Here is a 144,179-nt window from a genome sequence, read left to right as displayed (position 1 = left end):
GTCACTATTTCTCTGCGGTGGATGGTACCAGATATATGAGTGCCAGCCCTTAATTAATCCAGCACCTTCCAAAACTAAGAGTCTTTTATTATCCAGCAAAAGCCATTCTCTAGCCCAGGCTAGACACGCTGCCTTATAATATAATGTCCAATCCGGTAAGGCCATTCCTCCTCTTGATTTAGCTTCCTGCAGGACTTTTAGCTTAATCCTTGGCCTTTTACTTTGCCAAATGAAGGCCAGAACTTTTCTGTTAAGTTTTTGTAAAAACGACTTAGGTAGTTCGATTGGGATCATTTGGAATAAAAATAAAATTCTAGGGAGAATGTTCATCTTAACCGTTGCTATCCTTCCTAAAAGAGAGATTTGCAAATCTTTCCATTTTTCCAAGTCTAAATCAATTTCGTTCAGGATCTTCTCATAATTGTCTCTATAAAGGGATTTCACATCATTTGTTAAAAATATACCCAAGTATTTAATTCTCTTTTCATGTTTAAATCCTGTTTTGGTCTCTAGTTGCATTATCTGTTCTATACTCATATTTTTTGTTAAAAATTTTGTTTTTTCTCTATTAACTTTGAATCCCGAGACCTCTCCGAACTGTTGTAGCCTTATTAACAATTTATCAATAGCAAGAATGGGGTCCTCTAGAATAAACAGTAAATCGTCCGCAAAAGCCTGGATTTTAAATTCTTGTTCTTTTATTTTCAGGCCCCTAATTTCTTCATCCTCTCTTATCTTTTTAATTAAAAGCTCTATTGTCATTACAAAGAGAAGGGGCGACAAAGGACAACCCTGCCTCGTCCCCTGTTCTATCTCAACCGCTTCTGATATATTCCCATTTATATTTATTTTCGCTGTTTGTTTAGAATATATCGCTTCTATACATCTTTTAAAATTCTTGTTACAGCCTATCGCTTCCAGTACTTTACCCAGGAAATTCCAATTAACGTTATCGAACGCTTTTTCTGCGTCGAGGGAAATACCTGCAAATTGCTTTCCTGGGTGTTCTTTATAGTATTCTATAATATTTAAAAAGTATCTTAAATTCCGCTGCATCCTTCTCCCAGGAATAAATCCAGTTTGGTCCTCGTGCACAATACTTGTAACAATTTTCTTAAATCTCTCTGTCAGTATCGTCGCAAAGATTTTGTAATCTGCGTTCAGGAGGGAGATAGGTCTATAATTTTTTATATCTGTTGGGTCCGTCCCTTGTTTATAGATTAAAGAGATTAGTGCTTCCCTCCAAGACACTGGGATTATGGCCGATTGTTGTATTGCCTCTACGACTCTCTTGTATGGAATTAAAAGCAGATCTTCAAAAGTTCTATACACTTCAACCGGTAGGCCATCCAGCCCCGGTGTCTTATTGGATTTCTGTTTTTTAATTGCCTCGATTACTTCATGAATCGAGATAGGGCTCTCCAAAGTTTCTTGTTGTTCTTTAGATAATTGCTTGATATTGGCGCTTTTAATATATTCCTCTTGTTGCTGTTCAGAGATTTCTTGCTTTCTATAAAGATTTCGATAAAAACTTTGAACAATTTGCCTCATTTGATTTTCCTGTGTAACTTCTAAACCTGCTTTATTTTTTAACGAGCTTATAATTCTTTTGTCTCTCTCTTTCTTAAGCTTGTACGCTAACCATCTACTTGTTTTGTTGGCATTTTCGAAGTAATTTTGCTTGGCCCATTTGAGTTTCTTTTCTAATTCTTCTGTCAACCATAAATTAATTTGATGTTGCGTTGCTTATATTTTAGCTTTTATCTCTTTAGTGTTTCTAGTCTTTTGTTGTTTTTCATGTCCCTTCATCTCGTCTACCAAATCATTATATAATTTCATTCGCTCTCTATTTCTTTTAGCTGTGTAGCTAATGGCTAACCCTCTAAAAAAAGCTTTAAAGGTATCCCAAATATTTTGTATACTTGTATCCTTCTCTAAATTGCATTGAAAAAATTCCTTTATTTCTTTTTTCGTTCGTTCCAAGAACTTAGTTTCTTTTAATATCTGGAGATTTAGGGTCCATCGGCTATTTCTTGAAGGGTGTTGCAAAATATTATTCTGTATGTGACTTTTGTCGACCTTACCAAAGCTTTCGATACCGTTAGCAGGAAAGGCCTGTGGCAAATCTTGGAACGTTTAGGATGTCCCCCAAGGTTCCTCAGCATGATCATCCAGCTACATGAAGACCAGCGAGGCCAAGTCAGACACTGCAACGACCTCTCGGAGACCTTCCCAATAGGCACAGGTGTAAAGCAAGGCTGCGTTCTCGCGCCAACTCTCTTTACGATCTTCTTTAGCATGATGCTTCAAAGAGCCGCAGTAGATCTAGATGATGACGATGGTGTCTACATCCGCTATCGCACCGATGGCAGCCTGTTCAACCTGAGGCGACTAAAGGCCCACTCCAAGACAATGGAAAAACTCATCCGAGAGCTACTGTTTGCTGATGATGCTGCACTCGTCTCCCACTCGGTATCAGCTCTGCAGCATATGACGTCCTGCTTTGCAGAGGCTGCCAAGCTATTCGGCCTACAAGTTAGTCTGAAGAAGACAGAAGTTCTCCACCAGCCTGCACCCCAGGAAGATTATCACCCTCCCTGCATCACTGTGGGTGAATCAATTCTGAAGACAGTCCAGCAGTTCAGCTACCTGGGGTGCATCATCTCCTCAGATGCTAAGATCGACAAGGAGATTGACAACAGGCTGGCAAAGGCAAACCGTGCCTTTGGCCGACCGCACAAAAGAGTGTGGAGCAACAAGCATCTGAAAAAAGGCACAAAGATCAATGTTTACAAAGCGGTTGTGATGACAACCCTCATCTACGGCTCCGAATCATGAGTTTTATACCGTCATCACCTGAGACTCCTCGAGCGCTTTCATCAGCGCTGCCTTCACACCATCCTCAACATCCACTGGAGTGACTTTGTGACCAACACTGAAGTTCTTTGTGACCACTGAAGTTCTCAAGCGGGCGGAGGTTACCAGCATCGAGGCACTGCTGTTGAAGACGCAGCTGCGCTGGGCAGGGCATATTTCTAGGATGGAAAACCACCGCCTTCCCAAGATTGCCCTGTATGGCGAACTCTCCACCGGCCATCGAAATAGAGGGGCACCAAAGAAGAGGTACAAAGACTCCTTGAAGAAATCCCTTGGCACCTGTCGCATCAACCATCACCAGTGGTCTGACCCAGCCTCAGATCGCAAAGCATGGAGGCACACCATCCACAAGGCTGTCTCTTCCTTTGAGAACGCACGCATAGCTGGTCTTGAGGACAAAAGGAGATTGAGGAAGAATCGCACTGCTACAGCACCAACCCTAAATCAGACTTTTCCCTGCAGCCACTGTGGCCGGACCTGCCTGTCCCGCATTGGTCTTGTCAGCCACCAGCGAGCCTGCAGCAGACGTGGACTATTGCACCCTTCTTAAATCTTCGTTCGCGAAGCCAAGCCGAGATTACCTAGCAGTGGGGAGTAAGGAACCCCATTGTGAGTGGTTATGCATTACAGGACCATACCTGCATTGTGACTATTTCCCCTCTCCCAGCATTAGGACTAATAGAGGCTTTGACACTTTACATCTCAAATACATGGGCTGTAGCCCTGATCTAGATTGCAGCCCACAGCCACTTTTTAACATAAGAGTATTTGTGACCTTCTTAATATTCAATGTGCTCAGTACAAGATCACAGTGCAAAGCTGGAGTTGACAACCCTAGGCCCCCCCTGCAGCCCCCTTCCCCCATTTCCATTTCACAGATGAGTTGCCTCAATAGTGGGACTGAGGGAAAAAAGACTTAGTGCTGGAAGGAGACAGAGAATAATGGAGCTCTGCAGGGCTTTTTTTGTAGAAAAGGCCCAGCAGGAATTCAATTGCATATTAGGCCACACCTTCTGATGTCACCATCGCTTCACACAGAGCTTTTTTGTAGAAATAGCCCAACAGGAACTCATTTGCATATGAAGATGAAGATATTGGATTTCTATCCCGCCCTCCACTCCGAAGAGTCTCAGAGCGGCTCACAATCTCCTTTACCTTCCTCCCCCACAACAGACACCCTGTGAGGTGGGTGGGGCTGGAGAGGGCTCTCACAGCGGCTGCCCTTTCAAGGACAACCCTTGCCAGAGCTATGACTGACCCAAGGCCATGCCAGCAGGTGCAAGTGGAGGAGTGGGGAATCAAACCCGGTTCTCCCAGATAAGAGTCCGCACACTTAACCACTACACCAAACTGGCTCTCCATGGCATCAGGCCACACCCCCTGATGCCAAGCCAGCTGGAACTGCGCTCCTTGCGTTCCTGCTCAAAAGAACCCTGGAGCTCTGACAGCGACACCTGCCTCCCATTCCCCAGTTGTTGGCACCCTGTTCTAACCTGCCTTCAAATCAGAATTCTTAGGCACTGGGGAAAGTCCAGTCTTTATGGATGTCAGCTCTTTCAGCCTGCATTTCTGGATGTCTGAACTCCTCTGTTGTGAATTCAAGCCAGATGGGAAGTGTGAACCATCCTGTCCATTTCCGCCCTCTCCCTAGTGACAATTCCTCCCCAATGCCCTCTTGTTTCTTGGGGTTGGAAAACTATGGAAATAGTTCCTTGTTAGGTTCCCATATCAGTAGGGAGCCTGGGGGGCTGGCAACCCTGCTCCCCATTCCTCTTTCCCCCATGCAAACTGTGTTAGCAGAAAAATAGTTGCTGTTGGAGAACATCCCATGACTGACAGAACAATAAATGTACTGAAGTCAATGAGGCTGCATGATGCTTACATTCCTCCCCATCATGTATTCCAAGGAAAACAGGCAATGTGAGGGAGGCTAAGGGGGGGCTCAGTACTTGGTGGAGGGATTGTGGAGCTGTCAAAGAGAAGATAAGATGATATTGTATTTATATCCCACCCTCCACTCTGAATCTCAGGGTCTCAGAGTGGCTCACAATCTCTTTTATCTTCCTTTCCCACAACAAACACCCTGTGAGGTAGGTGGGACTGAGAGAGCTCTCCCAGAAGCTGCCCTTTCAAGGAAAAGCTCTTTGAGAGCTATGGCTGACCCAAGGCCATTCCAGCAGCTGCAAGTGGAGGAGTGGGGAATCAAACCCAGTTCTCCCAGATAAGAGTCCACACACTTAACCACTACACCAAACTGGCTCTCAAAAGGAACCAGAGCTTCAGATACACACATGAGCATGCATGAAAGAAAAAAAAGATGACCCTGGACTTCCCACTCCATGGTGACCACACAGCAACAATCTGAACGGTCAACCACAGAGTGGGCATGTGATGAGGTGGGTTAAGAGTGGCATGTTTGGACAAACCTCTCCAGAACAACTAACACTGGATTAATTAGAGGTGTGGCCAGATTGCACCAAACCTGTTTTATGGCTTCAGCCATAGTTAGGACCTCACTATAACTGACCAGATTCCCCCTGTAAAGCCCTATTTCTTTTTAAGGGAAGACAAAAGGGGTGGGGAGCCCTGCATGATCTTATGGGAAGAGACCACTACAATTGGAGTGCACAGACCCAATGAAATTATAGTTGCAATCTTAGAACCTTCGTTAAAACCTTTGGGATGACTTTTCTCATACTAAAACCAAGACACATCTCATTCTGTTTTCATTGTATTGTTCTAGTCTTTCCCCATCATTTTCAACATGTCACAAATGTTGACACATTCTGATGGATTGCTTTGGTGGCTTCAAGGTGGTCTCCCACCAAGAAAGGTGCTCTTAGAGGCTACAGGTAGTTATAATGAAAAGATCATCCCATCAAACTGCTAAGTGAAAGAGGCTAGGGTGTTACATTACATGTTCGAAAGAGGAGCAATGGAATTCAAAGCTACTTCATTTATTTTAAAGAATGGAGGGTTAATATTCTGTTTATACAATGACCCTGGATGGTTTTATTGCATTCTGGGATCACTGCATTTTTCAAAAGCAAGGAAGGACACTTCATCGTAAAAGAATGCTAAGCGGAGCTCCTAAATTCCCTGCTCCTGTATTTAATGGCTTGGCCCACACAAGTTTACTTGTCAAGAGAAATCTAGGAGAACAGCCAGCCGCTCCACTGGAGAAACACTCCGTTCCCACAAAGCCTTTCAGTGTTTTGTTTCCCCAGGCTGTCAGAATCCAAAGCAATTAAATTCCCTAGCAGCTAGCATACAAATGAGAGCAAAGTGCTTTCCTCCTTTCAAGAGCAAGGTCTGATTTGGGTTAGCTTTGTGGCACATGCAGACCCTCCCACTTGAGAAAATGTTGTACAAGGGCATCATTAGAATTGGCAGCATCAAATAAATAAAATTGGGGGGACCCTCTCCTAAGCAATTTGCCCATTTCCTCTGTACCAATTTACCCATTTTCTCTATACCAACTGCAGAGTCCACTTTTCAACCACAGGCTCTAATTACACATTACAGTTCCCCCTAGTTCTGCATGACTGAACATGTCTTGCAAGTCTTTGCTGGGAACTTAATCCCAGGTATGTGCAGATGCAATTGAAATTGGGACCATGGTGTGTAGAGAGAAGGCGCTTCAACCTTCCCCTCTCCACACCATTTTCTTCACCTGAAACAAACCAGAGGGTGGGGTGCTGTTTGACCCACTGGAGACTCTATATGCAAGACTCTATATGCAGCAATATACTCAAGATTTCCCCATAGGGCAAAGAGCGTCTCCCAGACCTCTTTGAATCAGAAAAAGGGTGTGGGGGAAGCCTTAAACTCCCTTTGTATGCATGTCATGATTCTGATCCAAATCAGATTTGTGTGTGCCTGGGATTAAGTTCCCAGAAAAAGGGTGTGGGGGAAGCCTAAAACTCCCTCTCTTTGTCATAATTCTGATCCAAATCAGGTGCTTGGGATTAAGTTCCCAGCACAGCACCTGCAATAGAGCTTTGATTGCATGGACCTGGGAGGACTCAGTAAAGTCAGGCCCTGAGTTGTTGCAGATGCCCAAACATTTCTGCTTACTCTCAGGATGTGCCTCTTTTTATAAGATGGTTTTTAAGAGGAACCAGATGTGCCCATTCATTACAAATTGATGCTCAGTTTATGCTGACCCTCAACCCATCTGCATGATGAAGAGAACTGAAAGTGGGGTTCATGTGACCCAACATGTTGCTACCAGGTTCTACATCATGTTTTGTTTTGAGGGGACTTTATATATCTTTCTAGTTTAGCAGTGGAGCATCAGCCCAAGAACAAGAGAAGCAGTTGTGCACAGTGCCAGATTTTGGACTGGAGAGACCCAGACTCAAATCTCATTCAGCCTGTAAAGCTTGTGAAGTGATCTTGGGGCCAGTCACTCTCTCTCAGGCCCATAGCTACGAGGGGGGCTGTGGGGGCACAGCCCCCCCCCGACTTCTGGGTGAGGCCCTTTGACTTGGGGCCCCCAAACAGCCCCCAGGGCCTCTGCTGCATCCTGGGGCATAGGGCAGGGGGCAGAAGCAGTCCCCAGCCTCCCCCTCCAGTTAAAAGAGCTGTGGACAATCAGCTGATCAGCGGGCCCTTTAACCAGCAGGGGATTCTACTGCTCCATAGCTATTGGTGCTCCTGACTTGGCTGGTGACAAGGAGTGAGGGTGCACTAGGACCTTGTGGAGCAGACCCTGCTGGGTGCCTGTTGTCAGCCGGCTGTGACTCTCTCAAGGCGGCCGGGAGCCTCTATAAATTTTAGCAGCCTTTCAACATCTAAAAGCTTCTCCGCCATGCGCACACACACATCCTGGTAAGTAAATGTTCCCATCTGACACCAAAACTTTCCCTTTCTGCTGCATATCTGAAACTTTTCATGTTCTTTGTAATTCACAAGGTAAAACTCGCTCCCTCCCCCCCACACACAGGGAAAGAGCATCTCCTCTTTTAAGCCCTCCCCCCTTCCTTCCTCAGTCTCTCTAGCAAGCCAGCTCCACAAGGCTGGTTCTTACCAAAAGAATGACTCAATGTATATTTAAATAACAAGACACCCTGTATGTGTGTTCACTGTAACTTGTGAACAGGACTTGTGTGTGCAGATGTGTGTTGGGGAGGGGGGAAGGCTGGCAATATGCTTTCAATACAGTTATCCTGTATTTGAGTAGCAGAACTGTGATATATGGGCTTTAATTCATAGAGTTAACAACTCTGGCTGGTAAATTCCTGGATATTTTTGGTGGCTCCGGAGGAGGGCAGGGAGCTCAGTGGCATGTAAAGTCCACATCCCCCCTCCCCGCCAAAAGTCATTCTGTACAGAGGAAATTATCTCTGTAGTCCAGAGAACAGTTGTAATTCTGGGTGATCTCCAAGAGGTTGGTAGCCCAATATCTTGGGAGTAAACCCACTGAATAAGAGGACTAAAGGTAGTTCTGCTTTCCATTGCTTCAGGTGACCATCCTGTAGTTTGCTTTAATTTTCATGCACACACACTTGTCCTCCCAACTTTGTAATTCCAAGGAGGTCTCCCATCCAAATACTTGCCAGAGCAATTTCAAGTTTTTGAAAATTGGTTATCAGTGGTGGGGGGGGCAGTAGGGAGCTTGAGTGTTCTGGGAACAGAAACAGATTTGGGTGGGTAGCAGTGTTGGTCTGAAGTAATAGAACAAAATTTGAGTTCAGTGGCTTCTTTAAGGCCAACAAAGTTTAATCCTGCCTGTGTGGGGCACCAGCCAGTGTGATGATAGGTCAGGTGGCCATGAAAGCGGCTACGGGTTGGGGCCGTTGAGTGCCCCCCAAAAAAATCAAAGGCCCCTTGACCTTCGAAATCCTGGCTACGGGGCTGCTGTATCTCACTTAAACTACCACACTGCATTGCTGTAAGGATAAAGTGAAAGAGAAGAGAGCTTTCATGAGCTCCTTGGAAGATGAATAAGATTAAAATGTAGTAATAGGCCCTGTAAGGCTGCTCCACTTCCACAGCTGCACGGGAGGGATTGCATGACAAAAGAACAAGAAGCTATCTGCTGTAAAGCTGCACAACCCTTTCTCAAACATCTAAGGGTCAAACTAGACATGATGAAAATCAAGGATCTTCCAGTATCATTTCATTCATAAATACAGCCACATGGGGGCGTAATTACAGACAGGGCGATATGCTTGGTTAAAAGAAATTCCACTCTTTCACACAGAGAGATACGCACACTGCTATTGCCAGCCCTTTGAAGGAAAACAAGATTGGCATCCAACTATTTTCTTTAGAGGGCTAGAACCCAAATGAGACCACAGTGATGGGTGTTCTGGTGTCTTGTTTTGAGCTTATTTTTATGTGAAAGGATTTTTTATATGGGAGGGCATAATTCAGTCCACACTTAAGAGTCCAAAGTCTTCTTGGGATTGTTTTACCTTCTGACCGACTCTTTGTCTAGAGAGTGTCCTTAGTGACAGTTCTGTACATGTGCACTTATCCTGATGAAAGTTCTATTGCAGGGAGAACGTTCAGTCCTTAATAAATTGTTATGGGGGATCCAACCCTACAACCCTAAGTGGAGTTACACCCTACTAAGTCCATTGAAGTCAGTGGGTTTAGAAAGGTGTAACTCTGCTTAGGATTGTACTGCAAATCTCTTGCTTCAAGCCATTGCATCTGGTATCCAAAAAAACCTGGTGAAGGCAAGAACTGATAGTGCTAAAGACACAGGATTCAACAATACAGTTATTAATTTTAAGGAGGCATAGACAATGCCAACACTGATCATTAACCTCTGTGTCTCTGTAATATACCTGCAAATCTCTCCACAGTTCAGATGTTTTTGAGCAGAATTACATGCCACAGCCTTGTATAAGCATTCTCACCCTCTCCCTAACATCTTGTACAGTTTACCCCACAAGACCTAACTCCACTGTAGGATGTTTCCCAGACCACATCATTAGCTGGCACTGGCAAGGCAGAGGAATGTATCATTATGATGTGGAGTAAGTGTCAAGCGCCAATATTTCTCAATAAGCAGTCTTTTGTTTTAAATCAAAGCTGTTTTATTGTTAGAAACTCAGGAGCTATACCAAGGACACAAGCCTTGGGAGTAATACACAGTTACACAGTTGCTATACAGGATATCTTCAAAGGTCACCATACAGATGCATAATTGAGTCACGGGTTCAAAGGCTGCTAAACAGCTATCTATTTTATTGCTAAGGAATTTAGGCTATTAGAAACATCTCCCATTCTCACACTATTCTGGAAGCAGATAAGAGTAGTCTGTGTGAACCTGTGTGGGAGAGGTGACTTGAAAGTACTACCAGCCAGGCTGTAGCATAAACATCCTTGAGCCAGATGGGTTTATTACTTGCCCAATGGTTCTAAATAAGGGGGGAGCAGAAGAGAGCTGGTGACCTGCTCTTTGTCTGAAAGAAAATCAAGTTACAGAAATGAGCGCACTTGACAGTAAGCTGACCAAGAACTCCTGTGGAACAGGAAAGCAAAATTCACTGGTGAGACTACCATTTTTCCACATTTGTTGTCATGCATAATTCCACCCCATGGAGAGAAAATGGGGAGGGGGAGTAAATCAAGACTGCCAATATGGTGGAGGAAGACAAAATTCTGAGGGTAAGTCATATGAATTGTTTTCTTAGGAGATTTGGATTGGGTCTGATATGAAGGGAAGGATAGAGAACCACTTTGGACTGGGGAGCTGTGGTCTCAGAAGCCTTGCAATAGGGTAATGCCTTATATCTGGCCAAATTATAGCATTACTAAGCAGTGAAAGGGCCTTAAAGGACAGCAGTAGGAGATAGGCTTGTCAGCCTCTAGAGTTGCCTGAAGAGCTCCCAGAAGTACAACTGCTTTCCAGACTAGGAAATCAGTTCCACTGTAGAAAATGGCAAGGGGGGGTTCAGACTCTATGGCATCACATAATTGCTGAATTCCCTCCCCTCTCTAAATTCCAATCTCAGGCCCTGACCCCAAGTCTTCAGGAATTTCCCAACCCAGAGTTGACAACCCTCAGGAGAGGAGGAGGGCACTGTGGAAGCAAAATGCAACAACAAGATGTAAAGACACAAAACTTTAGTACGTGACTCCTGTCCAGCTGCAAAACTTGATGCCTGGGTCACATGGCAAACAGTGAGGGCAAGACAAATCAAACTAAAGCTTGACTCACAAGTAGGTTGCAGTGGGTGTACAAGGTATATTTGCCTGCTCTGAGAACGTTTGCTGTGAAGTTCTCAGCATGTCCAGTTCTCTTTCATGAAACCAAAAGCACATTTATGACATGAGTGGTACTGAGAACAGCATTTTTAAAAGTAATGTTTTGCTTCCTTAATGTCAAAGGTTTTTTTTGAAAAGCAAAGATTCTTTATAGGCAGCTTTGCCATTAAAAATAGAGGTTCATAAGTAAGGCATGGCAATGCACCCAGCATTACAATAACAAAGCAATGGCAGAGATTAATAAAAGCATTTGGAAGGAAGAATTTTCAACAACCAAAGAGCAGTGAAAAAAAGAGCTCTGAAGGCACAGGACCTTCTGAACAAATACAGGAAAACTAAAGACTGGCCTTTTTTCTAGGACTCTGTGGAAACAAGAGGTTTGCTGAATCCCACCCCTAACTCAAATGATAAGGGGGAAAGACCCTTCTGTCAAGTGTACAGTCAGCTCTGCCAACCTCCCTTCCTGCTTCTGATCACAGGGAATGTGATATTTAGCTAGTAGGATAATGGATGCAACGCCAGCCTTGTCTTTTCAAAAGATGAGCAAACAAATGCCTGACTTTTATTTTTGTTATCAGACATTCATGCAGACAGAAGTTGGGACTTGCTAAATACTGGGTTCGATGCATAGACGTTTAAACAGAAACATGCTTTATTGATAACTCTGAAATAAGACAAAATGGTGGGGCCATGATCCCACTTACGGTATATTCATGCACAAGAATCACCCCCCAGATCACCATACCAAATCACAACAGTTAAGCTTCACAGCAAACCCGCTCATTGATCCCGTTTAGAGTCCAGGTCTCTAATGTAGTAAACAGTCTCTAGCACCCCACTTCTGCCAGACATGTGAAAGCTTCTCGCCAAACATCGAACTCGATACATAACAGGACTTGATGACTGTAGTCTTAGGATCAAACCAGATGTGGAGCTGGCAGATCTGTGGACATTTCTCTAGCATGATCAAGAGCTGCAGCGGGAAGTCCCCCAGTATGGGTCAAGGCCATGGCTTGTAGGGAACAGGATTTGCTTCTCCAGCATCACCTTCCTTTATAGATGTGAGTTGTCTTCCTGGAGAAAATGAAAAGATAGTCTATATGTTTTCCCATCAAAATGAGCAGCTACTCTAGATGGAACGGTTGCAGCTGAAGAAATGGCACTGATGCTCCCTTGGTTTGCAGAGACTGACCTATGGAGGGAAGGAAAAGAGGTAGGCTGGAATCTCCATGGATTTTCCAGGATAGGTTTGTGATGCACAAGGAATCTGTGGAGATTTCTTGCAAAGGCTATGTGGAATTTTTGTGCTGGAACTGATTCTCAGTGGGCATTTCTCCCTTGCAGCTAAAACCAGCTAGAAGGCCTTGCTCAGACTCAGCCACTGTTTCTGGAACTTCTCGCTATGCATTGCCACTTTCTTTCTTTGAAAGAAGGGACAGCATCAACCCCTTTTAGAAGACAGGCCCTTATTCATCTTTCCCTGCAATTTGGACAAAGCTATAGGCAGACTATGTCATAGGTGCCAGGAAGAGAAGCCTATTTTGGCTAATGCTAGAACTGAACAAATTGGCAAAGGATATTTGTAACCCCAGATTCTAAAAATGGCATTTTGCATAGCCACCATAAATGGAACAGAAGAGTTCCATTGATGATTACATATATTTGGAAGCAACTGTGCAGTGTCATGGTTTCTAAGTTTAAAGGAAAATGAGATTTGTCTGTCTAGTAGTTGAAATAATCTTAACCAGTGAGGTGGATGAGAAAGGATTAGAATAGACAGGATTGTGCTAGGCCTTCTGTCTAGTGTAGTTCCTGTCCTGGAGGTCAAAACTATCATGCCATCAGTCTTGCTTTGGAAAAGTGTTACTTTATAACTGGATTAGTAGGGAAAATAGTGAATGATGTTACATGATATGATCAGAATAATTGCAGCAATTTCAGGTATTGCTCCATACTCAAAAATGTACCTGGATCTGATTAATAAAATAGGCAACAATGTTCAGTGGCAGGGGCTGCAGTTGAACAATATGGTACATGTTCCTGCTATACAATATGATCATAACTGCTATAAGCGTGATAAAGGCTCAGTTTTATAATGTTGGCCTCTATTTGGAAATATACATGTGTTTGATTAATATTTATTTATTTAGATATTTATACTCTGATTTTCTCCCCAGTGGAGACCCAAAGTAGTCTACACTGTTCTCCTCTCCTCTATTTTATCCTTACAACCACCCTGTGAGGTAGGTTAAGCTACAAAAGAATGACTGGCCCAAGGTCACTCCACAAGATTCTGCAGTAGAGCAGGGTTCAGACTTGGGTCTCTCAGATCAACTTCAACTTCTGCTTGGCATCAGGGATCTTCAAATCTAAGCATCCCTAATAAATAAGCATTACCCCTAAATTATATTATGTTATAAGCAATGAATGGGGAAATTGGAAGAGGTACCTTATCGACAATTTTTAAATGGTTAAATTTTTAAAAACTGTTGCCCCAAATGAACCAAACCAACAAGCATATATATGGGTGAGTCAATGCTAGGTACATCAAACAAATAAGTTGCATTCTTCGTTTTCAAAATGCTGTCATATTTCAGTCTGACCTGGTTTAAAAAAATTTCTTGACACTAGAACAAAGTTAGAGCCCAGTGGCACCTGTAAGGCCAATATTTTATTCAGGGTGTGAGCTTTCATGTGCACACACACTTCCTCAGACAGAATGGAAATCATCAAAGGCTCCTAAGTAAGCTCAAGAGTCATGGGATAACAGGACAAGTCCAGAGTATAAATGGGCAATTTTTGCAGTGGAGGGTGGTAAGCAGTGGGGTACTCCAGGGCTCAGTACTGGGTCCAATGCTTTTTAACTTCATTAATGATTTGGAGTTGGGAGTAAGCAGTGTAGTGGCTAAGTTTGCGGATGACACTAAGTTGTTCAGCGTGGTGAGGTCAGGACCAGAGAGGATTGTGAGGCACTCCAAAGGGATCAAATGGCACCTGGTTTTTCTCGGGGTGGGGAGGGGTTGGCCACTGTGTGACACAGAGTGTTGGACTTGATGGGCCATTGGCCTGATCCAGCATGGCTTCTCTTATGTTCTTATCTGTCGAGGCTGGGTGAGTGGGCGTCAACATGGCAAATGAGGTTCAATGTGGCCAAGTGCAAAGCAATGCACATTGGGGCCAAAAATCCTAACTATAAATACAAGTTGATGGGGTGTGAACTGGCAGAGATTGACCAAGAGAGAGATCTTGGGGTCATGGTAAATAACTCACTGAAAATATCAAGACAGTGTGCAACAGCAATTTAGCATTTAAAACAATTTTATTTAGTAACATATGGTAACAATATCTATTTCTTGCATCATTAATAACTTCTTATAATCTATCCCATATATTACTTTCTAACCACCCCTCCCCCCGTTACTTGACCCTGCAGAATCTTGTGGAGTGACCTTGGGCCAGTCATTCTTTTGTAGCTTAACCTACCTCACAGGGTGGTTGTAAGGATAAATATTTAATATTTAAAGGCACCCTTAACTAATAAAAACTAAAATTAATATTCTTCCTTCTAAGACTTAATCATTATCAAAAAATTGTCCAATGTCCTTTTATTTTCCACTCTTTTTCTACATATCTTCTAAACTTTTTCCACTCCATCTTAAAAACTAAGTCATAGTCTCTTAAAATTCTTGTTAATTTGTCCATTTCACTCCATGTCATAACTTTTACAATCCAATCCCATTTCTCTGGTATTTTTTCTTGCTTCCATAACTGCGCATACAATGTCCTAGCAGCTGAAAGCAAGTACCAAATTATAGTTCTATCTTCTTTTGGAAATTTTTCCATTTGTAATCGCAACAGAAAAGTCTCTGCAACTTTCTTAAATTCATATCCCAAGATCCTAGAAATTTCTTGTTGAATCATCTGCCAATACATTTTTGCTCTTTCACAAGTCCACCACATATGGTAGAAAGAACCTTTATGTTTTTTACATTTCCAACATCTGTTTAGCATCTTATTGTTCATCTTTGCCAACTTTTTAGGAGTCATATACCATCTATACATCATTTTAAAACAGTTCGCTTTAATACTATGACACGTCGAAAGCTTCATAGAATTCTTCCACAAATATTCCCAAGTTTCCATCTGTATTTCTTTATTAACATTAATTGCCCACTTAATCATTTGAGATTTCACTACTTCATCTTTCATAGACCATTTTAAAAGTAATTTATATAGTTTTGAAATTAATTTTTCATTGACTCCAAGCAGAACTTTTTCCATTTCTGTTTGCTCTTTTCTTATTCCTTCAGTTTTAATATCATTTTCCACCAAACCCTTTAAATGTTGCATTTGGAACCAATCATATTTATTATTCAGCTCTTCAGCAGTTTTCAATTCTATTTTGCCACTTTGTATTTTTAATAATTGATTGTATGACAACTACTTTTCTTCACCTGTCTCAGCTGTTATTTTTATTACTTCTGCTGGCACTATCCATAACGGCTTTCTCTCATCCCCATATTTTTATATTTCATCTACGTATTTAACAAATCGTTTCTTATATAATGGTGAGAAAAAAAACTATCCATCTTTCTTTTTCCATAAGCATGCCAGCCAAATATTTCCGTGACTTTCCAATGCTAAGAGTTTTTTGTTTAACAGCATCACCCATTCTTTTATCCACACTAAACAAACTGCTTCATGATAAAGTTTTAAATCTGGTAATCGGAATCCTCCTCTCTCTTTTGCATCTGTTAAAATTTTCATTTTAATTCTTGGTTTCTTCCCAGCCCACACAAGCTCTAAGATTTCTCTTTGCCATATATTAAATTGTTTACTATCTTTCACAATCGAATAGTTTGAAACAAATACATTATTCTTGGCAGAATATTCATTTTAATTGCAGCTATTCTGCCCAACAATGACAAATTAAATTTATTCCATTTTATCATATCTTCATCCATTTTACGCCATAGCTTCTCATAATTATTTTTAAACAAATCAATATTCTTCATTGTTATCTCCACACCCAGATATTTTACCTTAGAGGTAACTTCACATCCCGTTAGCTTCTGCAATTCCTTTTGTTTATTTACTTGCACATTTTTACATAAAAGTTTTGATTTTTCTTTATTAATATAAAGTCCTGCCAATTCTCCATATTCTTATATTTTGGCTAACAACAAAGATGTTACTTGTATAGGATTTTCATTTATAAACATTATATCATCTGCAAATGCTCTATATTTATAAATAAATCTTTTTACTTTTAATCCTTCTATTTCTTTGTCATCTTGTATTTGCATCAGTAAGATTCCAAGAGTCATTATAAACAACAATGGGGAAAGTGGACAGCCTTGTCTTGTACCTTTGCTGATTATCATATCTTCTGTAAGATCTGCATTTATACACAGCCTTGCATGTTGTTCAGTATATATTGCTTTTATCATCCTTATAAAGTTTTCCCCTAACTCCATTTTCTCCATTACTGCAAACATAAAGTCCCAGTTTAAATTATCAAATGCTTTCTCAGCATCCGCAAAGAATAATGCAACTTCCTTTTCTGGATGTCTTTCATAATATTCTATGATATTTACAACAGTTCTAATATTGTCTCTTATTTGCCTTTTGGGGAGAAACTCTGCTTGATCCTCCTTTATAAAATTTATCAAATATTGTTTAAGCCGTTCTGCCAATTTTCTTGTATATATTTTATAATCATTATTTAATAGTGAATTGGTCTATAATTTTTTACATTCGTGACGTCTCTATCTTCTTTTGGAATCAACGAAATTACAGTTTCCTTCCATGTATTTGGTATATTCCCTTTTATTCTTATCCTATTCATCAATTTCTGAAGTTTTGGTATTAATTCCTCTTTAAAGTTTTAAAAAATTTAGCTGTCTATCCATCTGGCCCAGGTGCCTTTCTAATTTTCATTGCATTAATCACTGCTTCCATTTCTATTTTTTCAATTGGATCATTCAAAACTTTTTTCATATTTTCCATTAATGGTGCTATTTTAATATTTTGTAACTACACTTCCATCTTTTCTTTCTTTATTTTAACAACCTTAAATAATTTAGCATAGTACTTAAAAATTCTCTTTTTATTCCTTCTTGATCTACCATCTCGCTTCCATCAGCCACAATTTTATTAATAATTTTGCTTTCTCTCTTTTTTTAATTGCCAGGCCAAATATTTTCCAGGTTTATTTGCTCCCTCGAAAGATTTCTGCTGTAATCTTTTCAAATTCCATTCCAGTTCCTTATTTAACAAGTGTCTCATTTGTGTTTGTAATATTGTGATCTCCCTCAAAATTTTCTTTTTCCCTGGCCTTTTTCTCAGTTCCCCTTCTTTTTTCCATATTTCATTTTGAATGTCCAGCATCTGTTTTTCTTTTGCCCTCTTATCTTTATTATTCAATGTATTCCTTTCATTACCGTTTTATAAGCATCCCACACCGTCTGAAATTCTATATCTTCTTTATCATTTATTTGGAAGAAAACTTTAGTTTCATTTTCTAGAGACGTCACTATTTCTTTATTCTGTAGTAAATCTTCATTTAGTCTCCATCTTCTCGACTTTTTAGACAATTTTGTAATCCACATTATTGGGTTATGATCAGCTCCTATTTTAGGTAAAATCTCTATTTTCTTTGTTATGAGGTCTAAATCCTTAGTACCCCACAACATGTCAATTCTAGAAAAAGTATTATGTCTTGCTGAAAAAAAGGTATAGTCCCGTACTCCAGATTACATTTTCTCCATATATCTTCCAGGTTTTCTTGTTTAACCAATTAAAAAAAGGACTTTGGCAATTTTCCTTCTTTATTATTTTTTTCCCCAGACCTATCCAGTGTATTCTGAATTGTTCCATTAAAGTCCCCCATTATCAAAACGATCATATGTCACTTCATCAAATCATTGTATAATGTCTTTAAAAAAACATCCTTTGCTCCATTTGGTGCATACAGTCCCAATAACAACTTTTTTTGTGTGTTTAATATTATTTCTACTGCTACAAATCTTCCATTTTTGTCTTTAAACACTAATTTCAGATCAAATTCTTCTTTAATATAAAAAATCACTTCCCTTTTCTTCTGTTCAGCCAATGAATGAAATACTAGTCCCAATTGCTTATTCCATAAAAATTTATAATCCTTTTGTTTGGTATGTACTACTTGTAAAAAAACTATATTACAATTTTGCTTTTTTGTTCCAATGAAACGTTGCCTTTCTTTTTTGTGCTGAATTTAGTCCACTTACATTCCAAGATAATAATTTGTAATCCATCATGGTGCAAATTCTTTATGTTCTTCATAAAATCTATGCATTTCCTGTGTGTTTGTAATTGTAATCCTTTTTCCTTGAAGTTCAAAGCTCAAACCTTCAGGTATTATCCATCTATACCTCATTTCATTGTCCCGTAATTTTTCTGTCAATTTCTTATATGCTCTTCTGTCATTTATCACTTGTCTTGGCAACTCCTTCATAATTCTTACTCTGCTGCCTCCCACTATCAATGTCTTTTCAAAGTTTTTATTCATTTATTTATTTATTTTATTTATTACTTTATATTTATATCCCGCCCTCTCCGCAAGCGGACTCAGGGCGGCTTACAATATCATAAAAACAATCAATTCCATAAAAACATATAAAACCATAATACATTTATAGGTTAAAAACTATTACGCTATCTCAGTCTAGTCTGGCGGTATTAGGTTCTGACTATGACCACCAGCTTCTGTAGGATGTCCGGTGGCAGCCCATTTTCAGTCAACCAGAAAAGCCTGCCTAAACAGTTCGGTCTTACAGGCCCTGCGGAACGCCGACAAATCCCGCAGGGCCCTTATAGCTTCTGGGAGGGTGTTCCAGAGTTCTGGTGCTGCCACCGAGAAGGCCCTAGATCTTGTTGCGGATAGCCTGGCTTCTTTTGGGCCAGGGGCGGACAGCAGATTTTTTGTCCCTGATCGCAGTGCTCTCTGGGGGATATATGGGGAAAGGCGGTCCCGTAGATAGGCAGGTCCCTGACCATAAAGGGCTTTAAAGGTTAATACCAACACCTTGAAGCGAACTCGGAACACAACAGGCAACCAGTGCAGCTCTCTCAGCACTGGCCGAATGTGCTTTCCCACCATTTCTTTTGTCATATATCTTATAACAACATCTCTTGGTAGATTTTTTTTTGCATAAAGTGAGTTCACTCTATACATATAGTCATACATATTTCTAGTCCCTTCAGGATCTTCCTCCAGGAATTCTGCAATTATTTTTATTATATATTCTTTCAAGTCAGTTTCTTCATCCTCAGGTACTCCTCTCAGACGTATCTGGGTCTCCATCAATTTGCAGTCATGAATTGCCACTTTTTCTTGTATTTTTAGCAAGGTGGAATCATGTACTTTCACTCTCCCTTCCACCTCTTGCACTTTCTTTGATGTTACCACAGTCTCATTCCTGAGATCCTCTATATCCATGCAAACAGGCAGGGAGAAAGCACGCCGCCCCCTCCACAGCCGGCGCTCGCGAAGCGCTGGGTTTGCAGAGGGGGCGGGTGCTTCCTCTGTGCCTGTCTGCCTGGCTTCAGCTGCTGCTTATAGCAAGCGCCGGGATCGGAGGGCACAGGGAGCGATCCTGGCGCTTGCTGTAAGCAGCAGCTGAAGCCAGGCAGACAGGCACGGGGAAAGCACCCACCCCCTCCGCAAACCCAGCGCTTCGCGAGCGCCGGCTGTGGAGGGGGCGGCGTGCTTTCTCCGTGCCTGCATGCCTGGTTGGGAGACAAGCGGCGAGATCGCTCTCTCCGCCCCCATCGCAAACCCAGCACTTCGCAGGTAGCAATCTCGCTGCTTGTCTCCCAGCCAGGCACACAGGCACGGGGGAAGCACGCCGTGCTTGCGTGCCTGGCTGGGAGACAAGCAGCGAGATTGCTCCCTGCGAAGTGCTGGGTTTGCGATGGGGGCGGAGGGAGCGATCTCGCCGCTTGTCTCCCAGCCAGGCACGCAGGCGTGAGGGAAGCACGCCACGCTTGCGTGCCTGGCTGGGAGACAAGCGGCGAGATCACTCCCTCCGCCCCCATCGCAACCCAGCACTTTGCAGGGAGCGATCTCGCCACTTGTCTCCCAGCCAGGCACGCAGGCGCGGGGGAAGCATGCCTCTAATGGTCCGGAGTGTCCAATGGACCGAAAAATTCGGTAACCGTCACCTCTGTCGGCTCCACCAATTTTTAATGTCCCGAACACTTTAAAAGTTTTATTTAAACTTTAGCCTCCTTGCAATGGCCACCGATGTTTTTCTATGATATTATAGTCCTAGATTAGGCTGGCTGCTTCGATGATTTCCCTCTTCCATCCAATATTTCCTGCTTTTCTTGCCACCAAATCCCGTTTTCGCTGGTAGAGAGATCTCATGATACTTGACATATTTCCTGTGTTGACTGTGGAAGCTGCAATTCTGTGACAATGGGGCTTTTTCTCAAAACCACAAGTAGACCAAACAATAAATTCCTTTCCACTTTTTAGCACTGTCCTTTAAATTTACAAAGTCCAAATTTTGCCCCTTCTCCCCTTCTTCTTCCAAGCTTTCTAGATTTCAATTTCCCACCTTCTGATTTTATTTTGTTTAACTTTAATTAGTCCCGGAATGAAAGATAGCGATCTGTACCTCTTCTGTAGTTATCCAGATCAACACCGGTCTTGTGTAGCTTTAGATGTTTAGTAGTATCAAAGAAGATTAGGATCCTGTCGAGCTTATGTCAAATAAATGACTCTGGAAACTTCTGCAGATGATGAAAATGCAACTCTTCTCTGGAGACCCCTCAAAGGATCCCCCCCCCCGGGACTCCCTTTTAACCAAGGTAAATCTCCTCAAAGTTTCCTGTGCATATCTTGGACTGATATCTGTCTGAGAAAAGTAGGCAGTAGGCATTAGATTGCCTTCCACTACCCTGAACAGAAGTTCCAGCCTGCTCCCCTTCTGAGAAGCAGTTCAGCTCAGCATTTTCCAACCCTGGAAGTCCAGTGTGCAACAGCAATTTAAAAAGGCCAACACTATGCTGAGAATTATTAGGAAGGGAATTGAAAACAAATCAGTCAGTATAAATCGACTGTGCGGCCTCATTTGGAGTACTGTGTACAATTCTGTCCCCCCCACCTCAAAAAAGACATTATAGCACTGGAAAAAGTGCAGAAAAGGGTAACTAGAATGATTCAAGGGTTGGAACACTTTCCCTATGAGGAAAGGTAAAAACGCTTGGGGCTCTTTAGCTTGGAGAAACATTGGCTGAGGGGTGACATGATAGAGGTTTACAAGATTATGCATAGGATAGAGAAGGCAGAGAACAAAGTACTTTTCTCCCTTTCTCACAATACAAGAACTCATGGACTCAATGAAATTGCTGAGCAAATAAAAGGAAGTACTTCTTCATCCAAAGGGTGATTAACACATGGAATCCACTGCCACAGGAGGTGGCAGTGGCTACAAGCATAGACAGCTTCAAGAGGGGATTGGATAAACATATGGAACAGAGGTCCATCAGTGGCTATTAGCCACAGCATATTGTTGGAACTCTCTGGGGCAAGTGATGCTCTGCATTCTTGGTGCTTGGGGGGGGGGCACACAGTGGACGGGCCTCTAGTGTCCTGGCCCCACCGATAGAGCTCCTGATGGCACCTGGGTTGTTGTTGTTTTTGTTTTTTGCCACAGTGCGACACAGAGTGTTGGACTGGATGGGCCATTGGCCTGATCCAACATGGCTTCTCTTATGTTCTTAAGTAACAATCTTACATATAGAAGCTAGGCAGTGAATTGGCATACAGAATAAGGAGAAATTAGCATATAGAATAATGAAGACTCTTTGTGCTCTGCATTTGGGTTTTCTAGAGACACTTGGCTCATTGCTGTTGAAAACAGGATGCTGGACCATATGGAGTTTGATGCAAATTTTTTTGGGGGGGACCAGTTTTACAACAGAAAGCATCCTGATGTTACTTTGGTAACATCAGAGCAGGTCAGCAGTCTATAATTTTTTTGTGCTTTTAACTCATATTTCCCATCTTCCCATTACCTATAGTTTTGTGACTTTCATTGTATCTTTCAATTCTAATGTAATATTGACCATGTGCTGGAGTAAAACATTTGAGGAAAGTATTTAGAGTAGTCATTTCAGAGGATTTTTTTTTAATCTGTCCAACTCATTGTTTATGCAAAGGGAGGGAAATGATGATGCAGTGAACTCTTCCCAAAATGTTGACATCTTTTCTAGCTCTATCTCAAGGGCAGGGGGCACTGTTCATAGAAATGCATAAATTACTATTAACAGTCTTGTGGAGTCAGTTAAACCTGATACAGCAAGGCTAAATTTAGAGCATTTGAAAATATAACCCAGAACAACAGGCAAGAGGAGGGAGTCCCCTTTTCCCCAAGTACTGAGAAGGCAATTGGCATGTTGTATTGGTGGAACAGCTGCTGCTAGTTGCCATATATAAAATTACATAGGAATATCTAGTGAACAGGTGACTGAAAGCAAGATGAATTTCACTGACAACGTATTAAATCATTATATCTCACTCCCAGTGTGTTGGGGAAGGTGAACTGCTCTAAGATGAAATCATAATATTCTAAAATGGCTGAAAAACTTTCCAAAAGAATATGGGGAACAATTATTAATTCTGTCCTTAGAGAATAGGATCAAAAACTATGGATTACTATAGGAAGGTAGTTCTAAGTCAAATGTTGGGGACATTCAAAATGTTGAAGCAATGCAAGAATTCTATTGAGTAACAGATGTCCATTATGCTTGCACATCTTACTGAAGATTTATCAGTTCATAGAAAACATGTTATCCCATCAGTAAAAATGATGCAATATGAGCAGTCTATATCATTTTTAACTAAAATATTTCTAACTCTCATGCCTAAAAACAAAATGCTTAAAATGTGCCTTGAGAGGCTCTCATAAAAAATAAAATAAAATAAACCTAATGATTATTTACTCCCATGATTGTTGACTCCTGGGGGTGTGTGCAATGATCCCAGTTCAAAAGAAGGCTTTCATGAGCACAGCTGTTGCACATGGATGAACAACTGGATGTTTAACTGTCTTTAATGAACCAATCATATATGGCTTTAGATCCAAATAGAGCTGTATACCATTTACCATCCTGAGCAAAATTATATCCTTCTAACTCCATTGCAGAAAATTCTGCTCAGGTGTGGACTATAAATAATTGTATTCAGCTGGTTGTGCATTGATTTTTCTGCTTGACATTTATGGTTTTCATTGCTGTAATGCATTGCATTTTATATGGTTATTTTATATTTGTTTAATTTATTATGAATGTGCATGTAAACCTGAACTGTATCATCTACAGAATAAAATATAAATTGGATTACAATCCTTGGAGGTAAAGAAAAGGAATGTCTTGCACGGGAAACTTTCCCTTGCTTCACTTCAAAGTCATGGAGAGCAAATTACATGCAAACATGTTCAGCATTACACAGTGTGGGACATTTGCCCAACAACCAGCTTTCCTAATAAGACAGATCTGCATTCCATTCCCTATAATGGAATCCTCAAGCAAGCCCTATCCAAAGAGCATGGGAGAGCAGCTTATTTTCCTAAATGCCTAAATTACTATTTTATGATGTCAGCCAAACTTTTCAAATAAATTTCCCAGCTGTATTTGGCAGCTTAGGAAAAGGAATGCTTGAAGGCTGTGGCCTCGGGGGAATATATAGTTGAAAAAGCATGATCCACCTCCAAAGGAGTAAAGGCTGCTTTGATCTGTTCCTAGGAATTATAGTACAACTGCCGGCGCATGTAGATCCTGGGACTTGGCTATAGTCTATTGGTATATTTGTCCCTCTTCAGGATCACCAGATACATGCACTTTCCATGACTCTGTGCACCAGCGCACAGTCAATTGTTCAACTCCAGCAAAACCTGTGAGCATAGAGAAAGTGTATGATATGCCAAGACTGGTCTATGACTCTGCAATCTTTTCTTAATAATAGCACATCAGCTTTGTTTTGTTTGACATTATGCTTTGTGTCTCCCTGACACATCATTGGCTGGTGGGGACAGATGATGGGGAAATGTATGAGCTGATATCATGCCCTGCATTGTGTTAGACGTTATAAGAAGGAAAAGAGATATCTCTTGTGGCCCTTGAGAAATTAAGACTTTCCCTCAACAAAACTTCAAAAGTTATGAAGTCTATGTGCAAAAATATAACTGTGACCTTGGGATTTTCTTTGTTGTGATATACAAACAAAATCAGCTGCCTAGTTTGTGTTAGGGTTGCCAAGTCCAATCCCAGAAATATCTGGGGACTTTGGGGGTGGAGCCAGGAGACACTGGGGTGAAGCTAGGGGGGAGGGGGGAAACGGCACGGGGGAGAGTGGCGAGCCGCCCCATCTCAGAGCGGGCGACGCCACTGCGCAGCTGCCGCCTCTTCTCCGCTCGCCGTGGCTGCTCCTCCAAGATGGGCTCAGGCTGAGCCCATCTCGGGGGAGCAGCTGCGGTGGGGTGGGGGGGGGCAGCAGCGGTGCAGCAGCCTCGCTTGCTCCGCCTCTGGGGTGGAATCGGAGGGGGGGGTGGAGGCGCGCCGGGGGCATGGCGAGCCACGAGTCCGGGTCCTAGAAGGGCCCAGATTTGCAGCTCGCCATGCTCCTGGCCTGCCTCCGCCCTTCCCTTCTCTGTTTTGCCTGTGCTGCTGCCGCCTCTTGGCTGCTCCTCCGAGATGGGCTCAGCCTGGGCCCATCTCGGAGGAGCAGCTGCAGTGGGCGGGGCGGCAGCAGCGCAGTGGCCTCATCCGCTCTGGGATGGGGCGGCTCGCCATGCTCCCCGGCGCCATTTCCCCCTCCCCCCACTTCCGTTTTTTTGGGGAGCGGGGGAAGAAGGTGGAAATCCTGGGGTCCCCCGCCAGGGCGGAAGGGTTGGGAAGCCTAGTTCATGTATAACTGAACAATTTGCTCTGTTTGCAAAGAATGTTTTGTGATACTTTCTTTCCTTTAGAAACAAAATGTAAGAAAGATGAAAATTAACACATTGGAGAAGAGATTTTATTTTCTGCCCACCAAAGATCCATGCATCTTTAAGCCACATGGTATGGTAAACCATCTCAAGTGAGTCATGCATTTGTGGCTCAACTTGCCTGAAATCCAGGCATATAGCATAAGAACTGAGCATGAATTAGGAAGTTTTTTTTATTCAAAGTGCACTTCATCCTCAAACTTCCTAGGTCTGTCAAGCTGCTCTTCAGCTCTACCCACATCTGTATATGAGGAAATAATACCTTCAAGGGTTGTTGTAGGAATCTGTTAGAGAATGCATATGAATGTGTTTCAAAAGTTTGATATAAATGGGTTGATGATGATGATGATGATGTTGAAGTAACTGGTTTTAGGACCTTAAAGAAGTGATCCATATAGAGCTTGTGGCTTTTCTTGATGCAGGTGGCATATAATGAGTATAACTGGGAGAATCTCAGCAGCTACATCAACAGTTTGCTCAACCATGACAGCAACTTGTTTTTCATCAGTCTTCATCCAATGGGAACCTTGCAATATTTATTGCTATGGATGACTTCAGTGGCTGGTTTTAACGTTTGTCCATGCTTCCCACACAGCTCTAGGTTATTTTAAAAGTTGCTATGAAGGTTAAAGGAAACAGGAGATGAGGTGTCTGACAAAGAGATGAGTGGATATCAGTATAGTGACGGCTTAGTATATCTTGCCCCAATCCCCCTTTTCATTGGATAAGCTTGACTGGCCAATGAAAATAGGCATTGAGCAGTTAGCAGCCCTGACACCATGTGGCTCATAAACAACATTCCATCTTTAGAGAGGAAAAATACTTCTGCCCAGTCAGTGTGGTCTCTGTACACATGCAGTGGAGTCTCATTCTCTGGTGCAAGAAAAGTGAGAGCATGTTGAAGCTGCTGATGAATGGATCTTGCATTTGAGGATATAAATTCTATAGTGGGCTAATGGAATCCACAATATGTCAGTCTATTCTGATAAGTAATCTCGCTGTTACAAGTGGACGACCAAATTTGCCAGCTGATGGGAATTCTCATGGTTTTGGGTGTTTCTTACAGTCTGGAATCATAAATCTATGCTAGAATTTCACCTTGCCTTTTAACTGGAGCCATCGGTGCTTGTGGTTTTACACACCCAATTTCAAAGGATCTCTCTCTCTCAGTCTCTCTCAATCTCTCAACTATCATATGTGTTCCTAATATGTCAGACTGAGCTAAGCTGCTGCTGGACGGAGAAATGTACTTATGACCAAGGACCTCTGCAGAAGTAATTGGGGGACAGCATAGTCAATCAGAGATCTCTCCAGAACTCTTGCAATCTAGCTGGAAATATGTATGTCAAGGTACATTAAAATCAGTAAATTTGAGGCTGCAGGAGCAAGCACCTGTCTCCCTGCAGACACTCATGTTTATGACAATCAGTCAGTGACAGGTCAGTAATTTTTGTATAATATAAATCATCTTTCCCAGGACTGGCCCTGCCACTAAGCAAACTAGGAAACTGCCTAGGGTGCCAACCTTCTGGGGCACCAAATTGGGCACCTCCTCATGTGACTCGGTGACATTATCAGTGCAGGAGAAGCACCAGAAATTAGCCTGGCCTTGGGTGCCAGACAGTCTAGGGTCGGCCCTGATCCTTCCTTAAAAGATCTAAGTAGTATCCATAAGGGCTATTCCATTTTGTTCTTACATCTCTGTGTGATGTTAGACAAACGAATTACAGTGAGACCGATTTCCCACTAGCCTTATGCCACTCTCACACGCCTCTTCTCCGCAGGGCTTCCATTGGATTTCACACTATCTGTCCCAGGACTGCAACTAGCTTTGCCTTTTTCGCATGCCAAAGAGAAACTGGTTTTTAGAAGATCTTATTTGCTGCGCGAAAGAGGCAGAGTGAGTTGCGGCCTCGTGGCAGCTTGTGTGAAATTCAATGGAAGTGCCGCTGAGAAGAGGAGAGTATGACCAAGGTAAGGCTAGTGTGAAATTGGTCAGAGTGTCCTTACCAGGTCCAGTGCTAGGGGTTCTGGTACTGCTTGGCCGGGGCCTGTTTCCCACCCCCCTGTCTCTTCTCGCACATACAAAGCACACACGGCCCGATGACGTCACCGGAACTGACATCATTGGGCTGTGAGCGCTCAGCCTGGCCCTCTCCTACTTCAAAGGGAGCCGGTCGGCTCCCTTTGAAGCAGGGGCGGGACAGCCTGAGAGCTCACTGGAAGCATCTCCCCTGCAGGCGCAGGGAGGTGGAGGCAGGCAGAGGGCAGCAGGTGCGGGGAGACGGACATGACACGGGGAGATGGGAAGCGTCTTTGGGCATGCTCCCAGCAAGTGCAGGGAGCTGGGCGGGCGGGGGGAGGCAGAGTGCAGTGGGCACGGGGAGACGGATGTGATGCAGGGAGATGGGAAGCAGCTTTGGGCATGGGGAGGCAGGTGGGGGAGACAGACGGCAGCAGGTGTGGGAAGATGGAGGGCAGCGGGCATAGGGAGACGGGGCGCCTTATGGCGCCCCTAGGCCAGGTGGCACCTGAGGCGGCCCCTACTTGGCCTACTCCCGTGCACTGGCCCTGGTCCTTACTGAACACAAATGTTAAAGTAGGTCTTCATGGTCTACCCATTGTAGTACACCCCTTTTACACTTTCTAAATCAACAACTCCATCTGTGCTCATCAGTCGATGAATAAGAAAGATCTGTGCTTTGCCTCCTGAACCAATCAAAATTCTGTGCTTTTGTAACACCTAAGAAGAAGCTCATCCCTGGCTGAAAGATTTGAGGGGGTTTCTGATAGTTTGAAAAAAAATGGCTATATATATATGGCTATATATATATATATATATATATATCCTGTGCTTATATTTATAGAGTGGCTAGGGTGTCAGATTAGGAGCCCAAGTTCAAATCCTCACTCAGCCATAAAGTTAAATGGCTGACCATGGGCTACTCAGACACTATCTTGCTCTTGCCCTCTCTCTTATCCTAACTCTCCTTACAGAATTGTTGTGAGGGCTAAATGGGGGAGAGGAGAGCCATGGAGGGTAGAATAAAAATGCAATATATCGATTGAGGCATGTTTGAAGTTTCTGCTCACCTCTAGGCCTTGTAAAAGATAAAACAGTTCAAGATGGCTGTTTCCTGCCCATCCTGGCACAGGATTAAAAAGCAGCATTTCCAGAGGGCTTCTCAAAGATGAAAGTGTATGTGTGTGCAGTTTACTAGATCTGTCTTTTAATTAAACTAGGAGGCAACAAGATAGGCAAAACCATGCTTACAGCAAAAGTGGGCAATAGTAACTTGATTGTGAGCCTCAATAAGAACAGAACCACACAAGTGCCTAGAGAAATAAGGTTTAGAAGTAAGATAAGAACATAAGAACATAAGAGAAGCCATGTTGGATCAGGCCAACGGCCCATCAAGTCCAACACTCTGTGTCACACAGTGGCAAAAAATGTTATATACACACATACACTGTGGCTAATAGCCACTGATGGACCTGTGCTCCATATTTTTATCTAAACCCCTCTTGAAGGTGGCTATACTTGTGGCCGCCACCACCTCCTGTGGCAGTGAATTCCACATGTTAATCACCCTTTGGGTGAAGAAGTACTTCCTTTTATCCGTCTTAACCTGTCTGCTCAGCAATTTCATCGAATGCCCACGAGTTCTTGTATTGTGAGAAAGGGAGAAAAGTACTTCTTTCTCTACTTTCTCCATTCCATGCATTATCTTGTAAACCTCTATCATGTCACCCCGCAGTCGACGTTTCTCCAAGCTAAAGAGTCCCAAGCGTTTCAACCTTTCTTCATAGGGAAAGTGCTCCAGCCCTTTAATCATTCTAGTTGCCCTTCTCTGCACCTTCTCTAAAGCTATAATATCCTTTTTGAGGTGCGGCGACCAGAACTGCACACAGTACTCCAAATGAGACCGCACCATCGATTTATACAGGGGCATTATGATACTGGCTGATTTGTTTTCAATTCCCTTCCTAATAATTCCCAGCATGGCATTGGCCTTTTTTATTGCAAACGCACACTGTCTTGACACTTTCAGTGATTGAACGGAACATTGTAAATAGATCCCTCTCAGAGGGGCGATTTCCAACACCTCTGAAAGAGGCTATGGTCCGCCCTCTCTTGAAAAAGAGTACAGCAGACCCGGCCAAATTGGCAAATTACCGACCGCTCTCAAATTTACCATTTTTAGGTAAAATTATTGAGAGGGCAGTAGCGCTACAGTTGCAGGGTTTTCTGGATGACGCTTCAATCTTCGATCCTTACCAGTCCGGCTTCCACCCAGACCATGGGATGGAGACAGTGCTGGTCGCCTTGGTGGATGATCTCCAGCAGCATCTGGATCAAGGCGGCGTGGCGGTGCCGATGTTGTTAGACCTGTCGGCCGTGTTCGACATGGTCGACCATCGGTTACTGACCGATGCAGGAATCAGGGGGTTGGCCTTACAGTGGCTTTTCTCTCTCCTTGATGGACGGGGACAAAGGGTGGCAATTGGGGGAGAGCTGTCCCAGAGGCACTTGCTAGATTGTGGGGTGCTGCAGGGAGCAGTTCTCTCTCTCCGATGTTATTTAACATCTACATGCGCCCCCTTGCCCAGATTGCCCGGAGGCATGGGCTGGGGTGTCATCAATATGCGGATGACACCCAGCTCTATCTACTAATGGTCAGCCAGCCTGACTGCATCCCAAAAAACCTGGACCTGGTGCTGCAAGCCATGGCAGGTTGGCTCAGGCTGAGTGGGTTGAAGCTGAATCCAACGAAGACGGAGGTCCTTTGCTTGGGTCGTGGTGCTGTGGGAGGAGAAATTCCTCTCCCAGTTTTTGACGGTGTGTCACTGAAACCGGCACACTGGGTCAAGAGCTTGGGGGTCCTACTGGAGCCTTCATTGTTAATGGAGGCCCAGATAGCAAACACTGCCAAGTCCGCATTTTTTCATCTTAGACGGATGAGGCAGTTGGCCCCCTTCTTCGAGCACCAGGACTTAGCAATAGTGATCCTTGCAACGGTCACCTCAGGACTGGATTACTGTAATGCCCTCTACATGGGGCTGCCTTTGTGCCGAACCTGGAAGCTGCAGCTGGTGCAGAACGCAGCGGCTAGGCTATTGTTAGGGCTCCCAAAGTGGGAGCACATACAGCCAGGGCTGCGCGGGCTGCACTGGCTGCCGGTTGCATACTGAGTTCGGTACAAAGTGCTGGTTATTACCTTTAAAGCCCTATATGGTCGAGGGCCTGCCTACCTGAGGGACCATCTCTCCCCATACAAACCTCACTGAGGTCAGTGGGAAAGAACCAGCTGAACATCCCTGGGCCAAGGGAGGCCAAATTGAAGAACACAAGGGAATGGGCCTTCTCTATCGCAGCTCCACACCTGTGGAATCAACTTCCGGATGAATTGCGGGCCCTGCGGAGTCTTGAGCAATTCTGCAGGGCCTGCAAGACTACTCTTTTCAAGATGGCCTTTGCTGAATGCTGAGTTAATGATAGATTCGCTGCTGTTGTATTCCGCCATCAATTTATTAAAAACCTGAAATTTAGCACCATAAATGTTAATTTTAATTGGAATGTTGATTTAAACGATGGTTTTATAATGTAGTATTTATTGAACTATATGATTTTATTGTATTATATTGAATTAATATGTTGTGAGCCGCCCTGAGCCTGCTTCAGTGGGGAGGGCGGGATATAAATAAAAAGTATTATTATTATTATAACACAATGGACTGAGTGATCTTGTTTCACACCTGCACTATGGCAGCTATGGGGATACATTATGCAGCAGCCAGCAGACAAATTCAGTGGGTTTGCAGTGTTATTTGAGCATAACTGGGGTAGTGTCCATGGCTGCTGCTATCAGTGGAGGCGTTGTGCGAGTTGGTGGCACTGTGATGAATAGGGCAGCTAGAACCAATCAGGTGTCTTGTGGCAAGGAGGCAGAGTCCAGCATCCATCATAGGAAGGGGACAGAGGGAGGTGGGCCACGTTTTGCTTGTTGTCAGCCTCTGTTGTCAGCAGTTTACACCCCACCCCCTTAAAGGGCCCACTCCCATCTTGGGCACCTGATAGTGGAGATGAGGTTTGAGCTATTTGGCCTAGGCCATCCATAGCTGCCTCAATGCCCATACACAGCACAGGGTCACCAAAGGGTAGAAGGGGAAGGGGGAGTTGTCATTGCAATCCTATGCATTTGCAGGTGTCCTTCACTCACTGGTAGTCATGCTTCCCAGCAGCCCAACAGCAATGCCAAGTTGCATCTCTGATCCCCCCAGCCATGCCTGCCAGTGGCGGAGCAGAAGAGTGGGCCACTGGGATGAGCTCAGATGCAGGGGCATGCAGCATTGCCCTCAGATTCCCCCAGTTGCCTCCTCAATGGAGCAAAAGTGGTGTGGGACTAGAATCACTGTCACTCCTCTCTGGGGGCTATCATTCCACTCTCAGAGCAATCTGTGCCCAGAGACTATCAATCAAAATCCATTCTGCATTCATATTATGGTCACGTGGAGTAATGTATTGCAATGAAGCACATACAAGTCACTTGACATTTCTGGCTACCAGTACATCCAATGGGTATTCCAGCTTCTCCCATTGTTTCCAATAGGCAATCCAGTCAGCAGCTTTAATACATCTCTCAATGCACTTCTGGCTGTCCCCAGTGTCCTTGTGACAGAGCAGCCTGCAAGGTGAGGGGAGGGGGACCTGGAGTTAGGTCAGCCTTGGAGGTTCTGCTGGGTCACTGCTATATTTAGCATATGACTTTGACCAGTGGAAGTTGCACAATCATCCATAGCCACCCAGGAGCCCTCCCTCTTAGATACGTCATTGGGGAGCCCTTAGGGGAACTCACAATTGGGGTGGGGAGGGGAGTAGAGTTCCTGTCATTCAGTCAGGACCAAACAGAAGAGACACAGTTGTGGCACAACACCAACTTAATTGAAGTGCAAATCATGATGATTTGCTATCTCTCTGGAGCCGTGGGGGCGGAGGACTGAGGATCCCCTGGTATGGCAGTGAGGTGGAGTTGTAGGTAGAACCTGGAAGGGCTGGCTGCATGCAACACTTCACTCCAAGAGGAGGGCTGGGACAGAAGACTGAAAGGTGTGTGTGAGGAGAGGCAAGACTCATCATACCCATAAGTCTCTCTGTTGAATCTTCACCAGCAGGAAAACAAAACAGAGATACATGCAGCCATGGCAACCAGGCATGAATGTCATGCTGGCCTCAGCCATGGATGTGTTGCCTTAACAGGGTTTGCAAATTCAGTCTCATGGTGTGGGGGGGGGGGGCGCTTTACCACAAATTCCCACCTTGAAACACATGATGGTACTATCTGAATTACTCTTACTTGTCCCATGTTGAAGTGCTCATGGACTGCTCGCGATCCATCCACAGCAGCCACTGCAGCTGATGCTCAAGACTATGATCCTGCAGAGAAATGAGATTGAAGTTATGCTCAAAGAAATGAGTGGAGCAGTTGCCAGACTCAATCAGACGAATGACTGAGCTTACAGCCCAATGTAGGGCTGAGAACATCCCCACCACCACCAGGGAATCCTGCCAGGAAACTTTTCTGGGGCTTTTCCCATGTCATGTCAGGGAGCATGGTGCTGGGAGGCCATGGCTTGTGCTGTGTTTGCACAAACTCAGTGCTGGGCTTGAATGCTGGTGGTGTTGTCACAGCACCCAGCCTCAAGCAAGGTGAATGGGGAACAGGTTTGGGAATCTTTGCTTGCATATCAGTGCATGGTTGCCCCTTTGGGTTGAGCTTACAAAGGTAGGGTACCTGTTAGGGTTCTGAAATGGGAAAAGTTAGCAACAGCCTGTAGTAGGTATCCTGAGCTCCTCCAGGCCCAGTGGGTTTGGCCATAGTGGGGGAGGGGACACTTTGAGTTGCCAGGTCCAATTCAGAAAATATCTGGGAACTTTGGGGTGGAGCCAGGAGACTTTCCCATTCCCTAAAATAAATAAATAAAAATACAGCACTGCAGTTCCCCTGAATACAGTCTTCATTATTCAAATCTAAATCAACAATTTTAAATTGCAGCAATATAAGTTGTTTTCAAGGTGGTATTTGACACCATCATCCTTAAGTCATGCTAGGTTGCTCCCCAACTCTCTTTGCTGGAAGGGATGTGGGGAAACTGGAACATATCTCCATTGCTGGTGGTACTGCCAGAAAATCCAATCTTTCCGGACTGAGGTAATAGATAAAATTGACAACATAGTTAATAATTCAGTCCCTCACACTCCAGAATCTATTCTCTTAAATTACTGGCCTCAAAATAGCTTTTCATCTCTCAAAAAAGACAATCTCCCTTTTACTCTTAGCAGGTAAAATTGTACTATCTGAATGTTGGAAACTTTCCAAAATTCCTTCTATTACCCTCTGGTTTCAAAAAGTATGGGACATTGTAATTTAAGAAAAATTAGCCTCTCAACTTCTGTTTTGTGAAAACCTCAATGCAGGGGAAAACTTTGTAGAAAAAAGGTTTAGGGTTTTTGATTATGTCAACAGAAATTCCTCAAAACAATGTAAAATACCAAACAAGTATCTAGACTTTGTTTTATACTAATATTCTTACATAAATGTGAACCTTTATATATTATCTGTGTATTATGTTAAGTTCTATTACCAAGATTATTAGTAGTATTGTATTTTATTTATTTATGTCTTTGGTATATTGTATGTACATAGACTTTGATATTATTTTATAATAAAAAAATAAAATAAATAAAAAGTTTTGTCTTAACTCAGGAAAAATGGTCTCAGAATAAACTAATTTATGTAGGAGCTCACAATTGTAATGCCAGTAGCTCACCAAGTAGAATGTTTGCTCACAAGACTCCACAGCTTAGAGGGAGTATTGGAGCCTGAAAAACTGGGGACTCTCTCCCTGGGACCTGCGGGCTGGCAAGCCTAGGGGCACTTGTTTTTCAATTCAGTGTGGGCCCATTAGCTACTCCATATTTTTTGTTGGCAGAACTTTCTGCCTCTGACAGAGGGTGTTCCCAGGCTGAAAGGGCTCGGGGAGCCATGCCCCTGAAACCACCCACGACCATGCCAGTGCAGTGGTCTACACCTCAGTTTTGACCATGGGTGGCTGCTGTTGATTTTGTGGCAGCTTCAAACCATTTTCTTCTGAGCTGTCTAGCAGAGATAGGGATCAGTGCTCTTAGTAGTTTCTCTCCTTTCAAAACAGTATCAGAACAAAATTAGAGACCAGAGGGACCTTTAAGACCGATGAAGTTTTATTCAAGATATGAGCTTTTTGTACTTACACACCTCCTCAGATACATTGAAATAGAAGTTAACAGTTTATATATAGAGACAGATGCCTCTACATAGGTGAACAGCAATTTAGCATACAACTTAATTAAGATGTGATGACATATGCAGAAGCCAAACTGCAATAACAAGCTAAGTTTATACAGTCATCTTTCTCATAGCAAAATTCAGAAGGCTTTTACATTTGACAAGGAAAGAAGTTCAGGACTAGCTTGCTCCAGATTTATACACTTATATGATATTGAGAGCATTAAGGCTTGCTCCATATAATCCATATAATCAGAAATGGCTTGCTCCATATAAAAATTGCAGAGAGTATTTAGCCAGAAAATCCAGAAAGCTTGTGCATTTGGTAAGAGAAGAGGCTTAGAACTGGCTTGCTTAAAAACTGTATACATGTATTGAGAGCTTTTTGCCATCAAAAGGAACGGCTTGCTCCTGTTATAAACAGTGCAGAGCGCATTTTGCTAGCAAAATCCCAGAAGGCTTTTGCATCTGGTTAGAGAAGAAGTTTAGGACTAACTTGCTTCTACTATAAATATAAACACTTCAGTGGTGCTGAAAGGATGAGTGTTTTTGAAGAAAGTAAAGACACTGCAGAAAGCATTAACTGAATTGCAACAAGAGGCTGGGATGGACCTTTCTTGTAATGTTGTAAAGTTGTACTTCTTTATAATGCATACAATAGTTTTACATGACTCTTAAAAAGTTTTATTAAACAGTGTTGGTGGGTATATCAGTGTTTGTTTTTTGTACCACCTGGAGGCTGGCAACCTTATTTCCTGTATATGCATTTCTGCATTGCCAGAACAGCAGGAAACCAACAGGTCACAAGAATGATGGAGGCAGAATATGTACACTTCACTGAGGCCCAGGAGTCCTGTGAGACCTAGTCTGGACTTCAAGGCAGTAAAAAACTACAACCATTATTTTCATGACTCACAATTGTATATTTTGAAATGGGACTGTGTGCATGATAAGACATAAATTTGTCCAACTGAATCACAGATGTGATGCTTAGTCCCTGGAAACCAGAGCATCAGGAATCCTAAAAGACTACTCAAATACATCCAGTATAGTTCTTCTAGGACTGTTACTTTATAGAATAGGTGGAAAGTTGCTGGGTGCAGCCAGACGTACCATTAGTGGCGATACAGCTCCATCTCGCTGACGGATTAAATGTATTTGTTCAGACATCCACATCTGGCAATCGAGCGTATTCCAGTGTCATCCCGGCTTGCTACGCATCTATGGCGCATTAATTTGACAGCACATAAAGTCCGGTCCTTTTTCAAAAAAAGCTGCACAAGATCGGCTTTTTCCTGTTTGGACAGCTCACGCGCGATACTGCCTCTCACCTTTAAAAAAAAAAAAAAGCCCCAGCAGACATGCGCATTGCCAGATCATCCGGGAATCTGAGGTGACGCTTCTGCTTCTCCAATCAACACAGGATCAGAGGGGGGTGGAAACGTTATCCCACTATTTAGAACAGGAAAAAGTCTCTTTTTTTCAATGTGGAGGATTTTTGGAAACTTCCCCACCCCCTCTGAAGTAACGTTTGATTTCCCACCTCCAAACAGTTGGGTGCATGTTCAATGGACCCCCCCCTCCCAGAAATCACCACCTGATCACGCATGCTCCAAGAAAAGAGCATGATAGTATTGGATGTCTGAACGCTCAACAACAAAATGAGTCGCATTCTTGGATGCTCGTCTGAATGGCCCTGCATCGAATCAATATTCAGCTGTTCAAATTTGAGCGCTACACACACGCTTTTAATGTGCGGTGTGACCACACCCGCTGTGAGACTTCACAGTGTGGTGCAGTGTAGTCACTGCAGTATCAGATCTGGGAGATCCAGTTTCAGATCCCCATTGTGCCAGGAAATTTGCTGGTGCAATTTTGGGCCAATCACACACAGAGAGCCAGTTTGGTGTAGTGGTTAAGTGTGCAGACTCTTATCTGAGAGAACCGGGTTTGATTCCCCACTCCTCCACTTGCAGTTGCTGGAATGGCCTTGGATCAACCATAGCTCTGGCAGAGGTTGTCCTTGAAAGGGCAGCTGCTGTGAGAGCCCTCTCAGCCCCACCCACCTCACATGGTGTCTGTTGTGGGGGGAGAAGATTGTAAGCCTCTCTGAGTCTCTGATTTCGAGAGAAGGGCGGGGTATAAATCTGCAGTCTTCTTCTTCTTCAACCTAACCTACCTCACAGGACTGTTATGAGGATAAAATGGGGAAGAGAACAACTACATTGGGTCCTCATTGGAGGTAAAGGTGGGGCATAAATGATGCTGCATAAATGGGGCATACTGATGTGACTGATAATCATGATCATAAATGGGATTTATTATTGTTGGTAACTCAATGCTGTCCAGGGGAAGAGTGAGATAGAAATCCAAGAAATAAATACATAAAATGTTCAAATCAAGGCATGAGTTAACTGGCCAGCCACTTTCCAGGGCTCTTCCTGGACAATCAAGTGTTGGCTTTGAGAGGGTTTTGATTGCCTCTTTGACATTTTCTGTCCATTCCTGGAGCCAACTAATCCTCTTTTCCTTCAGAAGCTGTGTGAGATTAGCTGGTTGCTTTAGGGTTGCTGAACAAGTTCTTAGAGTTCCTCTCATATTGGCCCAGAAACTCAGAACAACTATCACATGATAGCCTGCTTCTCACTACTTTTGCTTGGAGGTTGTATAATGAAGTAGAGCTGGTTTGTACTGGTTAGAGCCTAGCTAATGGACAGACAGTTCAACTTTCAATCATCATCACCACAGAAGATAATAAAAACTGTACCGTGATGGCAAATCTGACCATCCTGATGTGTTGGAGCTTAGTGGAACTGTACGGTACAAGCCTTTGGCTCATCAGACTATCTGTCAAGAGTACTTGTGTGCCATTGATAGAGTCCACTCCTCTCTCCTGTGAGTGGGCAACGGTGGAGTGGCTGGGTCGCCGTGGCCTGCATTGGCCAGGGATCATGCCACTTTTGTTCCGTGGGAGGCAGGCGCCTTCTCCACACATCCTGGTTATCCACCTCAGTGATAATGACCTTGGATTTATGAAAGGAAAGGCCCTTTCGTTGCACGTGTGGGAGGATTTGCGGGCCATTAAGCAGAGATGACCAGGAGTTCTTTTCGTGTGGTCAGCAATCCTGCCACGCAGAGTCTGGCAGTATGCTTTGTCCCCTGCAAGGATAGAACGCACCAGATGCAAGGCCAGTCAGGTGAATTGATTTGCTTGTTGTCATGTTCTCCAAAGACACCAGACAAAGTTGTAAGTTAGATAAAATTTTATTACATAATGGGAGCAAGACCCACTGTGAAGAAAAATACAACGGGCTCTAGAAGGAGGCTCTGGGTGAGTGCCCACCACCCTTACTGTCTTCCCACCCACCCAAGTGAAGGCATTGACTCCCCCCCACATCAAGGGAAGCTGATCTCTGCCATCTAGAGAGCAGTTGTAAATCTGAGTGATCTCCAGCAGGGGATGTCAGATCCAGGGTGGGAAACTCCTACAGATTTGGGGATGGAGCCTGGAAAGTACAGGAACCCCAGTGGAGTACAATGCCACAGAGTCCACCTTCCAAACCATTCATTTTCTCCAGCAGAACTGGTCTCTGTAGTCTGGAGATGAGCTGTAATGCTGGGGGATCTCCAGGTCCCACCAGTTGCATCCATACCCCCCACACTTGAATAAATAAAATAGAAAATGAAGAGGCGAGGTGGTAGTGATAACAAGCTCTTTATTGAGTACAGTATGGTGGGTGGCTGCACTAACTCAACTGCCGAACAGGGCCCGCTGGGCCAACTATATACAACACTGGTGTGACGGACTCAGGCCCTTAGCCTGAGTAGCTGAGAAACAAGCTTGCAGCGATTGGCTGGAACATTGCCCAGAAACGGAAAAGTATCCTTTGGAGGTTTGCTCAGCAGAAAATCACCTCAGGATTTTTAGTCTAAGCCAGGGTGTCTTTGAGAGAGGTCTTCAGTATACCAGTCTGAAGTGAAGACAATGGGCTTAAGCTGGGCAGTTGTAAAATCAACTGGATGAGGGGCTGAGAGCAGCCAGAGTGGCTGAGCTCCTTGAGGGAGACACAGCTGAGTGGATTCTGTCTGGAAGAGGGAGTTTTCAAGCAGTTTAAAACTCTCTGTGGGAGATTTTGCCAGAGCATCAGACAATCTCCAAGTACAAACAAGATCACACAAATACACACTGAGGGGAGAACTGGATTCTGGTAGTCAGCAGGGTTGCCCAAAACTCAGACCAGAGGACTAGCTGTGGGGCTGAGATGCATCGGTAGTCAGGGGTGCAAGTCCTGGGAGACAGTTAGTGTGAAAGGGTCTGTGAGGGAGAATACTGACACCAGCCAAAAGTTCTCTATGTGTGTGTGGATGAGTGACTGAAGTTTATTATTTTTATGATTTGGCACTGCCTAAGTTAGGGTAAAACATCTGAAGAAACAGCATTCTGAGTGCCCAGAAGGCACAGACAGCCTGTGTGAAGTAGAGTCTAGTGGGACTCTGAAACCTACCTGGGTTATTGTTTATTTTAAGGATCTTCTGCCAAAGTCTTGCTATATTTTTACCACAGCCTGAAAAAGTCTCTACTCTCTGTAATTATTTTATTCTGCCAACTAGCTACCAACTGATTTGCCTTTTAATACTGAACAGTTATAATCAATATTATTTCATCCCCCTTCTTGCCTTTTGTTACCTAATAAATATTTTGTGGTTGTTAATGTTAAAACCTTCTGGTGCCAATTATTACTAGTTCTGACAGGATTTCTGTAAGTCTGACTGAGGGAAGGTGACCGGGGAGAAATTTAAAGTGGTCACCCTCCCGAGTAAAGCCTCTGACCGGGTTCCTCACAACTGGGTTCCCGCTAGCACGTTATTGGGTCATTCAAACCAGCAGGGGTCTGTGATTGGAGCAGGGATGTTGAGATTTGGATCCTACTGTCTATTGTTCCTATGTCCCCAAGCTCATTCCTTCAGGTTCCAATGAGCCAGGCAGGACCACCATTTGGTCATACAAAGTTTCACATACATAACAGAAAATACAATATGTTATTGGTTGTTAAGCCATAATATGAACTCAAACTCAGCCTACAAATGAAACAGAATACATGCATATTTTGGAAGAGTCAAATTTGGGCATTCATTCTTCAATTAGACTGTACGATTACTAAGGTGAAATAGCTAATTATATTGAGATTTAATTTGCATAGGAAAAAAATAACTTTAAAAAAAACCAGATTTTTCAGTTTTGAGAGTGCTCCTCATATCTTATGGAGGTGCTAGGTTTGAGAGCTGTTAGTGAGTCATTTATTTATGTAGGTCAAGTGTCTGAGTCTATGACCTCAACAGTAGGAGGGGAAAGGGAAGAAAGAGACTCATAGGAAAGCTGAGAATTTCCATACAAATCAAGGACATTACACGACTGAAACCTACCTTTTTTACAAGAGCCATTGACTCTCACTTCCTCAGAATGCTATGTTTACTGTAACACAATGCCCATGAAAAAAGCTATTTCCCTTGAACGACCTTCTCCTCAGCAGTGCCAGGAAGCCCACAGCATCTGCGTAGTAGCGGTTTGCTGCACAACCTCCCAGAAAGAGAACCAGAACTGTCAAAGGCTGGAATCACCCAGATAACCATATGCTAGTGGTTCAGAAGTCAATTCCATGGTGATTTGAATCTGAAGGTCTATCATTTGTAGCCTTCAGTGGTGATACAGTGAGGTCAGGTACTAAGCAGAGGAAGAACACACATATTTCCTTATATTCCAAAGTGGTTCTAGAAGGATGATAACATGGTGGATGAATGTTACAAACAACTGGTTGCCCTTTCTACTCAAATTACTATGGAATTCATTTTCAAGCAGACCACATACAGTAAGCAGCAAAGTGGTAATCTCTCTCTCTGTGTGTATGTGTATATAGGACTGTCTCCTCAGCATGCACCTCTCAAGTCTTTCTCTGCTCAGCAGATGCTAACCAATCAGATTGCTTGGAGCAGCCTATCACTCAAGCTTTCTGTTTCTATGATGAATTAACCCTTCACAGTCCTTTACTCTGTTTGTACAGCACTTCTAAGCTTTTAACAAGTGAAATCCATCACAGCTGCACACTCAGCCTTCTTATTCTCCCAACATCAAAACACCCATGAACATAAAGAGACATCTTGCTTGAGCATATCATAGCCCTACTTAACCCCACAGATCAGATGCCTTAATAGATCCTTAGAGATTTGCTTGTGAAGCCTGGATCTGCAATCCTAACTTAATGACCATCGGCTATGTGGCTTCCCAGCTTTCCATGCACAAGCCATATGCAGTGCCCATCACCCTTACATTGGTTCTTAACAGGGATCACTGGAGAAAGAGCTCTGGGTTCAGCAACTATTTTTCATTTTTTTTCTGGAGAAGTGAATGATTGAATCTAAAGAGCATATGTCACACTGCCCCTTTTCCTCTACTGCTCTCCTCAGGATTTGATGCTGTTAAACTGTTCTGGGCTGGGAAGTCAGAACTGGTTCCTGACTGCACATGTGCATACGGACCAAAGGCCAGATCAACCAGATGGATGGACTAGGTGGTGGCCAAGGGTGCCAGGCTTTAAGGGTCACCAAATTAGATGGAAGTGATTCCTTTCTTTTTAAATATATCAGCATGTTATTTCATGTAAAGCAATGAATCACTGCTATGTCCCTTGCACTATCAATAATGGGGTTATGCTTCTGTGATTACCAAGTGCTCTTCCTCCTCTAGGGATGAACAGTGCAATGTGCTTTGTCAGACCATTTCAAAAGAACAGAAGTTTCATTGCATATCATCTTCTTGGCCATAGGGTGTGAAGTATATGACATGATTGTAGGACAAAAAGGAACTGATGGATAGCATGCTTCCAGATTTCATGTAGGATCAATGTCTTTGAAAATTTTTAATTTTTAAGACTTGTGCTAGGATTGCCAACTCCAGTTTGGGAAATTCCTTGGAGATTTGGGGATGAGTATAATGTCATAGACTCCACCTGTGGAAGCTGCCATTTTCTGCAGGTGAACTGATCTCTGCATTCTGTAGATCAGTTGTAATACTAAGAGAACTTCAGGGTGCACCAGAGGTTGGCAACCCTAGTTCATGCTCAGACCCTCTCACAGGTCCAGAGAGGCTTGGGCTACTTCCACCCTTGGGGGTACCACCTAGCCATAAAAAGAATTTAAAAGGGTGACACATGAAAACAAAATAAAGCATTTAAATAAAGAGTGAGCCAAGTTGCAAAACTTGCCAGAATTTAATGAAGAAAAAAAAGTATTTAAACTTGAGGTTTCCTATAGGCTTGAGGCACATGTCAAGAGCACCCTACCCGCACCTCCTGGGCCTGCCCAGGCTGCTTTGTTTCTATAGAGTTCTGTGTTTCTAGCACAAGGATGGATAACTTGCCAAATCCAGACCACCAGCCTCACTGGACTGTAAAGAGGATTACTCACATATACAGGGAAACAACCAAGCCCTCTCTCCCCTCTCCACTCCCCATTCTGTTAATCTGTTGTCAAAACTTCTTAGACTTCAGGCACTTTCATTGTTGGTTATTAGACTAGTTTATAATGGGCTGGTTTTTACTGCCAGTGCTAGCAAAGGTCAGGTCCTACTGCCCTGTGGTTATCTCACAGCGGAGAACGGGACCACGGATGTAAGGAAACTGTGAAATGACACTCACTCCGTGTAGAAAAAATATATACAATTGTATTCAATATGTATTCAGTCTTTTTCAAAACATATGTTTTGGAAACGACTGAATGCATATTGAATACAATTGTGGTTATCTCACAGCAGAGAATCATCCTAGATACACATTAACCATAAATGGGAAGTTGCGCACATAATAAAAAACTTGATTTCTGAATGCAAACTTGCATTGGTTTTAGATGTGCTATTTGTGAATATTTCACATATTTGATATTGGACCAGTGTGCTAGGAACTTCCATGCTGGAAATCTGTGCAGTGAGCAGGGTCTGCAGGGTTAACTTTTCAGCAGCTTATTTTTCTATGTGTGGGAGGATATGCTGCTAAATTCCTCCATTCTTAATTGGTTTTTAAGTGGATTCTGGCAAACAGGATTCCACAGAGTATTTGTAGGCCATGGGAGAAATCTGCCCATATTCTGGGGCACATATGTACCATCAGACAGTTGTCAGCAATGCTTCTAATTCTGCAAATCTGCTTTTAATTTTGTGTTTCTTCTCCAAATGCAAATGTCTGGGTCATGCCTAGTCTATAAGTACTGTGGCACTGTGCCCAGAACTACATGTAATGAAGTGTACTCTACTGTTCTGTACTGTCTAGGAAGATTCTTCGAACTAGATCAAGGCAGTGGGTAATTTCAGGTTAACACCTGTTATATAAGAGCTGCACTGTTTTTATTAGTACCCAGCGTACTGACACCTTAGATGCTGTTTGGTTGGCACTGCATTTCCCCCCTCTTATTCAAAAACTACCAAAATGCCTGTCACTGGCATGGGCTGAAAATTCGGGGATTTCTATATAGTCCAACAGAGTTGAGGGTAAAATATGTCCCTTGCACAGTACCCCATACAGGTGCACTGCAGCCCCCTGCAGGATCCCTAACAGAGCCATCCTGTGTCAGGAATGAAGCATTTTCCTATTTGCCAGATGAATGGCAACCTTTATATGAGAAGGGGGAGGGGATTGCATTGAAGGGCTTTGCAGGAAAGGAAGCTGGACATGCTTTTGCCCCTGGTGATTTAACACGAAACCTGGAGTTTGCATGGTTTTCTAATGCCAATGTGCTGCTGTAGACATTTTCTTTGAAGTTCAAGGAAGGGCTACTGAGGGAATAGCTATTTAACTCTTTCTGTGATTTACAATGCCTCTTCAAAATTGCATTGGACTCTCATGGAAAATGAAAGGATTCCAAAAAGCTTGTGTATTTTTCCATAATGGCCCATTGCAGCTTTAAATAGGCATGGGAGGAAAGGGTTAAATGTGAGTCTAGACCTTCAAATTAGCAATGTTAAAAAATCAGAGAAGTCCACAAAAGAGCCCTTTCCATAAAGTCTTTTTGTTCATAGCCTTCTCCTTGTTTCTGTTCGGAACTGGATAAATCAGTACACACTAATGCACGAGTAGGCTTCAAGCACATTTTTGTATGACCCATGAGTTCGTGAAAGAATACTGAGATTCTCTTAGGACTGAATTCTTAGAGTCATAATTCAGGTTGCCAGCCATGACATGGCCTGACAATTGGGGGGGGGGGGGGGCACAGAGGGGTGCTGCTGCCCAACAGCAATTTTTAAATATTATTTTCCTCCCTTTGGCTGCAGTGCTGGCAGCTAGAAACAGGAGCCAGAAGAATGTGGTCCCCACCCCAGGGAGGACCAGGGTGGCCAACTCTGGGTTGGGAAATACTTGGAGATTGTGGGGGTGGAGTCTGGGGAGGGTGGGATTTGGGGAAGGGAGAGTCCTTAGCAATGTTCCCTCTAAGCTGCAGAATCTTGTGAGCGAAACTTCTACTTTGTGAGCTACTGGCATTAAAGTTCTGAGCTACTGCATAAATTAGTGTGCTCTAGGGTCATCCTTCCTGAGCTAAGACAAAATTGTGTGAGCTGGAGGCTAAAAATCTTTGAGCTAGCTCACGCTAACTCAGCTTAGAGGGAACACTGGTCCTTAGCCAGATATAATGCCATAGAGTCCACCCTCCAAAGCAGCTATTTTCTCCAAGGAACCTGATCTTGGTTGTCTGGAGGTCTATTGTAATAATGGGAAGTCTCCAGGTGCCATCTGGAGGTTGGCAACCTTAAATAAAATGATACATGTGATACTAATGTGCCTCCCGAATCAGCTTGTAGTCACACATGAGTTCAAGGAACTAACAGCCTTAAGTGTTCTGGGACCCGAATTGAGTCAGGAAAACTGTGCAGAAGGGTAGGCAAAAGCCACTCCCCACCCTCCACTTCTGAACCAAGTTTGGCCCCAGAGCAGTAGTTCTCCAAGGTCACATGTGACTGCCAATTGGGTTGGGAGCTCCTGACTCGATGCATGCCACATATATCAAGTAGTTTGACCATTAATTGGTTAGATCATTTATATATGACCTTTCTCCTGAACTAAGGACACCCAATATGCAATTAAAATAAATTGAGGTGCAACATTAAAACCAAATCTCTCCTTGGAGAGATTCCTCTATCTCCCTCTATTGTTCTCTTCAACTAGTGAATGAAGACTGTTTTTGTTTTGTTGGCAATTTCTCACTAACTCTTATTAGCCCTGTTCTTTGTTTTTGAGTTTATATGTTTTATTTAATGGAGGGGCAAAATGAAGGGATTTTTCACATTTGGGATGAGTAAAATGTCACAGAATCACAGTAACATCAAGGTCAATCCACTCCTTAGACAAAAGGGACCAATGGAATTTTTGTCATGGGTACCAGCTTCATTAAAGTCCTCATTATCTTACTACAACTACTATTAAGACTCTTTTTCCAGCAGCTTCTGTACAAGCCAAGTTGGACTAGTGTTGGGCAAAGTGAGTGAGAAGCTTATTCTTGCAGTGACCAACATTATTAGTGCTTACCAATTGGTAGACTCATTTTTACCTCAACAGCTTCATTGTAAGACGTTGCCTTTTGATTTTATGTTGGGGGATTTAGCAAAAAGGCAAGGGCTAGCGAGAGGTGAGGTAAAATGGAATCAGCTACCTGTGTTTATCGAGATTGTGCTCTAGAGAACCCTATTTGAAGACAAGAACCAAACCAATTTAAAAGGAAATATGTTTTGTTATTGAAAAATAATAGAAGTTAAATATACATGCAGGTTGGAAAACATACACATAAGGCATTGAAATAAAAAAGTTGTGGGTGGAAGCTGGATGGAGGTAGGGCAGTGGGTGATAAGTCACTAGTCTTGGAGAGCAAATGAGCCTGAGGTTTGGGAGAAGGAAGGTACATGAAAATGATGAGCACTGCATGTACAAAGGACCTGATATGAATCATGGGTGTCCGTTTACCTGGGCACCCAAACAGAGTCACACTGGGCATGTGTTAAACTAGGTCTTCTTATATCCAAAGATGTATCTTGAGGGTATGATTACAGGGATGAGCTAATATGACAATGGTGTGATGGGTTTAGGATGTCTCAACTAAAGGAGTGTTTGATGTTTCCCAAGCATTAGACAAAAAGGGGGATGTTTCTTAATGGGAGAGCCCCATGGTGCAGAGTGGTAAGCTGCAGTACTGCAGTCCAAGCTCTGCTCATGACTTGAGTTTGATCCCGGCAGAAGCTGGATTCAAGTAGCTGGCTCAAGGTTGACTCAGCCTTCCATCCTTCTGAGGTCGGTAAAATGAGTACCCAGCTTGCTGGGGGAAAAGTGTAGATGACTGGGGAAGGCAAACCACCCCCAAAAAAAGTCTCCCATGAGAACGTCGTGATGCGATGTCACCCCAGAGTCAGAAATAACTGGTGCTTGCACAGGGGACTACCTTTACCTTTTTTTTTTTTTCTTAATGGGTGAGAGTATGAGAGGCAGTTTGGTAAAACTGAGAAGTTGATGTTTCTCCTTGATGGCCTGGAGTAAAAGGAGGATATGCAGATGTATGACAAACACTGGAGAAATCACTTCTGGAATAAAAGTGATTACTTGAAATGAGGACATACGATAGTTTTTATGGCATGACAGGAATGAAGACAGGAAACACATTATCAGACATAATCCATTCATGCTAGTGGAGATGGGCTAGAAGATGCTTTTGCTAGACAATAGACAGTGTCTTAGCCATTGCTGTAGAGACCTTGGGGTATTGGACAGAGATTGCCCAACTGCTGTTCCATGGAGAAGGAGATAGACGGAGATGGGGGAGGGACTGCTTCAAGGAATCTGGCAGCAATGTCAGCCCTGTTACTGAGCCTATGTATCTGCCTTGTAGGCTCGTTGCTATCTCCTGGCAAGGCATCTCTCATGTCAATCCTGGCTTTTGGGGGGTTTATATCCCTCCCTCCCTGCCAAGGCAGGCTCAGGACTGCTTACAATTCATAATAAAACAGCAATAAAACATTGAGTTAAAACATTAAATTAAAACAATTCAGGTGCTAATTTCAATACAATTTTGATACAATTTAAAGATGGCATTCGGTGGTCTTAAACATCCATTCAGATCTAATACCTTGGCGATGGTCATTATTTCAGTTAAATGCTAGCTGAAATAGTATAGTCTAGCAGGCCTTGTGGAAAGACTACCCACATGGCAGGGCTGTCACCATAGTTACATCATTTCTGCCTATCTTTGGGCTCTTTAAGTGGTGGAAACAGTGGCAGGAAAGCAGGTGATAACAGAAGACAGACTGAGTAGCATGTGGATGGGAGAGAAAAGGTGTGGGCAGTGACAGGAAAGAGCAATAAGAACAGAGAATGAGATGAAATCTTGAAATGACTGGGTAGAGTGTACTTCTAGGGCCAGCTCTATGAAACTAATGGACAATTACTAATTATTTTGTCAACACAGGCACTTATGTGTGTATGCAGCTAAGTGTACATGTCTCAGAGCAAGGATTACATGATTGTGAACGAGACAGATGCATATACAATAAAATATGGTCCCTGTAATATGGTTCAGGGAGGAAAAGCAGCATGGTATAGCCTGATTCCATAAAGATCTTGGAAGCTAAGCAGTGCTGGTACTTGGGAGACCACCAAAGATGACTCTGAAGGGGAAAGCAATGGCAAACCGCCTGTTTCTTACTTGCCTTGAAAGCTCCTTCCTGAGGTTGCCATAAATCAGATGCGAATTGATGGCAGTTTACATACACACAATATGCATGCAACCAGCAGCTTCAGCCCATTCCAGTCTCCTGACCACTGACACTTTGGATGGACAACTGTAGGACTAGCATGGACCTGTATGTTTTATGCTGATAGTGATGCTTTCAGGCTACTTTTCAAAGGAAGCAGTCAAGGAAGATGTGCCCTGGCCAAGCATCTGCCCTTGTTACAGCCTCATAATGTTCCCCTAACACAGTTCAGCCATGGACAATACAGTCCTATGCAGTAGTGTTGCCATGCCCTTCCTAGCTACTGGCAGGGGATGGTGGGGAGGGGTTAGGATTGCCAGATCCAGGTAGGAAATTTCCTAGAGATTGGAAGGAGCCTGGGAAGGACAGAATCCTTAATGGAATATAAAAGCCATAAAACCCCTCCAAAGCAGGGTTGTCAAATGTCTGACCCGAAGGCCAAAACTGGACCACCCAGGACTTTAATTAGGCCTATGGGACTCTTTTCTCCCCCCTCACCCTTTTCAGGCTTTGAAGCTCCTCACCCTTTAAAACTCCAAGGCTGAGGAAGTCCCCTTTTCTTTCTGCCTTGTCTTTGCTGGCTGCAGCAGGAAGCAAAGCTGCAAGGAAAACATGGAATGGATTTTCCATTAAGGTCTCTGTGCTCAGATAGATAGGATCCAGAGACCTTAATGGAAAATCCATTCCACGTTTTCCTTGCAGCTTTGTCTGTGCTGCAATGTGTTTCAGTGGAGTAGAGATCAGTTTGCTTTTCAGTGTTCCTATAGCCAGCTGAAGCTCATACTTCCTGGAGTGTCCTTGCAAATAAAGGGTTAATGCTTTCAGCCAGTTTGTCTCTGCTGAATGGACTTGACCTAGTGTGTACTCCAACCTAGGAACCAACAGTCAAAAAGAGATATTTCACTGGAGAACCATTGCCAATCTGAGTAGACCTTGGGGGGGGGGGGAGAAAGAAGCTTACAATGCCATTTCATCATTTCCCCAGGCTCAGAGCATTTTATATGTTTAGTTTCTGCTGTGATCCTTGTGTTTTTCTTGATGTTTTATTTAAATATGCATTGCCAAATCCCACTATTCTCCCATCCATCCATTTTAAACAAAATATTGCAAGAGTTTAAAGCATGCTTGTATTTTAAGTTTTAAAATATATTTAAATGTGTTTGTCTGTGTCCTTTATAAAGTTTATATATCCATTACCTCACATTATACTTTATGAAACTCAGCCCTCCTAAAAATGAGTTAGACACCCTTGTTCCAAAATATCCATTTCCTCCAGGAGAACTAATCGAACTAATCGACCTCCAGGTCGACCATCAGCTACTGATCCACCGCCTCGCCGACATTGGGGTTAAGGGGTCTGCTTTACAATGGCTCTCCTCCTTCCTCATGGGTCGGGGACAAAGGGTGGCGATTGGGGGTGAACGATCCCAGAGGCGCACACTAGATTGTGGGGTGCCTCAGGGAGCAGTCCTCTCCCCGATGTTATTCAACATCTATATGCGCCCCCTTGCCCAGATTGCCAGGAGGTTTGGGCTGGGTTGCCATCAATATGCAGATGACACCCAGCTCTATCTGCTAATGGACGGCCGGCCCGCCTCCCCCCCGGGAGGCCTGGATCGGGCGTTACAGGCTATCGCAACGTGGCTTAGACTGAGCGGGCTGAAGTTAAATCCGGCAAAGACAGAGGTTCTCTGTGTGGGTCGCGGCGCTCCAGGAGGGGAAATATCCCTCCCGACCTTCGACGGTGTGCAGCTAAAGGCGGCGCAGCAGGTGAAGAGTCTGGGTGTCTTGCTGGAGCCTTCATTATCAATGGAGGCCCATATAACAGCCACTGCCAAGTCAGCATTCTTCCATCTGAGGCGGGCAAAGCAGTTGGCCCCTTTTCTGGAGCGTCGGGACCTAGCAACGGTGATCCATGCGACGGTCACCTCATGATTGGACTACTGTAACGCCCTCTACATGGGGCTGCCTCTGTGCCGGACCCGGAAGTTACAACTAGTGCAGAACGCGGCGGCCAGGCTGTTGCTCGGTCTCCCAAGATGGGAACATGTACGGCCGGGGCTACGCGAGCTGCACTGGTTACCGATTGTATACCGGGTCCAGTACAAAGTGCTGGTTATTACCTTTAAAGCCCTATATGGCCGAGGACCAGCCTACCTGAAGGACCGTCTCTCCCCGTATGAACCCCAGAGAGCACTGAGGTCAGTAGGAAAAAACTGACTGACTACCCCTGGGCCAAGAGAAATTAAACTACAGAACACTCGCTCACGGGCCTTTTCGGCTGCAGCCCCATATCTCTGGAACCAACTCCCAGAGGAGGTGCGGGCCCTGCGGAACCTTGATCAGTTCCGCAGGGCCTGCAAGACCACCCTTTTTAAATTAGCTTTTATGAACAGCTGAATTATAATTTTACAACGAAGAAAATCCGCCATCAGCACTAACTAGAATAGCGTCAATGATAGTGTTATAGTTTGTTTTAGTTAATTGTTCTAACTGGTTTTTAAGGTTAATTAATGCTTAATTTTAATGTTCTTAATGTAATTGTTTTATTAATGTACCATTGGTCACGATGTGGTTTATTACTGTTTTAATTAATGTACCATTGGTCATCATATTGTTAGCCGCCCTGAGCCTGCTTCGGCGGGGGAGGGCGGGGTACAAATAAAATTTATTATTATTATTAGTCTGGAGGGGAGCTGTACTTCTGAGGGATTCCCAGGTCTCACATTAGGGTTGCCAAGTCCAATTCAAGAAATATCTGGGGACTTTGGGGGTGGAGCCAGGAGCAAGGTTGTGTCAAGCATAATTGAACTCCAAAGAGAGTTCTGGTCATCACATTTAAAGGGACTTTTAAATCCTTTTCCTCCATTGGAAATAATGAAGGATAGGGGCACCTTTTGGGGGGGCTCATATAATTGGACCCCATGGTCCAATCCTTTTGAAACTTGGAGGGTATTTTGAGGAAAGGCACCAGATGCTATGCAGAAAATTTGGTGCCTCTACCTCAAAACCCAGCACCCCCAGAGCCCCAGGTACCCGCAGTTTGATTCTCCATTATACCCTATGGGAATCGATCTCCATAGGGAATAATGGATTGTGCAGCAGGCATTTCCCTCCTCCCCACTTTCTGATGACCCTGAAGTGGGATGAGGGCCTCCAAATCGGGGGATCCCCTGCCCCTACTTGGTGATTGGCAACCCTATCCCACATGGAGGCTGGAGTCCCTGCTATGCAGAGTTGGTCTAGATTAATCCTACTGATTTCAGTGGGCTTAGACTGGAGTAACTCTACATAAGGTCACACTGTTACATTGTCACAACTCTACCAGTGACTGCACTTAATTGCACCTCCAAATTATTATTTGGCCTGAGCGTTGATTGATCTACCAGGTCCTGGGTTGCTTGCATACTAACATTGTCAATTGAGATCTGATGCATGAATCTGAACAAACACAGATGTATAAAGAATTTGTGGAACTCATCTGTAAAGTGGGAAAGAACATATCTTGGAAAGACTTCCCAGGTGACATCAGAAAGGACAAACAGCACCAAGGAATGGCAAAGATAAACATGGTAGGACATATACAGATTTAATTCATTCTGCTAATTATGGACATAAGAGTACTTTAGATCGATAACTTAGAAACTCTAAGTGAAGAGTTTCTCAAATGATCTTGAAAAAACAAATCAACAAATGCTTGTTGACTTAGTCTCCTTGAATGAGCTAATTAGACATTTTGATCCAATTGCCCTGGACCCTGATGCATTATTATAACATCAACTTCTCTGCTTCTGCACTATAATCTAACTGCAAGGTCCTTGGGGCAGGAGCCATAAACCTCTTTTGCATTTGCATTGTGATGTGTGTGGAGTCTGTGCCTGGCTGCTGGCAGACACAAACAATGAATCCATAAAACATTAGCCCACCTGGTGTAGGCAGCCTGGATCTTCTCTGAAGTGAAACTTGATGCTTTTCAGCAAAGACACACCTCTTTCAGGGTGTTGTGCAAATTTCTCTATTTTAAACGTAGGGACAGGAAATATGAAATGGGACGGCCAGGATCCAAAGCGACGCTGTCACTTAGGCCGAAGTTTGTCAACTCTTGACAAAGAACAAATTAGATGCTTGTGATGGAGCTGTTGTCACGAGCACCCTGAATTGTGAGAAGGTTGGACATTTGGGGAAGTTGCTGCCTCTGCACTAGCAGGTTTTTACAGCATAGACATTACTCCTTCTGTCTGGAACAGCTCTGCAGGGCTTTTTTTTTTTTTCCTTTTTGCTTCTCATGCTTGATTATTTTCTGACTGTGCAGTGGGATGGGTCTGTTGCAAAAGATTCTGGTTCCTTTTGTTGGATTGGTCTTGGCCCTCTGGTTTTATTCAGGAAAGGAAGATTTTAAACCGGGTAAGTTATTTAAAGCAAAGCATTTTAAAATAAAGCAGGGGGAGGGGGGGGAAGGAAGAGAGCCACGCTGGAATGGTTTTTTACACAGGAACTGGTGCACAGCCTAAAATGAAACATGTCTGGGCGTTTCTTGCATTGCTGATAATAGAAGGCTTTGCTTGGCAAGGCTTTGAAATGACATCAAGCAACAGGCAGGGATATTTTTTTCAGCAAACAGGTGAGGTGGGAGGTTTGCCACTTGGATTCTCCGGGAGGCTTTGCTAGTCTGTCCGTTTGAAAAGGATTTCACTTTGTACAAATGACCTGAAATGAGTGGGAAAGTTATTTTATGGTCTGATTGCTTAAAAACTTCTGAAAAGTAGAACACACAAAGTGGCTAAAAATAAACATTTCTTTTTGTTCAATTAGATTATAAAATATAAACGTCTCTCTTGGCACTGCTCTGTGTCCGAATGGAATGTTAGCAATTCTTGTTTCTGCTGATTTCTTGGGAGGAAAGCACGGGTTGGATTGGAGGGCTGTTGGGAGTGGGCAGTTGATTTGCAGGCTGGAATGGCTGGGTATCCTCTTCTGTTTCTTGCCCTTTGGAGATTTATGGGGGGGGGGGGATTACTTCGTGGGATCGGCATCCCTGTGTCTTGTGTTCCAGAAATGCTGCAAGGGAAGCGTGTGATTGTTACTGGGGCAAGCACAGGAATCGGCGAACAGATGGCGTACCACCTGGCACGCATGGGTTCCCACATACTGATCACTGCGCGGACAGAAGCCAAGCTCCAGAAAGTAAATGTCAAATGCTTATATATGCATGTTCTTCGTCAGGCACATTCTTGTAAAGGCACATGTACAGACTCCCTTCTAGTCATATCTGTAAATACATATGAAGTACTTATTCGCATTCCTGAAAACTGGGACAAATGCTTGCATGCCAGTGGTGGTAACTTGCCAGATCCGGCATCCAAAAGGAAAAGAAAAGCAAGTCCCAAGCTTTGCATACTTTGTAAATATTCAGATATCAGATTGAATAGGATGTCTGATTTGCATTGTGATGCACGATGTTACCTCTTCACTTTCTGACACAGCACTGCTCCTTCTGGATTAGAGCTCATGACAGTTGAGTGGTCCAAAACAGATGCAGCTACTGAAAGGGGATGGATTGTCATCCTGTTAGGCAGGATGACACTATGATGGTCAGCTTTGTTGATGATAAATCTTTAAAAATTTCAAACTGCCTGTCAAAAAAAAAACTGCCCAAGGCAATGTACGATAGAACACATAAAATCAAGCACAGAAGCAGCAGCAGCAAATGGAAGAAAATCATGAAACAGAAATAGAAGCCCGTTTTGCACCTTCAAGATATATACAAATCAGGCCATCTGGTATCCTTAGTTGGAGGTTATAGTTATGTGATATGATAGATATGCATCAACATATTTGAATGCCATCTATCAATTTCAATTTAATTCTGAACTTTTTAACTCTTGGTACTCATGTTCATTTTTATGTCTATTTGTACCACTTCTGGCCAGCTAAGGCATAAAGGTGGGCATGTGGGGTGGACAAAAACATGGAGGGGGGAAGGAAAGGTAAGGAATTGATGAGGAAACAAAAGTATTAGAGGATAGCAGCAGCTGGAGAAAGAAGGGGGCTTATTTGCCCCTCCTTAGCCTGAGTCCTGGCACAAACAGGAACTGTGGTATGTTCAAGTTTGTTCCACCCCCAGCCTTTTTTTCATTTCAGGCCATTCCCTTTTCCCAGCTTGGCAGTATTTTGTCTACTAACCTATGCACAAAGGATAAAGGTCTGCAATAAGGAAAGCCATTGGAAGGTTGCGATCATCATGCATGGTTGAAGCCAGCAGGGTGTAGTGGTTAGGGGGCAAGTCTAGAATCTGGGATACTTAGATTTGAATCCCCACTCTGTCGTGAGGTTCACTTGGTGACCTTGGGCCAGATACTCACTATCAGCCTAACCTGCCAAAGGGTTGTTGTGAGAATAAAATTGAGACAAGGAGAACAATATAAGTCACTTTGGGTCCTCACTAGGGAGAAAATATAGGGAGATATATTTAGGGAGATATAGGTAAAGTAAAAATAAATAAATATATATAGATATAGATATAGGTAAAGTAAATATATATACTTATATATATATATACTTAAATATATATATATAACCACAGTGCAGAGCCATTGTTATCTAGGGCTGCTGATCTGCAGGTAGAGGCAGGGGATCCCCCAGTTTGGAGGCCCTCCTCCTGCTTCAGGGTCATCAGAAAGCAGGGAGGGGGGAAGGGAAATATCTGCTGGGCACTCCAGTATTCCCTATGGAGACCAATTCCCATAGGGTATAATGGAGAATTGATCTGTGAGTATCTGGGGCTCTGGGGAGCTGTTTTTTGAGGTAGACGCACTAAATTTGCAGCATAGCATCCAATGCCTCTCCTCAAAGTACCCGCCAAGTTTCAAAAGGATTGGACCAGGGGGTCCAATTCTATGAGCCCCAAAAGAAAGTGCCCCTATCCACTATTTCTAATGGAGGGAAGGCATTTAAAAGGTGTGCAGTCACTTTAAATGTGATGACCAGAACTCCCTTTGGATTTCAATTATGCTTGTCACAACCTTGCTCCAGGCTCCACCCCCAAGGTCTCCTGGCTCCACCCCCAAAGTCCCCAGATATTTCTTGAATTGGACTTGGCAACCCTATTGTTATCCTATAATGTTATAAGTTGAGAGGTCTTACTGCTTGATGCTAAAGAATCGTTTTAACTGCAGTGTTTCAGGCACTGACTTGTACAGTTTCAACTCATGTCTGGAAAGTCTAATTCTGCCCTATTTGCCAAGGAGTCCCTCTCAACAATGAATGAAAACATTTAAATTGAAGGCTATGAAACCACGCTTCAATATTACCTGAGATTGTCCTGAATAACCAAATTTCTTCTGATGAAAAGTCAGTGTGTTACAAGCATCTACTAGGATTTCTATCTAATATGGAAAATGTTTGGAATAAGTGGTTTCATGTTCCAGTGTTTTAGCTTCTAAAATTGCAAATATTTTGCACTCCTTATAGAAGTAGTGTCAATATATCTACTTCTCAGTGTGGCCAAATCTGAGGATACTTAAATCTGGAGACTGGAGCCATGAATAGTCAAGAAATATCTTTCTTCAAACATGAGGAAAGCCTCAGGTTTACAGGAAAATCTGATTAAAAAAAAAATATATATCAAGAGGTTAACCCGCCCCATGAGTGCCTGTAGCTTTAAGAAAGGAGCCCCGTGGCACATAATGGTAAAGCTGCAATACTGCAGTCCGAGCTCTCTGCTCACGACTTGAGTTCAATCCCAGTGAAAGCTGGGTTCAGGTAGCCGGCTCAAGGTTGACTCAGCCTTCCATCCTTCTGAGGTCGGTAAAATGAATACCCAGCTTGCTGGGGGGAAAGTGTAGATGACTCGGGAAGGCAATGGCAAACCACTCTATAAAAAGTCTGCCATGCAAACGTCGTGATGCAACGTCATCCCAGAGTCCGAAACGACTGGTGCTTGCACAGGGGACTACCTTTACCTTTTTTAGCTTTAAGAAATAGATGCCCTCAGTGGCTGATTCTAGGCAACCACAGTAGTTTTGTCAGCATTCCAGGAGGGGCAGGACCCTTTCCATGGTTATTTTGGCCTTCCAGGGTGGACTCATGTAGGGTTGCCAGCCCCCGGGTCATCGCAGGGGATCCCCCTGTTTCAGGGGCTTTTCCCTGCTGCGGACCAGCTGGCAGGGGGGAACCCACCCCTAAACAGGGACATTGCCAGACGATATCCTTGACACAGTGATGTCACCCAGAAGTGATGTTATCATGCAGGGGGCACTCTTTCTATTTTGGGCAAACTCTAAGGTTTTAAGCCAGTTCTACCATAGAGTTTGCCCCCAAACCAGTGTCCTCTGTGTCATCTTAGCATCAGGGATGTTGTGCAATGTCCTTGCCCACCCCCAAAATGCCCTCCAAATCCCCCCTCCCCCCAATTGATGATGGGACCAGGCAACCCTACATTAGAGCCAAGCCTGGCAGCAACCATTTAATGACTTGCTACCATCTAACTTGCATAACTCACCAGGTCCAGCTGCTTGCTACTGTTCAACAGCAACCATTCCTACAAAAGCCACTGTGGTGCAGGGGTTGCAGCTTCAGGCTAAGATCTGGGAGTAGGGTTGCCAAGTCCCCTGTGGCTGGTACCATAGAGTTTTCCTCCCAAATTGCTGGAGTGTCCGGGAAAACCAAGAGTTTTCCTGGAAGCTCCTAGAGTGGCCGGTGCACGATGTCACCAGTGCAATGACATCACTTATGAGTGACATCATCGTGCCAGCAACATCAGGAGGGGATCCCCCCACCAGCCTGCAGGGGACCCCCAAAATGGGAGAACCCTCGCCCTGACGGAGCTTGGCAGCCCTGTCTGGAAGACACACGTTCAGAAGACCAGTTTGCCATGGAAGCTTGCTCTCAGACTAACCTACCTCACAGCATTGTTGTAAGGTTAAAATGAAGGGGAGAAGGATAATGTAAGCTACTTTAGATATGATTGTGGAGAAAGGTGGAAATAAAGAAATAACAAATACAGCTGAAGATGGGAGGCAAATAAAAGGCAGGTTGGTGTATGGCTGAGGAGAGCAAAAGGATGGCAGGGAAAGAAGAAAAGAAGATACGGGGGTTGCCAGAAGGAGGGAGAGTGGAAATAGTACAGGAAGAGGGACACAGGAGAAAGTGAGGTGCATCCCCTGAAAGTTCTTACAACAATTTTTAAAAGCCTGGTATGATTTTCACAGGAGGTGTTAAGGAATCACTAGAATGTATTCAAACCTTAACACCATACCCCAAACAGATATTTAGAAACCACAAGGTTTTAAAGTCCTTGCTAAAACCAATGTTTCATGTTGATTGTACTAAAGGAGAAACTCAACATTCTTCTAGCTGGAAATTTTTACAAAGCTGCATTTTCCAGTGGAAATTCCCCACTGATAATACTGATCCATTAAGCAGACAGACCAAAAATGCTCTGCTGAGTGTATAGTTGTAAACTGAACTACCCAGCTGTTTCTTTGCAGTACAGCATAGGACTTTAATTTGAGAGGGAAGGGCTGAAAAGGCACTGGGCCTCCAGAAACTTTGTTTTCTCTTTGTTTCAGGTTGTCACTCGATGCCTGGAGTTGGGCGCAGCATCTGCCAGCTATATGAATGGCAGTATGGAAGACATGGGGTTTGCTCAGGATGTGGTAAAGAAAGCACAGGCATTATGGGGTGTGCTGATTTTTAAAATTGAAATATTCAGTGTCAAGATGCTTGCCACCATAGCAGTGGAAAATATGAACATGATAAAGAAGGCTAGCCAGGAATCTGCTGCACTGTTGTCATGTATTTTTAGAGGTTCTCAAATCTGTTATTGATTCTCAAGTATGGATTACATTACTCTTTGCAATTAGGCTTTTTTTGTAGAAAAAGCCCAGCAGTGACTCATTTGCATATTAGGCCATACCCCATGACATCACCAGAAGTGATATCACCCGTTCAGTAGGTTACTTTCCACATATTGACACAGAACAGTACAGTGCCATAAGCTATATTTCATATATGTGTGTTCTCACATAGCCCAATAAGAGACCTTGTTTCGCCCCCCTTCCCCGTGGCCAGAAAGAGAGAGAGCCACATGCGGCAGAGCAGGCAGTGGCAGGCCCAGCTTCTCCCAAGGGAGGGTGCTTGTGGGTGGCTCTGTGGCTCTCACTCTCTTTGCAAGTCTGTTGGAGGCTGGAGGCAGCAGAGAGGATGGAGCATGCAGTCTGGGAGCTTGTGTCTACCTACTGCTCAGGGCCAGCCCAAAAGTACGTGTTGCCCCAGGCAGATTTACTGCCTGCATGCCCCCAGACTGACCCCCTCCTGTTTTTTCTGTGGCATCGCAATGTGGTGCCATGCTCTACCACACACACACACACACACACACCCCGCTCCACCACCACCACCCACTCCACCACACACACCGCAGGCACACTCAGATGCTAGCCTCTTGCTTACTGGCTTCGGCTGGCATCGCAAGAGACCCCTCTGTTAATATCAGCGGGGAAACAGGAAGGGAAGGGAAACAGGAAGAGAGGGGGGAGTAAAGCCTTTTCCTACTTGATATTAACAGAGGGGTCTCTTGTGTTGCCAGCCGAAGCCGGTAAGCAGGAGGCTGGCATTGCTACTCTGAGCACGCTGGGGGAGGGGAAGTGACCTACATGCCACTGCCATCCCCACGCACTCAGAGTAGCAACGCCAGCCTCTTGCTTACCGGCTTCGGCTGGCATCGCAAGAGACCCTTCTGTTAATATCAAGTAGGAAAAGGCTTCAGTCTCACCCCTCCCTTTCAGAACAGGGAGGGAGGGAGAGCAAAGCCTTTTCTCGCTTGATATTAACAGAAGGGTCTCTTGCGATGCTGGCCGAAGTCAGTAAGCACGCAGTTGGCGCCTGAACGCACTGGGGGGGCAGCGAGGTGGCCTGCCCACGCCGGGGGGGGGAAGGGAGATGGCCCACCCACCCACCGCTGCCGTCTAATTGCCCCTGGGCAGGGTTCTGGCTTAAAAAAAGGTCTCTGGCAGAGGGAATGCACTAGTAGGGCCGGCTCGCCCACTAGGCAAATTAGGCATTTGCCTAGGACCCCGGGCCAAGGGGGCGCCGAATTAGGGTCTCCCCTCCCATCCACACCTAAGACAAATGTGAAGATTAGGCATGCATATGTGTTCTGGATCAGGCATAGGCCTGTAACAAAATCCATAAACCACTGGATTATCCATATACATACCAATCCATTGTCCCGTAGACTTTCCTTGTATTTGTTTCTAGTGGAAACAAAGCCTTTTCCCAGGGAGGTGTAATCCATGGGTTATTGTCTCATAATCATTATTCTAGTGCTTTTTTACTGAGACGACAATCAGTGGCTCTAAGACCTCTTGGGCTGAATGGAGAAACCATGATGATGGCACTTCTGGATCTCACACTGAACTGCTTCCATGGAAGTAAGCAGGCAGAAGAATCCAACATGTGTTGCCATTTGCTCAGGCAGCCTGGGAACACTGAAAAGGGCTACTAGTAGTGGTGGTAGGTGTTCTGTGCATTCCTTAACAGATTATTGGATTGGACAGAAGTAGGACACTTTCTTGCACCTCAAGATAGCATCATTTGCTCGGTGCTAATGACTTGCTCGAAGGTTTACAGATTGCACGTGGGGGTAGGTGATGGGTTTCCTACTTTTCTCTCTTAGCCTAAACTATAAAACCCCCTAGCTCCATTGTGTAGTTAAACCTACTGCATAGTTAAATCTTCTATCATCACTGATCATCTGAGCTTTTCCAGTGGAACCCCTCATTCCTACAGAGCTGTCAACAAATTGATGGTGGGGTTTTATAAATAGAATATAGATACCCATCGGTATGGTCACCTGTCAAATTCATGGGTTGTTCGCCAGAGCCTTGCAACTAGGAAATCCCTATAATTTGCTCTCTTTCCCTAATGGTTATCCATAAGGAATTTCAAGATCTAGGAGAAGGAAAGAGATAACAAAGCTGTAAGAGAGTAAGTTGTTCAATGCTGTATAGAAGGCATGGCAAGCAGGTTCTCGCCTTCTGAGATGTCTTTGCAATTGTGCCACCTATCCCTTCCTCCACATGCACTGTTTCAATATAGCAGCCAGGGGCCACACTTTCCCCTTGCTGCTGCCATTCCTGCTTCTTAGCTGAAAGGCAAGTTCACTGGAAACGAAGAGAAGATATTACCCTGTAGAATCATGAAAGGCATAAAAATGAGCCACAAAAAAGTCCATCACAGAGACTCCAAGACCTAATAGGATCCAATGAAGATGAAAAAGGGGGCAGAAGTCAAGAATCAAAAGGATAAGCAAATTGAACTGACAAATCAAAGCACTTCCAGTAAAGCCAGGAGCTTTTTATGTCTAGAAGAGGAGTGTCTGGCCAATATTTGGATAAGGATCTTTCCTTTACACATTTTTAATCATTCTGAAAGTGATTTTCTGCAAGGTCAAGAAACATATAACCCCACTGTATACAAATCAACAACAAAATACTACCAACTATAAAATAATTATTTAAATGTCCATATATTGCCACCCCAGTCGGAATGAAGAGGCTGACACAATATGTTGGATAAACCGGGCCGCTTTATTAAAGATAACTTAATCAACTAGAACGGCAAGGGGTATAGGCCTAACAGGACAAGCCCTGGGGTCAACCGCAGGACCCTACTATGGCGAAACAAGGGGCCATCGCCCTCTCCCCTGAGCGTTATATACCACTCCAGTACAGTGACAGGGCACAGCTCAGGCAATCCACACCGACCAATTGTAATGACTGTACCTCTCTGATGCTGGTCCGTCTTGGACCGCCTTATTGTCAGCCAAGCTTGCCCCCTTTCAATTTGACGTCCTTGGCGCGAAGCACCCTGTCAGAGGTATCCTTTTTTGACTGCACTACCAATTCACTGATCTGCAGTGCGCTGAAAAAGGCCACCAAAGAGGCCGCATGAAAAAGTGCAGCCTCAAAGGAAGATGAACATACATCAGGCCAGGCCCTGAAAACACTGAAGGAGATATGGGCTGCCATGCATCCACCCACGGCCCCCGTTCCCTAGCCCAACCTTCCAGCATCTTCCTGACTCTGAAGTCGCCAGTGCCCTCAGCAAGGCCCTGCGATTTCCTTATAAATGAAAGTGCAGCCAATTGTCCCCTAATAGACCTAAGCCCCAAGCCTCTGCCCTTCTGATGAACGCAGAATTGCAATATGTGCACCACCGGGACCGGCCAACTATCTGGAAGCCCAGCCTCACTCCTAAAAACCCAAAATTGTGCAACCGCCCGATCATAAGCTAATCAAATTCCCCTACCGGCTTCAGCTTCCCAAGCTGCCAAAGATCCAGTGGCATCCGCGCTGGCTGCAATCCGCTTCCGGAGCAAGCTGGCAAAAACACTCGATCTGTTGATGAGATAGAGCGTCCGCCACCCTATTGCACACTCCCGGAACATGCCTTGCCGAGAATAAAATGTTCAAACGAAGGCATCGCAATGTGAATGCCTGCACCAAGCTCATAACTACTGTAGACTTGGATGGCAAGGAGTTGATAACATGTACAACAGCCATGTTATCGCACCAGAAATGGACAGTATGGTTGGCCAGCTGCTCTCCCCAAAGCCAAACTGCCACTACGATGGGAAAGAATTCAAAAAAGGTGAGGTCACGACAGAGACCACTGGCCATCCACGCAGCGGGCCACTGCTCCGCACACCAGTGGCCCTGGAAATATACTCCGAAACCAGTAGCGCCCGCCAATTCAGAGGAAATTTGGAGCTCAGCTTCTATCTTTAAATCCTCCCGCCAAAATGAAATTCCATTAAAGGATTCCAAAAATTCCTCCCACACCTCCAGGTCCCTCCGCATACCTGTGGTCATCCGAACTCTATGGTGAGGAAGCCACAGGTACCCCATGGCGTCACATAGCCGCCTCAAGAAGGCCCTCCCCGGCGCAACAACCTTGCATGCAAAGTTGAGGTGCCCCACCAACTGTTGCAGCTCCAAAAGCGACACCTTGCACTGCTTTTTGATAGAAGCTAAACGATCCCTCAGACCCTCCACTTTATCAGCAGGCAGCTGTGAAGCTTGCCGCGTAGTGTCCAGCTCGATGCCTAAAAAGGTAATCACCGAGCTGGGCCCCTCTGTTTTTTCATGGACCAACGGGACCCCGAGCTCCCTTGCCAGGTCCTCAAATAACTATAACAACCTCGCGCATTGCCCAGACCCTGCAGGGCCCACGAAAAGGTAGGCATCCAGATAATGAACCGTATTGTTCAACCCAGACTTGGTCTGAAGCGCCTATTCCACAAAGGAACTGAACCGCTCAAAAGCGGCACAGGACACTGAGCATCCCATGGGTAGGGCCCTATCCATGTAGTATTTTCCTTCAAAGGAGAAGCCCAGATGATTTTGAAATCTTCTGGGTGTACTGGCAACAAGCGAAATGCTGACTTAATGTCACATTTTGCCATTTCAGCCCCCACACCACAACCCCTCACAACTTTGACCGCTTGGTCAAATGAAGTCTACCTGACCGAACAGAGAACATCCGGAATAGAATCGTTCACTGACCCACCCTTGGGGTAGGACAAGTGGTGTATCAAACGGTATTCCCCAGGCACCTTTTTAGGCACCACCCCTAAGGGAGACACCCTTAAATTAGGTACTGGTGGAGCATCAAAGGGGCCAAGAACCCTCCCCTCTTTACACTCCTTCGCTATTTTTGCCCTAACCACGTGTTCCATCCCAACAACTGAACAAAGGTTAGAGGCCATACCAGGGACTCTAGGTCCCTGATATGGAATCCTAAATCCAAAACTAAATCCCTCCAGTAAATAGGCCCTATCAGCCACCAAGGGGTAATTACCCAAAAACTGCCTAAGTACCTTCAGACATATGGGGCTGGGTCACTTTTCCAGGCGGTTGCTGATTGCTCCCACCACCGGGACGCTTGGCATTCCCTTTGTTTTTTGACCTACTGCAGGCTGAAAAGGCATGCAACCCCCCGCATAGCGGGCACTCGTGTTTAAATTTACAGGTTTTTCTAGCACACACGCCCTTGGAGGTAAATTCCCAGCAGAGCAGCCAGGGTTGAACCGACTGGCCCGCCATACTTCAGGCACCTACAGTATTCTGCTGCCTATGCACCAAATGCCCACTGTCAGCCCTATCACCTGTGTTGGGCTTCGCCGGGGACATAAACTGCAGCCAGAGCTGCTGACTAATTTGATCCCAGGGAAGACTGGGGTTGACCGCGGCCCTCATTCTGAAGGTCTCGTCATATTGCAACCACGCAGCCCCGAAGAACTCCGTATATACATGGTGCACTATATCGCAATATTGAAAAAGGGCTGCAGCCCGTAAAGGCTGCGCCCTTGCTATCACCCCCGCATAAATCAGGAAACCTGGCAGCCAATTGGACCAAGTCCTGTCCACCTTTCTACGTTTCAGCTTCTCTTTCTCCTTATCATCTAGCTCCTCCTTGTCCTTCTTTTCTAGTTCTCTAAAGAGGAGACTGAAGACATCCACATATTCGCCCCTCAATATCTTATCCCGGGTGGCCACTGCCAAATGATCACCCAAGGGCAATGCGGTGTCACCGTAGGGCAGGACTTGAAACGGTATAGACCCATAAGGATTCGGGGGATAATGCCACATATCCCAATGATGACCCGGCCAGGCCCCGTGTTGCAGCAACTGCTGCTGCCCGCCCCATGGCAGCACGCCCGGCGCTGACTGTGAAGTGGAGGTGCTTTGCGCCGATGCCGCAGCCACTGACTGCAAAGGGGGCTGCGAGGCAGGACCAACAGTATTGTGGCTCTGAATCGGTGCACAAGGTGTGCTCCAAGCCCAAGAAGGTCCCGCCTGACTGTATTGCCCAAAAGGGACCAGCTGCCCAGGCGGTGAAACTGTCATACCTGGTGTATTGTGGAGAACCGACGGCTGAGGGAGGCCCCATGGCCAAGTCAGAAGCTGGTGTTGCAATGGGAACTTACCCACTACCCCCGAGGGGGTAACCACCACCACCGGGGTTGTCTCCACCACCACCCCCACTACGCTGGGATCCACGGGCTCCCCACCAGGGGCCTCTCTTGTATCCACCTCTGCTTCCTGATCCGATTCCTGCTGCATGTCCAAACCGATGGCCCCGCCCTGTAACGCAGAAAGGCGAGCCAGAACCTCCTTTTCAAACATCAACCTAGCCGACCAGCCTCCCATGTGGGTGCCCCCACAGCACCCCTCTGTTGTTCCAAAATGCCCAGCTGGCCAATGATGGCCTGCTGTAACTGGGCCTCCTCACCCAAGTCACCAGGTGGCCTGGATTGCTTCCCCCTCTTTTTTGCGGGCTGCTTTCCCTGACCCTTCTTGGAAGCCATCACCTCCTTTATTAACTACTCCTTAAAACACGACCACCCCACGGGTAACTTAGCTCCCCCTGTCACTCCACCCACAGGCAACCAAGGGTCTGCAATGTGTGTATGTGTGTTGAGGGGGTGGGGGGGTGGAGGGTTGGCAGCAACGTAGACTAAACACCCACCACCCTATTAACAAACAAGGGGGGGTATGGGTGTGGGTGTACACTCCGGCCCCCACAAGGGGGGGTGAATAGGCCACTGGCCTGGCCCCCGCACCTCCACGAACCCCCTCTTCTGCCTTTGCAGCGGCACCCCGTTGGCTCACAACAACCCTGAACAAAATCCACTGGAACCCCCTGCGCTCGCCGCCAACGCTTGTGCAAAGGAGCCAGTTAGAGCCTTGCAAGCGTCCTCGCTGCTACCCCTTGCATGCGCCGCCGCACCAAGGCCGAGCTGCGCGATCACAGGAGCTCCGATGATGCTCTCCTCCTGAGAGCCGAAAAGCAACTGCAAAGTGTTGGGCGGGGCCAGGGCCTTTATAGCCCCAACGCCACGCCCAACAAGCATTCCCAGATGCTGAAGATGACGGGGCCAGCCTTCCCTCCTTCCGGGAGGGCAACAGCGGCCCCCAGCCTCTAGCCGGCAATGCCAGCCCGTCTGGGAAGGGGCTGATCTAGTATAAGCTCGACTATAAAAACAACCACACAGCATTTAAATGGCCCCTTCCCCCCCATCCCAAGTCTAGAAGAACAAACATTGGTTGGTCTGCTCTCAAGGTCTTCTTAAGCAGAATGTGGCCTCTGAAATTAAGGAAAGGGAATTCATACAGAGATATGGGGGGCAGCAAAATACACATACCCCTTCTCTTAATCTTACAACATGGTGTAGTTATAGTAAGCACAAAGGAAAGGGGTTAACAGTGTTATATAGCATTTTGTTCTAGTAAACTGCACAACTTTCTTTGACTCATTCACTGTGTATTCCACTTTCTCCAGTGACAATAGTATGTAGTGAATAATTACCCTTGTGAATACAGAGTCTTCACATGAGAGGACTGTCAGATCCCCCTATTTTTGTGTACATAATTTGTAATATGTGATCAGAGAGTAGCCAGGACTCCCACATGCCATGCACCCACCCGAAAAGTCAATGCTCCCACCCTAGAATCCCATAAAGCCATATAAAGTTATGGCAAGCTAAAAGCTATGCAAACCGAGTTTTGTAGCTTCTAGGTAGGCTGAAGCCCTGGTACTTTAGAAAACATGCAGAATTTCTAGAGTCACTGATCAGAATAATGGCTGTATCATGTCCTCTATTAACTAAACGCAAACAATTCCTACATCTTTCCTTTTCAGGAAGCATAGATATGCTTATTCTGAATCATGTTACCCCTGCGAACTTCAGATATTTTAACAGTGACACTGAAGATATGCAGAAAATCCTCAATGTCAATTTCCTTAGCTATGTGGCCATGACAACTGCAGCTCTTCCTATGCTCAAGAACAGTGAAGGCAGTATTGTAGTAGTTTCATCCCTGGCAGGTAAGCATGAACTGCAATTGTACAACTTGATCAAGCCTTCAAACTTTTTTTTTTAAAATAACTACATTCATTTAAATAACTACATTGGCTTCAGGCAATGTATTTACCCAGTGTATACAGCAGGGCTTTTTTTTGTAGAAAAAGCCCAGCAGGAACTCATTTGCATATTAGGCCACACCTGCTGATGCCAAGCCAGCTGGAACTGCGTTCCTGCTCAAAAAACTCCCTGGTTTACAGCAAAACAAAAATGTACACAAACATTGTATATGAAAACCAGCACACAATTCTCAGGTATTGAGTTAGATCCAGCCAGCTTTTTCACTAAATCTTTCCCAATTCTCTCTTTACTAAAACCCCTGTCACATATGTTCATGCAGGTCTGAGTGTTTCTTGGCGCTGTCCTCCCTCACAGGGCTGGCCTGCAGCAAGTCGTTCTACCACTTAACACTGCAGCAGAGTAGAGCTGCCAAGCTCTCAAGGGAAGGTCCTCTCAGAGGGTCAAATTGCACAGTCACCTCTGGTCAGAAAGGGATTGCCTTATTCCTAGTTAATATATAATTTATTCAGCAACAGACAGACAACAGGCTGTTAGCAATTCCCCCCAGCCTCCCACAAGGCAAGAGACTATGGCAATATTCCCACATACAAAGAGACACCTGACAGCACACTATGTTGCCTGGGATCAGATGTGCTGGCTGGCATAATCTCCTCAGGATGAGAAGAGGTTGATCTTTTCTGCAAAAAAGGCTCCCTTCTTATATGGCATTCTAACTAATGGTCCTGTGGAGCTGCACTATGTCACCTTGAACATAAGTAACCATGTTAATGGCTACATATTCTGCATGTTCTGTACATGTACCCTTCTTGGGGCTTCTCTGAACCTTGCTAGCTGTATATTTTCATAGGGCAGGTCTTGGGGGGGGGGGGCGGTCTTGTTCTCTTGTAGCAAACAACAGATCTTTGAAGGCAATAATACAGTCCTCTGGCTATCTCTAGCCGTTGCAATGAAATACATTTGTTCTTGGAAGAAGTGGGCAGGCTTTGCACTTCTTAGAAAGACAGAGAGGGTCTGGGTTATTCTAAAATGGGTACACTTTAGTTATAGAAGCTTAGCTAAAGTATAGAAAATGGCTCAGAAACTGCAGGAGCGGTTTTCATATCTATCACCATGATTTCTGCCATAGTCTTTTTAGTGACCAAAGGGGACACTCTCCTCCCTTTTGCAGTAGTAGAAAACTTGGATGTATGTATCAAACCCAATTTCTTACATTTCCTGCCACAAAATTTAAAAAAATGGGGAACATTTTCGCCATACCCTGGTGCAGCTGCATGGTAACACTAATTTCCTGCCCTTCCTTACAAATTTTTGTAGTTTTCTCTTTGTTTATTCTCTCTTTGTTTATTCATGATCTTGGCAGCTTTCTAAAGCCTGTTCTCCAAATGAATCAATCCCAAGTGGTTCTTAAGTTAATTGGTTTGCAGAAGGTCCATGTGGCTCAGCCATCATTCTAATGTTAGGCTTCCAGAGACTGGAAAATGGTTCCCTCCTCCCAAACTTTGTTCGCCAAAGCGTTAAAGGAGAAAATGTTTTCAAAGCTTTAGACTTCCCATCCCAATGTTTGTCTCTCTTTACATCTCATGTCAATTTCATTCCACACTGACAATCCTCTTCTTTATTTTGTTTGCATACATCACTGAAACCTTTTTTTTTTTTTTGCACAGGGGACACTGCTGTTTGCCTCCTCTCTAATCCCCCTTCAGGTCAATACCAGCAGGGAACTAAAGCTCATGCAGCTCCTTTTAAACTTCTCCCCATTGTTTTAATGTTTTAATTCAGTGATCTGAGACTAGCAATTGTCTCAAATCACTAGACTCATGCTGCTTTAAAAAATAAACATAAAAATGTAAAAACAACAGGCTTGTACATTGATGAAGGGGAGATGGCAGAAGGTGCAGAGTGGGAGGAATGACTTTGATGTTGGCAGGAAGTGACCTTCAAGGGGTGGCAAAAAGGCAGGAAGGGATTGAAGGGAGTGTGTATGCTTTTGAATAACCATTGGCTTAGAAGTGAAACAAGGGGGAAATTGGCACAAAAGCACTCTCAGAAAACCCAGGGAAACAGCAACCAGAAAGCAAACTGAGCACTGAAGGGAGAGAAATCAATGCAGAATGACAAAGAAAACCTGACAGGCATGCATGGCAAAAGTGAGGGGAAACACCCATGCACAATATGCCTTGGTCTCTTCCTGACAGTTGCATAAGTAGTGGGATGAGAGTGTAGCAGAGAAGGGTGGGGAGGGTTTTAGAGGACAGGCCCTTGAGGAACACATTTCAGGGAGGCTCATAGCTTACTTGTACTTTAGTCCCTCTGGTGGCAGTTATTTCAAGGTATGAGCCACTTACTGGCCATGAGCTCCACCTAGGAATGGCCTGAAATGTTGGGTGGGTGGGTGCCATATTGGGCAACAGTGAAATCACTGGACTAGAGTAATGACACATAAACTCTGTAACCTTCAGGACCACAATGGAATCTACTAACTCTGTTGTTGCTTTGTTTCCAGGCAAAATTGGCTTCCCTTTCATGGTTTCCTATGCTACTGCTAAGTTTGCTCTGGATGGATTTTTCAGCTCCTTGAGGCAGGAATTTGCTATCCAGAATACCAATATTTCCATCACACTCTGCATCCTTGGACTCATCAACACAGGTACAATTGTTTCTTTGAAACCTGTTTATTAAGGACCTGGTTTCTTTGAAAGGTATACTTAAAGCTCTTCACAACAATGAGCTAAACTGCTTGTGGTGGGAAATACACATGTTCTGCCATTCACATCTTAAGTAAAGGAGGGAGCATGTTTTCTAAAAACCAGAAAATGCAGGAACAGGAGTGTAAACTGTGCCCCCTTCTCCTCTTTAATGTGCTGTGTCTCTATAAGGATTCCCCCACTCCCATACCCAGCTTGATACAAGAAAGAAGTCTACAATGGCAGCACAGGGTGTTTTGCCATCTGAAGCAGACACAACAGCTTGCAATAATAGCTACCTCCCAGCGTCTCTTCCATAGCACTACTTCTGCCACCCACACCCAGGAGCTGGCAGAAATATCCTTTAGCTGCTTTTTTTTTTAAAATGAGCTTTCTGAACTCTTATAATAGTCCTTCCATTTGCAAGTGTTTAGTCACCATTCTGGTTGCCTTGGCAACATGTAACCAGCACTGGCCACTGAGGCTTTTTTACTTTATTTTAAATATCAGCAACTGAATTTTATATCAATATAACATCAGAGTGTATGTGATGTTATAATGTTTCTCAATTCCCACCTTTCTTTTTTTTTAAAGTAAGTCTCTAGTCTCTTTTGATGCAGAGATTTACCTTTCCCCTTATATCTCTGCAACAGAACAGTCTAGAGACATTTGTAAAAAATGAAAACTGGGAATTTTTAAAAAACCCGTTATACACTGTTATAGCAGTATATTAGTATAATGGTATACTATTTGATTTCAACATTTGATTGCTATGTAAACAAACAAACAAAAAAGCCTGATGGCACACAGGAAATTGCCACCAGGGGGACAGGGCCAGGGAAAATGGCTGCCATATTGGGTGGGGAAATACAAACTTTATAGCACACAGCAGCCATCCCAAACTTTGCATCAAAGCGGGTTTGAGATTGGAGAAAAGATGTGGAAACCCTAGTAGGTCCATAAATAAATCGTAACACGAGGAGGGGGGGGGGGGGTAATGCCACTTCCCAATAACATTAAAGCCAGAGCAGATAACCTGTGGGGAGATGGCCTCTGTAAATCATTGGAAGTGAGCTAATGTACAATTCCAGATGTCTGAAAACTGTTATATTCTCACATTTGCTTGCCTCATGTAACAGTTACAGCTATCTAGTTATGCAAAATAATTATTACATGGCAACCATCATAAACTTTTCACCCTGTGAATGGAGTAGCCAATATTAGGGCAGGGCTCAGGAAGAATAAACTGTCACAAGAATTGTAGTGCAATCCTAAACATGTCTTCCAGAATCCTACTCTGGTCTTTTAAATGGGACTTGCTCTTAGGAAATTACTATTTGGCTGCAATCCTTAGGGCACTGTCCAGAGAGTAAGCCACACTAAATAACGTTTTTGAGTGCTTAGTCTTGCTCCCTCAATTACCTGAATCAATGTTTTAATATGAGGGAAAGGGGAGGGGACCTCCACATATTTAGCCCTTCCCACTGGTCCTTATGGGCTCTGAGTGTGCTTGCTGCCATCACCCTCCACGACCTCACTGCCACACACACACACACCCCGGCCTCAGCCAGGCTTTCTGAGTCTCAGGAAGATTGCATGGGGGTGGACAGGCGACACCTGCGCAGTGCAGTCCTTGGAGCTAGGCTCCAAGGAGTGCACTGTGCAGGTGCTGCTAGCTTTCACGCTCCTGTTACAGACCTGGGGAATGTTTTGTGTTTCTGTTACAGACCTGGGGAATGCGAAAGCCACCAGACAGTGACAGGGGACACCAGACAGGGGCGCCTCGTGGTGCCCCTAGGCTAGATGGCGCCTTAAGCGGCCGCCTACCTAGTCAACTCACATGCCCCGGCCCTGGTCATTAGGCTTCTTAATTGTAAACAGTAATACAATTAGAATTTGTTGTTGTGTTCCACTGGTCTCCTCTCAAGCATGGGTTAAAGTAACATCTTTTTCTTAGAGGTGTTTCTGTCCAAAAATTTTAATATATAGTATATTATAAACATTAGAATACAGTGGGTGTATAGCTCTATTTGGTGAGAATAGGTTAGCCAGGGCTTTTTTTGAGCAAGAACGCACAGGAACACAGTTCTGGCTGGCTTGGTGCCAGGGGGTGTGGCCTAATATGCAAATAAGTTCCTGCTGGGCTTTTTCTACAAAAAAGCCCTGTATAAAACAATGGTGATGTCTGAGCTTGTGGCCTAATATGCAAATGAGTTGCTACTGTGCTTTTTCTATAAAAAAGACCCTGGGTTTAGCATATGTAATGAGCTTTTAAAAACCCAATATCCCTGTTGAGTCCTGGGGAACAGTGTGTTCCAAATGTTGTAATAATTTGTAATTCAGCAATTTCCCTTTCCATTCTGTTCTTGAAGTTCCTTTGCAATAAAATAGCTAGGTCACCCATTGAATGTCCTGGAAACTGAAGTGTTCTCTTACAGGTTTCTCAATTTTGTTCCATTTGGCTTCTTTCACTGCAGTTCTAACAGATGGTAGACTCTAAGACTTGGATCACGCATGTAAGGGAATGAGGTAGAAATGAGAGGGCAGAGACCTGAAGAAATGGATTGGATTCCATCATTTCTGACCACAAGTGGAAAAGCACAATTAGGAATAGGGTTGCCAATCCCCAGTTGGGGACAAGGAATCCCTCAGTTTGGAAGCCCTCCCCCATTTCAGGGTCATCAGAAAGCAGGAGGGGGCTTGAAGGAGCTCATTTGCATATTAGGCCACATGCTGCTGATGTAGCCAATCCTCCAAGAGCTTACAAAGAAGAGCCTTGTAAGCTTTTGGAGGATTGGCTACATCAGAGGGGTATGGCTCCTGCTAGAATTCTGGATTTCTGTCTCCGCTGCTAGAATTCCACCCCCATAGACCCTTTCTTCCCACCCTGTTAACTTGCTGTTTGCAGTTTTTTTAAAAATGCAAGACATCTGGGATCTTTGCGTGCAGCAGGAGAGTAGGCTGGATTCAGACAGCTTTTAAACTCAGGCTCATCCAGTTCCCCTCCTTAACACAGTTCCTATTCCACACTGCCTTTTTGTTATGCGGGTGCCATGGTCACCAACACAGCTTTTTGGGTGGGCCAAGGAAACTCTCCTTCTTTTCCCCACTGGAAAACCTGGTGGGATCCAGCCCCAATATAGGGAAGTATCTGATCCAACCAAGTGTATGGGAAAAGAAGTCAGGAAATTACCTAGTAAAACATAGACATAACTTTGGTAAATCTGGTCAGGAAGCCTGAGCAAGCAAAACATAGTTGGGGCTCTGTAGCTGCACCTACAAACAGACACTGTAGAATTGGAGAACGAATGAATGAGGCCTCAAGTCAATGATACCTGTGACACAAATCAGGTAGGAAAATCCTCAACTCTACTTGCGTCACACACATTGACTGAACTCTAGAATAACTCTCCTGTAATTCCAACACTGATTTTAATTCCTCCAAAATCTGCTTCCACAAATATCCTCAAAAACTCTGTCATAAGTCTCAAACAAGGCCAGACATTCTGGCATGATGTGGTTCCTGTCACAGTCAAACATGACCTGTAGGAAACAAAGTTCCCAAGTGACCCAGTTTGGACTGGGACTGCAGTAGGAGTGTACACAAAAAAGCGAGAGAGATTTTTCAGATTCTGATATATTGGATCCCCCCCCCAAAACTGAAATTCTTAAAACGAACAAACAAACAAAAAAAACCCTCAAATCCCAATACCAGCAAGGTATTTGAATTTGGGGTTCCCCCCCCCCCCCCAGAAATTCTGATTCCCCCTCCTGCTCCATTACACCCTATCGGCCCATTATACTCAATCAGGAATCCATCTGGGAGTATCCAGGTGTGGGGGGGGGCACTGTTTTTTGAGGAAGAGGCACTAAAATTTCAGTGTCGCTTCTGGTGCCTCTCCTCAAAGCCCTCCCAAAAAATTGGACCATCGGTCCAATTCTATGAGCCCTCAAAGAAGGCACCCCATTCTCCATTACTTCCAGTGGAGGAAAAAATTGAGAGGAAACAGAACCAGTGCCACTGTGGCAATGCCTGCTCAACAAATCCAAGCAAAGGGTTTTTTTGTTTTTTTTCAAGACTAGCACAAACCAGGGAGTCTCTGAAGTAGAAAATGTGGGGGGATTTTTCCAAGCCTAGCAGAACCAGTGCATGTATAGAGTGCCCAGCAGAACCAGGGCCACTATGCCTGCTGGAATGACCTTGGGTTAGTCATAACTCTCTCAGAGCTGTTCTGCTCAAGAGCAGTTCTTAGAGAGCTCTCTCAGCTCCACCTACCTCACAGGGTGTCTGTTGTGAGGAGGGGAAGGAAAAGGAGATTGTAAACCACTCTGAGTGAAGGGAGGGGTATAAATCCAATCTCCTCCTCCTCCTCTATAATGGTCCCCATAGACTTTAATGGAGCCAAAAGCATTTAAAGATATCTTGTTCCATGTAACTGCATTTGTGAAGCTGCAGCTTCACTCAGAATGGCCTTTAAAGGGGATGCACTCTCCTTAAACACCATTTAACTGTGGCTATCCTGTTTTCCCAGATAATTCTTGGGGGGGGAAGGGGTGGGGGGGCGGGGATTATCCAGGATTTGATATGCTTAATAGTCACAAATATATTTCCCTATCTATCTGACTGCAAAAATAGCAGATAACCACCAATATGGTATTTTCTGAGTATTTTTCCAGCTCTGATAGAGCTGAATGCACACCCCTAGATTGCAGTACAGGGAGGGGGCATCAGTCTTCTTGCCAGGCAATTTTCCTGACCATAACGGCTTTGAGAAGAGGGTAGGGTGGCAAGACCGTCCCGGTCTCCCGGGACTTTCCCGGTTCTGGCCACCAATTCCCGGCTCCCGGGCTGCCTATACCGGGACCATTACAAAGTCCCGGTATAGCCAGCGGGGAGCTGGCGGGCAGCGCGCACGGGCCGGGAAGGCGGGGAGTGAGGCAGCCAGCGTCCCTGCGCGTGCGCACGGCGGTGTGCGCACGCGCAGGGACGCTGGCTGCCTCACTCACCGCCTTCCCTGCCCGCGCGCGGGGTCCGGCAGCGGTGGTGGAGGCCGGAGAGGCTGCCGCTGGTCCCTGGAGGCCCTCCAGAGGCCCGTGGAGGCCGCGGAGAGGCCGGCGCTGGTCCCTGGAGGCCTCCAGAGGCCAGCGCCGGCAGTGGAGAGTCCCCCGCGGGTCCCTGGAGGCCCTCCAGAGGCCCGCGGAGGCCGGGGAGAGGCCGGCGCTGGTCCCTGGAGGCCTCCAGAGGCCAGCGCCGGCAGTGGAGAGGCCCCCGCGGGTCCCTGGAGGCCTTCCAGAGGCCCGCGGAGGCCGCGGAGAGGCCGGCGCTGGTCCCTGGAGGCCTCCAGAGGCCAGCGCCGGAAGCAGAGAGGCCCCCGCGGGTCCCTGGAGGCCCTCCAGAGGCCCGCGGAGGCCGCGGAGAGGCCGGCGCTGGTCCCTGGAGGCCTCCAGAGGCCAGCGCTGGCAGTGGAGAGGCCCCGCGGGTCCCTGGAGGGCCTCCAGAGGCCGGCAGAGGCCGCGGAGAGGCCCCCACGGGTCCCTGGAGGCCCTCCAGAGGCCCGCGGAGGCCGCGGAAGAGGCTGGCGCTGGTCCCTGGAGGCCTCCAGAGGCCAGCGCCGGCAGTGGAGAGGCCCCCGTGGGTCCCTGGAGGGCCTCCAGAGGCCCACGGAGGCCGCGGAGAGGCCCCTGCGGATCCCTGGAGGCCCTCCAGAGGCCCACGGAGGCCGCGGAGAGGCTGGCGCTGGTCCCTGGAGGCCTCCAGAGGCCAGCGCCGGAAGCGGAGAGGCCCCCGCGGGTCCCTGGAGGCCCTCCAGAGGCCCGCGGAGGCCGCGGAGAGGCCGGCGCTGGTCCCTGGAGGCCTCCAGAGGCCAGCGCCGGAAGCGGAGAGGCCGCCGCTGGTCCCTGGAGGGCCTCCAGAGGCCAGCGCCGGAAGCGGAGAGGCCAGCGCTGGTCCCTGGAGGCCCTCCAGAGACCAGCGCCAGCCTCTCCGCCGCCTTCCCGGCCTCCACAGCCGCCGCCAGCCCCGCCAGCAGCCCGGAGGAGAGGCCGCCACCGCCCTGGATCAAGGTAAGCCGAAAGCGGGGGGGGGGGCGGCTGGCGCGGGGGCGGCTGGCCTTCCTTCTTTCCTTCCCTCCCTCCTTCCTCCCTCCCTCCTTCCTTCCTTTCTTCCTTCCCTCCCTCCCTCCTCCCTTCCTTCCTTTCTTCCTTCCCTCCCTCCTCCCTCCCTTCCCTCCCTCCCTCCCTCCTTCCTTCCTTCCTTCCTTCCTTCCTTCCTTCCCTCCTTCCCTCCTTCCTTCCTTCCCTCCTTTCTTCCCTCCCTCCTTCCTTCCTTCCTTCCTTCCTTCCTTCCTTCCTTCCTTCCTTCCTTCCTTCCCTCCCTCCTCCCTTCCCTCCCTCCTCCCTTCCTTCCTTCCTTCCTTCCCTCCCTCCCTTCCCTCCCTCCTCCCTTCCTTCCTTTCTTCCTTCCCTCCCTCCCTCCCTTCCCTCCCTCCTCCCTTCCTTCCTTCCCTCCCTTCCTTCCCTCCCTCCCTCCCTCCTCCCTTCCTGACTGAATGGGCCACTGGCCTGATCCAACAGGGCTTCTCTTATGTTGTTATGTGACACAGTGTGTTGGACTGGATGGGCCACTGGCCTGATCCAACAGGGCTTCTCTTATGTTCTTATGTGACACAGAGTGTTGGACTGGATGGGCCACTGGCCTGATCCAACAGGGCTTTTCTTATGTTCTTATGTGACAATACTGACTTTGGTGGACCCAAGCACTGATTCAGTGTAAGGGAGCTTTGTGTTTGTGTCTTCTGGTGCAATTTTGTTCTCAGATCCTGTATTTACTTCATCAGTATATGGGATAAGGCACTTTCTCAACTGTGCTGCATAATGCAGCCTATTTATTTTGTCCTGTTTGCTCTGTTGGCTCTATCTGCGCCACCTTCATCACTTTCGGGGTGTGGATCCCCCAGTGGGGTGGTCTCGCGACTCCCTCCGCCGGCTGTTTCTGATAGCCCTGCGCCCCCTCTTTCATTTGATATGTGTCCCGTGCGGATGCCACCCTCCCGCCGGGAGATACCGCAAAATGAGCCCCCTTGAGGCTTATGGCGGCAGGGCTCGGGGGAAGCGAGCTAGACTGCTGTTCTTTTGAGGGGTCATAGAGTGTTTCGAGCCCGTCCCTGTGGCATTGGTCCCATCATTGTGGGGCCCAGGGGGCCGGCGCAGCGGCATGCTGAAGCAGCCTGTCGGTCACTTCCGGGTTCCTGTCCTGCATCTCGACCTGTGTTATTAGTGACAGGCTGCTTCGGTGTGCCGCTGCGCCGGCCCCCTGGGTCCCACAACGATGGGACCGATGCCACAGGGACGGGCTCGAAACACTCTATAACCCCTCAAAAGAACAGCAGTCTAGCTCGCTTCCCCCGAGCCCTGCCGCCATAAGCCTCATGGGGTCTCATTTTGCGGCATCTCCTGGAGGGAGGGTGGCACCCGCACGGGACACATATCAAATGAAAGAGGGGGCGCAGGGCTATCAGAAACAGCCGGCGGAGGGAGTCGCGAGACCACCCCACTGGGGGATCCACACCCCGAAAGTGATGAAGGTGGCGCAGATAGAGCCAACAGAGCAAACAGGACAAAATAAATAGGCTGCATTATGCAGCACAGTTGAGAAAGTGCCTTATCCCATATACTGATGAAGTATATACAGGATTTGAGAACAAAATTGTTTCCGGCGGTGATATTTGGGGGATTTTTGGGGACGTCACAGGAAGTGCTGTGAAGTCACTTCCTGTTTCCGGCAGTGGCATTTGGGGGAAATGATGTCATTTGGGGGAAGTGACGTCACAGGAAGTGATGTCACTTCCCGTTTCCGGCAGGTGACGTGGGGGAATGATGTCACAGGAAGTGGTGTCACTTCCTGTTTCCGGCGGTGGCATGACGTCACCGGAAGTGACGTCACTTCCTGTTTCTGACGGCGCGCACGCTTTGCGCGCGCACACCCCTACCTTCCCCCTCCCCAAGGTGTCCCTGGCTGGCCTTCAGACATTATGGTCACCCTAGAAGAGGGGTGCTATAATAAGGCATATAGCATCCTGAGGTGGTTTGGGCTCAGGAAAATAGCATGGTGCTGAAGCCCCTTCCCCTACAGTCCCAGTTCAAAGTGAGCCCTGGTGTGCTTTGGAACTTTGTTTTCCACAGCTTTGACTGTGAAATGATCAGTCAGATTGGAGGGAAACATCTTTTCTAATTTAAGTCTTATACTGCACATGCACATTCTCTCTATCGCTCTGTCTCTTGAGAAATTCAGTAATATATTATTTTAGTAGAAACTGAAGTTTTCCACCATGAGGAATACTCCTGATTTACCTTACCAACAAAGTTATGAGGTCTGTACAAGCAAGCACATGTCCACCAAATTCCTGAACTTTAAGAACCCACTAACTTATGTTCCTTTTCTTCCCTCAGACACTGCTATGAAAGCTACTTCTCGTATGTTCAGCTCTTTCCCAGCAGCACCAAAGGAGGAATGTGCCCTAGAAATCATTAAAGGGGGAGCTCTGCGCCAACGAGAAGTTTATTATAAGTATTCAGCTGTAAAGATCCCTGTATTGTTCCGGGACTGGGTTCCAGATCTACTGGATTACCTCATCAGGATGCGATTTGATGTGGAAAAACTAAAAGAAAATTAATTACTGTTGTTCATCCTTTTCTATCTCTCATGCTACACAGGCCTGCTGTGCTGCAGCTGTACCTCCCCCCCCACACACTTTTAGCTCAGACTGTCTCCTGAGGGCCAAACTAGGCTTAGTCACTGGGAGATCCCAAAATCAGATTATCCCAGCAATTTTAATAAAATAGAACTAGCAGGCATGCAGGGTTCCAATTCAGATGGGGATTAATGGAAGGAAATTGGGCTAACTTTTTCACCTCTGCATTGATTTAACGCCCACCCTACCCTGTTGGCCTTGGAAGAAAAAAAAAACACACCAAGGCTAATTACATCTTATCTTTAGGTGAGCAGATTTTTATTGGTAAAACCATGTGGGTAAATAGGGTTGCCAAGTTCGATTCAAGAAATATTTGTGGACTTTGGGGGTGGAGCCAGGAGACATTGGGGGCAGAGGCAGGAACAAGGGTGTAACAAGCATAATTGAACTCCAAGGGAGTTCTGGCCATCACATTTAAAGGGACAGCACACCTTTTAAAATGTCTTCCTTCCATAGGAAATAATGAAGGATAGGGGCACCTTCTTTTGGGGCTCATAGAATTGGACACCCTGGTCCAATCGTTTTGAAACTTGGGGGGTACTTTGGGGAGAGGCACTAGACACTATACTGAAAATTTGGTGCCTCTACCTAAAAAAAAAAGCTCCCCCAGAGCCCTCGAAACTGCCAGATCAATTCCCCATTATACCCTATGAGAATCGATCTCCACATAGGGAATAATGAAGTGCTCAGCAGACATTTCCCTCCCCTTCCCTCCCCCCTCCCCGTTTCTGGTGACTCTGAAGTGAGGGATTGGCCTCTCTACTCACAAGTTGCGGCCAACTTCTTCAAAGTAACACAGACACACCATCCCAAGAGGAAGCCTTTCCAATGGGAGACTGGAGCCTCCAGAGGTGGAAAGGCACATGGTCCTCTGGGGGCAGGGCTTCCCCCTCTGCCGACCAGCTGACTGGGGGCAGGATGGAACCTGGGAAAGTGGAAGAACCCCTGCTGGGACCAGGGGATTGGCAAGCCTATGGGTGAAAGAGCCCACAACCATTGCCATGGCTTCTGTTCAAAACAGATTCCAGAGTAGCTATTTCTATTTAATAAACACTAGGAAGTTCTGATGGTGGTGCTCTCAGCATCTTGTCTAGATAGACCCTAATTAATTAATATAATGTAGGGTTGCCAAGTCCAATTCAAGAAATATCTGGGGACTTTGGGGGTGGAGCCAGGAACAATGGTATGACAAGCATAATGGAACTCCAAGGGAGTTCTGGCCATCACATTTAAAGGGACAGCACACCTTTTTAAAATGCCTTTCTTCCATAGGAAATAATGAAGGATAGGGGCACCATCTTTTGGGGCTCATAGAATTGGACCCCCTGGTCCAATCATTTTGAAACTTGGGGGGTATTTTGGGGAGAGTCACTAGATGCTATACTAACAATTTGGTGCCTCTACCTCACATAGCCCCCCCCCAAGCTGGCTGGGGGTGGGGAGAAGCCTGTAAAAAGGGGGGATCCCCCACTGGGACCTGGGGATTGGGAAGCCTAATATAATGGCAGGATCCTGAAAATGGTGGGCTCATGTTGATATTACATACACATCTGAAATTCATTGCTATACATTGAGATTCTAGACTACAAACATATGGCTGGGTTTTGTTTTTGTTTTTTAGAGCAGGGCAAAAAATATCAATTAATTAACAATAAGAACATAAGAGAAGGCATGCTGGATCAGGCTAATGGCCCATCCAGCCCAACATTCTGTGTTACACAGTGGCCAAAGCCCAGAAGGCCCACTAGTGGGGACAGAAATCTAGAAACCGTCCCACTGTGGCCTCCCAAGCACCCCGAATACAGAACTGCCCTACACATAGTGTTCCATCCATACCTTGTGGCAAATCGCCATTGATTGACTTCTGCTCTATGTGTTTATCCAAGCTCCTCTTGAAGCTCTCTATGCTTGTAACTGCCACCACTTCCTGCAGTAGTGACTTCCATGTGTGGATTACTCCTTGGGTGAAGAAGTACTTCCTTTTATCTGTTCTAAATCTACTGCTCATCAATTTCATTGAGTGCCAATGAGTTCTTATATTGTGAGAAAGGGAGAAAAATACTCCTTTATCTACCTTCTCTACCCCATGCATGATTTTGTATACCTCTATCATGTCACGCCTCAGTTGGCATTTCTCCACACCAAAGAGCCCTAACCTTTTAAACCTTTCTTCTTAGGGAAAATGTTCCATGCCTTTAATCATTTTAGTTGTCCTATTGTGCCCTTTTAGTTGCCCTATTGTGCCCTTTTCCAATGCTATAATATCTTTTTTTGAGGTGCAGAGACCAGAACTGTACACAGTATTCCAAATGAGGCCACACCATAGATTTATACAGGGGCATTATGATACTGGCTGCTTTGTTTTCAATTCCCTTCTTAATAATCCCCAGCATAGTGTTGGCCCTTTTTATTGCAGTCGCACACTATCTCAACATTTTCAGTGAGCTATCTATCATGACTCCAAGATCTCTATCCTGTGCGGCGCTGCTCAGAGCTGAATTGGCCGTATGAGCAGTATTATTAAAGTTAAAGATCTCTATCTTGGTCTGTTACCACCAGTTTGAACCCCATAAACATGTTTTTATATTTGGGATTTTTGGCTCCAATATGCATTACTTTGCACTGGCCCACAATGAACCTCATTTGCCATGATGATAGCCACTCATCCAGACTTGATAGATCCCTCTGGAGCACATCATACTCCTCCCTGGTTCTCACCGCCCTGAACAACTTAGTGTCATCTGCAGACTTAGCTACTTCATTGCTTACTTTCAACACTAAATCATTAATGAACAAGTTAAAAAGCACTGGACCTAGTACCAAGCCCTGCAGTACTACACTGCATCTGCTTACCACCTTCCACTCCAACTTATACTCACTCTCTGTTTCTTGTTAACCAGTTTTTAATCCACAAGAAGCCTTGTCCTCTTATCCCATGATTGCTGAGTTTACATAGGAGCCTTCGATGAGGAAATTTATCAAAAGTTTTCTGGAAGTCTAGGAAACAACATCTTTTGGGTCACCCCTTGTCCACATGCTTGTTCACCCCTTCAAAGATCTCTAAAAGATTAGTGAGACAAGATCTTCTCTTACAGAGTCCATGATGATTCTTCCTCAATAGCTTTTGTTCATCAGTGTGTCTACTAATTCTATCTTTAATATTAGATTCCACCAACTCACCCAGTAGTGACGTTAGACTAACCGGCTTGTAATTTCCTGGATCTCCTCTAGAACCTTTTTTAAATATGGGGGTTAATTAGCTACCTTCCAGTCCTTGGGATAGAGAAAGTAGAACAAGGTGATCTGAGATCAGAAGTCCTTAGGAAGCTTGGTGGCAAACCTGGGTTTGACTTTGCTGTAAAAAGTGACATACAGCCAATTGCTCACTAATGCTATGTATTTATAAATGTTAAATATGAACCATAGAATATAAATTGTGATGTGATATTCCTGTATTTTATCCTGGGGAGGGAAAAAGTAGAGTGGAGTTACTGTGCAAGTGGTATTTAATACACTAAATCTACAAGTAAGCCCTTCAAAAAGTTCACAAACCAGTTTTAAGGAACTGTTATCTATCCAACAGCCCCCTCTCCTGGAGCATGGAATCTAGGTGGTAAATGGATCTGAACATAAGAAGAAGCCTGATAGATCGGACTGGGGGTCCATCTCATTCAGCATCATGTTTCACACAGTGGTCAATTAAGCCCGTGCTTTCTGTTCCCTGTCATTTTAAACCCAAACAGCTAAGCATCTAGGAGTAGAAAGCAGGGGTTTAAATGACTCAGAGCTCTTTAAACCCCTGCTTTGTGCTCCCTTTCACATAGCTGTTTCGTGTGTGTGTGTGTGTGTGTGACGAGCAGAATTGTTTGGCGCCATTTAAACCCCTGCTTTCTGCTCTTAATGAACTACCACAAATTCGTAAAAGTTCTTGGCGGCTCTTTAGTTCATGAACATCACTTCACGAACCACAAACTGGCCACAATTTGTGACAAAGTTTAGTTTGTGTGCTGGGTTGTGCCCATCCCTAGTGTGATTTCAAAACATTGTCGGCAATAGGTTAGGCTTCCTGTTCATATTTATTTATTTATTTATTTACTTCATTTATATCCTGTCCTTTTCCCCTATGGGGACTAAAAATAGCTTACATCATTCTCCTTCACTTTATCCTTGCAGCAACCCTATGAGGAAGATTAGGCTTAGGGCAGGGGTGTTAAACATGCAGCCCGGGGGCCAAATCAGGCCCCTGAAGGGCTCCTATCAGGCCCCCAAGCAACTGGCTGTCATCTGCTTCCTTCTCCCTCTCTCTTGCTTCCTTCTGCATCACAACCTGCTTTGCCAGGCTTGCTCAATCACACAGGAGCTATGGAGCAAAGCCTCTATTTTCTCCATTGGATGAGGCTCCTCCCTTGGGTACAAAGGGAAGAGGAATAGCTTGCTTTACCAGGCTCTTTCGGTTGCACAGTGGAGCTACTGAGCCAAGCCTCTCTTCCTTCTATTGGCTGAGCCTCCTCCTCCTCCTGGTCCCCTGGGGAAGGAAGGAAAGAGCCAGAGCTTCCTTTGCCCAGTTCCCTGGATCACACAGGACAGATACAAAGAAAGCACCTTTAAGACCACTGAATGCTAATGTTTTAAGCATGTTTTATTTTAAACTTTTAAAAAATCTTTCTGTTCATCTATGTCCTTATAAAGTTTGTATCTCTGTTTCCTGGCATTACATTTTATGACACACATGGCCAGCCCAACAAGGGCTCATTTATGTCAGATCTGGCCCTCATGAATTCAACACCCCTGGTTTAAGAGTATGTAACTGGCCCCCAAGGCTACCCAGTGAACTTCCACAGCAGAGTGGTGATTGGAATGTAAATCTCCCTAATCCATCTAACATTCTGACCACTGTTATTTGGCACACCTTAATGCCTGTAAACTCTCCATCCCTCATGGCCTACAGTGTTCTATAACAGACCTGAAAATTGGCTCATTATATATGAATAAAATATGTAATATCCTTTCCTTTGTACTTCATTTCCATATATTTGACTATCTAGAAGGGCTGTAGTCTTCATTTTTAAATCCTGGAATTGTTAGGGACAGTTTCCACTCAAGCAAGCCCTATATAGTTCTCATTGTCAGAAGTTTTGGGCATCTATTCAGTGTGTTACATATGAATTTTTCCTAAGTATGCTAGACAAATGGGATCAGTACGTCAAACTAGCAACTAAATCATCTTAATCTGAAAGTATCATGCTATTCCAGGAGTGCACAATTATTGAAAGTGCTGCCCACGTCTTCAGGTTTCTTTGTATCAGAGCATGGGCCCTCAGACTTCGTCAAGGCAACATCTCTATTATTTGAACTTTCTCATCTGTGACTAGAACAAAATGAAGACAAACCATTGTATAAAACATGCTTGGTGTTTGTGTGCCTCGGTCCAGATGGAGAAAAGCAAAAGGAACAGAGAAATTACATGTGGCCCCATGACAGGGTTGCTAGCTCTGGGTTGGTAAATACCTGGATATTTTGGGGGTGGGGTTCAGTGGGGTATAATGCTATAGCCTCCACCTTCTAATGTGGCTTTTTTCCCCAGGGGGATGGAACTTGGTTGTAATAGTGTGAGATCTCCAGGTCCCACCTGGAGGCTGGCAATCCTAGCCCAGGATATGTTGCCAAAGAATTTATGATGGAAGGAATCCCTGAGATTGCTCCATTGCTCCCCAGCATCAAAAATAAAGAGATGTACAGGAAGCATGCAGCTGTGCTACTAGTTTTCCTGTTGGAAAGGTCTGAAGTGGGATCCATCAAAACAAAAACAAAACAAAAAATCAAGGCTGGGAAGATCTTGTGTCTCTCCTAACATCAACTTGTACCACCATATTAAAGCCTGTCTCTCAGAACTTTATAATGAAATCTCCCCAAGGTTTTCTAATGCTTAAATTTCTCTCCTTGCTTAGTTTGTGTGTTTTGCTTTGTCCTGAAGAAGCTGGGTTTTTAAAAATAAGTTCCACATCTAGTCAGGGAGGTTTTCAATCATCTACAGCACGTATCTCTGTTTTCAACGTAGCTTAGAAGCTCTGCAGCACTGTGATTTTCTTAAGCAAGTTACAATTGGACCAGCTGAATGTATTACTTTCAATAATGAACCTAGTTCTGATTGGTATGAATCAGAAAACTTGTCTCTGCGTAATCTTTTAATTAGCCAGATGAAACAATATTTTAAAAAAGCAAACTAGGCTCCAAAGCAATGGAATATAGATCAGGAAGAGAAAGGTTCCTTGTAGCTATGGATGTTCATTAAAATAATATCTAAAAAAATAAAGAATGGCATTCTGCTCCTCTCAGTGATTATGAAATGTTCCATAGTCTGGGGATTTTCATATAAAAAAATCCCCCATGGAGGAGAGAGATTTTGGAACTATCCAAGATAAGGTCATCTTTCAAGTGGGGTCTGGACTGCTCCTGGAATTACAACTGATCTGCAGACTACAGTCTATACACTGGATCACAATATTGCTTTAATCAAATTCCTGGATAAGCATCAATTTAATAACCCTGCTCAAAATCTTGTTGTTCTACCATATTTCATGGACTACAAACTATTTTAGAGAACTAGTTTGGTGTAGTGGTTAAGTATGAACACTCTTATCTGGAAGAACTAGATTTGATTCCCCACTCTTCCACCTGTACCTGCTGATGTGACCTTGAGTCATTCATAAGTTCTTGCAGAGCTGTTCTTCTCAAAGGCAGTTTCTGTCAGTCCTCTCACAGCTCCACCTACCTCACAGGGTATCTGTTGTAGGGAGGGGAAGGGAAAGGAGATTGTAAGCCACTCTGAGACTCCTTTGTGTACTGAAGGGTGGGGTATAAATCTAATTTCTTCTTCTACTATTACTATTCTAAAGTGCATCCTCTCTTGGCAAATCTCTCTCAGTAGGTTGTGAAGAAAAGGGTTTTAAATAACAGCAAAGTCCATGAACCATGAAATGTAGGAAATAAAAGTTGAAGCATAATTAAGTAAAATTAATACACTCTGCCCCATGGTGCAGAGTGGTAAAGCTGCAGTAATGCAGTCGGAGCCCTCTGCTCATGACCTGAGTTCGATCCCAGTGGAAACTGGTTCAGGTAGCCGGCTCCAGGTGGACTCAGCCTTCCATCCTTACGAGGTCAGTAAAATGAGTACCCAGCTTGCTGGGGGGAAAGTGTAAATGACTGGGGAAGGCAATGACAACCACCCCATAAAAAGTCTGCTGTGAAAACGTCACCCCAGAGTTGAAAACAACTTGCACAAGGGACTAGCTTTACCTTTTACTTTTATTAATACAATAAGAAAGTACAGAAGTCATTCCCAGTAGCACTAATGGATCACAATGCAACCAGATTGGCATCTCAGGTCCATGTGAAATACTATAAAATGTCTTGGTGATTTTGCACACTGGAATCTCCTTTTGCACACTGGAATCTCCTTTTGAAGTTCTTTGTTTGGAGAACGGTAAATTGTAGATCATAGGAGGAAAGAGCAATATTTGGAGGCTACTCTAGTAAAGCAATGGTTTCACTGTTTCATTTGTGGCACAGTTCACACACATGCCGGTTGGGTATCTTGTACAATACATTCCAAACCTACACTCCTCTTGAAGAGCAGGCCTAGTCTGCCTTTTTAAACAGAAATATTTGCAGCTTGGCCACTAGGTGGCAAAAAATGAGAAAATAAGCAAGAAACTAAACATGGGCCTCCTCTACTGGAATGCATGAATAAGCACAGATGCATCTTGACAGGATGTGCCTTCATGGTTGCCAGCTTCTAGGTGGGGCCTGGAGGTCTCCCACTTTTACAACTGACCTCCAGCCGGCAGAAATCAGCTCCCCTGGAGAAAATGGCTGCTCTGATGGGTGGACTCTATGGCATTGTATCCTGCTGAGACCCCTCCCCAAACACCACCCTCTCCCGGATCCACCCCCTTTGTCTCCAAGTATTTTCCAACACTGACTTGGTAATCCCAGCCTTTACTTATCTTCAGATGGTTGAAATGATAAATTCCTGCTAAGCCATTGCTCTGCTTGGTAACTCATACTTTTTAGCATGTTCACATTTTTAGGTGCATAGCCTTTTAAAAATTGCATCCCCACTATTATTATTATCCCCATATTGTATCTTCTTTAAACTGCATGCAACTGTTTTTAATTGTGTTTAAGGTCTGTGTCCTGCAGCTTGTGTGGTTTTGGGTTTTGTTTGTAGAGATAAAGCAGGGTATAAAATTAAATAAGTAAATAATGTGGAAGAATGGAGGTAGAATGGTTTGCCTAAAGAATTCATCTACTGAACAAGAAATGAAATTTAAACGAGGGACTTCCTGCCTCTTTGCAGCTTTGCTGCAATCTAGCCTCAACTTCCTTTAAGCCATGACTACTATAATGCTCAAGAACAGGTAAAGTTCATTTTCTTGTAAAGGCAAGGAGTTCTTATTGCCAGAGGCATTGTAGTTGATTTAATCTCAGGGTGCTAACCACAATTTCTTGGAACGAAGCAGAGTTTCCAGGTGTCAAGAATGATAACAGAAAGGCTACAACTAGCTGTGTCTGGAGACACAATGATAATGAAAGAAATATAGCTTGCTGTACCACAACAGAGTCAAACTATCATACTATGAACATGCTTACAGAACAGAACTTTGGGTTTCCTGTCACCGTCCTTGTCATATCATAGCAAGTTGGGTGTGTGAGAGAAGAGAGGAACCAGGGCAAAATGTTGTGGCATACAGTATTTCCTGTTTTAAAAAGAGAGAGAGAGAAAACAGCAAACTGACCTCCTCCCAATGAAGATGTAAGTTACAGCATGTTAGTACTTGATAAGTGAGCAGGCATCTTCTCATTTGTGCCTCAGCAACAGCCAGAGCCCAGCCTGTCTGATCCTTGATGAACTCACTTCAGGCCTGCTACAGAAAAACCAAGGTAAGGTCCTCCCTTGCTCCTAAGTAACGGCCTGCCATTTTCATTCTTGGTGAACAGAAGGCAAGCATTTGTCCTTTGGAATGCTTGCATTCTTGCAGTGTTTAGTTAGATATTGTTAACTGGTATTTCCCTCCACCCCCACAAGTAAGGGAAACAGTACTGCTAGGGAAACATACATTTCATTTACGTTAGTTGGAGACAGTTATTTTCCACAAAGAGGAAAAAAGAGGGCCATAATGTGATAAGATTTCAGAACTTTGCCCTGTTTAGTGGGGTACATAAGGTGAGCAAATGTTTCTTTCCTGAATTGTTCAAACATAGCTTGTGCTTAAAGATAGTTTCAATCAGGTGCACATAAAGAGACTTTCTAAAGTCTGGCAACGGTACAAGGTATATAGTAGATTACTAAGGTCTGTGTGAAGAAGTGCTGCTTTATTAAGGCTGCACAAAGCCTGTATTAAGGCTGCACAAATTATTCAGATTCTAGGCTAGCCGGAAGGCAATATATCAGGCTTCAGAATCCATGCTTAAGCATTGTCTGGTGTGAGGCTTTCAGACTTAACAGATAAATTAAAATGAACTTGTTTCTAATGTGAAAGAAGTGGGTGCAATATAGTAAGGGGTGGGGTGGAAACAAGGAAATAAAACAAAACAGTCCTCAATGCAAAACGGTATGAATTTCCCTGGCCTTGCAGACGTTAAGAGGGAATGATCACCCTTTTTTTCTTCTTTGCCAACCTCAAGGCACATAACTTGTTGAGCTTTTCACACAAGAAGCAATAGCAATTACTTATGCTGCCACACCATCAAACTTAATTTTGGGCAGTGATGTGTGCTTGCCTTTAGAGCAGTAATGTAGAGAAGTCAAGTAGCTGTGTTGGTCTGAAGCAATAGAACAAAATTTGAGTCCAGTAGTGCCTTTAAGACCAACAAAGTTTAATTCTGTGTATAAGCTTTCATGTGCATTCACACTTCATCATGCACATGAAAGTTTAAACCCAATATTAAACTTTGTTGGTCTTAAAGGTGCCACTGGACTAAAACTTTATGTAAAGTTTTAGGAAAGTAGAAAATGTAAGAAATGTTTTCAAAAGAGTGGGAGGAGGAACAGAAAATATTATCTGGATATACATTCCAGAGAATAAATTTTCATTTACTAGTGTGTCCTCTTCATCAAACCATCTTTCCTGGGAATGTGTGAGGGTTATTACTATCTGTTTTGTAAAACATAAATAAAGGTTATTACTATCTGTTTTGTAAAAAAAAAAAAAAAAAAGACAAAATCCATTCCAGAGGAGCAGCTGAGTTGGAGCCAAACCAGATATGATGGTTATCTGAATCAGGATCCATGGGATACATATACTATACATATATAAAAGCAGGTCCATGGAATACACATATACACAAAAGTATCAGGTAATTTGCAGGATCTCATCTATACAGGTCCTTAGTTGATTGTGGGGTGTGTGTGTATCTTGTGGCATTTACATGACTGACAACTTTAATGACCTAGACCCTATTTTACCAAATAAAATTGCAAGGAGAAAAATCCAAGTAGTAGTAATTATTTATTCATTAGATTTATTAGGCCATCCTTCCCTGCATAGCAGGGCTCAGGGCAGTTTACAACAAGGCGGGTACAATAAGTAATATGGAATAAAACCAACATTAAAATAGATAGAACATGTATCAGCAGATAAGACAGTTTCCAAGATGGCAGAAAAAAGTTCCTGAACCTCCGGGTGGGGGGGTGGGTCTACAGAGAATGGGCCTGTTATAAAGGGCAATATGAATTCCAAACAAATATAAATAGCCTATTTCAATGCCAATTTATATACTAAAACATAAAGGAATGCAAAAAAACTATTTAAAAACGTGAAGATAAGGTATATACATCAGGAATAATGTGTTTGAGACTGAAAATCTCATAGCAGTTGGCAGATGACACAGTAGCATTTTACCCAAAATTCTATGATTTAATGATAAGTTTGGGACAAATGCTAGAGGGTCACCCGATGTGATGATGTCATTCGTAGGTTACACAAGAAGTGGTGTAATTGCACTGGAGGATGCCAATTGCACCCCCTATTTTCCCAGGCATTTCCTCTCAATGGCCAGCTGAGCAGCAGTGGCAATGGTCCTCCAGGCAGGACTGGAGCAACTGCAAAATGGTGCCTCCCAGACCAGAAAGGATACCATGGTCAGTGGTAATGAAAGCTACTGAGAGGTCCAGGAAAATAGAGTCCCCCAACTCGGGTCATCCACAAGGGTGACCAAGATTATTGCAGTTTCATAACCAGACCTGATACCAAATTGAGAAAGATCCAAACAGTCCACTTAATTCAAGAATGCTTCAAGTTGTTCAGCTTCCACCTGTTCAGTTACCTTTCTCAAAAGTGGAACATTTGAGACTGGTCAGTAATTTCAATCTCCTGGCTTCTTTAGTAGCAGGCATACCACAGCCTGCTGCAAGGCTGAAGTGGCCACCACCTCTCTCAAGGAAGCATTAACTACCTCTCAGACTATGGTTGTCAGCTCCCCCGGGCACTGGTGGGGGATGGGTGTTAGAGTCACCAAGTCCAGGATGGGAAACTCCTGGAGATTTGAGGGTGGAGCCTGGAAAGGACAGAGACCTAAGTGAGGTACAATGCCATAGTGTCCACCTTCTAAAGCATCCATTTTCTCTAAGGGAACTCTTCTCTGAAATCTAGAGGTGAACTGTAATTCCAAGAGATCCTCGAAGCCCAACTGGAGGTTAGCATCCCTATCTCAGACAAAGTCAGCCAGTCCTGCGCCCACCCCCTACCCACCCACCCTGAAGATTTAAGTAGCCAGGAAGGATCAACATAATACAAGCATTAGGCCTTGAACCTCCAAGAATCTTATCCGCATCCTCAGAGTGAATAAAATTACCCTGTCCTTCTGACAGTAGAGGCCAAGTCAATATGGATGCAAGAGATTTTATCTGCAAAGTATTGAGCAAAGCAGTCACAGGAGGCCACCAAACAGTCCACCTCCTTCTGCAGGCTAAATCCCAATTGGCGTCTACCCAGAATACCTCTGCTTGCTTGCACTGTGGAGACTCAGTGGTGGTGGGAAAGTACTTATTTGCTGCCACCACCCATTATGTTTTGAAATGAGCTTTAGCCTGTGTTTTATCTGATTCTTTCCAAGTCCTCCGGTTTTACTCTAGCTATTTCCCTTGCCTTTTCATCTCTCCCAGCCCCTTAGTAAACCAAGGGGCTATCTGGCCTATGCGAGTGGATGCAATGGTCAACAAGCACCCAGCATATTAAGAAAATTCCCTGGATGTCTCACAAAGCCATTAAGATCCATCTGGATCTAGAAGTGGATCATTTTAATAGATCCCCTACCCCTGCAGAGTCTTGGTATGCCTTTAAGTCTACACCCAAGCAAATAGTTATTTGTCCATGGCAAAGGAACTGTCAAAAATACCTCCACCCTCTGATCACACTCATCCCACACAGAACAAAGCACTAGATCAAGGGTGTGACCTCCACAATGTAAAGGATTAGGAAAGGGCCATGTTTGTCATGGAAGCTATAAAATCCTGAGCCACTCCCAGAAGATAGTCCTGGCATGAATGTTGTAGTACCTCAGGACAGCCAGCCTAGGGATCTTCAAGATCATTTATGTCAGTTTGGGCATGCAGACTTAGGTACCCTCATCCTCCTTCCTCCCAGAACAACAATCGAGAGGTGCCACTCTTCTTTCTCCCTGCCTCAATGTAACATTGAAATGGCATTGCTAGTCTACCACTTCTTCACATTGCATTCAGGGTATTTGATTTGTAGACAGCTAAATGCAAAAAGCAGCTTCAATTTAATAAGTTATGAAGATGGTGGCTGGTATCCATTCCCCCAGTTCCAAAGGCTTAAGGGGTCACTTCTATCTTCAGAGGAGACGCTCACAATTTTTGCTGATAGCCCACTCTGAATCCCACTGCAGAACCCACTTCCTGCCCTATAATTCATCTGAAGGTTTTTGAAGCTGCAGAGGGAGGCAGGAGAAATTTGTAAGGTCCCACACTATCTGGTATAAAGACATCAGGAAATAATTTAGGCACAGTATGCTATGTGTCTGTATCTTGATGCCAGAAGATAACTGAGTACAACTTTTCCATCTGATGCGGGTCCCACAGTTGGTCCCCAACCTTACCCCCCATGATCGAGCCACAGCGATTCATGCAACGGTTACCTCCAGATTAGACTATTGTAATTCTCTCTACATGGGACTACCCTTGATCCTGCTCCGGAAACTCCAGCGGGTGCAGAACATAGCAGCCCAGTTACTGACATCGAAGCCTATCTGGTGCAGATGCAGCTGGTGCTGTGCGAACTGCACTGGCTACCCCTCAAGTACCGGATCCATTTCAAGATGTTGGTCCTTACCTTTAAGGCCCTTCATGACCTGGAGGCTACATATGTTTGGGCCCACCTCTCCCCATACAAGCCCCCCCCCCGGGCTCTGAGGTCAGCTTCACAACATCCTCTTGTGATCCCTGGTCCTAAGGACGCCTGACTGGCTTCAATGAGGGCCAGGGCCTTTTTGGTCTGGGCCCCTACCTGTGGAATGAGCTCCTGCTGGAGATCCGGGCCCTGTGGGACTTATCCAAGTTTCGCAGGGCCTGCAAGACGGAGCTCTTCCACCAGGCTTTTAATTGATACAGTGGCCATCCTGTGAAGTCATCGCTTTCCCCCAGCACCCTGCTATCAAGGTGCTCAAGTTTTTGCTGAAAGCTTCCAGACTATATGCTGTTGTTTGGTTTGCTGCCAATTGGGTGGATTATGTTGTTTTTATTTGGTGTGACTTTTGTACTTATGATATTGTTTAATTTGATGTGGTTTGTTTAATGCTGTTTTAATGCTGTAAGCCACCCTGAGCCCGCTTGCGGGATAGGGCAGGGTATAAATGGAAAAATTAAATTAAATTACAAGAGCAATGACATCACCAAACAGGAAGTGTCCCCCAAAAAATAAAACAGGAGCTACTGTTCAATGTGGGTCTTCAGTGAATTATCTTCCTGTCCCTTCCATGCTGATTCTGCTGTCTTCAGCAATCAGCACAAGGTTTAGCCAGTTAATGAATCTTTCTTTATGTTTTCTGCCTTGAATTTTCAGCTGCATCAAGACAGCAGATTTTCCCGTGGCTGATTTAGCAACATAGTGTAAAACTTGTACCTAAAAGGAGCATAGGTTTTATGCTAAAGTCATGCTTTTGGACTATCCTTCCCATTCTAATTATACATTGCCCAGGAATATTGGATAAGACTAAAGGCCAGGGACTGTAGGGAGGAGGCCGGACTTGGTAAATGGATGATGTAGAGCAGGGGTGTCAAACATGCGGTCCAAGGGCCAAATCAGGCCCCCAGAGAGCTTCTATCAACCCCACAAGCAACTGATCTTGTCTGCTCCCTTCTCTCTCTTTCTTCCTTCTGCATCTCAGCTTGCTTTGCAAGGCCTGCTCAATTGCACAGGAGCTACAGAGTAAAGCCTCAGTTTCCTGCATTGGTTGAGGCTCCTCCCACTCCTGGTTTCCTGGGGAGGGAGGGAAAGAGCCAGAGCTTCCTTTGCCCAGTTCCCTGAATCCTATGGGAGAAATGCAAAGAAAGCACCTTTAAGACCAAAAAGTGCTAATGTTTTAATCATGTCTTATTTTAAGTTTTTTTTAAAAAAATCTTTAGTTGTGTTTGTATCTTTTAAAGTTTATATCTCCACTACCTAATCTTAAATAGGTACACACATGGCCCGGCCCAACATGGCCTAGCCCAGCCCAGCCCAGCAAAGTCTCACTTATGTCAGATCTGGCCCTCATAACAAATGAGTTCAACACCCCTGAAGAGCCATGTATGCAGTCTAGGGTTGCCAGGTCCCTTCGTCTTGCTGGCGGGGGGATCTGGAGGGCATTCTGGAAGTGGGCAGGAACCTCCCAGACATGCTGGCCTCACCTGGAAGTGACGTCATTGTGCTCCCTACCAGGCTCCGAGCCCCTCATTTTTCTTCATAGTGCCCCCTTTTTCGTCCTCACTGATTTTTTAAAATCAACCTCAAGCAAGTGGCCATGGCTGCTGAAAAAGTGCTGAATGTCCTTTTCCCAAACATGGTGGCTTAAGCCGCCAAAGTGAGAGGAAGTGTGTGTGCTTTTCCCTCATAGGCAGGCAGCCAGAGCATGCGGCAGTTTAACAGTCGCTCTGGTTCCACTCCATCTACCAGTAGCAGCATTCCTGCTCCTCCTTTCTCCTGACAACATTGATGACCATGGAGCCTTCCTCCCCCCACCCCACCCCACCTCCGGTGGCTAAGCACTAGGTAAGTGCATGCATCTGAAGACATGCAACCCTAAACGAGAGTTTCATTCATCTTAGAAGGGTGTAACTCTGTAAAAAGTAACTCTGATAAAGGCCTTTTCTCCAGCTCCGTGGTGTCAATTGTTACACAACCAATATACAAAAGAATGCCTTTCTTTTTGCCAAGGTACTCACCATGCATGAGTATGTGTTCCTTATAAAGTTACACTAGCCCTGGATAAGAGTAGTTTGAATACTGGTCCCAAAGTGAGGAGTTACTTATGGCTGTCATGGCTTTCCCCTTCTGAATCAAGGAGCCAAGGAATTACACTTGTTTTGATTAATACTGGTTAACCAGAATACACATTCCACTGTATCTCCAAAAGGAATACATCTCTGCCAACTACTGAATGAGACAAGCACTGGCAGGTCCCTGACAAGAAACTATTTAAGATGGACTGAGAGGAATTGTGTGTCACCATCATTCAAGAGGTCACAGAGATACAGGAGTCACAAAGGATTAAGCAACTTCAGATATACAATGACAGAAGAATACAGAAAAACTAAATGTTTTATCTGTCCTAGCTTGTGGTAGTATAAGCAAGAAAATAACATTAGCAAGAAATTTCCCATGTCTTGTTTCATCTTCAAATGCAACAGAATTAGGTGGTAGAATAAGATAGTGGTCTACACAATTTCAGATTGGGGGGTCAAAATAGGCTTCCCAATCCCCAGGTCCCAGTGGGGGATCCCCCGTTTTGACAGGCTTCTGCCCGCCCCCAGCCAGCTGGCCGGCGGGTGAATCCCCGCCCCCACAGTCATTCTGTAGATTTAGAGCTCCTGCAGGTTTAGAAACCTGTAAACAGTTTTTAAAATGTGTGCCTTTAAGGCTGAGCAGGAAGTAGGGAACAGGAAGGGCTTCATGGGAAAGGGTCAGTAACAGTTTCCTCAGAGAACGGCCCCTCCCTTTCTTTTGCTTTCATTTTCATAGCCAGTAAAGTTCTGCAGGAACAAGACCCAGTAAGTATTTGTGCGTGTGAGAGAGGGAGGGTGCAGGGGATACCCTGGTTTGGAGGCCATCCCCCCCCACCGCCGCTTTAGAAAGTGTGTGTGGGAGGGAGGGAAATGTCTACTGGGCACTCTATTATTTCCTATGGAGAATGATTCCCATAGGGAATAGATCAGCAGGTATTGGGGGCTCTGGGGGGGGCTATTTTTTGAGGTAGAGGCACCAAATTTTCAGTATAGCATCTAGTGCCTCCCCCCAAAAATACCCCCCAAGTTTCAAAACGATTGGACCAGGGGGTCCAATTCTATGAGCCCCAAAATATGGTGCCCCTATCCTTCATTATTTCCTATGGAAGAAAGGCATTTGAAAAGGTGTGCTGCCCCTTTAAATGTGATGGCCAGAACTCCCTTGGAGTTCAATTATGCTTGTCACACCCTTGTTCCTGGCCCCAATGTCTCCTGGCTCCACCCCCAAAGTCTCCTGGCTCCGCCCCCAAAGTCCCCAGATATTTCTTGAATTGGACGTGGCAACCCTAGGTCAAAAGGTTGCCAGCCTCCAGGTATGGCCTGATATATACTAGGCTTCCCAACCCCCAGGTCCCAGTGGGGGATCCCCCGGTTTTACAGACCTTCCCCCCCCCCCCACTCCCAGCCAGCTGGCCGGCGGGGGTAAGCCCTGCCCCCACAGTCACCATGTACTTCCAGAGCTCCGGCAGGTTTAGAAACCTGCAAACAGGTCTGTTTTTAAAATGTGTGCCTTTAAAGTTGAGCATGAAGCAGGAAACAGGAAGCGCTTCATGGGGAAGGATCAACAGTAGTTTCATCAGAGCACAGAATCTCCGTTTGTTTTGCTTTTTTTTTCAGAGCAAGTAAAGTTGTGGAGGAACCAAACCCAGTAAATGTGTGTGTGTGAGAGAGAGAGAGGGAGGGAGGGGGCAGGGGATTCCCCAGTTTGGAAGCCACCACCCCCCCCCCCCCCGCTTTAGAAAGCTTTAATAAGCCAAGGTGGGGGGAGGGAAATGTCTACTGGGTGCTCTTTTATTCCTTATGGAGAACGATTCCCATAGGGAATAATGGGAAATTGATCTGCGGGTATCTGGGGCTCTGGGGGGGGGGATGTTCTTTGAGATAGAGGCACCAAATTTGCAGCATAGCATCTGATGCCTTTCCTAAAAACACCCTCCAATTTCAAAAGAATTGGACCGGGGAGTCAATTCTATGAGCCCCCAAAGAAGGTGCTCCTATCCTTCATTATTTCTAATGGAAGGAAGGCATTGAAAAGGTGTGCAGTTCCTTTCAATGTGATGGCCAGAACTTCCTTTGGAGTTCAGTTGTACTTGTTCCAACCTTGCTCATGACTCCACCCCCAATGTCTCCTGGCCCCATCCCCAAAGTCTCCTGGCTCCACTCCCAAAGTCCCCAGATATTTCTTGAATTGGACTTGGCAACCCTAAGATATCCTGCTTTTACAACTGATTTCCAGCTGGCAGAGATCAGCTCCCCTGAAGAAAATGGTTGCTTTGAAGGGTGGACTCTATGGCATTGTACCCTGCTGAGCAATGTTCTCTCTAAGCTGTAGAGTCTTGTGAGCAAAAATTGTATTTTGTGAGCTACTGGCATTAAAGTTGTGAGCTAGTGCATAAATTATTGTGCTCTGGGGTCATCTTTCCTGAGCTAAGACAAAAATGTGTGAGCTGGAGGCTAAAAATCTTTGAGCTAGCTCACACTAACTCAGCTTAGAGGGAACACTGCTGCTGAGGCCACTCTCCTCCCCAAACCCTGCCCTCTTCCAGATCCATCCCCAAAGTCTCCAGGTATTTTCCAACACAGACCTGGCAACCCTAAGCAATGGCAAATTTTTATTGCTTTCTCATATTAAAAAGCTGGAAAAAATAGTACACCAGGGAGAAACCATTCTCTGCTGTACTGTTTTCAGGGGGATGATCCAGGAAAGCATTGACTTGTAGCCTAAAATGCCGAAGTCCAGACTGTCACCTCATTGGTCTCATGTAGACCAGGTCCATATCATGTCTTTTTGTGTGTGTGAGAATGGAATCACTTTTTGCACAAACTCTGCTACTAAATTCAAGGCTAGTAGCACCTTAGAAACCAACAAGATTTTTGGAGTATCAGTTCTTCAGGGAAAAAAAACAGCTGCATTTATTTATTTATTTATTTATTATTTAATTCTATTTATATCCCGCCCTCCCTGCAAAAGCTCAGGGTGGCTTAAATGCTCATGTAAATACATGGAACATACAATCACATTAAGATATAAAAACATAAAAATCAGGTGAACTCTGGCATTATACTCTGCGGATGAACCACCTCTCCCCAAACCCTGCCCTGACCCTCCCCAGGTTGTAACCCAAGAACTGGCAACCCCAACAGCATCCTTACTGAAAATTAGCACATCCCTGGATGGGAGACCCCCTGGAAATTTAGGGAAACCTATTATTGAAGCAGCCAGAGTATACATATATAAATATATTCTGAAGTGAATCTTGCAGCTAGTTGGCCAAAGGGTTTGGGTTATGCTTTTTCTTGATAGCCTGAAGAAGACTATATTTAGTGGAAAATCAAAGTTGTAATATGGATAGTGATCAAACAATATATGAATTACCAAATGTAAATCTTGACTTAAATAACTAATTTAAATCACATTTTATGTTAAATAATTCATATTTTCTTCTTGGTGATATAAATCATAGTAAATCTCTGTAGTAATCTCTGTTTCATAGTAAATCATAGTAAATCATAGTAAAATCTCTGATTTAAATAAATCTACCCTGGGGATGAATAACCCTGTAATTATAAATACAAAAGAGGATTAGAGAGTTGGGCCGCGGTCACACTCACCATTAAATGCATCCCTAACCCATCACTATTATACCCCGCAGCTTTTTTACAACAAATTTCCCGATCAGACATCCCTCCATCCTTCAGTTCTAAGCAGCATTGGTCCCGTTGTTGGTTGATCAGAGGTCTCAACCGGACCTCATTTTTTGAGATGGCATTCCGCACTCACGCAAGCGCAGAACCATGGGATATCGTGCTTGGGTTTTTTTTTAAAAAAGGTGCCAGCAAAAGTGGGCAATCTGCCCCCCCCCTTCAGTTTAAGCACCCGGCCAGGGAGAAAAGCCTGGGAGTTCTCTTTGCTGTCTCTCCGCCTGGCGGGGAGACAGCAAAGGTGGGTGATCTTCCTCCTCCCCCCATTTAAACACCCCGCCGTGGCGTTTAAATGGGGGGGAGCACGGCAACTCTCTTTGCTGTCTCCGCCTGGCGGGGAGACGGCAAAGGTGGGTCATCTTCCTCCTCCCCCCATTTAAACACCCCGCCGTGGTGTTTAAATGGGGGGAAGCACGGCAACTCTCTTTGCTGTCTCCGCCTGGCGGGGAGACGGCAAAGGTGGGTCATCTTCCTCCTCCCCCCATTTAAACACCCCGCCGTGGTGTTTAAATGGGGGGAAGCACGGCAAATCTCTTTGCTGTCTCCGCCTGGCGGGGAGACGGCAAAGGTGGGTCATCTTCCTCCCCCCCGCATTTAAACAGGACAGGGTAAAAGCCAGAATGGGCCGGAACAAGCCAGAATGGGCATCAAACAACGTAGACTGTCACAAAAAATGAACACCCCACCTAGATGTTTAAATTGGGGGGGGGGAGCACAGGAACTCTCTTAGCCGTCTCTCTGCCTGGCGGGGAGATGGCAAAGGTGGGCGATCTGCCTTTTCCTCGCATTTAAACACCCCACCTGGGTTTTTAAAGAGGGGGTGGGAAGCCCAGGAACTGCCTTTGCCATCTCCCTGCCTGGTAGGGAGACAGCAAAGGTGGGCGATCTGCCTCCCCCCCTCATTTAGGAAAGGTCTCCTGTGCAAGCACCAGTCATTTTTGACTCTGGGGTGACACTGCTTTCACAAAGTTTTCATGGCAGACCTTTTATGGGGTGTGTTGTGCCTGCCCCAGACCCCGCCCTTGCTAACTCAGAGCAGGAGCCACCTGAAACTGATCAGGCCACACCGGGCCCTAGCTCAGCCCCCGCCCTTGCTAACTCAGAGCAGGAGCCACCTGAAACTGATCAGGCCACACCAGGCCCTAGCGCATCCCCTCCTGAATCACCACCTCCTGTAAGCCGGCTACGTGAGAGGAGGCGACAGGAGTTCAGAAGCAGACGGAGAGATGCACGCATGCGTGGGAGGAGAGATCTCAGCCCGGAGTATTAACAAGTTAACAAGCCAGCACAGTATATCTGTAACCCTGACCTCAAGGCAAACTGTGCTGGCAACGAACGATCCTCCTGGGACGTGACTACGCTCTGCACCCTCTTGCTTGCTACGAGAACCCGTGTAACTCCTGACCCGGCCTGAACCTTGGACTTGGACTTCTGGACTCTGACTTTGCTTTGTGGACTGACCTAGGTAATTGGCGTTGTTTTCTCTGGCTTCCGACCCCCTGCATTCCTGCGACCAAGCTTTCTGTCTCCTCCTTCGGCCGGACTGATTTACGGTGTTGAAATAATTGGACTGTTTAACGACCACCCCTGCGCTCCTCCCCAGCCGGCTGCTAGAGTTCTGGCCGGCTGCCGGACGTTGGCGGCCGTCGTTCTTTATCTGCAACCCGGGTCCTTACAGCGTGCTTTGCCATTGCCTTCCCCGGTCATTACACTTCCCCCCCCCCCGCAAGCTAGGTACTCATTTTACTGACCTAGGAAGGTTGGAAGGCTGAGTCAACAATTGCTGGCACAATGATATCATTTGGAGTGGGCTCTCGCGGATGTGCGCTTGCAACGGATGTGCGCTTGCAACGAGTCGGCTACAATGGAGCATTCAAACATAGAAAGTATGCACGGGAGTCGTCGGAAGCATTCTTGGTCCGGATTTAATGTACTATCAAAAAAGTCCGCATCCCAGCCATGGCAGTGCGGGACACGAACAAGCCAACGACCATTGCCAAATGCTGATGTTTGGACAACTGCATAAAATCCAACATGCAACTGGCTTTCATCCATGCCCATCTCGTCAGTTTATGTGCATCTGACCTCAGCCTTGGAGTACTCTTTCTAAGAGGAAAAGCTGGAGAGTCTGGGACTTTTCAGTTTAGAAAAGAAACCACTAAGAGGAGACACGATAAAGATTTATAAAATTGTGCATAGGATATAGAGAGTGAGCAGAGATAACTTTTTCTCCCTCTCTCAAAATACTAGAACTCAGGGGCATTCCATAAAGTAAATGGTAGCAGATTCAGGATGGACAAAAGGAAATATATTTTTATACAATGAGTGATTAAAATATGGAATTCACTGGCAGAGGACATAGTGGTGGCCACAGGCTTTAAAACAGATACATTGAGGATAGGTCTATCAGTTGCTCCTAGCCATGGTGACTAAGGGAACCTTTACATTCAGAGGCTATAAACTTCTGAATACCAGTGCGAGGAGGCAACATCAGGAAAGATCTTGTTCTCTGTACCTTGTTGTTGGCCCTCCAGAGTAAGTGGTTAGCCATCCAGAAAGGTTCTTTTTATGTCCATATGCTCAACCCACTCCACACTTCAGCATTAAAAAAAAACCCTTCAATTGTTGTATGCTTAATTTTAAATAGGCAAAACTTTTAAGATCAAAGACCCCTTCCTGTTTACTGGTCAAATGAGAAATCTTAGAGACAGGTGAGTTGGTGGCAAAAAGAAAGGTGTATTATATAAAACATACAATGAGAGAGAAATGACAATTGAATTCCTCAGATAGTGATTTATTTACTTGTCTGTTTTAAAATCTATACCCCATGCTTTCTATAAATTCATGGAAGCATTCAAAAGTCATTTAATGTAAAAAGACCAAAACAAAACCAGGATGAAACAATAAAAAAGCTGTCAGGTCACACTTTAGGCTCAGCAGAATATGATGCTTTAAAGACCTCTGCAATACAAAAACAGGGATGCCTAGCCTACCTACCAGCGGGAAACCAGGTGGGGTTTGGACATGGGGAGCAGCCATCAGTGATACTGTGATGTTGCTTCTGGGAAATCCTGGAAGTGTGATATCGCCTTTCAAGAAATTGCTTAAAACTCCATGGTGAAACCATATAGTGTGTACCATATCAAGGTGTTGGTATTAACCTTTAAAGCCCTATATGGTCAGGGACCTGCCTATCTACGGGACTGCCTTTCCCCATATATCCCCCAGAGAGCACTGCGATCAGGGACAAAAAATCTGTTGTCTGCCCCTGGCCCAAAAGAAGCCAGGCTATGTATAACGAGATCCAGGGCTTTTTCGGTGGCAGCACCAGAACTTTGGAACACCCTCCCAGAAGCTATAAGGGCCCTGCGGGATTTGACTGCGTTCCGCAGGGCCTGTAAGACCGAATTGTTCAAACAGGCTTTTGCAGTTTGATTGAAAAAAGGCTGCCACCGGACATCCTACAGAATGCTGGCGATCTTGGTCGAGAAGTCAATACCACCTATACTGGACTGAAATAGCGCTATAGAATGGTTTAAAGTTAATATATGTAAATTATGGTTTTATATGTTTTATTGGATTGATTGTTTTTATAATGTTGTAAGCCGCCCTGAGTCCGCTTGCGGAGAGGGCGGGATATAAATGGGAAGTAATAAATAAATAAATAGTTTTATCATAGAGTTTCCAGTGATTATTAGAGAGATGTAACATCACTTTGGATTTTCTCCCAAAAGTGACATCAATTAGGGATGCCAGTCCTCAGGTAGGGATATGGGATCCCCCAATTTCTCAGGCTTCAGTCCACCACCAGCCATATGGTGTGGGAGACTCCATCCCCAAGAGCGACCACTGAGCAGCCACTCCTCTCCCTCCCCTCCTGTGAGGTAAAGAAAAGAGTAGTTGCTGTACTTGCCTGCCCTGCAAGCAGTGAATTTCCAAGCTGGGGCCATCTGATGGGAAGGTTCCCTTTAACTGGCTGGAAAAAAAGCAGGAGCATGCACACGCTGCGTCTGGGATGTGATGATGTCACTCTGCGTGACATCATTGCATTGGGGATGTCCATGCCTCTCTAGGTCCAATCTTCTCCCCCTTCCCCCAATCTCTTCACTGGGGAGAAGATTGGACCTGGCAACCCTAGGCATCATGCTATCATTGACAGTGATTTTTAAGAAATGTTCTTTCTCCCATCAGCCTCTGGAGTGCCAGTGAGCATAGCCAACTGGGAGCAAGCAGTCTCCCTCCCCAAGCAGGCACATGTCTATAGAGCAGAGCAGTCCATCTGTTTCTAATGAACATCTCCTTTTCTCTGTCTTCCATTTGTGCCTTCTACCATACTGCTACTTATGCTTGGCAAAGAATCTTTAGAGACTGAACTACATCTCTGTCTCATTCCATAGAGGAGACTTCCATAGAGGAGTCTTCAAAGAGAAACTCCTTCATGAACTAGAATTTATCAGCAAATCTGGTTCTGTTCATTTAAGATTTAATAGAGACTGTAGGTTCCTTTCCTACAACAGGCGTTTAGAATAGCAAAGTGGGAAAATAGTGATTTGGATCCTATGATATTGTCTGCCTTGTTCTCCTCTCTGCCTGCTTCTTCTAACACCAGCACTTTCACATGTGTAAGAGAGCAATGTGTTACAACCAGTCCTTTTGCTAGCAGCACAGGAAGTGAGTGCCACAGTGGAGTAAAGCCTTAGCAGTCAGCTAGTGAGAACAGGGAAACAATATAAGATCCAAGCCTCGTTTACTCAAAAGGAAGGCAACCCTGAGTGTAAGAAAATCCCCCTTTGAAAAGTTATATATCAAGAAAAAATTACTGAATATTACTGTAACTTGTATGCTAATATAAGATGACTCCCCATCTTGCCTGGGATGGCATACATGGAAAAACAAAAAATTAGTCTTGCATTGGTGTAGGTATTGTATTATTATGCTGTAATTTTTTTTCTATTCTTGTATAATATATTTAACTACAAACGATGAACCTAGAATGTGGATCAAAAAACATTAAGTAATGCCATCTTGTGATAGGTTGGGTAGTTCTGTAAACCCAGGGGATTCCCCTGATTTGCAGAAAAATATGAAAACTGGAGATGGAGGGAGATGACAGGGATTTAAATATCCTGAAGCTTTTAAAAAAAACTCACAATGGTACAGTCTCAACCAGTACCTTGGGACTTGCCAAGCAACCCCCAAGATGGGGAGGGTGGTCGGAAAAGACTGCTGGAAGGAAAAAGGCACCCAGGGAAAGTGGGTGCTGAGTGAGTATTGGTGTTTGGGCAGAAGAGGATGGCCAAGGAAAGCAGGTGTTGAACACTGGCATTAGATGGGCTGCCACTGCTCTCCCCTTCTTCAATGTGTACACTCACTGCTATTCACAGGCCAATACACTGTTCTCATTAGATAAGTGTTAAAGTTAAGTAGGTATGGGAAGAACTAAAGCCCCACTTGCCACTTCAAGAGCAATCCCATGCCACTTTTCTTTCTTGAATGCTTAGTATGCTCACATGACCCTCTTTTTAAGCAGCATTCTTAGAATATCTATAAGGATTATTATCTGGTTCAAGGCACATGGCGTTTCACAACCATCAGCTGAGGAGAAGAAAATTAGATGAGGATTTTTCGATGCTTCTTGAATTCTCTCGCATTTTTTTCTGTTTCTAACGGAAAAGCAAAGATTGGGGGGGGGGGGGGATCTTTGGTGCAATTCCCTGCTAGGACTAGTAATCCTTTGATTACAAAATATCAAACTGGATTGAAAGAAGGCTTGAGGTTAATAACTCACTCTTCATATAGGCACAGAGTAGAGAAGTAATGCCCAAACAAAGGAGCTGTTCTTCTGATAGAATTCTGGTGCAACTTGCCAGTGACATTTGGACTGCAGCCAGATACACACACAAACACTAACACAGTGATGTTGAGCAGAGGTATAGTTTTCAGCTGTACTTTTTAGAGCTCAGTGCCTTTCTCAAATGAAAATAAATGTATTTAAATGTATAATATGAAGTGACATAACCAAGTCTGTCTACTCTGTAGACTTTGGAGGGTAAAAAATGATGGAACACACAGAAAATAAAACTGTTGCAAGATGTAAGTTGGGGATGGGGGTGGCAACAGAATGATTTTTTTTAAAACCCCTATGGAGTTTTGCCTTTAGAAATTATCAGTTTTAATAATAATAATAAATTTTATTTGTATCCCGCCCTCCCCACCTCGGCAGGCTCAGGGCGGCTAACAACATTTCATAAAAACATACAATAATAGATAAAACCTTTAAATTTAACAATATAAAAACATTAAATTTAACAACATTAAAAACCAGTCAATACAGTTAAATAACTTGGTCTGACAGTGCTGATGGTGTTTGACGCTAGTTCTGCCAGTTTATACACAGCGGTATAGGTCTTTAGGGCCGCATTGGCGGATCCTTAATTAACAGCTTTCTTTAGCAGTCCGAGTACGCAATTTTAAAGAGGGTGGTCTTGCAGGCCCTGCGGAACTGATCGAGGTTCCGCAGGGCCCACACCTCCTCAGGAAGTTGGTTCCATAGGGCAGGGGCCGCGATTGAAAAGGCCCGTGCTCTAGTGTTCTGATGTTTGATCTCTTTCGGCCCAGGGATAGTCATTAGATTTTTCCCGGCTGACCTCAGTGCTCTCTGGGGTTCATATGGGGAAAGACGGTCCCTCAGGTAGGCAGGTCCTCGGCCATATAAGGCTTTAAAGGTAGTGACCAACACTTTGTACTGGACCCAGTGTATAATCGGCAGCCAGTGCAGTTCCCGTAGCCCTGGCCGTATATGTTCCCATTTCGGGAGTCCCAACAACAGCCTGGCCGCCGCGTTCTGCACTAGCTGCAGCTTCCAGGTCCGGCACATAGGTAGCCCCAAGTAGAGGGCATTACAGTAGTCCAATCTTGAGGTGACCGTTGCGTGGATCACTGTTGCGAGGTCCCGGCGCTCAAGGAAAGGGGCCAACTGCCTTGCCCGCCTCAGATGGAAGAATGCTGACTTGGCAGTGGCTGCTATCTGGGCCTCCATCGATAATGAAGGCTCCAGTAAAACACCCAGGCTCTTTACCTGGCACGCTGCTTTCAATGGCGCGCCATCGAAGGCCGGGAGAGCTATTTCCCCTCCCAGAGCGCCGCGACCCACACAAAGGACCTCTGTCTTCACTGGATTCAGCTTCAGCCCACTCAGCCTAAGCCACGTCGCAACAGCCTGTAAAGCCCAGTCGAGATTCCCTGGGGCGGAGTTGGGCCGGCCGTCCATTAGTAGATAGAGCTGGGTGTCATCTGCATATTGATGGCAACCCAGCCCAAACCACCGGGCAATCTGGGCAAGGGGGCGCATATAGATGTTAAACAACATCGGAGAGAGAACTGCTCCCTGAGGCATCCCACAATCCAGTGTGCGCCTCCGGGACCGCTCACCCCCAATAGCCACCCTCTGTCCCCGACCCAGGAGAAAGGAGGAAAGCCATTGCAAGGCCAGCCCCTCAACCCCAATGTCAGCGAGGCGGCGCGTCAGTAGCTGATGGTCGATTGTATCAAATGCAGCCGACAGGTCTAACAGAATCAGCACCGCAACGCCGCCTCGATCCAGTTTTGAAGGTGATGCTAAAAAAAGTAACCAGGGATTTTCTCTAGAAGTTTAATTCACAATTCCCAAGCAATATGGAAAATACAGCCCTTAAATATATGCAGAAGATGAAATGGGATTTGTGGGGCAAGGCCACACTTTTAACTACTATTAATACTTCTATATATTAAATGCCAATTGTTCTTGTTCAAAAAATTTCTAAAGTTGCCCTAACCTGGATAGTCCAGGCAAGTCCGATCTCATCATATCTTGGAAACTAAGCAGGGTCAACTTGGATGTTAGTACTTGGATGGTAGACTTCCTTGAAATACCCAATCGAGAGGGCAAGGGCAGACTGTATTCGAGGCATGTCAAACATGCGGCCCAGGGGCCAAATCAGGCTTCCAGAGGGCTCCTATCAGGCCATGAAGTAACTGGCTGTTGTCTGCTCCCTTCTCCCTCTCTCTTGCTTCCTTCTGCATCACAGCTTGCTTTGCCAGGCTTGCTCAATTGCACAGGAGCTACAGAGCAAAGCCTCTATTTTCTCCATTGGCTGAAGCTCCTCCCTTGGAGAGGAAGGCGGGATAGCTGGCTTTGCCAGGCTTTCTCAGTCGCACTGCTGAGCTAGTGAGCCAAGCCTCTCTTCCTTCTATTGGCTGAGGCTCTTCCCCCTCCTGGTCCCCTGGGGAGTGACAGAAAGAGACAGAGCTTCCTTTGCCCAGTTCCCTGGATCACACAGGAGAGATACCAAGAAAGCACCTTTAAGACCAAGGAGTGCTACTGTTTTAAGCATGTTTTATTTGAAAAGTTTTTACAAAAATGTTTAATTGTGTTTGTGTCCTTCATAAAATTTATATCTCCAATACCTGGCATTATATTTTATGATACACACAGCCCGGCCCGGCAAGGTCTCATCTATGCCAGATTCGGCCCTCATAACTAATGAGTTCGACACCCCTGCTCTGTTCAGCCACCTTTCTGAATATCCTCCAGGCCCCCAGTAGGGGTCAGTCAATAGAGGTCGACATGACTTCCAGGTGCAGACACATACACACACAAAGAAATATATAAAATATACCGCCCCCCCCCCCCCCCAAATCCAAAGCTCTAGGGAGAATTTTTTTAAAAATCAACATTTGGGATGTCAGACCCTAAATTGTCTCTTTAATTACAATAATCTCATAAATATATTAAAAGGCATTAAAATTAACATGTATTTTTTTTTTGGGGGGGGGGTTGTCCAAGATAACTAAGGATGTATACATTTTAATATTTATTTTAATTAATATTTTTATTTTAATTGGTAGAATGAATATATGTTATTCCGGAAACTTTCCACAACTTTCTGGAAATTTTCCATTGAGATAGCAGGAAACATTTGAGAAACGTGCTCTGTAATTCTTGAAATGGCCCTCCTAAGTAAAGAGTGAGGATCCCATAATTTGAAATATGAGTGAAACAACTGTAGAATCTGTTCTGGGAAACAATCTCATTTTCTGGGATCTCAGTGTACTTTTCTGTTCTGTGTATGATTTTAAGAATTCAAAATGGAGCTGCCAACATCCTACACCTGTGAGATATTGATCTTCTGCATTGGTTTCCACAAGCCTCCTGCTGATTTTCTGTCTCCTTGTTTTACTAGGAAGTTTTATCTCCAGTATATTTGAAAGGCATTATGCACGTGTGGCTTGTGCAATCAGTATGATAACTGAAACTTGCAAATACCATTGTCGCCATGTGCCTCTGCATGAAAGTTATGAAGAAAAATATGAGCGCCGACAAGAGAGGCATGAAAATTTGCGCAGGAGGAACAACATAACCATATGCCGCCAGGTGGCTAAACGCCCAAGCAAAGAGCCCAAGGAAATACTCCAAAGTCCCCGACAAAAAGAATTCTTCAGGAGAAGAAACTTAATAACTGAAGAGCAAGGGAATAAACAAGTGAGGTCACCTCCTGGCAGAGCGGCATCTCTATTTCTTGAGAATAAAATGGAATATTTTGCAAAAGTATCATCTGGAAGGTTTATGAGATCATCTTCTACAAATCAGGTAGTAATTGCAGACAGTTTGGTAGTAATTGCAGACAGTTTGGTAGTAATTGCAGACAGGCAGTAGTTGCAGACATATATATATGAACATATGAAGCTGCCTTATACTGAATCAGACCTTTGGTGCATCGAAGTCAGTATTGTCTTCTCAGACTGGCAGCGGCTCTCCGGGGTCTCAAGCTGAGGTTTTTCACACCTATTTGCCTGTACTCTTTTTTGGAGATGCCAGGGATTGAACCTGGGACCTTCTGCTTCCTAAGCAGATGCTCTACCACTGAGCCACCATCCCTCCCCTGACAAGTTTGGTCTTACAGTCCAAACTTGACATGCTGTATTCTGTGATAATTACTTCATGATGATGATGATGATGACGACGATAAGGCAATGTGTGTACAATAGCCAGGAGATCCTAAGATTGTCTGGCAGCCAGAAAATTCTAGCTCTTTTAGCATTATGCACCACCAGGTGGTAAGCTAGACAAGTGACGTTTCAGAGAAGGTTTGCCATTGCCTGCCTCTGCGTCACAACCAGTATTCCCTCTAAGCTGAGTTAGCGTGAGCTAGCTCACAGATTGTTAAATTCCAGCTCACATATTTTTGTTTTAGGAAGGATGACCCCAGAGCACACAAATTCATTCAATAGCTCACAACTTTAATGCCTATAGCTCACAAAGTAGAATTTTTGCTCACAAGACTGCAGCTCAGAGGGAACATTGGAACCCTGGTATTCCTTGGGGGTTGCCCTTCCAAATACTAGCCAAGGCTGATCCTGCTTAGCTTCCAAGATCTGACAAGATTTGGCTAGCCTGGCCTATCCATGTCAGGGCATTAATAGCATAGCAATAAAGCAACTATAGATATACCTTTTGAATCCTGCCTTGTGTAAAGGGTAGAGAATATACTTCCAGACCACTGAATCTGTGATTCTATATAGTGCAAGATCACATAACAATACTGACTATAAAAATGGCTGTTTCATTCAGTTGTGGTACTTGAGCCACACTAGAAAAGGCAGGCATTTGCCACTCAGTAGGTTTTTACCCTCCATGTTCCACAAGGTCCAGGGCACACTCCTTTGTAAAAGCAACCACAGACATTCGTCTACAGTACCAGTGACTGAGATACAAAGAGTTGGGGTAACAAATGTAGATTATTTGCAACCACCGTGTTACCATAGGATATTGCAAGCCAGCATTAATGTGTGTTATCCTTGTTCCGAGGTCTGATTCACATGGCTTTGAATTTGCATGCTAAAATGTGGACTATTAGGATATGGATTAAAAATTTTGATATGCTCCAGTGAAGTGATCGTATGATTAGTTGACTGTGTACCCAAGAATCAATTTTAGAACATAGCCCAGTAGTCAGATATTGTATAGGAAAATGTTTACAGTTGGTGTGTGTGTCTGTACAAATCTTGAGTGTGTTGCATGAAAAGTAGTCATTTGATTATTTCAGTGCACATCAAAATTCAGTCCTCACACCATCAACTCATTCTAAAGCTGGATGAATGTAGCTCATTCTATTCCATAATTTTATGGTGTCAGGTGTTCTGTTTCACATCTTTCCAGTGATCTGCTGCAAATTAAGTAAATAAATATCCATGTGCATATCCAGCCCATAAAAATTTGGAGCATGCCCATGGAAAATAGTCTCCATCCATAGCTTCACTGGAGCACATTGAACACAAAATCTGCCTCAGCGATCTCTGAGCAATGGGGTAATGATGAGCAATATGCTGATCTACAGCACAATTAAATCTGCTTATCTGAACACATTCCTACAAGGCCTGAGAAATAACAGCCCTCTGTACTCAATGACAAGGGAAACCATAAAAATACCAGCTTTGGCAACTGAATAGCACTAACTTTACTTTGGATTAGGGTTAGTGTGCATAAGAGAATCAAAGGACCATTTTTATTGTAGGTGTCTTGGAATAACTCCACCTCCCACCTTTCTCCTAACAAGTCTGTAGAGCAGAGTTTCAGTGATGGGTTTGCACACAGCAGCTTCAATTCCTGGGGGAACTCTTCTGAAAACAAGGCCAATGTGAAAGTTTCTAAAAGTTGCAAAGGTAAGAAGCAGTGAAGTATGAAACCAGTCTTCTATTTAGCAAAACTAATTAACAACCCAGTTCTAGAATCAGCTGGTTGAATGACCTCACTGGTGCTAAAACAATTAAGATAAAAATGCTTGTATTTTTGAAAAGTTTAGAATAGGAATAACTTTGGATTCTTCATAGTTTCCATTGTTAGGAATTTCTGTTTGAAATTCTATTTCTTTATCTCAAACAGTGCGATGGATCACTGGATCAAATAATCATTGAGGTCCATTTAACATGAAAAAGCAAAAACATATTTATTACTACAGGGAAAGGGTACTGGGAGGTGAAAATAACAAACACTATAGAACTACATGCTTACACTAGAAGTTCATGTGCTTAATGGAAGACCACTTCCTCCTCCTTCTTGAACTCTCTGCCTGAACAAAGGAAGTCACCTGACTAACTGACCAAACAAACAAAACAGGTTTTCCAGCTTCTAGACCTTGATTGACAGCAGTCAGTATCTTCTTCCTAGGTCATGCAGACAATAGGGAATCAGGCGCAGTGTTAACCCTATAATGACTGGAACTTTAGAACATTGCAAAGGACATGCAAAACAGATACATATTTCCAACATCCATTAACAGAGCATGCATCACTGAGAAAACAGCAAATATTTTTCATTTGAAGTCTTTAAAAAAAAGTTGCAGCCATTTCTAAAGGAAATCCTAAATCCTAATTTCATCCTAAATGTATATTGTTCAAAGGAACTTACTGGGATGTCATTTTGTGTTCACACAGGTACCCAAACTATAAATGAGCTGAATGCACTAAAGAAAAATGCAGGGCAACAGACAGAGTAAGCAAATGCAATTCTTTATGTTCCATTATTTCTTGGGGCCTTGTATCATTCAGACAAATGTAGTATCTTATTGGACATTTAGGTATTGATGGATATATTTTTGTTTAATCACATCTAAAAGGCAAAGGTAGTCCCCTGTGCAAGCACCAGTCATTTCCAACTCTGGGGTGGCGTCGCATCACAACGTTTTCACAGCAGACTTTTTATAGGGTGGTTTGCCATTGCCTTCCCCAGTCATCTACACTCCCCCCTCCAGCAAGCTGGGTACTCATTTTACCAATCTCGGAAGAATAGAAGGCTGAGTCAACCTTGAGCCAGCTACCTGAACCCAGCTTCCGCTGGGATCGAACTTTGGTCGTGAGCAGAGCACTCAGACTGCTAATTTGTATGATGCCATAGTCTGGGCCATTCTTCCCTTATTTTTGGATCTTTTATAACTTCTATTTTTCTTTCAGGGAAATACCTTCTACAGAAATATCCCCCTCCCTTCAGAGAATTATTACAGATTGGTATGGGCAGAAAAAGGAAAACTGAGGAAAGAATTTTCCTTTTATTTCTGAGACCAGCAGGTGATAAGAGCATGTTCCCTTTGGCACTGGGGTCACAGATTGAGTTGCAGCCCTCTGTGTTTTCTCCTTTATATACCGCAGTCCTTGTTACAGATATATTAGGGGTCATTCTATTAGAAGCATATTATAAATTGTTTCCATTTAAGGCCTTGTTCGATTTGGGGAGATGTGCTAACTGAAAAAGCAGCTTGATAGATAATAGCCAAACAATGTATGGATTCATTGGATGGTTCCAAGATTAGACCAGTAGGTACAAAATATTGTTTGGGATCTGATTTGTTGCATTATATATACACTATTGACTATTATCCAAATCTTCTAATTGTTGTAGTATCCCTAATTATAATAATGTCATGTTCATTCTGATGAAGTCCTGTTCTTTGTTTTTTTTCAGCTGTGGAATAGCAGTTTCAGATGAGGTAAGAAAAACAAAAGCAAATGGAAATCAGGAGCAGACTGGGAAGTGAAAATGGCATTGCTCAAGTCAAGCTAAGTGGCGTGAAGTACTTCAAGCCAGCACTGCAGGGCCACTCAGTTCAGTGGGGCAGACAATGGGTGATAGCTTACCCATTGGATCATTCCCCCAAAGTGAAAGGCACGCAGGAGGACACAATTGGTGACCTGACATCAACTACCATAGCTGATGAGGGGGTTCAGCCAAACACCCCCTGAGGCATGACTGTGCTCACTCCTAGCCACCAAAAGGCCTCTAAGGCAGTGGCACACTGGGAAATTTCCCTGTATGTTAAATGGCCAGTCCACCCCTGACAGGAATCCTGTTTCCATAAGACATAAGTAACAGAAATCAAAACCCAACAGGACCATTAAAGACAAGGATTTGTAGGTTAGAGCACACCATTAGATGCATTTTTTTAAAATTGTGTAATACACCTGGAGTCTCAGGAAGAAAGGCAGACTACAGATAATGAAGTAAGTAGGTAAATAAATCATGCCCATGAAAAATTAATCTGTAATAAAACTGTTACTCTTTAAGGTGCCACAATCCTCTTTTTTGTTTTTCATGTAACAAACTAACACCAGCTACTCCATTCTGTCACGACATACCAGCTTGAACGTTTCCTCGAGGAAATTTATCTTCATAAATGTATAAATCATATGTATGATCACAAATTAGGAGATCCAGCCCAGGGTTGATAGTGGATGGTAGCCCAGCAGGGGCTTGTTATTGCTCTCTGTCTGGAACTACAGAATAGGCTCTGCAGTTCAAGTGATTATTTCAGGACTGCTGAGCTGTGTAATATTCTGGTCCCAGATATGCTTGAGAAAGCTACATTAGTGCAGTGCCAAAGAGTTCTGAATTGTCCCCAAAACTAATAACCTTAGTATCCATGAAGGCTTTGCCTTTAATCAGTGTATCATATCTCCTAGAGTTACAGTGCTATACTGTGAGTTTACTCAGATGTAAGTCCCATAGTATTCAGTAAACATTCAAGTAGGTGTGCTTAGGATTGTACAGTAAAACTACAAAAGTGCACAGAAACTTTAGTGGGCAATCCTAAGTAAGTCCATGTAGAATCCTGCTCTGTTCAACAGGGCTTACTTCCAAGGGAGTGTTCTTAGGATTGTATTGTTAGTGTTGTCAATGCGGAAAATGTGCTTCCTTTCTGTGAATTAGATTCTTGCTTAGAGGCTCACAGATTGGTACTTACAGACCACAGGAGTTGCATTTCCTTAGCAAATCTTACAATCCCACAATATTAAATTCAATTAAAAACCTAAATGCATTTGTTTCTATTTCAGGAAATAATTCAACTTTCTAACTACCTGAAGGTAAGCAATTCAAATAGTGGAATTGTTTATGAGACATGTTGAACCACAAATCATCAATTCATTTGAAAACAACTTTATTCTTTAAATTTGGGGGAGGGGAAGAATTCCCCCAAGAAAGAACTGGCAATGAGATTTCTTAAATAGAAGATAGTAGTGTTAGAGCACTAAAAAAATCTGAGGATTTTCATGGACAAGTTTAATTGAAATCTAATTTAGGGCCCATTAGTCCAAGACGGATTTCCCACTCATCTTACGCCACTCTCATGTTCGTCTTCTCAGCAGGGCTTCCTTCCAATTTCACACTATCTGCCCCGGGGCTGCAGCAAGCATCAGCATTTTCGTGCAGCGAACAGAAACCGCTAAAAACCAGTTTCCGTTTGCTACACAAAAACGCTGACGCTTGCTGCAGCCCCGGGGCAGATAGTGTGAAATTGGAAGGAAGCCCTGCTGAGAAGATGAACGTGAGAACAGCGTAAGGTGAGTGGGAGATTGGTCCAAGACTTTATCCTCATTTGGTGGTGGTTTCTCTGTTCAGTGCCTTATCACCTGGCTTGAAATACAGAAAGCTTGATATAATATATTTATTTATCTCTTTATTTATATATAGTGGGTTCAACACATGGAAGAGGCAAGGTGGTAGTGAACATAGCTCTTTATTCAATACAGCATCATATAGGGCTGCACTCAAAGACTAGCTACTGGGCCAACAGGGCCAACTATATATACATTCCAGGTTCTTGCACTAGCATCCTATTGGACCATTCAAACCAGCAGGGGCCCCATAATTGGAGCAGGACAGCAGGGATTTGGATCCTACTGCCCGCTGTTCCCGAGTCCCAAAGCTCCTACAGGCTCCAATGAGCCAGGCAAGAACCCCATATAATAGACACATTACCGATCACATATATAACACTTGAAGTACAGGAAGCAGTACTTACCAGAGGGGGAACAGTAGCACATGGAAGGGGGCTTTGTATATATTTCCATGCTTGCATAGACATTGCAGTTTCTTTGGCTTTTCATCTGGACTGCTAACGTATTCTCGGTGTAGGTGATATGTAGGCAGGTGGGCATTTCATGTGCTAACGCAGTGTTCTCCTCTCCATTTTATCTTCACAACGATGCTGTGAAGTAGCTTAGGCTGAAAGTGTGTGCCCAAGGACACCCAGCTAATGTCCATGGCAGAATGGGGATTCAGGCCTGGATCTCTGAGATGTTAGTCCAGCACTCTAACTACTATGAAACAGTGGCCTTCAAAGTTATGGAACATTATGTAGATTTAAACAACAAAGTCTTATGATTAATTTTTTCTAAGTGGGTAACAGCTTCCCATTAAGCAGAGTTATGAAAAAGCCTGAAATCCATAAAGTAGTAGTGGATGGATCAATAATCTACTATTACGTAATATTATTTTTTCCTTTAGCAAGGTAATTCTAACAAGAGTGATAACACCGATTAGGCAAGAGAAAGTATTTTGCTAGAAATAATCAGCTGAGATTGCTGTTTGTGAGGAACATTTATCAATAGAACACATCAGGAGGACAGGCTCATGAGAACTGGTCCCTGAACTGCTGCTCAATCTAAGCCTCAACCTAAGGTAGAGACTTGGTAGATGCGCAGAGTTGATAACTGGAGAAAAGTGTTCTGTCCCTTTAACAGAGGCTTAATGTGTGGAAAGCATTTATTTATTTATCTGATTTTTAGACAGCCCTCCCCCAAACTTGGGGCTCAGGGTGTGCTATACAGCATTCAGATTTACAAATAATCAAATTTTAAAAGCTAAAAACAGTAAGACAATTTCAGTAACCATTTCAGATGGCATAAAAAACAGATTGTTTACTCCAAGGGGAGAGTGAACAGGAAAAGAGGCCAGGCTAATTAAAAAACATTGCTGTCCTCAACAATATGCATCTCTGCCTTACAAGCCTTGTGGCACTGAACTAGGTCCCATAGGGCACAGGTGCCATTTGGTAAAGAGTTCCACCAGGTCAGAGCCAGGGCCAAAAAAAGCCCTGGTTCTGGTTGAGAACAACCAGATATTTTTCAGGCCAGGGATCTGTAGAAGATTTTTCTCAAGTAACTGCAGTGCTCTTCAGGGAGTGTACTAGGAGAGGCAGTTGCAAAAGAACTTTGATCCTAAAGTGTTTAGACCACTAAAGGTTAATATCAGAACCTTGAACCTGATCTGGTATTCAACCTAGAGACAGTTCAGCTAGCAAAGCACCAGTTGAACGTGCACTGTTAATGGTGTTCCAGTGAGAACCTGTGCTGCAGCATTTTGAGCCAGGTGTAATTTCCAAGTCAGTCTCAAGGGTTAGCCCTGCATAGAGTGAGTTATAGTAGTCCAGCCTAGAGATGACCATTGCATGGCTTACTGTAGCTAGGTCAGGCAAGACAAGAAGGGAGCCAGTTGCCTGATCTAGTGAAGCCAGCCAGGCAACATTCTTGATCTGGGCCTCCAAAAATAGGGAGGCATCCAGAAACACATCTAAACTCTTCATGGTGGGTGTCAGTGTTAATGGCACACCATCTGGGGCCAGGAGTTGGCATCCCAATCCTGAATCCCACCCCCCAGCCACAGAACCTCTGTCTTGGATGGATTTAGTCTCAGCAGGCTCTGCTTCAACCAGCCACCCTTTGGCCAGGTTTTTAGGGGTGGTGTCCAGTCTGTTTCCCATCAACAGATCTGGCTGGGTGTCATCAGCATATTGATAGCACCCCATCCAAAAACTCCACACTAACTGGGTGCTTGTAGATGTTGAACAACACTAGGGAGATGATTGCCCCCTGAGGGACCCCACATACCAAAGGGTATTGAGGTGACATCCCCTCTTCTAGCACCACTCACTTCCCCAACCTTGGATGAACAATGTAAGCCACTTAAGGGCCACCCCATAGACTCCTACTTCAACAAGGCAGTGGTCAGCAACTCATGGTCGACCACGTCAAACACTGCTGTCAGATCAAGCAATAACAGCAGTACCAATCTGCCTCAATCCAGCTGTCTGCAGAGATTGTCTGTGAGGGTGGCCAGTGTGGTCTGCACCCTGTGGCCAAGGCAGAAACCAGATTGAAAATTCTGGAGCTGCTCTGCCACTGCTCTCTCATTTACCTTACCTGGAAATTAAAGATTTGAATCTGGGCTATAATTGGAATAATCCAGGGATGGTTTCTTTAAGAACAGTTCCACCATGGCCTCTTTTAATCCCCCTGGGTAGACTCCCAAAGTATGGGACAGATTGATAATGTCCACCAAAAGGGTTCCATATTCCATCCCTGCTGGCTTTTACCAGCCATGATAAATACAGGTCTAAAAGGCAGTTGGTCAGTTTAGCAGTACCTCAGATCCAGTGTCAAATACAGCTGAAGGTGTCAAATACAGAATCCAAAGACATCTTAGGGCCTCTAGTTTACATACTGTAAACTAGGTCATGGTGGAGCGACAAGACTTTATCTGCAAAGAAGCTTGCAAAAGCCTCACAGCTAATAGCTGAATCACTAACTTTTTGGATTCTCACATCAAGAGAGGTAAGACACCTAATTATGCTAAACAATTGAATCAGGAGCTTAGACAGAGCGAGTTTGGCAACAGTCTCATGACAAAGCTGCAAGAGCATCCTATAGGACATTTATAAAATCCTATGAGACGGCGGTGAAGACAGCCAAAAGAAGATTTTATGCTGTGTTTCTTGCATCTACTAGTGGGTTAAATCAACACATCTGTCTCCTTTTAGCATTAGCTGCTTTTTGCTTCCTTTTGTAAAGTGACAGGGAAAACACATGAAACTGCCTTATACTCAGTCAGACCATTCGTCTGTCAACATCAGCATTGTCTACTCAGACTGGCAGCAGTTCTCCAAGGTCTCAGGTGGAAGTCTTTCACATCATCTACTATCTGGTCCTTAATTGGAGATGCTGGGGATTGAACTTGGGACCTTCTGCATACCAAGCAGATCCTCTAGCACTGAGCCATGGCCTCTCCCCAAAGTTAAGGAAGCATTAGTACTGAGATAAGAGTTAGGGGACAACACTGCTTATATCTTGTATATTTTGCCATGCCTAATTTCTCCTTATTTCTTCAGGAGGCCCTACATCGAGAACTACTGCTAAAGAAAAAGTTGATGATCTTACAGGAACTTCTAGTCATGTTGCTGCAGGCAGCAGAGAAATCTTGGAAGGTACGTGATGGGCATCCTAATTTCTGTACCTGTGTTAGTTGGGGTGACTGAATGAGAGATCAGTTTTGTTTGACAGGCAGTATTCTATCATGATAAGCTGCACCTGCCAACTTTTCCTCTTCTAGGCAACTACGGATAACACAAGGAAGGACACATTACATCCCAATGCTAAATGGGACTTACTGCTTAATAGCTAAGCTTAGGATTGCAACTTTAAATATGTAGACATGCATGCCATGCCTCAAATCCCTAGTAATGGTGTGCATTGCTTCTGCTTATTCTCCATGTTTCTGTGTGCAAAATGATGTATCTGATGTACATGGAAGAATGCTGGGTGTGAGGTTGGTGTTGGTGCCAGAGGAGCTGAAAAGCAGAGCAAATGGATTTCAAGTGCTTGAGTCACTTAAAGAATGTTTACACAAATGCTTCATGGGCTGCTACTTAAGCACTTGAAGACTTAATGGTACTTTACAAGAAAGGGGGATAGCTACAAAAGCCAGCCACTATGTTGTGAATGGGCTGGGTTGAAAGACCTGCTTTTTAGAGAGTCTTCAGTGCTGTATGATGAAGCATTCTTGGAGTAATTTCCTCCCTTGTTACTAGGGTTGCACTCACCTCTCTGCTTTAATATTTCCAAACAAGTTATACATGATGTATGGGGCTTGGTGATAAGATTCTGATCTCTGTGTTTTAGCTGCAAAAAGTGGCTGGAGAGGGATGTGTGTGGAAAGCAATATACATGAGAGCTGTGGCACCAGGGAAGGGGAGGTTAAGAGCCAGTGTGATATAGTGATGACAGTGTCAGGCTAACATCTGGGAGAGCCAGGTCTGAATTTCACTCTGCCATGGAAGCTTACTGGATGACCCTGCGCCAGTCACGTAAACTCAGCCTAACCTACCTCATGGGATTTTTTTTAAAGATAAAATAGAGGAAAGGTGACTGGTGTTAAGCCTTGCCCATTGGTAAGAAAGGTGAGGTATAAATGAAGTAAATAAAAATAATCTGTACACAACCCCATGCTATTTCCACAGTTGGAAATTGAGAGCTCACCTCCCTTAAGAACATAAGAACAGTTTGCTGGATCAGACCAATAGTCTATCTAGTCCAATATCCTGTCTCACACAGTGGCCAACCAGTTCCTCTGGATGGCCAACAACAGGTCATGGAGGCTGAGGCCTTCACCTGATATTGCCTCCTGGCTCTGGGATTCAGATATTTAGTGCCACTGAATATGGAGTTTCCCCTCAGTCATCATGGCCAGTAGCCATTGGTTGACCTATCCTCCATGAATCTATCTAAAGGATTCCCTTTTATGTAAATATATCTAAAGGAGTCCCTTTTAAAGCTATTCATGCCTGGGGCCATCACTACATTCTTCGGCCTTGAATTCCACATTTTAATCATTCTCTGTATAAAGTTGTATTTTCTTTTATCCATCCTGAACCTATTGCCCATCAGCTTCATTGAACAGCCTCGAGTTCTAGTATTTTTGAGGAGAGAGAAATTTCTCTTGATACATTCTCTCCACCCCCCATGCATAATTTTATAAACCTGTGTCATGTCCCCCTTTAGCCATCTCTTTTCTTAACCCTTTGTAGATGACTGGGGAAGGCAATGGCAAACCACCCCATAAAAAGTCTGTCATGAAAACGTTGTGAAAGCAACGTCACCCCAGAGTCGGAAATGACTGGTGCTTGCACAGGGGACCTTTCCTTTCCTTTCTTAACCCTTAGGGAAGGTGCTCCAACTCCCTAGTCATCTTGGATGCCTTCCTCTGTACTTCAAGTCCTGTGAGGAAAGAAAGAGAAGTATGCGTTTTGTGCCTGTCTTTTTCCCTCTTCTTCCAAACATCCAGGGGGAGGGGGCATTTACAATTCAGGAAAGGTGTAAGGGGAAGAGTTAGCCCCTTCTTCCTGAGTGCCATAGTTTCAGTGTATATCAGGTTCCCTGTGGTGGCTTTTTGTTACATAAGTACACAGACAGAAGAAATCGCTTCTTGAATTGCAGTGGTGATGGTGTGATCAAATTGCACCCATACCCTAGAAGATGTTAGCTCTTTCTCCATCCAAGATAGTTTTCAAAATCAGACTTTGCCTGTTTTGAACATTTAACCTCCTCATGCAGAAAAATTGTGATTCAAAGTAGCTTGCCCTAGGGGAAAAAAACTGAAAAATAAGACCAGCAAGAGTTCTGTCAGATCAGAAACACCACGCAGGATGCACTTTTTGATGCATTGTGGTTTGAGACTTCCTCTGTGAAACACTTCTGTCAGATTTACTAAATGCAGGGAAAAACAGCTTGACACCATTCTTGGCAGGAAGTAGCTGTGAAACCTCAGCTTAGCAACAGGTGGGAGTGCACTTTATCTCTGAGTGCTTCTGTATGAGAAAATAGATTTCACTGCAGCTTTTGCTTACTTTCAGGGAAATAATTATTAATCTACTGCTGGGATTTAAAAAACAATGTAAATCAGAATCTTTGAGAGCTGATGTTCAGTCCTTGGAAATGTAGGGAGACAGATGAAAATTTAAAAAAAGAACTCTTCAGCCCCACAGGTGGCCTCTTACATTTTCAGTGTTTCAAAATACTTTGGAAAAACACAAGAGTAGAGTTGAGGCCAAGGTTTAGGTTAAGATTCATGTGTGTGTGTCCTTGCTTTTTAGAAATGCCCCTTCATCTTTAAAAATATTAACTACTAGGGAGCAGCGCTGCATGTTTGTATTTATATCTTTCATATAGACGAGGGTAAATTGCCTTCTATTTTGCCTGCCCCAAGATTAAATTTTGCTTTAACTGCAGAAGAGAGTTAAATCAGCAGCATAAACAAAGAAAAAGATTTTGTATTTGTATGCCATTTTGCAGAACTAGGCCTTTGAGCCTGATTTAGTTTCCTAACAGTGTTATTATAGATTAGTTTAGTTTATCTAGCCTATTCTTCCCCCCCTCCCCCTCCCCCGCCACCCCTCCCCTCCGCCATTAGCAGGGGAATATTTCTTGCTAGTTTGTCTTGAGGGAACTGGAAGGAAGGGCTAAACATATCTTCCTGAAACCTTTTCCTCCCTGTAACAAGAGGAATCTCCAAGGCTCAAAAAAGAGGGGAATAAGTGAAACGCTGTTCAGCAAACCAGCAGATGCCAAAAACTGACATTTCCATCCTTACTGGCACTTTGATCATCCTTGCTATGGTGATAGGGAAGGACCTGGAAGCAGTGGTCTGGGAGGACCTAGAAATGCTAGGAAGGCCACAGCCTGGATTACTATATTTCATGTGCTCTGTCATACCATAAAGAGCACCTGCATTCCTCCTCCAATCTCTGATTCAAGCCAGGGTGCCAGCACTTCAGAGCAACAAAACACCATGGCCAAAAGGAGTGGTTTTGGAAGCATGGTATTTGCCTTTACTGCACCAAAGCCTCAGGAGACCAAGCCAGCCAACTTCTACTGAAGGATTAGCAGGAAGAAGTAACAAAGCAATGGTGTAAAGTGTCTTCTTTAGGCTCATCTGCACTCCACGCCATCCCAGATGTTTCTACTTACCTTCTAGGTTCAGATAATTTTATGGCTGAAACCTTCCTCATGAAGTGTACATCCTTACTGTGGACCAGGAGGAAGTTTGTTCAGGGATCTTCTGCTATAAAAGTAATGATCACAATGGCACCAGTCAGCCTATCAAAATGGAAATCCCTCTGTGGGGACATTTCTCATCTCTGGCAAGCATCTGTTCCAGATAATTCCAGACCTACTTCACCAGGGTCCTTTTATTCAGCCATAGGTGGTCTCCATTTTCCACTTTTCTCTCACTACCCATATCTACAACAATAGTTTAGAAAACCTTCCTTGTATTATGCAGGCAATCATCTCTACCTACAGGAAGCAGAGTTTAGCAGGATTCAACCAACATTCAGCACTTTTAATTGTCACTGATATTTAGAAATTTATCTTTGGCTGGATTGCAGCCTTTGTGTGTGTGTGGGAGGGGGGTTACAGAAAATATAAATGAACCAATGCAGAGTATCAGCAGGTCTTTTTGTTACCTTTGATGAATTGTTGTAGTCTGGTGGTTCAAAATTTCCAACTATTTTTTTTCCTGATAGGGTCAGATAAATGAAGACAAACTCAAGAGCAGAGTGAGTGTGTTAGAGAATCAGCTGCAGACTTCCACCCAGGTAATGTCTTGATGAAACAGGTAATGCCTGTTTCAGTAGTTTTAATACCTATGTTAGAGATGAGCAGCTTTTGTGTTCTTGGGAACTTCTCTGTTCTTCAGATACTAATGCCAAAACTTGATCTATTGAGCATAGATGTTTAGGCTCTCTAATAATGGGGGAATCACTGAGATGTACTACTTCATAGGTTTGGAGCACATATATTCAGATGAAAAAGACACATGAAACAATGGTGCCTTGTCTTTCTAGAATTCACATGAGATAGTGATACAATATTTATGGAAAATGAACATGATGACGCCTTGTAAAACCATCAGCAATTATATTGCCACATTTGAGTTAGCATTTTAATGGGGATATCATTCATGGGCCAGATAACACTGATTTGGAGGCTGATATTGGCTTGTGATGGGCTCATGTTTGGCCGTTCTTAGTCTATATTATAGTAAATTTAAATTCAGTATTTCAAAAAAGGCTGTAGAGGAGTCCAGCTATAATCTGCCATTAACATGAATGATGGAGCAACTTGAATTTAATGCACTGTGTCACTGAAAGAACATCCAAGGTCGAATGTTTACTTTGGTGAGCCATAGGTCTTGTTGGTTGTAATATATTCCTGTCTGTTGAAATCAGGAAGTTTTCTTTAGCTCTTGGGGGGTTTTATCTTTAGATTTACTCAAAGCAAGGTTTGAAGAAAATTCTGCTGGAGATGGAGGCCCAGAAGCAGAACTATGAGCAAAAAGCAAAAGACTCTCTTCAGAAATTACTTGAGGAGAAACTGCAAGCAGAAAGACAGCTCCAAAATGCCCAGGTAGGCATAGAATGACAGCCTGGGATGGCTGGGTTTGCATACTGTGCTCGCAGGAAGTTAGGGTCGTCCATATCAGAAGCTTGCTTTTTGTTGAGCAGCCCTCAGAATCAAAACTAAAGCTCCCATGCAATGTGACAGGTGTGCTTCTGAAGTATCTTACCTAGGGATGGGTACAAACTGGCTCATAAGCCAAACTTTGGGCATGAACTTGGGCTGGTTCAGAGCCCCCAATCCGCTGTTTAGGGAAGATGCTTTCTCTGAATATTTACTGAACTTTTTGTCCAGTTTAGGTGTTCAGGCCATTTAAACCTAACAGCTGAGCACAGCTGACCTGTTAGGTTTAAATGACTGGTGCTATTTCAGCCCAACAGTTGACACATGCACCTACCCTGCTGTTAGGCTGAAATGGCTGCCAGCCATTACACCCATCAGTTTCACTCCTCCTCATTTCAAAATGGGGAGAAGTAAAACAGACAGGTTGAATGGCTATCAGGCATTTAACCCTTCACGGGCAATCTCCCTTTCCCCTGCCCACAGCAAGCTGCAGCAAGGAGAAAGGGGGAACCAAACTCACCAGACCAGCTCGATTCCGGGTTCAGTTCATGGGCCACCCCACACCAGATTTTTTTAGGTTTGTGCCGATGCCTAATCTCATCACTCCATCTTGTGGCAGGAATCTGCATGTTCTCTTGCAAAATCCAAATGAAGCATTGGAGAGTCATTTGAACGTGTGGAAGAAGCAGAGCAAGAAAGAGTTAAACCACTCACTTCCTCAGCAACCCTTTCCCCAGCCTTCACAGCAGCCACCTGGGACCACAGAAGCCACTCAATATACAAGTCTTTTCTGTCAAGTCTGTTTGGTTCATAAACGCATTGCTGAATGGAATAGGGGATTTATGTGGATTTGGATCAATTGCTATATTCTTTAGAGTCAGTTTGAGCAATTTTACTGCAGACACTGACCATATGGTTGACCGTTTCATCCTTTGTCTTGCAAAGTTGGTATTTGCTGTTGTCACGGGTCTTCTGAATCTTGTCTTGCACATTTGTTTTGAGTGCCTGCTCTTTTGCAGCTAGAATGACTCTCTCCATTTCTTTCTTCAAGTGCCTGTTGTCGTTGTTGTTCATGCTGCCAGCAGTGAATAGCCTTACACAACAGAGGAAAAAACTTATTTTATGGCCTGCTTTGTAAATTTTCTACAACAGCCTCTTTCAGACAGTAGAGCACACAAGTTGCAAGCAGAAGAGGAATTCTGTTGCAATGAGCCTGTCCCTTTACACTTGTATGCAGTGAAAAGGAATAATCATACAGATGCAAATGCTCCATCCCTAGCTCAGTGCAAGTGGGATGGATAGCACTCTTGTCCTTAAGCTGAAACTGTTGGACCTAACCCATATCTGCTACAGTGCAATTGCGGCATGGCCAAACAGAGCCCTAAGATCAAAACTGCACACACAGTTTTGGACATCAATTAGTTCAGTAACGCATATAAACACTTTTTAAAACAGGGGTGTCAAACTAATTTGCTATGAGGGCCAGATCTGACATAAATGGGATTTTGTGGGGCAGCCACAAGTATCATAAAATGCGATGCCAAATAGTGGGGAGATAAACTTTATAAAGGATACCACATGCTTAAATTTTGTGATGTTTTGTTTAAAATGGAATGGTGGAGGAATATAGTGGGATTTGGCAATGCAAACAATAAAACATCAAGAAAAAGCACAAGAATCACAGCAGAAGCAAAAAATAGAAAACACAAATATAAAATGCTCTGGGTTTAGGAAAACATGAAATGGCTGGGCATCGCAATCGTTTTTCCCTGTCCCCAGGTCTACTCAGATTGGCAATGCATCTTCAGAGTAATATCCCTCTTTGGCTATGGGTTCCCAGGTTAGAGTACTCACTAGGCACCAGTTCAAAGGTCCATTCAGCAGAGACCTGCTGGCTCAAAGCATCAGCCCTTTATTTGCAAGGGCACACAACTCCAGCAGGGAGCTCCACTGCATTAAAATATATTGCAGAACAGACAAAGCTGCAAGGAAAACACGGAATGGATTTTCCACTAAAGTCTCTGTGCCCAGACTACTATCATTTTCGCACACAGCTTACCTCGCAGTCACAATCCTGTTCCCTCCGCAGCGTCCAGTCGGATTTCCCACCATCTGCGCCGGAGTTACAGGAAGTGCCACAGCTTCTGCGTAGCAACGTAAACTGGGTTTTAGCGGTTTATGTTTGCTACGCAAAAGCCGCAGCACTTCCTGTAACTCTGGCGCAGATGGTGCGAAATCCGACCGGATGCTGCGGAGGGAACAGGATTGTGACTGCGAGGTTAGCTGTGTGCAAAAACGGTATACTAGTCTATCTGGGCACAAAGACCTTAATGGAAAGTCAATTCCACATTTTCTTTGCAGTTTTGCAAGCCCAGAATTGTTTCCTTCCTCAGCCTGCAAAGAGAAGGAAGAAGGAGCTGGGAACTTCAGCAGCCTAGGAGCTTCAAAGGGTGAGGACAGGAGGGGGAGCAGGGAAAGAGCCCCACAGACCTGATTAAAGCCAAAGGCAGGCCGGACATTTGACACCCCTGCTTTAAAAGTACCTGCATTTTTATATTTATTATTTATTTCAATTTACTAGGTTACCTTTCCCTGCAAGCAGGGCTCAGGGTGACTTACATCAGAAACAAATACATACATTTCAATATCTTGGAAGCCTGTTATTGCTCGTTTACTACTGCTTTTTTATTGTTCACATACACATACTACCTACAAGGGAAGGACTAAAAAGCACATAGTGCATAGAGACTGGATGCCACCACATAGAAAGATACAGAAGATCCCTTAGTGAAGTAGGATACAATGGATGAACTTTTTCAGCGTCACACTGCTGTCCTTCAGACAGAAATGGCTGCTTTGTCAGAGGAAAATTAATTAATCCTCTATTGTTCCAGAGGGTGCAAGAAAATATTTCTGGAAGTCATGTGCTCTTCGCAAAAGTTTTTTTTTACAGGTGATATGTTTGTTAATCCAAAAGTCCAGTTTATTTACTTTGGTTTAACTGTAGTGTAACACCTATAGTGACAGAAAAAAAATAAAATGTGTATTGGTTAAAGGAAGGAGAAAATAATGCCATTGAAGAGCACAATAAGCAGTTTTTCTGCTATTCTTTCTTGAGTTCCCATCATGGTTTAGGCCTAACAGGAAAATCATTGCATCCACTATGGACTCTCTTCTAATCCCTCTATTTTTGTTGCTTGCTGGAATGTGTGTGTTAAGAAGGAAATACTACTAACTCTTTCACTTCTCTTTTTCTTCCTAGAGAGCATTAGCTGTTGTAGAGGAAGACTGCAGCCTCTGGAAAGAACATTATAATACAATAAAAAATGATTGGAGCCAGCTAGCTGACAAGCACATGGAACTAGAAAACAAGCTTCGTGTCTTGGAGAACAAACTGCAGGTAATTTTTGAGTTTTTTGTGAAGCTGTAATCCAGCCACACTTTTCACACCAGACCATCAGTTTTGACAGACCTATAAATGGGAGTAATGATCACTAATATCACAGAATCACCTGGAAAATGACTAAACACATGTTGGTTTCCATCCTGAACTTTACAGTCCAATCCAGTGCTGATTTGCTGAGGATAGTGCCATTTATCTCATCCACATAGAGGCCTCTCTTCCATGAGACAGATGAATCACACAAAGACTTCTGCTTCCACCACACCATGTTTCCAAGCTGAATCAGGCCCTAGAGTGCCTGGGAACATTCATTCTAGAGGTGACCTGTGTCTGTAAAAGCGGGTTGGGGAACCCCAACATGACTCACAGCAGATACTGAAGACAGTTTGGCCCTTAGCAAACACAGCAGCAAATGCAGTATTCTGAAATTTTTGTATAATATATTTTCTTTTAGGCTGTTTCCACAAGGGGGTACAAAGATGCACCCACTCTGTAGTGGTGGCAGCAGCAAGTGGTGGAAACATATGCCCCATTCCCAAAGCACTTATTGCTGCTACCTCTCAACCATCCTCTTTTTTCTTCACAGCATCTGCACACAAGTTCAGACACAACAAAGATTGCATTATCCAGCAACTCCCCCCTTTCCCCTTTAAAAAACAAAAGGAAGGATGAAAAAGCAGAGCTTAGCTCTGCCATTTTGAGCATGGAGTTTAGCTCTGCTGCCTCCCTGTATTGACTGCGGATAGAGCATCCACTTGGATGCTCCACCCACAGCTACCTCTCAGTTCTTTCTTTGAGCCAGATCAAAGGAAAGAGGGCCAGGAACTGTGCCCATAGTGAGTTCAACATCATGTGAAAGCTCCTGTTTGAATTTGGAACCTCCTGCGTTCTAGGAAAAGTTTCTGTGTGAAAGCAGCGACAGAGGAAACTGAAAACTATCAATTCCTTTTTCAGCAGAAGTATCACTAAGTTTCCTCCAAATACTTTTTGATCCATTTCCTGTTCTACAAGAAACAGCTATAAATACAGCACATTATTTGCACCAATGTTACAGTTTTCCCCAAACTATACATCTTTTTGTTGCAGAGTTGTTTTAGAAAGTTGTTTTTGATAAAATACTTCCACCCATGTAAAATATTTAGAAAGAAGAGCAGATCATTGCCATTCACAGGGAAGAGAATGCATCAGCTATCATTTTTCCTCTGCTAAAGTGTTAAGCAGACCCATTTTAAAGAAAGGAACAGACTGCTTTGTTCTGTCCTTTGATGTGTGTGTTGTGACCAGACATTCTTTACAGGAACCTTCCTGGCTCATTGCCATTATTGCTTTGCCTACCAGTACATTGTTGTTGTGGCTGTTTCTTACTTGCAGTGGTCAGACGCTCAGAATGCTCAACTGCACCAAGCTCTGCAGAACTTGGAGGGTGAGCGTGTCACTCTCATCTCTAAGATTGATGCCTTACAAGAAGACAGCAGGCTCACAACAGAGCATGTTAGTGCAATGGAAGGTAAGAAATGTGTAAAGGAAATGGGACACTTGCTGTCAAGGTCTTTGATGAGGACAACATACACAGTTTTAAAACAAGCTTGGGTGTAAGCTTGCTTCCCATAGTAGTAGTGTCTGTTAACTTTGGTTAATTTTTCAGTCAGGATTAAGAGCTGATTTAAATGTTGGGGATAAGAAGCATATGATAATCTTTCCCTTTAGTCCAAGGGCATGATCTGAAGGGATGTCATCAAACATGAAGCTTCTACTGAAGGAGGCCATTGGTCCATCACAGTCAGTATTGTCAATTCAGAGTAGCAGCAGCTGTTCAGGATCTCAGACGGAGGTATTTTTCATCACCTACTGTTGGATCCTTTTAACTGGAGATGCTAGGGATTGAACCTGGGATCTTCTGCATGCCAAAAAGACGCTGTCACTGAACTGTAGGTCCTTCCAAATGATGTGATGTGGTAACAGTACTGAAGCTAAGCAAATATGGGCCTATTCAGTGTCTGAATAGGTGGCCTCCTGGGAGTCTCATGTATGGTATCTTGATTTCAGGGAAGAAAGGCAGGATATCTATGTAAAAAAATAAGCAAAATATAATTCTGAGACTGTACCATGGTACAGTATATATAACACATGGTATATTGCTCATTTGAAAGAGCCCCCTTGTCAAAATGCCCACAAAACAATGATCACTTAAATCATTGAGAAGTCCTCTCTCTGACATGTTAGGTCTCCACAGCAAGGATGGAAGTGCTTTCAAATAAGTAATTTTATCTGTGTATATCAACCAATCCCACATATATCGTGTACATTTGGATCTTAAACAAGTCAAGATTAAATGATTTCCTCAAAAACACAGGGGTGCTTTGATAAAGAAAAATATAACTAACAATTGTAGACCCTCTTTCTATTTATGTTATAAGCTCTTTCAGGGGCAGGAAACATGTTACATAATGTGCCAGTCTGTTTTCCTCTTCTGTTCAGAGGCAATGCTGACTCATCTGGATTCAGACAAAGAGAACATGTAAATTGAAAGTTGCAGCTGAAATCACAATGCAGAGTTGTTTATTTGATTTCTATAGGCTGCATAGGGGACTCAAGATAGCAGCTTACACCAAATATGATAGATCAGGGAGAAGGAAAGCCCTACTTGAAATTGCTGAAGAAGTTTCTTGTTCTTTCAGGCAGGCTGAAAATTGAAGAAAGACAGAAGCTAGCATTGGAGGAAACAATTAAACATTTGCACAGTAAGTAAAGTGTGGCCCAGTAAAGCAGACAGTAAGCATACAGGTCCATGGAAACAGCACTTGCATATTGTGCTTTGTGGTCGAATACTCTGCAGTTCTCTCAGAACAGGATTCAATAAAGGTGTCACCAGAGCTTTTTTTGAAGCAGGAACTCCTTTGCATATTAGGCCACACACCCCTGATGTAGTCAATCCTCCAAGAGCTTCCACTGGGAGCAATGGGGCTTCCATATTGTGCACTTCCCCATTTTTCCTGTCCCAGACCCCAGCAACAGATAGTTTTCCCTGGCCTACTACATCACTGGTGGGCTTTTCGGGTTAGATGACCACTGGATCATAATAAGCTATCTGCTTTGAATCCCTAGCATTCTTTTTAAAAAGTAGTTATAAAGATACACCTTTGTTAAAATAATACATTGATTGAGCAATTGCCAGTTAAACAAACAAAAAAGCCCCTCAGTGGCACCAGGTCATGGGTGGACCCAGGAAAGATTTAGACTTCCCTGTCTACATGACAGCTCCCCTGGCCTTGGTATGATCTTTCCAAACAGATCATAATAAAGGAACTTTTGGAAACAACACAGGAAAACCCAAAGGTGCATTTGTTGTTGTTATGTACTGGACTCAAATACAGACTGAATTAGGTGCTCCTGCCTGGCTCATTGGAGCCATACGAACGGAGCTTGGGGACTCAGGAACAATGGGCAGCAGGATCCAAATCCCTGCTGCCCTGCACCAATCAGAGACTCCTAGCTGGTTTGAATGATCCAATAACGTGCTTGCGGGGAAACCCAGAGATATATATAGGCCCCATTCCTCAGTCTTTGTAGTGCAGCCACCTACCATTCTGTATCTAATAAAGAGCTGTTTATCACTACCACCTCACCTCCTCAATGCATAGAACCCACTATGTTATAGTTGTTGTTCAGTCACACAGTCGAGTCCGACTCTTTGCAACCCCATGGACCAAGTTATGCCAGGCCCTCCTGACTTCCACCATCCTCCGAAGTCCACTCAAATTCATGTTAATTACATCAGTAATGCTGTCCAGCCATCTCATCTTTTGCCGTCCCCTTCTTCTTTTGCCTTCTGTTGCATAGGTGTGTGCATTATGGCAAAATATTTCTTATGGGAACTCTTCTGACTGTAGAAGGGGGGGGAGACTTTCCAATAGCAGACAAAATAATTGGTGCGGAACAATCATGGTAACAACATACATGCTACATGAAGATGATATCTGTGTAGGAAAATAATCTTTTATAAATTGTATAAAGTTAGGTGCAACATTAGGCCACACATTCTGTAGTTTTCATACATACCAGAGCCAGATGCTTCAAAGCTCAGCATGTGAGCTCAGCTAAAGTCATAGTGTTTTACACTACTGAGAGAAAATGGACCAAGAGATGTCTCTGCTGAACTTTATGGTTACCTGGTTTCCAGAAGAAACACTGTTCTGCTCAGGTATTCCTGCCTTTATCTGGGTGGCCCAGGCAGGCCTGATCTTGCCAGATCTTGGAAATTAAGTAGGTTTGACCCTGGTTAGTACTTGGATGGGAGAACATCAAAGAATTCCAGGTTGCTACACCAAAGCAAGCAATGGCAAACCACCTCTGTATATCTCTAGCTTTGAAAACCCTATGGGATCACTGTGAGTTGGCTGTGACTTGATAGCAGTTTACACACATACAGAGAGAGAGAGGTATTCCTAACCACCATAGGAACAGAACCACTTTTACAGAATTAGATGCGCACTTGCAGTCCCAAATGAGCTCAAAACACAGGAGTAAGTAATTACCAGTAGTAGAGCACATACTTTGCATGTTCATTTTCTAGCATCTCCAATTAACGCGCTAGAGTTAGAAGGCTGGGAAGGTCTTCTGCCTGAATCTCTGAAGAGCAGCTGCCTGTCAGAGTACAGTAATCTTGGCAGATTCTCAAGGAGTAATTAGTTATTAAAATAATGTGCATCTTTCCCCCACCCTCCAAATACATGTACTGAGTGAGTGGTTTAGTGTGCCAGTCCTCTGTCTGTCAGTGCAATTTGCCAGCTTCCTCTTTCTGTACTACACTAAGAATGTGGGAAGGCAGCATGAGGATATGCTGTTGGTTTCTGGAAGCTGCAATAGAGGCAAGAGTAGAGCATTTTCCAAATCACCATTTGAATCAATTATGAATGTCTGATCTAGCATTGGAAATGTGGCATTGAAGCCGGTGCTGCATTCAGTTATTGAGCCCGGTTACCTGTTCTGACTTGTCCATTTTGCAGATGCGACCAAAACAATCAGTCCAGAGAATTGAAAGCTCAGCAAGATGATATGTAAAAAGCAGATCAGCTTACCTGGTAACAGGCCTTCTGTGCTTTTGGGATTTTCTAGCAGGCACTCCAAGAACTTCCCTGCCCTCAAGACAGGTCTCCCTCTCGTGCATGTGAACTCAGATGTGAGCCACATACTGAAACATCCCAGTCAAATGTATAATTGTCTATCAAGCAAGAAGTAATTTTGTTGTTCTGCAAAAGCCTGCCAGAATATACCCTTAATGGTTAGAATGAAACCCTCCTTTGTTAGAGCAGATTTCTTAATAAATACTGTTTCGGTGTTCATGTCAGTGACACTCATTATTATTATTAGTAGTAGTAGTAGCCATCTACAAAAGAATAGCCCTGACATTGCTGTGATGCCTCCTGAAATCATCAGAACCTAAAACAGTGACTCAATGGTTTAGAGGCTTGGACTTCATTGATATGACATTTCTCATTTTACTGCGAATCCTTCTAAGGTAGGGGTGTCAAACATAGCCCCCGGGGAGGAACCGGCCCCTGCAGGGCTCATCTCCGGCCCATGAGCAACTGGCTCTCACGTGCTTCCTCCTCCAGGACTGCTGCTGCTACTACTGCACCACAGCTTGTTTTCTCCCAGCTCCCTCAATGGCTCTCTGCTTCTTGTGTCCCTTCCCTTTCCTGTCTCTCTGCTTCACACATTCAAGCACACACACACAGAGCTCCCTTGACAGCTTACACAGCCTGCTTCCTGCCTTGCTTCCCTTCTCCACCCCACTCTTGCTTCATGTGGGAGAGACAAAAAGCCAAGCTTACCCCCTCATACGTGCACAGAGCTCCTTCAATGGCTCACTTCCCCTCAATGGAAGGGGAGGAAAAGCATGAGAGAACAAAGTCAGTTCTGTGGCCATTTTCTTCCAGGAATAAGCTTTCTTCAGAGGGAGGGAGGGGAGATGGATGGATTTTTCTCACAAGCACAATTAACATTGAGTAAATTATTTTGGCTTTTTCTGAAAAGTTTTTTTTTAATTAGATTTCTCTGTGATTATCTGGGAGTTTATTTTCTTTCAAAGAGACCCTGATTAGGAATTAGAACACTTGGATTTGTCCTTATATCTTGGAAAGTGGAGTGATTTCAGATGTCAAATGGCAATAGCACACATTGGTAATGAGACAGGAGAACTAGATCTGAATTCAGACCTGGGGGAGGTATTGTCTTGAGCTTCATTATCAATTGCAATCCAGCAGTCTCTCTTTCTAATCTCCCTTGGAAATTCCTTTATAAGAGAACTGCTACTCTTAGGTCAGCAACTGAATGTCCTGGAAGGCTAAATGTCCCCCCACTGGTTTTTGAATATTGTGGTTTCTAATGTCAGACTTATGTCCATTTATTCTTTTCATCCTCCTGGACCTAACTGATACTTAGGTTTCCTGTCTCATTACCAATGCTGGTATCACCATGCCTACTATATCCCTCTGCATATCACACCTAATCCAATCCAGCCTGCTATTGTCATTCACCTCCTATTGCCATTCGGCATCTGAAATCACCTTTATAAAGTGTGTAGCTCTAGTACCTTGTGTTACATTTTATGGCACACATGGCCCATCCCAACCAAGTGACATTTATGTCAGATCCATCCCTTGTAACAAATGAGTTTGACACCTCTGATCTAAGGAATCCTCCACTGAATTCTCTTCTGAAAGCCACCAGTATCCAAGTCTATTAGCCATGAAGGGCAGGCATCTTTGTTGGCAAATGAGAGGATTCCAGTAAGAAAAACATGAAATGCTTTTAATGTTACACATGAAAGCATTCTGAAAATAGCTTGACACAATGCCAATTCATGCTGGGCTCCAACCATGTGTAGAGTGTACACATCAGGGCTTTTTTTGAGCAGGAATGCACAGGAACATAGTTCTGGCTGGCTTAGCACTGGGGATGTGGCCTAATGTGCAAATAAGTTCCTGCTGGGCTTTTTCTACAAAAAAAATGTTATACATAATGGGAAGGGGACAGGATTGTACCTGTCCAGTGGATGTGTCTGTAGCACCTGTATGTGTGGTGTTCCATGCATACAGTCCAAACCTGTACACACTTTATCTGCCCCACCACCACCAGTTTTGAGCAGCAACAGTCTTTTAGATTGAGGTTACACATTTTGTATTCTACATGGATATTTGAATTTGAGATTTGATACTTGAGTGCAGTTTTTAAGTGACTCTATTACGCTTTCGTGGTATATTATGCATTGGAAAAGCTGGGGATGAGGGAAGGAATTGTGAGGGCCTCCACTCAACTACACTATAGAGGAAGCGCAAACAGAGGCCTTCATAGTTCCTCTCCCTCCATTCTACCAATGTGTTTCTCTTAGAACCATAACATGGAAGAGCTGAAAAAATATTTGCAAGTCAGATGTCCTACCCAGATTCTTGAACACACAGCACAATAAAGTGATGATGTGGTGATAACAGTTGTCAGATGGTTGAATGGAATGTTCCACTTCTGACTGCAGTGGGTAGGATCAATTTTTTTTTTTGACTGAACCCTATGTGAAGAAAAAAAAATTCTGGAATTTGACAAGCAGGACACAGTGATCAAGTAAGGCTCAAACCACACGCTGTCTTTAATGGCTAGCATTCACTGTGGGCATATATTCAAAAAGGGAACCATTCTCCTGTAGTCTGAAGCAGTACAGTCAATTTCATTACCTCAGGATTCTACCATCTAATTCTCCTGCATCTTTCAACCAAGTCTGAGGTTGACACCTTTGTTCCTGCCTCCCTACCAAATTATCATCCAGATTTCAGTTTGCCCCAAAATATCATTGGCCACTGGCATCACCTCCTAGGTTCATAAAAGGTAAGAAATAATTTCAGATAGCTGCAAAAGATAAAGAATAACAGCTGACCTAACTAACAAAATCTTGCTAGGCAAAGCAAGAGTAATTTTAGTATCCACATATGCAGGCAGGTAAGCCAAGAGCATGGGAGCAGAATCTATTTATTGACCTTCTTAGGAGAATCACTCAGAACTGTAGTTCACAACCTGTTCTTTCACAAGGATTTGTCCTGCTTTGTTTCCCTGCATCTTAGTTAGCTACTGAACTCTACAAGGCTGAAAAGGGAATAATAGATGCTAGAGAACTGGGGTTTGTGACCTGCTGATGGTACAGTGAGATGGATATTTTACTTGATTTCCTATAAGATGATATAGTTTACTTATTCAGATATTTATACACCATTTTTCTTTCCAGTGGAAACCCAAAGTGGCTTACAACTACACAGGCTGAGAGACAGCACATCATATATTTACACAATTTCAGTGGAAACTACAGAAGAAACAGGCCCGTGGCCAGAAAATTTTGGGTGGAGGGGCCCCCGAGGTAAGAAATTTGGTGGGGAGGCCACGGGCCAGATGGCCCCGTTTGCATGGAGGGTTCCTCTTGAGGAGCCCTTTGTGCAAACTCCACCCCTGCTGGGCTTTCCCACAGCACGGGAAAGACCAGCAGGGCCAGATTGCCCCGTTTGCACCAAGGGCTCCTCTTGAGGAGACCTTCGTGCAAACTCCAACCCAGATGAAAACAAAGGAAAAGAAAAGGAGAAGTCTTCGCTTCCTTCCTGCAGTGTTAGCTGGAGCGGTTTGGCATCTGCCGGGGCGCTGGCCGTAGTGCGCGCTTGGAGAGACGCCGCCAGACGGAAAGAATCTCCCGCTTTGCTAACCTTGTCAATTTCACACACACACCCTTCCTCCAGGACGAGTGGCTGCCTTGTCAGTTTCAGGAGTGAGTGCAAAAAGCCGGCCCCAGTTGGAGCAAGTTGCTTTCACTTTGCCTTTGATTTTTTTAAACAATCCCTTTGGGGGGTGGGGGAGTGGGTTCTCTGTTGTTGTTTTTTCCTTCATGCAAACGCCACCCTCACTGAGCAGCAGCAGCCCTGGAGGCCCTCCAACGGAGGGGTCCTACAGGAGGAAGGGAGGGTCTTAATAGCGGGGCCGTGTCCCCCCGCCCCATGGCTACCAGCCTGAGTAGAAACCAGATTAGATCACATTGAATTGAGATATCACACAAAACTATGGTTTAGTTTAACTGTGTAATGTGATGGTCAGAATGCAGGCCACTCTACTATCATTAGGGTCTTTCAAACCAGGATCTAAAACCATGGTTTGAAAACGGACAATTACAGACAACCTTAAATATGGTTTTGTATGATGCACGAATGTGGACATCTCAGCTTGTTCTCTGTCACTGTCTGCCTACCTAAGGAGCTAAGATGATAGAACCAGTATTTGTTGAGGCGAACCAAGATTTGACTGATTATCAGCAACCTAATCCTGGTTTCACAAATTATAGTTAAACTGTGGTTTCATGTTCCCAAAACACACCACTGCATATTTTAAAATATACAGTAGCTAATTCCAGAGTTTCTTAGATGCTTTGATGGCCAAGCCAAATTTAATTCATGCAGTAATCAGGCAAGATGTCTTACAGTGTGATATGCTGAAATGAAAGGATGTAATTTTGTCTGTTTTTTAAACAGGCCAGAATATACCCATAAACAATCAAGTCCTCAGCCCTGCCAGAGATGAACAGTGTGACTTGTCAAAGGACCACAAGAGGGCGAAAGAGAACAGTCTGCAAGACCAGCTGCAAGAGAGAACATCCCAGTTTACAACTAAGGAAGAAGAGGTAAGGTGGCGATTCAAGCAGTTAATGAGATTAAGGGCTCTCATTAGAGATTAATGGCTAATTTCAGGTACCTTTATAGCAGAAATGGAAACACGGGGTGGCTGTTTAAGCTCACAATATACAGCTTATACCAGCCATGCTACAGACAGCCTAAGGAGGTCGCTATATGTTACAGAGTGGCATTTGTTGGTGAATGACACAAGGATTTTGTATGACATGCACCTCCCAGGTGCATGCTGACCATTTTCTGCTTGTGACTGTGGCACACAGAGATGTGACTTCAGCCCCCTCCTCAAGACTGCCCCATGGAGCCATTGTTGGCTCTCATTGCAAAAATCATGTCACTTGGGGTCTGGATGGCACAAAATTGCCACCACATCAAATACAAAATCCTCATGCTATCATCCAACAAACATGAGGACTTTGACTCTGTGAGATGGACCGCTGTTAATCCTGCTGGACAGATGGGGATCAGGAGCAAAGAAATAGTGACAGTCTGTGTCAGGAATTCCGCCCTCCCACCATCTCACCATCTTTGGATCTCAGATGTTTCCATGTCAAAGAAACTGCATGTTTTCAACTGTATTCTCTGCTCAGGTAGAACCATGTGACTCATTCCTATTTCCTCTAGATTTCAGCAGAGGTTACTTACAAAACATGATCACAGACAACATGCTGGTTGGAAGCTCAGTGACTGGAAGCTGTGCTAGGATTTCAGCATGATGGGCTAAGGCTCCAATTAAACATGACAATGACAGATCCCGGAGCTTAAACTCAGATCTGCCCCAGTCACATAGCTGGTCTAATTTTAACAGCAAAAGGAGCACAAGGCCAATGAGAAAAGCCTTCTCTCCCTGCACATTGCCTACATCCTTACAGTCCCTCTCCCCAACTACTTGTGCTCCTGTTATGCTTACGTCTAATATTGGCCGAGAACTGTTGAGTTACCCACCTGCAGGTGCAGCCTGGATTTATCCAAGAATTGCAACTGGTCTGCAGACCAGAGATCAATTTCCCTAGAGGAAACTGCAGCTTTGGAGGGTTGACTCTATGGCAGGGGTGGCCAACGGTAGCTTTCCAGATGTTTTTTGCCTACAACTCCCATCAGCCCCAGCCATTGGCCTTGCTGGCTGGGGCTGATGAAAGTTGTAGGGGAAAACATCTGGAGAGCTACCGTTGGCCACCCCTGCTCTATTGCATCATATGCCTGCCATGTTCCCTCCCCTTCCCAGCACCATCTCCAAGAATTTTCAAAGCTGGAGCTGGCATCCCTACTGAGGAGAAACATGACACAGAGAGCAAATTATAGGAGTAACCAGTGGGCAGAGAAGGATTTATAACTCATTGCTGGCTGGCCTGTTTTGTTCTTACAGTCACATCTGGCTTGCCCCTAAGGACAGTATAGGTACAGGCTCTGAGTTTTGAATCAAGTGTGTACCAGTATTCCTAGGAAACAACACATAGAGCCTTATGATTTTAAAGAAATCCACAAATCTTTCAATGACTAGCCATCCATAGCTGTAGAATAGTTTGCATTCATGTAAATCTCTGACTTAGTACATTTCAAGGGAACATAATATTAAATGTGCAAGAGAAATGCAGATGGTTAAAGGTGAGGAATTCTGACTTTCATGGATAAGGGATTAGTGATGTTCCAAGTGCCTATGTATATTACCATTTATAACTGTCACTCATTACACCCCCCAAAAAAATGAAGTCCCCAAGCAATCATCTATTTGCTTTGTTGCCCAGTGCAGAGATCTTCAATGTGAACTAGAAGTCCTGAGTCATGAGTATCACAGCTGCCTGATGAAGTTACAACAGTGTAGAGATGAGCTCATTCACTCTCAGAGGAAACACACAAAAGTAAGAGGTTCTATTTGAATGTTCATTTTATGCTGCCACAATTGATTTAGTCTGCAGTTAAAGTACAATTGCCCAGCACTTCAGTATCCATGGTCCGAAAATATTTCAAAATCTTACACACATCCTACTATCATGAGCTTTAAACCTGGGTTGCACAACCTGGGACTTCATCAGTCAAAGACACAGAGACCAGAAAAGATCATTATAGCAAAGGTTCTTTAAAAAATCTTGAATATGTGGTCGCACACAAGTTAAACTTTTTTGGTTGGATCTTTGAACTCAGAGAAGGACAGATGTTTAGAATCATAGAGTTGGAAGGTACCTCCAGGGTCATCTAGTCCAACCCCCTGCACAATGCAGGAAACTCACAAATACCTCCCCCTAAATTCACAGGATCTTCATTGCTGTCAGATGGCCATCTAGCCTCTGTTTAAAAATCTCCAAGGAAGGAGAGCCCATAGGCTTCCCAACCCTCCCGCCCTGGCAGGGAACCCCAGGATTTCCACCCCCTTCCCCCGCTCCCCAAAAAAACAGAAGCGGGGGGAGGGGGGAAACAGCGCCGGGGAGCATGGCGAGCCGCCCGATCCTGGAGTGGGCAAGGCCGCCGCGCCGCTGCCACCCTCTCCCCGCCCATCGCAGCTGCTCCTCCGAGATGGGCCCAGGCTGAGCCCATCTCGGAGGAGCAGCCAAGAGGCTGGAGCTCGGAGGAGCAGCCAAGAGCAGCGCAGGCAAAACCAGAGAAGGGGAGGGCGAGGCAGGCCAGGAGCATGGCGAGCCGCGAATCCGGGCCCTTCTAGGACCCGGACTCGCAGCTCGCCACGCCCCCGGCCTGCCTCCGATTCCACCCCAGAGGCAGAGCGGGCGAGGCCCGCCCCACCGCAGCTGCTCCTCTAAGATGGGCTCAGACTGAGCCCATCTCAGAGGAGCAGCCACGGTGAGCGGTGAAGAGGCGGCAGCCGCGCAGCAGCGTCGCCCACTCCGAGACGGGGCGGCTCGCCACGCTCCCCGGCGCCGTTTCCCCCCCTGCCCCCTAGCTCCACCCCAGTGTCTCCTGGCTCCACCCCCAAAGTCTCCTGGCTCCACCCCCAAAGTCTCCTGGCTCCACCCCCAAAGTCCCCAGATATTTCTGGGATTGGACTTGGCAATCCTAAGAGCCCACCATCTCACAAGGAAGCCTGTTCCACTGAGGAAAAGGAAGTTCTTCCTGATGTTGAGCCAGATACTCTTTTGATTTAAATTTCAACCTATTGGTTCTGGTCCTACCTTCTGGGGCCACAGAAAACAATTCCACCCCATCCTCTATATGACAGCCCTTCAAGTACTTGAAGATGGTGATCATATCACCTCTCAGCCGCCTCCTCTCCAGGCTAAACATGCCCAGCTCCTTCAACCTTTCTTCATAGGACTTGGTCTCCAGACCCCTCACCATCTTTGTCACCCTTCTCTGGACCTGATCCAGCTTATCTATGTCCTTCTTAAAATGTTGTGCCCAAACATGTACTTAAACACTTGGTACTGGCACTAGAAATAATAATAATAATAAAATTTTATTTATATCCCGCCTTCCCCGCCTAGGCAGGCTCAGGGCGGCTAACAACATTTATAAATATACATAACGGTAAATATAAGGCTTTAAAATTAACATTATTAAAAACCCGTCAATATACAATTAAAATTTTAACTTAATCTGGCAGAGATGATGGTATTTCAGGAGCTAATTTCTGTCAGTTTACATAGTTTACATAATAACATAGGTCCTTAAACAGAACCATTTTTGGCGGCTCCCTTTATAAACAACCATAATTCAGCAGTCCGTGTACGCTAACTTAAAGAGGGTGGTCTTGCAGGCCCTGCGGAACTGATCGAGGCTCCGCAGGGCCCGCACCTCCTCCGGGAGCTGATTCCATAGGGAAGGGGCCGCGATTGAAAAGGCCCGTGCCCGGGTGTTCTGAAGTTTAACTTCTTTCGGCCCAGGGGGAGTCAGTTTATTTTTCCCGACTGACCTCAGTGCTCTCTGGGGCTCATATGGGAAAAGACGATCCCCCAGGTAGGCCGGTCCTCAGCCATATAGGACTTAAAGGTAATGACCAGCACTTTGTACTGGACCTGGTATGTAATCGGCAGCCAGTGCAGTTCGCGTAGCCCCGGCTGTATATGCTCCCACCTCGGGAGTCCTAGCAACAGCCTGGCCGCCGCGTTCTGCACTAGCTGCAGCCTCCGGGTCTGGCACAAAGGCAGCCCCAAGTAGAGGGCATTACAGTAGTCCAATCTTGAGGTGACCGTCGCATGGATCACTGTTGCAAGGTCCCGACGCTCTAGGAAAGGGGCCAACTGCCTCGCCCGCCTCAGATGGAAGAATGCTGACTTGGCAGTGGCTGCTATCTGGGCCTCCATTGATAATGAAGGCTCCAGTAAAACACCCAAGCTCTTTACCTGGCGCGCTGCTTTCAATGGCGCGCCATCAAAGGCCAGGAGAGATATTTCCTTCCCCAGAGTGCCGCAACCCACACAAAGGACCTCTGTCTTCATCAGGTTCAACTTCAGCCCACTCAGCCTAAACCACGTTGCAACACCCTGCAAAGCCTGATCCAGATTCCCTGGGGCGGATTCGGGCCGGCCATCCATTAGTAGATAGAGCTGGGTGTCATCTGCATATTGATGGCAACCCAGCCCAAACCTCCGGGCAATCTGGGCAAGGGGGCGCATATAGATGTTAAACAACATCGGGGAGAGAACTGCTCCCTGAGGCACCCCACAATCTAGTGTGCGCCTCTGGGACCGCTCGCCCCCAATCGCCAACCTTTGTCCCCGACCCCAGAGGAAGGAGGAAAGCCATTGTAAGGCCAACCCCCGAACCCCTATGTCGGCAAGGCGGCGGGTCAGTAACTGATGGTCGACTGTATCAAATGCCACCGACAGGTCTAACAGCATCAGTACCGCGGCGCCGCCTCGATCCAGATGCCGCTGGAGGTCATCCACCAAGGCGACAAGCACCATCTCCGTCCCATGGCCCGGCCAGAAACCAGACTGGCACGGGTCATCCAGAAACCTCTGTAGCTGCAACGCCACTGCCCTCTCAATGATTTTACCTAAAAACGGTAAATTAGACACCGGATGGTAGTTTGCCAATTCGGCCGGGTCTGCTGTACATTTTTTCAAGAGGGGGCAGACCAAGGCCTCTTTCAGAGGTGTTGGAAAACGCCCCTCTACGAGGGATCTATTTATGATGTCCCGTAAAGGACATCTAAGCTCCCTCTGGCAAGATTTAATCAGCCAAGAGGGGCAAGGGTCCAAATCGCATGTTGTTGGGCGAGCAGAAGAGAGGATTCCGTCGACTTCCTCCAGGCTGAGAGGGTCGAAGTGATCCAGCACTAAGCCCGAAGACAGGCACGGAGCCTCAGTTTCACTTACTGTATCCAATGTGGTAGGCAGGTCTTGGCGGAGCGACGAGATTTTATCTGCAAAATGTTTTGCAAATGCCTCGCAGCCAATCTCTAATTCTCTAACATTTGGTTTGCCTTGTGGCAGTGTTATAAGGTCTCCAAGTATTCTAAACAATTGTGCTGGGCGCGAATTTGAAGATGGAATCTTGGTTGCAAAGTAGTCTTTCTTTGCAGCCTTGACTGCCATCTCATAAGACTTCATAAACGTTCTATAGGATGTTCTCGTCGCTTCGTCCCGAGTATGCCTCCATTGCCTCTCTAGTTGTCTGAGCCCTTGTTTCAGCTGGCACAGCTCCAAGGTATACCATGGGGCCAGCCTCACATGAGGTGCAATTTCATCGATAGCCCTGGATAGTCGGCCTTGCCAGGCTTCCACCAGGTCATCGAGGGAATTGCCAGTGGGCCAGGGATCCCTCAGGGCCGTTTGGAACCGTTCCGGGTCCATCAGGCCCCAAGGGCGAGCCAAAATAGAAATTATCTTGATTTTCTTCTCCCAAGTTTTAAAAAATAATTCACATAATACCTATTTAAACAGTTATGGTTTTACACTGGCTTCTAAAATCAATAATGGGCTTTGGTGGACATTTTAGAGTGAAGGAATTTCACAACACAGGTGCCACTACCAAAAAGGCCTTGCCTGTGCTTCTAACCTTAGTAGAAGGCAGCTGCAATTTTATTGATTTCATGGGCTGAAGAAAGGAGTGCCTAAAATTCTCAGTATCAGCTGTTTGCAAGAGGACTTACAATCTACATCTTGAATTGTGTCCTGATCTTAGATACTAGTACAGCTAACACAGAACTGAATGTATGTTCTTGTTATCTAGTAAAAAAAACCCCAAGAAGCTGCATTTCTGTACATTCTGCAGCTCTCAAATGCTACAGAAAGGCAGATGGATCAAGAGCTACCAGCACTGAATTCATCATGGATGCAATATATAGATGCAACCTGGTCCCAGCTCAAAACCCTATTTGTTCAATGTCTTCAGCAAACAGCGATTGCCTCTTGTTACAGGATGACTACTATTCTGAGCATGCACAAAAATATGCCTATGTCATAATTTGAATACAAAAATATCAAAAATATTGTGCAAAACACACACTCTTGAATAGTTTATACAAAATTAAGTATATTATATTGTGTCATATAATGAACAGCATACAAAAGTAGGCATACATTCATACAATCAGAAATTAAAGCCAAACAAGAGTCTCAAATACAGTATTTCAGGGAGGACCCCTCACAGTCTCTTAATTTTCCAAATAGAGTACTAAGACTCAATAATAAAGTTCCACAGGAGTCCCTCCGTTGCTTGTTGGCTTCTGAAGGAAAAATTCTTGCCTTCACGCAAACCCCGGCTTTGATTGCGTTCCGCTGCTCCTGCAGCTTCCTCATAAGCCAACTGAAAATTCCAGCCAAGTTCTCTCTCAAACGCCCATTTCAAGCTGCTAATTAAGATATCGAAATGGGCGTTTGAGAGAGAACTTAGCTGGAATTTTCAGTTGGCTTATGAGGAAGCTGCAGGAGCAGCGGAATGGGCTTGGAAAGCAGACTGAAGCTCCCTATCAAGGGGGATTTTTATTTCTCTGTTCAGGGTATTAAAGACCTCTTCGGGGGGGTCTATGCCTATTAATTTTAGTTAAAAATTAATCCAAGATGACGTCACAACCCTTGAGCTGTTGATATCGATTTGGAAAAGGTGGGGAGCCACCTTTTTTAAATCTTGATGTCCGGCGTTATTAGAGGGACGTCAAAACAACATCTGCAGAGGATTAAAAAGTCATTAATTTGACTTAAGCCTGCCGGAATCCAGACACTTAAGAAAGGACTTATAATTGCAAGATGATGAAAAGCCAAAGTGCCAAGAATATCTAATTAAGGTGCTTTTGATTTACATTTCTACTCTTGAGACTTTCTAAGCTTATCTAAAAGTTGCGGGAGTTTATAAACAGAAGGAATCGAGGAGTGACTGGAGGAGGATGGTTGCCTGCCAGTTTTGAACTTTTAGAACTTTGTATATTTGGGGGCTTTGGCAAGGCTCGGGAAAAGAAAAGGATGTTTTGAATGGTTGCGGTGGATGACGCAGGTGTTTTTCTTCTGTGGATATTATACACTTCTACAGGCTTTAAACATTGTTGGAACTTATAAATGAACTGAGTTGAAATACAACTGAATTAATGAAGATGGCAGCCTGCCAGAACTGAGTTTAATAGCTTTGAAAGAGCTGGGAGAAAAAAAAAGAAAGATTTTCTGAACGTTTGCAGCTGGGATTGGTGACACAGGCGAATTCTACATCCCTACAAATTCCAAATACTTGACACGTGAATAGAGCAATTTGACCCAGGAAGTCAAAGGTTTTGACCAATTAAATAAAGTCTGTGAGGATTATAAAAGCTGTGACATTTGAACCAGGAAGGAATTAAAACAAAGATCAAGAAGGACCCCTCTAACCATAGAGAAAGAACGAGTGCCATTTTAAAGGGAAATAAAACTGTCAAATTGGTTAAAAATCAATATCTCAGCTTAGGAAGCTAAGAGGAAAACAGGACTCGTTTTGTTTAATACAGTAGGCCCTAAGCTACTGGATTTTGTGTTGAACTTTGATTGGAAAAACTTTTACGTTTTGGTGGGTTTTTTTATGTCAGAAGGAAGGGTAACCCGTGCAAGGGCCCACTCATTTGACAAAATGCAATCTAAATTTGATGCCCTTGAAGTGAAAATGTTAAAGACAATGGATAAGATGCAACTGGCAATGAGAAAAGATTTAAAAAAGGAAGTTGGAGATCTCAGGAAAGATATTGAGGGCTTTAAGGATGAGATTAAGGATAGAGTTAAGGAGGTAGAGGAAAAAGTGGATATACACGCTTCTACCTTGTTAAAACTCCAAGAGAAGGTTACCATACGTGATTGCAAGTTGATGGAAACACAAGTTCGCTTGAGAGGAGTACCTGAAGGGGAGGAGGCAGATTTAATGGATCACATGGTGAATATTATTACTGAATATTTAGAAGAAGATCCTGAAAAATTCAGAAGTATGTTGGATGGAGCTTACAGAGTTAACTCAGCATATGCAAAGAATAAAGGCCTACCAAGAGATATTGTTATAAGACTAAGATCTAAAGATATAGCAGGAAAAATCTTAAACAAAGGTTTTCTAAAAGATTGGATCATAGAAGGGAGCAAAGTCAAAATAATGAAAGAGCTACCAAAACAAGTGATTAATGACAGGAAGAAATACAAGAAGTTAACAGACAGACTACGTACAGAGGGCACAAGATTCAGATGGATATTACCTGAGGGTCTTGGCTTTGAACAACATGAAACAAGGATTACAATAAAGAACGAACAAGAGATGCATAGCTTTTTTGAAGAGAATAAAATGTCTACATCATAGTGGAGTACAAGTTACTATCTTGGAACATAAATTGACTAAATTCACCACAAAAAAGAACAACAACATTTCATTGGATTAAAAAGCAAAAGTGTAACATAATATGTTTACAGGAAGTTCATATACAACAAAAAGACCGTAAATTTTTGTGGAATAAAAATTTGGGACTGGAATTTTTTTCATTGGCAGAACAAAAGAAAAGAGGGGTAGTCTTCTATATTAAAGAACAATTACAACCAAAACTAATATTTAAAGATAAGGAAGGAAGATATATTGCTGTAGAAGTGATAATTGAGGCGAAAAAACGTTATTATTAGGATTATATGCGCCCAATGGAGCGAAAGATAAGTTTTTTAAAGAAATTAACCGACAATTAGATGAAAAGACATACGACCAAATTTTGATGATGGGCGATTTCAATGGGACAATACAAAACAATATTGATAGATCAAGTCAAAAGAAGAATGACAAAGAAGGGAAACTACCAAACTCTTTCTTTGAGTTGGTTAAACAAGAAAATTTGGAAGATATATGGAGAAAATTCAATCCTGAAGTAAGAGACTATATCAAAGATTTCAGGTTTTCACGGCTGGTAACATCATTAGGGTTTGTAGAATCTTTCGGGATCAAGTGCCGTGTTCTACTGGAGAAAGTTTTCCTTCCAGACGTTTCGTTCTCAGATGTGGAGAACATCCTCAGTGGCGTTGCAGCCGGAGCAGGTGCTCAGACCTTCTTGGCTGCTGTGCATTGAGTGGGGCCAGGGCTGCTGGAGAGCTGCTATTTCTAGGCTGGAGGGGGTGTGATGAAAGGGCAATTGGTTTGTGGATGAGCCCATTGTTTGGTGGGGCTTCCTGGAAGGGTAGTGATAAGGAAACTGGCTGTTGAATGTGACCATTGTTCCGTGTTAATTGCTGGGAGGGTTGGAAGGGGTTTGAAGATAAAAACCCCTTCCAACCCTCCCAGCAATTAACACGGAACAATGGTCACATTCAACAGCCAGTTTCCTTATCACTACCCTTCCAGGATAATGTTTGTGTTAACAGGCCTGAAATTGTCTAGCTTCATCCTCAGGTCAGCAGGTCTCATTTTTGCAAGATGTGATCACCTTTTTCAAAGATCACTTTTCCTAAAGGAGGTTCATTGAGTGATCAAATTAGACTTCTTTGACTAAAATGCAGGATGAAAGAAGAGAAAAGGCTGTAACTTGAATACAAGGTGGGATTATAAATTTCTGTCAAATAAATTATTAATTTACCCTTTCCTATAATCTGATTAATTTGCATCTTTCTTTCAGAGGCAACATAATCACTGGATCCCCCTCCTATTGGTGGTGATGGCCACAGCTACGGCAGCCTACTTAGCTAACTTTATACCCTGAGTAAACTCTTCATCTAGTTTTGCTTGTGTTACTGGCTTTGCATTATGCCATTCTAGATTACCTGTTTTTGTACTAAACATCCTAAAATATTTCTTGTAATATATTTAATAGGTTGTTAGGCTTGTTGGTCTTTAAAAAAATTCTGAGGGTTAGCTATTGCTGTTCCTCAGCTTTGGCAGTTTTTTTTAATTAAAGATTATGTTCCAGAATGAGTTCATGTGTCTAAACCAGCCACATACCACAGAGCTTTGCATCAAATGACACAATTTTTACTCTTGCTGCTTTGGAAAAGTTAAATCTTACTATCTGTTATATGTTGCTTGACATTTAGGAAGACATTAAAATGATTCACCTTAAAAAGGCAATCCTAAGAAGAACTACTCAGAATCCTACTCTGGTCTATTCAGAGGAATGCTTTGCATTGTAAGCTTTTATCTGGGAGTGTGCACTTCATCAGTTTTGGGGAAAGGGAGTGATCCAAGGGCTATTAAAAGGAAAACCGCAATTTTGTTCCTCTTTTTTTTCATTAGGCAGCTACGCCCCACATTCCCCAATTTCTTCACAAGTTTGAGGAAGTTTCAAAAACAAGTATGGAGATTTGACTAGATGAGTTGTTTAAAAGGATGCCCAGAGGAAACCTAGTCCATGCCTCTGGATCAGATCCCATCTTTACAAAGCCACTGCATCCAAAGTGACAATCTCAGTAGCAATGCAAAGATCTGAAAAGTCTTTTTGAAACCTAGAAGCATCCTACAAAGTTTCAGACCACGCATCAATACCAGTTTTTATGAGAGAATATAAATTTTCTGGGACACTAAAAGAATAAAGTTGAACTCTGAGATCTTTGCTTATCCTGCAGAATGTGGTTTGGACAGTGAACACTCTCAGTGGAGTGAAAGAAAGACAATTGTCAAAGCTGTTAGGAGCAGGGAAACTGTAGACTGCTGGGTAACCTAGCAATACACCAAAGATGGTTCACAGATTCCATTCAGCAAAAAAGACTGTGCTGGAGGAGAGGACCCAGGACGTGTCTGCTGCCAATGCTTTAAGATGATTCTGTATCTCAGATA

General features: G+C 44.4%; 2 protein-coding genes and 1 non-coding gene across 5 annotated transcripts; 2 read left to right on the top strand and 1 right to left on the bottom strand.

The window, feature by feature from the left end:
- Positions 1–51,238: 51,238 nt before the first annotated feature.
- Positions 51,239–76,538, top strand: HSD11B1 (hydroxysteroid 11-beta dehydrogenase 1). The gene is made up of 6 exons (XM_060231250.1): positions 51,239–51,638; positions 52,288–52,418; positions 56,804–56,915; positions 64,938–65,123; positions 67,685–67,828; positions 76,314–76,538. The coding sequence occupies exons 1-6, from the start codon at positions 51,551–51,553 to the stop codon at positions 76,535–76,537; spliced, it is 885 nt and encodes a 294-aa protein (XP_060087233.1). The 5' UTR covers positions 51,239–51,550; the 3' UTR covers position 76,538.
- An 8,428-nt stretch (positions 76,539–84,966) lies between these two features.
- Positions 84,967–143,318, top strand: TRAF3IP3 (TRAF3 interacting protein 3). 3 transcript variants are annotated; one of them, XM_060231245.1, is made up of 15 exons: positions 84,967–85,035; positions 105,044–105,450; positions 107,375–107,522; positions 108,294–108,351; positions 109,318–109,342; positions 110,685–110,714; positions 114,797–114,892; positions 118,988–119,059; positions 119,730–119,870; positions 123,187–123,324; positions 124,699–124,834; positions 126,006–126,068; positions 132,885–133,033; positions 134,786–134,899; positions 143,026–143,318. In XM_060231245.1, exons 2-15 carry the CDS (start codon positions 105,103–105,105, stop codon positions 143,107–143,109), a joined length of 1,602 nt encoding a protein of 533 aa, XP_060087228.1. In that variant the 5' UTR covers positions 84,967–85,035; positions 105,044–105,102; the 3' UTR covers positions 143,110–143,318. The 3 variants fall into 3 exon arrangements, with proteins under 3 accessions (XP_060087228.1, XP_060087227.1, XP_060087229.1); XM_060231244.1 differs by having other exon boundaries at positions 84,967–85,558; XM_060231246.1 differs by lacking the exons at positions 84,967–85,035; positions 132,885–133,033; positions 134,786–134,899; positions 143,026–143,318 and adding exons at positions 85,117–85,558; positions 128,334–128,669.
- On the bottom strand, positions 105,667–105,741 carry TRNAP-AGG (transfer RNA proline (anticodon AGG)). Its single transcript has one exon. It is a non-coding gene; the product is annotated as a tRNA-Pro (tRNA).
- Positions 143,319–144,179: the final 861 nt, after the last annotated feature.

The sequence above is a fragment of the Heteronotia binoei genome, chromosome 2 (genome assembly GCF_032191835.1).
Source record: "Heteronotia binoei isolate CCM8104 ecotype False Entrance Well chromosome 2, APGP_CSIRO_Hbin_v1, whole genome shotgun sequence".
NCBI classification, from domain to species: Eukaryota; Metazoa; Chordata; class Lepidosauria; order Squamata; family Gekkonidae; genus Heteronotia; species Heteronotia binoei.
The sequence above is the reverse complement of the archived record's forward strand: the minus strand, read 5'-3'. Positions and strand labels throughout refer to the sequence as shown.

Coding starts and splice junctions, on each gene's coding strand:
- HSD11B1 (XM_060231250.1), top strand. CDS start 51,551: ATGGGTCTGTTGCAAAAGATTCTGGTTCCTTTTGTTGGATTGGTCTTG. Junction 56,916..64,937: donor GAAAGCACAGGCATTATGGG/GTGTGCTGATTT, acceptor TTTCCTTTTCAG/GAAGCATAGATATGCTTATT. Junction 65,124..67,684: donor AGTAGTTTCATCCCTGGCAG/GTAAGCATGAAC, acceptor CTTTGTTTCCAG/GCAAAATTGGCTTCCCTTTC.
- TRAF3IP3 (XM_060231245.1), top strand. CDS start 105,103: ATGATAACTGAAACTTGCAAATACCATTGTCGCCATGTGCCTCTGCAT. Junction 108,352..109,317: donor AATGCAGGGCAACAGACAGA/GTAAGCAAATGC, acceptor GTTTTTTTTCAG/CTGTGGAATAGCAGTTTCAG. Junction 109,343..110,684: donor GAATAGCAGTTTCAGATGAG/GTAAGAAAAACA, acceptor TTTCTATTTCAG/GAAATAATTCAACTTTCTAA.